Source organism: Dendropsophus ebraccatus, chromosome 3 (assembly GCF_027789765.1).
Source record: "Dendropsophus ebraccatus isolate aDenEbr1 chromosome 3, aDenEbr1.pat, whole genome shotgun sequence".
In the NCBI taxonomy this organism is placed as follows: domain Eukaryota; kingdom Metazoa; phylum Chordata; class Amphibia; order Anura; family Hylidae; genus Dendropsophus; species Dendropsophus ebraccatus.
In genome coordinates, this window is record NC_091456.1 from 25,482,291 (window position 1) to 25,590,415 (window position 108,125).

Sequence of the window (108,125 nt, forward strand, 5' to 3'; positions counted from 1 at the left end):
CATTCTGCTGCCCCAAGTAGTATATAGACCCCCTGTGTGCTGCCCCCAGTAGTATATAGACCCCTCTGTGAAGCCCCAGTAGTCTATAGCCCCCCTGTGTGCTCCCCCTGTGTGCTCGCCCGATGTGTGCTCCCCCAGTTAAACAGACCCCTGTGTGCTCCCCCTCCCATATAGTATATAACACAATAAAACAAACACTTATACTCACCTGGGTCCGGGCATCTTCTCTTCACTCTTGTGGCCGCAGGAAGGGTTTTCCCTGCGATCACAAGAGGCCGCAGGGATGTCACTGGAGCACCGGCACCACAAGGACAAAGCTGCCACTTGTGACCGCAGGGAAAACCCTTCCTGCGGCCACAAGAGTGGCTGACAGGAAGGGGGCCAATGTCTCCCGCCCTGTCAGTGCTGCTGCATGTAACTATGAGCGCTCATTACGAGTGCTCATAGTTACAATTCAGATGGCAGCAGCGAGCGGGGCAGCGGCACTGTCCAGCAGTCTTGAACACAAGAGCGGGGCGCGGGGGCCCCCCTTGATGTTGGGGGCCCCAAGCGATCGCTTGGGGTGCTTGGTGCCAAAGACCGCCACTGTGTGTATGTGGGGAGGGTCAGGTGGGATAGTGTGTGTTGGGATAGCGGTCAGGTTAATTGCAGGCAGGAGGGGAACCTTATAAATATGGTGGGTACAGCAGGCGCATTATTACTATATAGGAGGCACAGCAGAAGAGGCATTATTACTATATGGAGGGTACAGCAGGTGCATTATTACTATATAGGATGCAAAGCAGGGGACATTATTACTATATGGGTGGACAGCAGGGGACATTATTACTATATGGGTGCAAAGCAGGGGACATTATTACTATATGGGGGCACATCAGGGGCATTACTACTATTTGGAAGGCACACTGGGGGCATTATTACTATATGGGCGCACAGCAGGAGACATTATTACTATATGGTAGCACAGCAGTGGGCATTGTTACTATATGGGAGCACAGCAGGGGATCCTATATACATAGGGCAACCCACATAGCTACTGACGTGACACAAAAAAGTGGAAGTTGTTGTAAAAGTGTGGAGCCTAAAATGTTTGTCTGGCAGGTTCAGAAGAGATGAATTGTAGCTGGAAGAAAACATCATGGTGGTCTGGGATGGATGAAGAGGAAAAGGAAAATGATGCCTCAAATCAAAGAAGGCGTCACCTCTGAGTGAATGACTGAATGACTTTTGAAAGGTTGGGTAACCATGCCACAATACACATACTGCTTCTTTCTAGCGACAACCCAAATAAATCATTTGGAAAGGGGGGGGGGGGGCGCTTTTATCAAGATTCACCCTGTAGTCAAAACTACCTAGAAACGGTCCTGCTCACATCTGCATGGTTGTCTCACCACTCTATAAGTTCCTTTTAACAGATTTTGTGCATCACTGTATTTAAAGGGGCTCCCTAATTAAAACTACAGGATAGGGGACAAGTAATATATCAAGGTGGGGTCCAACCTCCATGCCCCCCCCCCCCCCCCCCGGCAATATCGGCCACAACTCTTTATTCTGTATAGAGCCTATGTGCTATATTCGGTTCTTTCCTGCGGCTTCCGGAGAATGAATAGAGCAGTGGGTCAAACGCCTGTATTCAAAACAAAGGTGGTGGGGGGGGGGGGGGGGGGGGGGGGGGGGGTGGAGGCCAGACCCCCCTCATTTATTACTTGTCCCCAGGGACATGTTATTTTTTGTGAAAAAAAACCCTTTAACCCCTTAAGGACAGAGCCTGAAATGGCCTTAATGACAGAGACAAATTTTATGAATATGACCAGTGTCACTTTATTCATTAATAACTTCGGGATGCTTTTACCTATCCGGACTATTCTGAGAGTGTTTTCTCGTGACATATTGTACTTTACATTTCTGGTAAATTGGAGTCGATACTCATAACAAATCTTTATGAAAAAAACCCAAATAATGTGAAAAAATGCATTTTTCCAACTTTGAAACTTTTTTGCGTATACAGAAAGTGGTTATACCACATGAATTATATATTAAATAGCATTAGCAACATGTCTACTTTATGTTGGCGGCATTTATTAAACGATCTTTCATTTGTTTTAGACGATAGACAGCTTAAAACATTAGCAGCAAATTTCCAAATTTTCAGTAAAATTTCTAAATCAGATATTTGTAGGGACCTGTTCAGGTTTAGGGTATAAACCCACACACCGTATATGCAGCAGATATGCAACAAATACGCAGCAGATTTGTTGGTACAGATTTGATGCTGTGTTCAGTTATTTAGATCTAATCTGCTGCGATTTTGCTGCGAGTTTGCTGCGAGTTTGCTGCGTATCGCAGCAGTAAATACGCTGCATATACAGTGTGTGGGTTTATACCCTTAAAGTGTATTTGAGGGGCCTGTATGTTAGAAAGCCTCACAAAGCACCCCATTTCTGAAACTGCACCCCCCACACTCTGCAAAAGCATATCCAGAAAGTGTTTTAACCCTTTAGGGGAGTCACAGAAATAAAAGCTAAGTGTGTAAGGAATTTGAAAATTTGAAAAGCAGACCGTGGCAGTAGAATATAGAAAAAAAACACCCTACGCCAAAAAGGAGGAGTTGCTGATTAGCAGCGCACTTTCGTGCGATGCTGATCAACACTCAGCGGCGATAGGGTGCGGAAAATAGAACAAAAAAAATTTGAAAAAAAAAAAAAAAACTTTTTCTATATTCTGAACATCCATGTAGCTGCTGATAAGTGTATTACACATATCAGCCGCTAGAGGGCAGCAGAGCGCAAAATACGGAAAAAGCTGACGCTGGAGCCGAAAATAGCCGAGAGAAGCCGAACGTGACGTCACGGAGGAAGCCGAAGACCCGAACGAACACGAGGACGCCGCGAACCCGGAAGACGCCGATCAGGAGCCCGGGACAGGTGAGTAATGTACAAATACCTGCTCTGGACCCCTCGGCTACCCAGCTGAGGGGTCCAGGGCAGGTATTTACTATTTTGTGGGACTCTGATCGCCGTGCCACCGGCCCGATCGCCGTGAACGGCCGGCCGGTACCGGACAGCCGTTCACTGCGATCGGGCCGGTGGCACGGTGACCACCATTACTTTTTACAGTAATGGCGGTCAGTGCCGTCCTCGGACAGCACCGACCGCCATTTTTTTCCGGGTCATCGGGTCACCGATGACCCGGAAAGGTTCCGATCGCCGCTATTGGCTGATCTGAATTGATCAGCCAATAGCGGCGATCGTAAGCACGGGGGGTGTTAACCACCCCACGTGCCGTGAAGCTAAGATGGCCTGCTATGATTTATAGCAGGCCATCTTCCCCGATCGCTGTGTGCGAACACGCAGGGATCGGGGAAACATCGGGCGTAAATTTACGCCCTGATGCGCCAAGTACCAGGGCGCGAGGGCGTAAGTTTACGCCCGATGTCGTTAAGGGGTTAAAGAACTAATATGTTTAGGTATATTATTACCATATATATATATATATATATATATATATATATATATATATAAAATATAATTACAGTGGTGCCTTGGATTACGAGCATAATTCGGTCCGGGACCGTGCTTGTAATCCAAAACCACTCTTAAACCAAAGCAAAGTTTCCCATAAGAAATCATAGATATGCATACAATTAGTTCCACACCCCAAAAATAATGATTTTATATTCTAAACAACATGTAAAACAGATGAAACAAACATTTAGAAACAGCAGAATATGTGCTATTATAAGTTACTGTACAGTAATGGAGAGAATGTGAAACACAAGGGCGGACAGAGACTGCAGGGAGCATGAAGGAATGAGCAGGACAGATGTGGGCACATACATGCAGCACTCTCTGTCCGGGGAGAGAGGGGTCACAGCTATGGACAGATTACCTCCACAGTCCTGTCCCCTGATGTAAGCCCCAGCCCGAAATGGATCTGCTATGATTTGGAAGGTGAGGAAGACTTCCTGGGTCAGAGTACAGGGCTGTAGACCCTGCGATGCAGACCATGCCTCTCCCCCACTCCCCCTCCCACCCAGTAAAGGAAGCTCTTAAAGGGAACCATTTACCCCGTGGCCCCCGGCAGAAACTGACATACAGTGACATAAAGGTCAATATACTTACCACATCGCTCCCGGTCCCATCCCGGATCCCGTTGTTGACACGGAGAAATCGCCGATTCTTCTTCTCCCGCCCATTATGGTAATGAGCTGAGATGAGTCCAACGTCCATAGGAAACGACGGACGAGTCCAACTTATTCATGAGGTCCTCTTCTCGTCGCCGCCAATCCACGCCTCCTGTAACTTGATTGACGTCTTCAGTCTTCTGACGAATTCCCACGGAGGCGCCGTTGCGATGGTCTTGTCACCTCTTCTGCGCCTGTGCAGTAAACAGGATACGTGTTCGAGACAATCGGCGCACGCGTAGTAAACAGTGAAGCTGCGGAGTGGCTTCAATTGTGAACTGCGCATGCGCCGAAAACGACTGTCACGGCGCCTGCGCGGGATCCGGTGAGAAGAAAGAAGACGAGGAGGAAGAGAACCCGGCGTCATTTAAGTGTCGGAGGCGGGGAGAAGGCTGGACTTCGGACTTGGCGGTGCTCATTACCATAATGGGCGCGAGAAGAAGAATCGTCGATTTCTCCGTGTCAACAACGGCATCCGGGACGGGACCGGGAGCGATGTTGTAAGTATATTGACCTTTATGTCACTGTATGTTAGTTTCTGCCGGGGCCATGGGGTGAATGGTTCCCTTTAAACCAAAGCCAGTGTCGTAGCTACCATGAAGGCAGGGAAGACGACTGCTATGGGGCCCTTGCAGGAAAGGGGCCCCAGAAAGCCTGCTCTGCCTTCATGGTAGATATGCCACAGACAGCCGCCTACCGCATCCCCCAAGGGCCCGGAGAGGAAGAGGGAACCGGCATTGTATTCTTCAGCCCGCTCACTGTAGTTCAGGGTGAGCGGGCTACACATCAGGAGAGGAAAAGAGCAGGAGGACCTGCCAGGTCCTGCACCGCACAGGAGGAGAGGACGAAGGACCTTAACACATGACCCAAAGGTCTTCAATACTTCTGTGTGAAGATCAGCCGACTACAGGAGGAGGAGGGGGAAGCCTGGGAGCTACTGTAAGTGCTGAGTCTGTGTATGTATGTGTATCAGTGAGTGTGTGTATGCATGTATCTGTGGCTATTTATGTATATGTTAGTGAGTGTATCTACTGTAGCTATGTATTTTTGTGTGTGTATATGTCAGTAGTATCTGTGACTGGGGTGTATATGTGTGTATATGTCAGTAGTATCTGTGACAGTGGTGTGTATGTCAGTAGTGTCTGTAACACTGGTGTATATGTAAGTAATGTCTGTAACACTGGTGTATATGTGTGTATATGTAAGTAATGTCTGTAACACTGGTGTATACACTCATTGGCCACTTTATTAGGTACACCATGCTAGTAACAGGTTGGACCCCCTTTTGCCTTCAGAACTGCCTCAATTCTTCATGGCATAGATTCAACAAGGTGCTGGAAGCTTCCTCAGAGATTTTGGTCCATATTGACATGATGGCATCACACAGTTGCCGCAGATTTGTCGGCTGCACATCCATGATGCGAATCTCCCGCTCCACCACATCCCAAAGATGCTCTATTGGATTGAGATCTGGTGACTGTGGAGGCCGTTTGAGTACAGTGAACTCATTGTCATGTTCAAGAAACCAGTCTGAGATGATTCTAGCTTTATGACATGGCGCATTATCCTGCTGAAAGTAGCCATCAGATGTTGGGTACATTGTGGTCATAAAGGGATGGACATGGTCAGCAACAATACTCAGGTAGGCTGTGGCGTTGCAACGATGCTCAATTGGTACCAAGGGGCCCAAAGAGTGCCAAGAAAATATTCCCCACACCATGACACCACCACCAGCCTGAACCGTTGATACAAGGCAGGATGGATCCATGCTTTCATGTTGTTGACGCCAAATTCTGACCCTACCATCCGAATGTCGCAGCAGAAATCGAGACTCATCAGACCAGGCAACGTTTTTCCAATCTTCTACTGTCCAATTTCGATGAGCTTGTGCAAATTGTAGCCTCAGTTTCTTGTTCTTAGCTGAAAGGAGTGGCACCCGGTGTGGTCTTCTGCTGCTGTAGCCCATCTGCCTCAAAGTTGGACGTACTGTGCGTTCAGAGATGCTCTTCTGCCTACCTTGGTTGTAACGGTTGGCTATTTGAGTCACTGTTGCCTTTCTATCAGCTCAAACCAGTCTGCCCATTCTCCTCTGACCTCTGGCATCAACAAGGCATTTCCGCCCACAGAACTGCCGCTCACTGGATGTTTTTTCTTTTTCGGACCATTCTCTGTAAACCCTAGAGATGGTTGTGCGTGAAAATCCCAGTAGATCAGCAGTTTCTGAAATACTCAGACCAGCCCTTCTGGCACCAACAACCATGCCACGTTCAGAGCACTCAAATCACCTTTCTTCCCCATACTGATGCTCGGTTTGAACTGCAGGAGATTGTCTTGACCATGTCTACATGCCTAAATGCACTGAGTTGCCGCCATGTGATTGGCTGATTAGAAATTAAGTGGTAACGTGCAGTTGGACAGGTGTACCTAATAAAGTGGCCGGTGAGTGTATGTTTGTTTGTTTATGTCAGTAGTGTCTCAAGTGATTGACAGGTTTGCTCCCAAAGATGTTCTGCAGCAGCTTCTATTAATGCTGGGCTCTAATAAAAGAACCCACCATTGAAAGAAAATACAGCAGATATTATTTCTGGTTCAGTATTTCTTATTACACTGAGATGATTTCACTGTGTACAGTCTACTCATGGTGTATACAACAGCACTAGTGTAATCACATTCTAGTGTGAATGTGTGTATGTCAGTGGTTTATCCGTATACATGTCAATGGTGCCTCTGTGTGTATATATGTGCGTCATTGTGTGTGTTTGGGAGTTGGCCATAAATGGTGGGCGTACAGGATTCATGGGGCCCCATACAGTTTTTTGCTATGGGGCCCCATGAATCCTAGCTATGCCCCTGACCAAAGCAATGCTCTTAAACCAATTCACAATTTTGAAAAGCTGTGAGCTCTTAAACGAAAATGCTCTTAAACCAAGTTACTCTTAAACCAAGGTACAACTGTATATATATAATATATATAATATTTTTTTTTTTTATCTTTATATTAAACCCGACCTGTTTAATAGTACAGGTGGATAAAATTGATTCATTTGATGATTCACTTTTTTTTTAAAGGGAACCTGTCACCCCCCGTGCCGGGGTGACAGGCTCCCGACCCCCCGTTAGAGCCCCCTATACTCACCTAATCCCGCCGGGTCCCGCTTCTGGAGGTGGTCGGGTGATGAAGATCTCAGCCGCTGCAGCCCGGCGCGCGCGCTGAGAGATGAGTCCAACACCCATAGAGAATGACGGAGAGTCCAGCGCTCTGTCATTCTCTATGAGCGTTGGACTCATCTCTCAGCGCGCGCTCCGGGCTGCAGCGGCTGAGATCTTCATCACCCGACCTCCTCCAGAAGCGGGACCCGGCGGGATTAGGTGAGTATAGGGGGCTCTAACGGGGGGTCGGGAGCCTGTCACCCCGGCACGGGGGGTGACAGGTTCCCTTTAAGAATAGTTTTTACAGGAAAGTATCTGCCACGCAAATAAAAACGGTATATACAATATATATTTTTGCAAGCAATAAAATGCAGCCAATTAAATATGTAGCCTCTACACCCAGCCTGTTCCAGCTCCTTACTATATGGACTATAAATAAGAATTCTGAGCAATGTTCTTTTATTGTAGTTATTGTAATTACTATATCCAAGAATACAGTAATAGAACATTGATGGATACAAATATATTCTCCAAACACTTTAGAGCTTGGTCACATCCAGCCCATACATTCTTGCATGCCACGCACCTATGTGCCATGTCCTCCCACATAGTCCATGTGTCCTGCTCAAAGAACTTTACTATGTAGGATATTTTTAAGGTGAGAACTTTCAGTAGTCTGTTTCTGATCAGGAAATATGTTGCCAGATATAATTTAAAGGGGTACTCCAGTGAATATTTTTTTCTTTGAAATCAACATGTTTCGGAAAGTTATATAGATTTGGAATTTACTTCTATTTTTAAAAATCTCAGTTCTTCCAGTACTATCAGCTGCTGTATGTCCTGCAGGAAGTGGTGTATTCTATTCAGTCTGGCACGGTGATCTCTGCTGCCACCTCTGTCTGTGTCCCGAACTGTCCAGAGCAGTAGCAAATCCCCACAGAAAACCTTTCCTTCTCTGAACAGTTCCTGTCACAGACAGAGATGGCAGCAGAGAACACTGTATTTACCACTTAGGGGCCCATACCAGCCCGAACCTGGAAGCAGAGTTGCAGGTTCAGGCTGGTGGATCTATGGCAGGGGTGGGGAACTCTGTTTCGCGAGCCGCATCAGGCCCTCGCCATCTCCTGATGCGGCCCGCGTGCACAGCCCTCTCCTGTGTCCAACAGCCCCTAACACAGAAGAATGCTGTACCTGTCAGCTCCTCTCTGGCAGGCAGCACGCGATGACGTTATTTCATCGCACGACGCCTACCGGAAAAGACTTGCGCTGTAGGAGATGACAGAGGATCCAGCCAGCTCTGGAGCAAGCAAAGGTGAGGGGGGTGGGAGGAATGAACCACAGCTACCAGGACTCCACTGGGGGGGGAGAACTACAGCTACCAGGACACCACTGGCGACGGAACTACAGCTACCAGGACACCACTGGGGGGGGGGGGGGCTACAGCTACCAGGACACTACTTGGGGTGGGGGGAGCTACAGCTACCACCACACCACTGGCGGTGGGGGAGAACTTCAGCTACCAGGACACCACTGGAAGGCAGAACTACAGCTACCAGGACACCACTAGTGGGCGAGAACTACAGCTACCAGGACACCACTGGGGGGGGGGGGAACTACAGCTACCGGGACACCACTGGGGGTGAGGGAGAACTACAGCTACCAGGACACCACTGGGGGGGGGGGGGAGAACTACAGCTACCAGGACACCACTGGGGGTGAGGGAGAACTACAGCTACCAGGACACCACTGTGGGGGGGGGGAGAACTACAGCTACCAGGACACCACTGGGGGTAGAACTACAGCTACAAGGATACCACTTGGGGGGAGAACTACAGCTACCAGGACACCACTGGGGGTGGGTGGGGGGGAGAACTACAGCTACCAGGACACCACTGGGTGGGGCAAAGTCCAATGACTTAATGTCATGGCCGCGGCGGCATCCCGTGCTCCGGACCGCCGCCGCGACCGCCCTCTATCTGACGCAGCTGCCGGGGTCCCGGTGCAGGGACCCGGCGCTGCGGTCTGTTCGGCCCCGGGGGGCGCCTCACCTCGTCCTGCTCCGCTCTCCGTCTGTGCCGGCGCGCGCGTCCCCGCCTCCTAGGGCGCGCTCGCGCCGGCTGTCTCAGATTTAAAGGGCCAGTCCGTCCCTAATTGGTAGTTGCACCCAATCACTCCCTATAAATCCCAGCATGCCCTGTCCCTCGTGTTGGAGCCTCTACATGCTTCCCATAGCGTTTGGCCCAGCTCCCTGTTGTTCCTGACCTTAGTCCTTGTCCCTGGTTCCTGTCCTTAGTCCTTGTCCCTATCCTTGCCCGCTGCCTTCCCATTGTTCCTGAGTCCTGTCCGCCACCTGCGAGCACGCCTTCTGTCCTCTGCCTGCACGATCTCCTGCCTACTGCTCCTGCCACGCCTCGCCTGCCGTCACCAGCAACCAAGCCAGGGGTAGCGACCTGGGGGTCGCCTGCCGCAGCAAGTCCATCCCGCCATGCGGCGGGCTCTGGTGAAAACCAGCGGCCCCTTAGACTCCGCTCCCTGGTGAGGTTAGTGCCATCGCTGGTGACGGTCCAGTGGATCCACTACTCCAGGCGTTACACTTAACCAGGATAACTTGGATTACTGGTTAGAACTTCAGTGCAATACAAGATAAATACACCTTTGGTAACTGTGAGTGCAGGCCGGAGGAGTAAGAGTTGTAAGAACAGTGTGAGTAGAGGAGGGCCATGTCCAATGTAGCAATGTACTCAGCCGGGATAGCATATTAAAGAACAGTAGTAAAAGAAGATACTCGTACTCACATATGGATTTGCTAATCTGACCGCCTTTTGCCCTATAGTGTCAGGTTACCCTTCATGCTAGGGTAGTACAAGGTCCCAGGTCCCTGCGCTGGGCTGAGCAGACTTTCCGAGTCTTCCCAGGACAGCCATGCATTACAGTAGGATACATCGGCATACATGCTCTTTGTCCTACTGGGGCCAGTACCTAATTCCAGGTGAATGCCCTGTGTGTTGCAGAAGGTATCCCTGGCGTGGACAAGGTTTTCCTAAGAGGACATCACTCCCTCCATAGATCTCTAGCAGTGCATGCTAGCGGTAGTTACATGCACAAAAGAATAAGTCTCTGGTCCCTGATTAGGGTCCTGGCCTAAGCCAGGTCGTGGCTTCACTTATCTGTGTCCATCTCTGTCCACCTCTACGGACAAAAGACCAGAGACGAAAGACACCCACCCACCACCACCACCAGGAACTAGCTCCTTTTTATAGGGTTTGCTTAGCTGGCCTGTGATTAGTGGGGCTGTGAGTGTGTAAGAGAGAATAAAGAGGATGGGCAGAAAAGGGAAGGAAACAGAACATGTGATATACAGTAGGTAACCCATGAGATCTTCAGCTTTGCATAGTGCAGTACATACAATAAATACAACAGTGACACCTAGTGGGGAAGAACACGTAACACAATCTTCTTTATCCCCTTTTGTGTGAACCTGAGAGAGTTAGGTGTATAAAACTTGCTGTAGTGCTGGGACACTACAGTTATAGGCTCGGTTCACACGTTGTAAGAGTGCGGCTGTATTTGCGGCTGTAATTGTGCGGCGGTATTTTTGGTGGTTCGTGTGTATGCTTGGAAGTATAGGATATACGGCTGCACAGTGCACACTATGTATGAATCTACGGCCCTATCGTAAACGGACCCGTAAAAAATGAACAAGACCATTGTTTGCGGCTGAATATGCGGCCGAGGATTGACAGGCGGTCCGTACGGAGTACTTCAAAAATAGCCGGCAATGATGCCGAATGCCGATGCCTCTAATAGTTAATATATTAAATTAATCAAACACATTTTCTTTGTAATCAAGACACTTTCGTTGATCAATAATTTATTTCTAACGAATCCATCATTTTGCAATTAAATATACTGTTAAAAAAAATAGATATATAAATAAATGTATATTTATCTATATATTTATTTTTTGACAGTATATTGAATTGCACAATGATGGATTCGTTAGAAATAAATTATTGACCAACGAAACTGTATTTATTTCAACGAAAATGTGTTTTTTTAATTAAATATTAATTAGTACAGGAAGCTCTATAAGCCGTTAATTCATATGCCGGCAATAGAGCATTCTGTACTAATCATCACTTTACTTTAATGAAAACATCAAATGTTTCTTCTAATTATGTTGTGACAATAACATTATTAGAAGAAACATTTAGAATTATATGTGCGCTCAGCTGATTGGCTGTTCGGCTGAGCGCACATATAATAAGCCGGTCCGCAGTACAGTGACTTCATTGTGCTGCGGACCAGCGAAGAGGACACATCGGGGTGAGTATAGAGCTCTCCCCACCCCCTCCCCAGCACTGCACCCCTCCCAGCAAGGAAGGGGGGTCACTTAACCCCTTCCTTGCTGGGATGGGTGCAGTCTGACATCAGTCTGGCCCCCAGGGGGTTAAGGGGGATGCAATACATCCTCCCTTAACCCCTTGGGGGCCAGACTGTAAGCAGCGATCTGTAAAGATGCTGCATACTGTAAGGAGCACAACACCGCTCACAATGATGGGTGTTGTGCTCCTGTTTGTGTGTTTTTGTGTGTTTCTCCCTTTTTGTTTTTCAGATATCGGTATCCTGTGGATTACGTCGGATTCCATGGACTACGTCGATGACCAGCGTTTTTTTAATGTTTTTTTTAATAAAATGGTCAATGAGGGGTGTGGGGGTGTTTTTATTTGAATAAAAAAATTTGTAAACTTGTGTCTTGTCTTTATTTCTTTACTTTATAGACTTAGTAGTGGAAGCCGTCTAATAGACGGAATCCATTACTAAGTCGGGGCCTAGTGTTAGCCGGTATAAAATGGCTAACACTAACCCCCCATTATTACCCCAGTACCCAATGCCACCAGGGGTACTGGGAAGAGCCGGGTGCCAGTGGTCCCGGAGCGTCAAAATTGGCGCTCCTGGACCGGGCGGCAGCAGGCTGGTAAGATTTAGGCTGGGGAGGGCCTAAACCAATGGCTCTTCCCACCCTGGTGTTACCAGGCTGCTGTCGCTTGGTTTTTAACCCGGCTGGTTCTAAAAATAGGGGGGACCCTATGCGTTTTTTTTTTTAAATAAATAAATAATAAAAAAAAAACGCATAGGGTCCCCCCTATTTTTATAACCAGCCGGGTTAAAAACCAAACGACAGCAGCCTGGTAACACCAGGGTGGGAAGAGCCATTGGTTTAGGCCCTCCCCAGCCTAAATCTTACCAGCCTGCTGCCGCCCGGTCCAGGAGCGCCAATTTTGACGCTCCGGGACCACTGGCACCCGGCTCTTCCCAGTACCCCTGGTGGCATTGGGTACTGGGGTAATAATAGGGGGTTAGTGTTAGCCATTTTATACCGGCTAACACTAGGCCCCGACTTAGTAATGGATTCCGTCTATTAGACGGCTTCCACTACTAAGTCTATAAAGTAAAGAAATAAAGACAAGACACAAGTTTACAAATTTTTTTATTCAAATAAAAACACCCCCACACCCCTCATTGACGATTTTATTAAAAAAAACATTAAAAAAACGCTGGTCATCGACGTAGTCCACGGAATCCGACGTAATCCCCAGGATACCGATATCTGAAAAACAAAAAGGGAGAAACACACAAAAAACACACAAACAGGAGCACAACACCCATCATTGTGAGCGGTGTTGTGCTCCTTACAGTATGCAGCATCTTTACAGATCGCTGCTTACAGTCTGACCCCCAAGGGGTTAAGGGAGGATGTATTGCATCCCCCTTAACCCCCTGGGGGCCAGACTGATGTCAGACTGCACCCATCCCAGCAAGGAAGGGGTTAAGTGACCCCCCCTTCCTTGCTGGGAGGGGTGCAGTGCTGGGGAGGGGGTGGGGAGAGCTCTATACTCACCCCGATGTTGTCTCTTCGCTGGTCCGCAGCACAATGAAGTCACTGTGCTGCGGACCCGCTAATTATATGTGCGCTCAGCCGATCAGCCAATCAGCTGAGCGCACATATAATTCTAAATGTTTCTTCTAATAATGCTATTGTCATAACATAATTAGAAGAAACATTTGATGTTTTCATTAAAGTTAAGTGATGATTAGTACAGAATGCTCTATTGCCGGCATATGAATTACCGGCTTATGGAGTTTCCTGTACTAATTAATATTTAATTAAGAAAACAAATTTTCGTTTAAATAAATTCAGTTTCGTTGGTCAATAATTTAATTCTAACGAATCCATCATTGTGCAATTAAATATACTGTCAAAAACTAAATATATATATAAATATACATTTATTTATATATATATTTATTTTAACAGTATATTTAATTGCAAAATGATGGAATCGTTTACATTTAATTATTGAACAATAAAAGGGACTTTATTAGACAGAAAATGTGTTTTATTAATTCAATATATTAACCATGAGACACATCGGCTATAGTGCAGAGGATCGCAAACCCCGGTAATAGCGATTCATGTAAACTGTGTTCCCTGCTTTCCCAGATGCATCCAGAGGTGTTTGCATCACTTTCTTAACATTTTATTTCTTATTTTTAGTTGAACCAGATTTCCAAGTAAATGACCGTATGTTTTGAGCCGCATGTCTATTTTTTCCCACGGCCGGAGTTTCACCCGCACATTTACAGCCGCATAAAAAATACAGCCGCACAGTTACAGCGTGTGAACCCGGCCATATACATATTTTATTTGCTTATGGGCATGCATACCCCTTTTCATTCCTCCTTGCATTTTCATGCCTGTTTTTTAACCCCTTAACGACACAGGGCGTACATGAACGACACTAGGGGCGTTCAGAGGGGGGGCTGCACAGCGACCCTGCTCTGAACTGCCGCAATCCCAGCTGCTATCTGCAGCCTGAGACCACAGCAATTAGCAGGCACGGTCTGATCGATGTGCCCGCTAATTAGCCAATTAAGTGCAGCTGTCATAGTTGACAGCTGCATTTAAAAGACTGTTTTCCCCATACCTGGTAGTCTATTGGGGGGGGATCGACCCCCCCCCCCCCCAGGGCGATCGCAGAGGAGCAATCCCCACATCTGAGCCTGCCTGCAGCAGCCGAAAGCAATAGATCACAGATTTCATTGATCTATGCAGTATATCTATATCTGAGAGATCATAGTAGTGATACTTGAAGTTCCCTAGGGGGAATAACCCTAACCATAACCCCCAGGGGGCCTTCTAGTTAGTGTTTAAAAAAAATAATTTTATTATTAAAAAAAAAATCCCCTCCCCTAATAAAAGTTTGAATTACACCCCCCCCTTCCCCATTTTATAAATAAAAATAAATAAACAAACAAACATGTTTGGTATTGGCGGGTGTGTAATCACCCGAACTATTAACCCTTTGAGGACCAGGCCCAAAATGACCCAGTGGACCGCGCAAATTTTGAACTTTGCGCTTCGTTTTTCCCTCCTCCCCTTCTAAGAGCTCTAGCACTTTCAGTTTTCTATCTACAAGGCCAAGTAATGGCTTATTTGTTACAGGAATAGTTGTTCTTTTGTAATGGCGTCTTTCATTTTACCACAACATGTATGACGGAATCCAGGGCTGTATTAACAACTGCTGCTGCCCTAGGCACTAAACCTGAAGACGCCCCATCTTCACGCACCTATTGGCGATCCAAGACCTGACCAATACCACCGTACCCCCCACCCCCCTGGAAAAGACACCAGATTTACTGGCAAGTCTGAACGGGAGGAGGGAAACAAAAAAAAAAAAAAAAGTTTTTTCTGTCCCCCTGCTCCCCGGTGCTGCCCCCTACAAGGTGCTGCATCGGACCACGGGTGCCTAGTGGTAAAAACGGCCCTGTGTGTAATAGAGTCCTTACATTGACATACCTGATGTTCAGGTGCTAATTTCACCCGATATTGATCCAGCATTGCTGTCAATTACAAGCTACCCTATAACAAATTATACGATGGATAATATAATGAGAAATATCTCATTTAAAAAATTGCAGATGTAGCTATCCCTCTTTTACTTAGGTTCCTGAAGGCAGAGCAGGAAAGTAGGACTAGTAATGATGTTCAAGTCTTACTAGCTTTAATGTCACCACCACTAAAAAACTAAAAACAAAAAAATAGTTTTTTCTGTCCCCCTGCTCCCTGGTGCGGCCCCCCTGCAAGGTGCTGCCCTAGGCACCGGACCACGGGTGCCTAGTGGTAAATACGGCCCTGACGGAATCCAAAATATATTATTTATGAAGATATAAATAGGTGAAATTGTAAAAAAGAATGCAATATGGTAACATTTGGGGGGTTCCTGTGTCTACGTAATGCACTATATGGTAAAAGCGACATGATACCATTATTCTATAGGTCAGTCCGAACACAACCATATGCAGGTTACACAGATTCTCTATGTTATATATATTTTTTTAATGAAATCCTTTTTTTTGTCAATTAAATATTAATAAAATGGGCCTATTGTGACGCTTATAGCGCTTTTATTTTTTCACCTACGGGGCTGTATGGGCAGGGCCGTTTTAATACACTGGTGGGCCCAGTGCACAGACCTCAAGAGTGGGCCCCCTCTCCTTATAAAGCTTAACTGAATTATATTTATCAGCTATTATCACTGGTGCATTATACTCAGTGCACTTATGACTTATGACAAGTTATAAAAAGGGAATATGGTCGGGGAGCATTCCTATGTCAGGTACAATACCCCTAAAGGTTTATGAATAATGGAGAGTGAAGCTGGTGGGGGCACGTACAGACCTAATATCACCACTGGAACAGTTTCTGGCTATAACAGGTTCCCACTGTAGGGAGTATGGGTGTGTAAGCTCTTGTGTCCCCCCAGTCCTACTCCTAGTCTGTAGGAGGAGGACTGGGGGGACACAGGAGCTTACAGACTAGGAGGAGGACTGGGGGCACAGGAGTTTATAGACTAGGAGGAGGACTGGGGGGACACAGGAGCTTACAGACTAGGAGGAGGACTGGGGACACAGGAGCTTACAGACTAGGAGGAGGACTGGGGGGACACAGGAGCTTACAGACTAGGAGGAGGACTGGGGGCACAGGAGCTTATAGACTAGGAGGACTGGGGGGACACAGGAGCTTACAGACTAGGAGGAGGACGGGGGACACAGGAGCTTATAGACTAGGAGGAGGACTGGGGGGACACAGGAGCTTACAGACTAGGAGGAGGACTGGGGGCACAGGAGCTTACAGACTAGGAGGAGGACTGGGGGGACACAGGAGTTTACAGACTAGGAGGAGGACGGGGGACACAGGAGCTTACAGACTAGGAGGAGGACTGGGGGCACAGGAGCTTATAGACTAGGAGGACTGGGGGGGACACAGGAGCTTACAGACTAGGAGGACTGAGGGCACAGGAGCTTACAGACTAGGAGGAGGACTGGGGGCACAGGAGCTTATAGACTAGGAGGAGGACTGGGGGGACACAGGAGCTTACAGACTAGGAGGAGGACTGGGGACACAGGAGCTTACAGACTAGGAGGAGGACTGGGGGACACAGGAGCTTATAGACTAGGAGGAGGACTGGGGACACAGGAGCTTACAGACTAGGAGGAGGACTGGGGGACACAGGAGCTTATAGACTAGGAGGAGGACTGGGGACACAGGATCTTACAGACTAGGAGGAGGACTGGGGGACACAGGAGCTTATAGACTAGGAGGAGGACTGGGGACACAGGAGCTTACAGACTAGGAGGAGGACTGGGGGACACAGGAGCTTATAGACTAGGAGGAGGACTGGGGACACAGGAGCTTACAGACTAGGAGGAGGACTGGGGACACAGGAGCTTACAGACTAGGAGGACTGGGGGGCACAGGAGCTTACAGACTAGGAGGAGGACTGGGGGACACAGGAGTTTACAGACTAGGAGGAGGACTGGGGGGCACAGGAGCTTACAGACTAGGAGGACGGGGGACACAGGAGTTTACAGACTAGAAGGAGGACTGGGGACACAGGAGCTTACACACTAGGAGGAGGACTGGGGGGACACAGGAGCTTACAGACTAGGAGGAGGACTGGGGGGACACAGGAGCTTACAGACTAGGAGGAGGACTGGGGGACACAGGAGCTTACAGACTAGGAGGAGGACTGGGGACACAGGAGCTTACAGACTAGGAGGAGGACTGGGGACACAGGAGCTTACAGACTAGGAGGACTGGGGGGGACACAGGAGCTTACAGACTAGGAGGACTGGGGGACACAGGAGCTTACAGACTAGGAGGACTGGGGGGACACAGGAGCTTACAGACTAGGAGGAGGACTGGGGGGGGGGGGACACAGGAGTTTACAGACTAGGAGGAGGACTGGGGGACATAGGAGCTTACAGACTAGAAGGAGGACTGGGGGGACACAGGAGTTTACAGACTAGGAGGAGGACTGGGGGGACACAGGAGCTTACAGACTAGGAGGACTGGGGGGACACAGGACCTTACAGACTAGGAGGAGGACTGGGGGAACACAGGAGCTTACAGACTAGGATGACTGGGGGGACACAGGAGCTTACAGACTAGGAGGACTGGGGGGGACACAGGAGCTTACAGACTAGGAGGACTGGGGGGGACACAGGAGCTTACAGACTAGGAGAACTGGGAGGACACAGGAGCTTACAGACTAGGAGGAGGACTGGGGGACACAGGAGCTTACAGACTAGGAGGACTGGGGGGACACAGGAGTTTACAGACTAGGAGGAGGACTGGGGGGACACAGGAGCTTACAGACTAGGAAGACTGGGGGACACAGAAGCTTACAGACTAGGAGGAGGACTGGGGGGGGACACAGGAGTTTACAGACTAGGAAGACTGGGGGGGACACAGGAGCTTACAGACTAGGAGGAGGACTGGGGGGACACAGGAGCTTACAGACTAGGAGGACTGGGGGGACACAGGAGCTTACAGACTAGGAGGAGGACTGGGGGACACAGGAGCTTACAGACTAGGAGGAGGACTGGGGGCACAGGAGCTTATAGACTAGGAGGACTGGGGGGGACACAGGAGCTTACAGACTAGGAGGACTGAGGGCACAGGAGCTTACAGACTAGGAGGAGGACTGGGGACACAGGAGCTTACAGACTAGGAGGAGGACTGGGGGACACAGGAGCTTATAGATTAGGAGGAGGACTGGGGACACAGGAGCTTACAGACTAGGAGGAGGACTGGGGACACAGGAGCTTACAGACTAGGAGGACTGGGGGGAACAGGAGCTTACAGACTAGGAGGAGGACTGGGGGACACAGGAGTTTACAGACTAGGAGGAGGACTGGGGGGCACAGGAGCTTACAGACTAGGAGGACGGGGGACACAGGAGTTTACAGACTAGAAGGAGGACTGGGGACACAGGAGCTTACACACTAGGAGGAGGACTGGGGGGACACAGGAGCTTACAGACTAGGAGGAGGACTGGGGGGACACAGGAGCTTACAGACTAGGAGGAGGACTGGGGGACACAGGAGCTTACAGACTAGGAGGAGGACTGGGGACACAGGAGCTTACAGACTAGGAGGAGGACTGGGGACACAGGAGCTTACAGACTAGGAGGAGGACTGGGGGGACAGGAGCTTACAGACTAGGAGGACTGGGGGGACACAGGAGCTTACAGACTAGGAGGACTGGGGGGACACAGGATCTTACAGACTAGGAGGAGGACTGGGGGGGACACAGGAGCTTACAGACTAGGAGGACTGGGGGGACACAGGAGCTTACAGACTAGGAGGAGGACTGGGGGACATAGGAGCTTACAGACTAGAAGGAGGACTGGGGGGACACAGGAGCTTACAGACTAGGAGGAGGACTGGGGGGACACAGGAGCTTACAGACTAGGAGGACTGGGGGGACACAGGACCTTACAGACTAGGAGGAGGACTGGGGGAACACAGGAGCTTACAGACTAGGATGACTGGGGGGACACAGGAGCTTACAGACTAGGAGGACTGGGGGGGACACAGGAGCTTACAGACTAGGAGGACTGGGGGGGGACACAGGAGCTTACAGACTAGGAGAACTGGGAGGACACAGGAGCTTACAGACTAGGAGGAGGACTGGGGGGGGCAACAGGAGCTTACAGACTAGGAAGACTGGGGGGGACACAGGAGCTTACAGACTAGGAGGAGGACTGGGGGGACACAGGAGCTTACAGACTAGGAGGACTGGGGGGACACAGGAGCTTACAGACTAGGAGGAGGACTGGGGGACACAGGAGCTTACAGACTAGGAGGAGGACTGGGGACACAGGAGCTTACAGACTAGGAGGACTGGGGGGGACACAGGAGCTTACAGACTAGGAGGACTGGGGGACACAGGAGCTTACAGACTAGGAGGACTGGGGGGACACAGGAGCTTACAGACTAGGAGGAGGACTGGGGGGGGGGACACAGGAGTTTACAGACTAGGAGGAGGACTGGGGGACATAGGAGCTTACAGACTAGAAGGAGGACTGGGGGGACACAGGAGCTTACAGACTAGGAGGAGGACTGGGGGGACACAGGAGCTTACAGACTAGGAGGACTGGGGGGACACAGGACCTTACAGACTAGGAGGAGGACTGGGGGAACACAGGAGCTTACAGACTAGGATGACTGGGGGGGACACAGGAGCTTACAGACTAGGAGGACTGGGGGGGACACAGGATCTTACAGACTAGGAGGAGGACTGGGGGGGGGCAACAGGAGCTTACAGACTAGGAGGACTGGGGGGACACAGGAGTTTACAGACTAGGAGGAGGACTGGGGGGACACAGGAGCTTACAGACTAGGAAGACTGGGGGACACAGAAGCTTACAGACTAGGAGGAGGACTGGGGGGGGGGGGACACAGGAGTTTACAGACTAGGAAGACTGGGGGGGACACAGGAGCTTACAGACTAGGAGGAGGACTGGGGGGGACACAGGAGCTTACAGACTAGGAGGACTGGGGGGACACAGGAGCTTACAGACTAGGAGGAGGACTGGGGGACACAGGAGCTTACAGACTAGGAGGAGGACTGGGGGGACACAGGAGCTTACAGACTAGGAGGAGGACTGGGGGGACCATAGGAGCATACAGACTAGGAGGAGGACTGGGGGGACACAGGAGCTTACAGACTAGGAGGAAGACTGGGGGGACACAGGAGCTTATAGACTAGGAGGACTGGGGGGACACAGGAGCTTACAGACTAGGAGGACTGGGGGGGACACAGGAGCTTACAGACTAGGAGGACTGGGGGGGACACAGGAGTTTACAGACTAGGAGGACTGGGGGGGACACAGGAGCTTACTATTGGGGGGGGGGGGGGGGGCGTCATTTTAATTTTCGCCTCAGGCAGCAGAAAGGCTAGAATCGGGGCACATATAGGCATGGAGAGGACGCTGCACAGGGAGACGCACACAGGCTGTGCAGAGGTCACCACACAGATGGGGAAGCAGGGCCTGTGCTACAGATAATGCTGAATCTGCCCACACACAGTCGTGTGTCTGATTTACGTTGAGCACAGGTTTAGAAGAAAGTTAGCAGGCAGTAAGTTTGGCAGCGCTTTCTCACAGAGCCCTTTACTTCATCACACACTACACTGTCGGCTCCGTGTGACAGGAGCCGACAGTGCTCTAACTGCTCAGCCCTGGCTTGATTTTTTAAATTAACGTCCTCTCCTGGTCAATATCACAGAGATGGGGTCATGCACAGCCAAATCACTGGTGCTCATGGTGTGACATACCAAACAAGCCACAATTGCATATAAAAAAGAGAAAGTGTATGTCATAAATCACCAGGCACACAACTATATGTTCAAAAATATATAAACATCATCTTTATTAATATATTAGTACATACAGAAAACAACCCTACCCAAACCCAAAAACATTAAAAACACTTAAAATACCCAAAGAAATATCCAGGAGGGACCCTAAACCAATACATGGGGTCTTTACCTCCCCACACTCAGTTCCAAGATATATGAACACACACTCCACAAATAAATAACAAATGATACAAAAGTCACAAAGGAAACCAATAACTCATAATTACCAAAGTGCAAGTGCCTGTAATCAACAAAGTGTAATACACAATGTGCATATATAGTATACGCTTATGAAAGAAGTAAATAAGTCAAAAGGTTAACGAAACCAAGGTACATAAACTTTGGTGTCACCCCATGGAGTGTGGTCTGCTGAGTGGGGTCCAAAGCACCCTACGCGTTACGTCCCGAACCCGGAACTTCGTCAGGGGTACGCTCTGGTTGTATAGGGTTGCTTATATATCCATAAGTAATCATCATCAATACTGTACACATGAGAAAAAATATATAACTTACATGTGGAGGAGAGTCACAAGCCGCACGTTCATGGACACACACACACACAAAATGGCGCCCACGGCGTGCACACATTAGTTCTACGCATGCGCTACCTTCAGACAGTCTTCCTCACATCAAAGATGGCCTCGATTCACCGAATACAGTACTGCGCATGCGTCGACCGCGTACCATCACACTCAGCGTTCCACCAGTGATAAAGATGGCCGCGTAGTTCCGGACCAAGACATGCGCATGCGCCACATATGCTGCAATGAATTACCTCTCATTTAACCCCCAAAAATGACATATATGTTCATAACAAATATTCACCGCGTGCGCACTCATCATATAGCAAGATCTCATTTTGCAAGCCACGCACAATAACCTTGTTCACGTCAAGAAATTTAGTCAGTAAAGTAGCAGCACCAAGATCTAAAGCTGAAGCAAGAGGTCCATACGCATACGTGGGTATCAACCCCACAGGACTTGGTTGTCCTGTAGGGAGGTAATTCACCATGTACTAATAAGGTGTATAGTCCCCAAAATACTGCAACGGCGGTGATCGGCGCTTATATACTAATCACTGTGCTACACAAAAGTCCCCACATAAATATTTCATAGTATCATAATGGTAGAGTTTATGGCCAAAATACAACACTCCTATATACTACGTCCTCATGATAAATTGAACGACCCATATACATTCGTAAGTATAATTTTTAAGCAGTCATCACCTGCACAAAAAATCCATACATTGTAGGCATTTGTTATATCTTAAACACACGGATATGACACCACATACACGCATTTCTTCCAAGAAATGAAGTTTAAGTAGCGGTGCTCATATCCAAAGGGTAGAACAGAAGGTCCTTGTAACATGTGCAACTAACATCCAATAGAATCAAAAAGAATTATTTGTATATATAATAGATGTGTATACCTCCACAAGCACAGCGGACCTACAGCGACTCTCCTCCACATGCGACCTCAAGTAGTACATCCATATACAAAAAAATGAATAAACAATAATAATATAACAATGGATAACTACGTAAGGCACTATAGTCAGGCAACAGCTTATCAATAAATCTTCGAGAATATGTTGGATAAACAATTATGAACACAGCTCCAATAATCAGAGTCCAGCGTCTAACATCATCGGCTCTCGTAATAGGAGTCCCATAAAAGTAAAATGGTTCCGATGACAAGGGCCTGGTCACATAACTTCTTCATAGTCCTCTCCTGGTCCCTGATGCCTCCTGCCGTACCCCTTCAACCTGCGGCACCCTGCTCTAGAGGGAGGACAGAGGGTCGGTGCTGGCTAATGTTAACATCATCTCAGGGGAAGGGGGGCCTGGGGGGGGGGGGGGCGCTGTTGATGCGCTACGAGAGGCGCTGTTGATTTGGTGAGTTCGGTGGGTTTGTGTGGTGCCCAGCCTGCCTGGTCCTAGAAACGGCCCTGGTCAGGATACACAGAGCCTGGTGGTTTGCTGTATATGAGGCTGCATGGCCATATAATGCACAATATGCAGTATAGATATATAGTTTTATTATTGTTCTGTCAGACTCCTGGAGGTGACATTCCAGTCTTTCATGTGACAGTATTAGTGACATGTCTATAGAGCAGGATCACACACCATACAGTAAGGCCAGGCCTTGTATTATTGCCCCTTTGGCCCTTTCAGCCTCTGTATAAAAAGACTGTAATGCACAGACAGCTGTAACAGCCAACATCCCATCTTCACCTGATATCAAAGAAGATTCTCAGACTTATTGTCCATTAAATTCTATTTATTACATGATTATTACATGAAGCCATACCTCCACAAGTGTCCAACTTTTGGAGGGACCAGGGATGCACCATGCACCGAAATATCGATACTATTATCCATATTTCAGGCAAAAAACCTGTGTCACAGGTCACAGCAGCACAGAGGATGTCAGGAGAGGAGGGTGCTGATCTTATAGGGGAGGTCACAGCAGCACAGAGAATGTCAGAAGAGGAGGGTGCTTATCTTATAAGAGACTTTACAGCAGCACAGAGGATGTCAGGAGAGGAGGGTGCTGATCTTATAGGAGAGTTTACAGCAGCACAGAGGATGTCAGGAGAGGAGGGTGCTGATCTTATAGGAGAGGTCACAGCAGCACAGATGATGTCAGAAGAGGAGGGTGCTTATCTTATAGGGGAGTTTACAGCAGCACAGAGGATGTCAGGAGAGGAGGGTGCTGATCTTATAGGAGAGGTCACAGCAGCACAGAGGATGTCAGGAGAGGAGGGTGCTGATCTTAGAGGGGAGATCACAGGGTCACAGCAGCACAGAGCATGTCAGGAGAGGAGTGTGCTGATCTTAGAAGGGAGATTACAAGGTCACAGCAGCACAGAGGATGTCAGGAGAGGAGGGTGCTGATCTTACAGGGGATGTCACAGCAGCACAGAGGATGTCAGGAGAGGAGGGGACTGATTCTATAGGAGAGGTCACATGGTCTCAGAGGATGTCAGGAGAGGAGGGTGCTTATCTTATAGAAGAGGTCACAGCAGCACAGAGAATGTCAGGAGAGGAGGAGGGGCTGATCTTATAGTGGAGGTCACAGGGTCCCAGCAGCACAGAGGATGTCAGGAGAGGAGGGTGCTGATGTTATAGGAGAGGTCCCAGCAGCACAGAGCATGTCAGGAGAGGAGTGTGTTGATGTTATAGGGGAGGTAACAGCAGCACAGAGCATGTCAGGAGAGGAGGGTGCTGATGTTATAGGGGAGGTCCCAGCAGCACAGAGCATGTCAGGAGAGGAGTGTGGTGATGTTATAGGGGAGGTAACAGCAGCACAGAGCATGTCAGGAGAGGAGTGTGCTGATGTTATAGGGGAGGTCACAGCAGCACAGAGCATGTCAGGAGAGGAGTGTGCTGATCTTATAGGGGAGGTCCCAGCAGCACAGAGGATGTCAGGAAAGGAGCGTGCTGATCTTATAGGGGAAGTAACAGCAGCACAAAGGATGTCAGGAGAGGAGGGTGATAGTCTTATATTAGGCCCCGCCCCCTTTCCCCCATCAGGATTCATTAAGAGGCGCACGCCTCTTAGTGAATCTGGTTGGCCGGGCTCTCAAATCTGTGACCGACATATGAAATCTACACCTGCTTCCAGCAGGTGTAGATTTTGATCATGAGGCGCGGAAGGAGGACACTACCACACAAGCTCCACCAGCCTGCCCATCGGGGAGCGGGGCGTATGGGAGGCATACGACAGGAAGAACGGGGCTGGCAGCGCGGCGATGCAGGATGGAGGTCCCTCCTCCATCCTGTACCAGTGCAGTTATTCACCCAGGAGATCCCGGGTTACTTGTATTCTGCTCACATCGGGGATCTGTCATGTGTGCCGCACTGCACACACAACAGCCCGGAACTTAGTGTGGGGGAAGGAGGGAAAGCACCGGGATGATGTGACCTGTATATAAGCTTCATCCCGGTGACTCTTCTACCCTCCCTCTACTCTCGCCGGAGCTGCTATCCTATGTGCAGCCGCTGCTGGTAGCAGAGGATGCGGCTCCTGCTGACCCGGCTGTCCTAGCAGTGGTGGCCCTCTTACTGGTAGCCATGTAGCCAGCACTCCATTTCTGTGAGCCTGTGATGGATAGGAGACCTACGGGCACATGGAGAAGAGCCTGGCTGTTTGTGGTGTCCATCACCGCAGCCTCAGGGGAGATTCAGCATGGGAAACACAGTGACTTCTTATGTGTCCCCACTCCCTGGATGCCAGTCCTAAACTAAGGCTGTGCCCGCGGAGTGGTGGACCTGCCAGATCAGTACCAGGTACACAGGTAGTAAAAGTTATGCAAACTGGAAAGTCACAGCTTGCAGAGCTACAAACTGTGGCTCTCAGGTTTGCATAACTACAACCACCATCATATGCCAATTATAAGGCATGATGGTAGTAGTAGTAGTAGTATTACTTCACTATTCCACAACTAGGTACAGGGAGGCAGGGAAGTAAGAATAGCTAGGGATAGAGGGCGAAGAGTGGGTGGAGATTGAAGTGGGAGGGAGACTGAGTGTAGTGAGGCATGCTGGGAGTTGTAGGCCCTGACAAGTATTTAAATAGGGAGAACAAGCTGCAGGAATCAGCTATAAGATATCAGTGTGTGGTGGGCGGTGACAGCAGCCAGACTGGGCATAAAATAGACAGAAAGGAAGCCACTATTGAGTCCTTAAAGGGGTTATCCGGCGCTACAAAAACATGGCCACTTTTCCCCTATTGTTGTCTCCCGTTTGGGTGGGGTTTTGAAACTCAGTTCTATTGAAGTAAATGGAATAATTGCAAACCGCACCTGAACTGGAGACAACAGTAGGGGGGAAAGTGGCCATGTTTTTGTAGCGCTGAATAACCCCTTTAATGTGCAAGTAGTTTTTATTTTTTAGGGGGGTGGATGAAATTTTTCTTTAACCTTTTGGGTGACATACTGAAAAATCTAGCCACCAGGGGGTTAAGCTAGGATACTTTGCATCCCCAATTAACCGCCTGGGGGCCAGACTGATCTCACAGTGCACCTATAACAGCAGGGAAGGGGGTATTAAGTGCCCCCCCCCCCCTCCTTGCTGGGAGGGATGCAGTGCAGGATACAGGCACAGGGTACAATAAGCAGCTCCCCTGTGCCTGTCGCCTCATCTCACAGCCGCCCGCAGAGGAGGGAAGTCATTGCTTTAACCCTTCCTCTTTGGGCCGCCTGTGAACTGAAAGAGAAAGTACAAGTGCTGCGTACCTATGGATCAGCCGCACCGCACCGATTCCAGATCTTTTTACTGCATAAACTAATAAGCAGATCTGTTGTACTGGGCCAGTGGTGGGAGGAGCTATTAGAGCACTGAGCCCGCCCCCAGTACAACATGAAGGGTTAAAGCAATGAATCCCTTCCTCTGCGGGCCGGCTGTGAGCTGAGGATGCAGCACAGGGAAGCTGCTTTCTGTGCCTGTATCCTGCACTGCATGGGGGGCGCTGTAATGTGATAGGTTCTCTTTAGGGTACAAACACACACAGCGTATACGCAGCAGATTAGATCTGAATAACTGAACACAGTATCAAATCTGCTGCGTATCTGCTGCGTATACGCTGTGTGTGTTTGTACCCTTAAAGGAGGTCACCCCGTCCTCTCCGTCGGTACGGATCCTCCGCCAATTAGTGGAGGCCCGTACTGCACTGAAGGATTTGGCTGTTCTTAAAATTGATCGCCTCCTACAATATACTACTTACTATGAGAAGGCCAATAAGGCCCATTCATTGTTGGCCTCCCAACTCAGGGATGATGCGGCCTCGGCAAATCCCTACGCACTCAAGGATGAAAAGGGGACCCTGGAATATGACCCGAAGCGCATAGCTTTGCTCTTTGCTAACTATTACAGTAAGCTATACTCTCTCCCCTCTTCCCTTCCCGATGACCCGACATTACGTTCCCAGAGACTGACCTCCTTTCTGGACTCCTGTCACTTACCCAGGCTTCAGACTGCGGACCTGCAGGTGCTTAACGCCCCCTTCACGTTAGAGGAATTAACCAAGTGGGCTTTGTGATTAACCGACAGGCGGGGGACAATACAAGGAGGACGATAGACATAGTAGAGATCCTTAATAGAACTAAGTCTTCAGGTCTTCTGCTCAGTCTTGATGCAGAAAAAGCCTTTGATAGGCTAGGCTGGCCGTTTCTTGAGGCCACTTTATCTGCTTTTGGTGTCTCTGGACCGTTTCTTGCGGCCGTCTCGTCCTTGTATTCTTCCCCCTCAGCCGAGGTCCGATTGCCACACGCCATGTCTCCGCGTTTACAAATCCAGAATGGGACTCGGCAGGGATGCCCCCTGTCCCCTCTACTATTCGTGCTGAGTATTGAACCCCATGCCGCGCAGATTAGACTCAACCCTGACATCCAGGGGGTCCTTGTCCGGGATAGGGAATTCAAATTGTCCCTGTTTGCGGACGACATCCTGCTGACTGTACGCAATCCCCTGACGTCCTTGCCCTGCCTACATAACCTTTTAACTACTTATGGAGAACTGTCTGGATATAAAATAAATACTACAAAGACTGAAGCCCTCCCAATAAACCTCCCCCCTAGACAATTAGACCACTTGAAGGCGAGTTACCCCTACAAATGGAAAGATCACAGCATCAGATATCTAGGTACCAACATTACCCCATCGTTTTCATCGTTATTTCAACATAATTTTACACCACTCTTCTGTGAAGTGACTGCTCTCCTGTCTAAGTGGACTGCCCTCCCCCTGTCCCTGCTGGGCCGAGTGGCGGCGGTGAAAATGTCCATTCTCCCGAAATTATTGTATCTGTGGGAGACACTGCCAATTCCTAACTCCAAAACTTACCTGAAAAATTTCCAGAAGTTACTAATGAAATTCATTTGGGGGAATAGGCGTCATCGTATCTCTCTACCAATAATGATGACCAAAACCACTGCAGGAGGGCTCGGGGGTGCCTGATTTACAGAAATATTACTGGGCGGTCCACCTTAGACGCATACCAGCATGGTCCTCCCTGCTCCCTTACACAAAATGGATGTTCCTTGAACGGCTTTGGCTAGCCCCTCATCACACTAGTAGCCTTCTATGGAACCCTGTGCAACCTACCACTGAAAGGGATCTGCTGGGTCCCATGCGCCTGACGATCCGGGTCTGGGAGGAGACAAACACTTTATCATCCCTCAAAACACCACACTCTCTCCTGTCCTCTTTCCTATATAACCCATCTATCCCGCTGAGTATGCTGGCGGAGGAGATAGGCCCTTGGTTGCAAGCAGAATTATTTCACTATGCGGATATGGTGGACCCCCTCCAGAGGTCTCTCCTCCCCTTCCAGAAACTCAGGGAAAAATTTAGTCTCCCCCTCCGAGCATTTGGCTTCTATGAAGCTATAGCTCAATATAAGGCGATAGTGTGTCCGACGGATAGGTTCCCCAAACCCTCCCCATTTGAATGGCTATGCAAGACAAGTGCTTCCACCAGTGGCTTAATCACATCCATTTATAACATGCTTACTCGGTCGCCTGACGCAGAGCCCATAAAATTCTCCGATATGACCAAATGGGAATCATACTTACACAGAGAGCTGCCTTATGAGGTGTGGCAGGTGGTGTGGTCGCAGGCATCGAAGTCATCCCAATGTGTTAGTTACAAAGAGAATCAGTATAAGATTTTGATGCACTGGTACCATACCCCAGACCTATTGCACAAGCTGTTCCCTCAGGTGGCAGACACTTGTTGGCGATGTGAGACGCAGAGTGGTACCCTGTTCCATGTCTTTTGGGAATGCGAGAGGTTACAACATTACTGGAGGGAGGTAAAAGAGGTGGTTCGAGCTGTACTTGGGACAGACATCCCGCTTGACCCTTCGGTATATCTCTTGAACATCCCCCCTAAGACCCTTGGTAAAAACTCCTCTCGGCTTCTGTTACCTATTTTGACTGCAGCAAAGTGTGTCATAGCGGCAGCCTGGAGGTCCACGGCATCCCCCCCACGACAGGCATTTATAAATAAGCTGCTGGATGTAAGGTGAATGGAGTACCTCTCTGCCCTCAACAAAAACACAGTCGAGAAATTTAACCAGATCTGGGATCCATGGGACGCTCTGTACACTAGACCCCTCCCCCCCCCCCCACCCTAATGTGTTACCCCAAGTTTTTTGGTTTTGTGTGTTTGGTAACAGTTTAATGTTCATAGTTGAGGCCTACTCGAGACATGCCTATTGGATACCATGCTATACTTATTGTATGCTAGAATTTGATGTGCAATCTTCCTACACAAGGCCCTGCGTCTCTTCCAGTTCCGATCTTCTTGGAAACACTGAGGAACCCTATCACTGTGGAAGTTTTGCAGGTGGCTGTTTTAAAATGGTGTGGATGTATACTGCTGCAATGTATTGGTATGTGCTCGAGATACCCTGGTGGTCTTGTTATTGTTATAATAATGGAAAAATCTTATAAATAAACAGTTTACAAAAAAAGGAGGTCACCCCTCGTGCTGGGGTGACAGGCTCCTGACCCCCCGTTACAGCCCCCTATACTCACCTGATCCCGCCGGGTCCCGCTTCCTGATCCGGTCGGGTCACGGAGATATCAGCTCACGAAGCCCGGCGCGCGCGCGCTCACAGGCGAGTCCGATGGTCATAGAGAATGAATGGGGAGTCCGATGCTCCGTTATTCTCTATGGGCATCGGACTCTCCTGTGAGCGCGCTTTCTAATTGTAAGCCCATAGCAACCAATCACAGCTCAGCTTTCATGTTCCCAGAGCAATGTGAGAAATGAAAGCTGAGCTGTGATTGGTTGTTATGGGTCTCTTGCTATAAAACAGCACAATACATTTCCCTTAGTAGCCCGTAGCAACCAATCACAGCTCCGCTTTCACTTTACCAGGGCAAATAATATGTGAAAGCTGAACTGTGATTGGTTGCTATGGGCCTCTTGCTATAAAACAGCACAATACATTTTCCTTAGTAGCCCATAGCAACCAATCACAGCTCCCCTTTCACTTTACCAGGGCAAATAATATGTGAAAGCTGAGCTGTGATTGGTTACTATCTGGAAACAAGGACGCTGTGTGATAAATCTACCGAGACCCCAACGGGTGTTTTTGTCTTGGCAGCGTATACTCCTACAGCCAGTGGCAAAGAGAAGAGCTGGAGGAGAGTGACCAGCAGGGGGCGCTCCTGTGTGCCGTCCACCATGGTTGTAGTTCCCCTTTCCTCCTCACCTCACACAATAACGGTGAGTACTGCAGAGCGGCCATCTTTGGGGGGGCAGAGCTGACAGGTACAGTGTAAGAGAGGTGGTGTATGGTGTTTTTAGTGTCCCACATTATAATTTTTACACACTTACACCCTTGGACGCCTTGCTCCAATGTATAGTGACATATAAAATTCTGGTCTATAATAAATTCCCCCTATGTCTATTTTCTTAACAAGAAGAACACATTTTTTGCAAAAAAACCACATTTATTTAAGTTTTTAAATCATTCGCTGTCGGCTGTAGGGATGTCCCTCGGAGCGTGCTGTGGTGGTGGCGGCGGGGAAGCCGCTGAGCACTTTCTTGGAGATGATGGCCAGGCATTTCCTCAGCTCCTCGGTACTGGTGAAGCATCGCAGGATCAGTCTGATGCTCTGTAGGAAGCCGATCAGCATCCTGCTGGTGGTTATAGTCCAGGACAATGTCGCACTCGCTGTGATTGCTTGCAGATCGCTGGTGCTGATGGTGGAAATCCACGTGATCCGCTCACCGGCAGTAGTAGTGGTGATCCAGGTGGCTGTGGTCATCCAGATCTCCAGGAAGCTGGTGAGGGTGGTGGTCCAGATGATCAGATCTCTTGTGCTGCAGATCCAGGTGATGAAATCACAGGCGGTGGTGATCACACTCACTGGCTCTACAGCAGCTGTGATCCAGGTCAGCAGGTCACTATTAGTGAAAGTTCAGCTCAGCAGGCGGCTTGTGGTGGATATCCAGCTAAGCAGGTCAGTGAAGGTGGTTGCTGCACTTTGGAGATGGCTGGTGATGGAAATGAGGTCACAGGTGGTCATATTCCAGTTGGGCAGGTCTCCAATGGTGTTGTTTGGACTCTGCATTTTGATGGTGCTGGAGTTGTTACGCTGCAGGTTGATAGTGGTGGAATTTGGCCTCTGCAGGTTGGTGGTAATCTTCCAGCTGGGCTGCTATCTGATGTAACTGTTCAGCCACTGCAGGCCCCTGATGATGTTGTCCGATTATTTTAAATAATTCGCTGTCGGCGGTAGGGATGTCCCTCGGAGCGTGGTGTACTGGTGGTGGTGGGGAAGCCGCCGAGCACTTCCTTGGAAATGATGGCCAGGCATTTCCTTAGCTCCTCGGTGCTGCTGAAGCATCGCAGGATTAGTCTGATGTTCCGTAGGGCGCCGATCAGCATCCTGCTGGTGGTGTTCATCCAGGATAACGCCTCACTTACAGTTATCAGCCAAGCACACCTGTTGCAGCGGCTGGTCACCAAAGTGAGTAGCTGGAGGGTTGTGGCAACCCACACCAGCTTCTCACTTATGCTGCTCAGGATGGCTTGTAGATCGCTGGTGGTGATGGCAGACATCCACGTTATCAGCTCACCGGTGGTAGTGGTGGTGAAAAAGGTGGCTGTGGTGGTCCAGATCTCCAGGAAGCTGCTGCGGGTGAGGGTGGTGGTCCAGGCGATCAGGTCTCTGGTGCTGTAGATCCAGTTGACGAAATCACAGGTGGTGGTGATCACGCTCACTCGCTCTACAGCAGCTGTGATCCAGGTCAGCAAGGCGCTGTTACTGAAAGTCCTGCTCAGCAGATGGCTGGTGGTGGATAGCCAGCTGAGCACATCACTTACAGCAAATAACCAGCTGAGCAGGTCAGTAAAGGCGGTTGCTGCACTCTGGACATGACTGGTGATGGACATGAGCTCACAGTCGGGCAGGTCTCCAATGGTGGTGTTTGGACGCTGCAGGTTTCTGGTGTTGTAATTGGGCCTCTGCAGGTTCGGGGTAATCTTACAGCTGGTCTGGTCTGTGATGGTGCTGTTTGGCCACTGCAGGCCCGAGGTGATGTTCTCCCAGCTGAGCGGGTCGCTGATGGAATTGCCCCAGCTCAGCGGGTTGAAGAAGGGTTCAATCATGCTGAGTGGTTGTCTGGTGGAAAGACAGCCCACCAGGATTGGAACCAAATAGCAAAGGAGGTTGCCAAAAATGGCAAGCTCCCTCTCAATCCTCTCCTCTCTCTCCATGGATTGATGAAAATATAAAACCACTAGAAATAACTGTCAGTATACACAGGCAGAAAGCAAGGTAATACCAACAGTGTGATCGCTAGTGAGTCCCTAAGAACAGAGAATCTGGGGCTCTGCACCTTCTTTTATAGGGCCCTGGGATGACATCACCAACTGTGTCACTTACGTGATGTCACTGCTTGTCATAGTGATGTCATGAGCATGCCCGGGCACGTTGTCAGGTTGTCAAGATGGAAGTTGTTGTTTTAGGTTGGAGGACATTGCACTGCAGTCTTATTAGCCATGTCACCCACTGTACAATATCAGATGTGTATTATACAGAGCAGGAGTCCCAGAGGCAGGAGAGGGAGCATGGGGCTCCTGCCAGCCGTCTATTCAGTTGCTGATACAACTGAGTAGGGAGAGAGAGAGAGAGAGAGCAGCCTGGTCTCCATGGCGACCGCTGCAACCCCTATAGCTACACCACTGGGCATCTGATTACCGGTAGCAGAAGTAATTGGATGCAGCCCTAGACCATAGGTTGTATCTATGTTTTCCAGGACTCCCTAGGGCGGCATCCAACTTCTTCAGCCTCTGGTAATCAGATGCCGAATGATGGGACCCGAGCATGCTCCAGCGGTGCTCATCTCTACTGACCACATAAGCTGGCTGCACTTTATTCTCTCAGTGGTCAAGAGACTTGTGTTCTTGGAATTGGTGGTGGTCCTAGTGGTCAGACTCCCACCCATCAGCTTTTGACTCTTGATGTTGAGGATACACCTGTATTTTTGCTCAGAATTTTTGGACAGTATTAGTATTTTGCAACCAAAACCAGGAGTGGATTGAAAACACAGAAAGGCTATGTTCACACACTGCTGAAATGAAGTGGATGGCCGCCATTTAATGGCAGATAACGGACGTTTTTATATTAAATAACAGAAATTATTTGTCATTAAATGGCGGCCGTCCACTCAATTTCAGCAGTGTGTGAACTGAGCCTTTCTGTGTTTTTAATCCACTCCTGGTTTTGGTTGCCAAATACTGTCCAGAAATCCTGTGTGGGAACATAGCCATAACAGGGATACGTAAGTGATCCCAACCTAGAGCTCCCCAGAGGTTGCACAACTACCCACAATATCCAAACAGCCTTCTACAGTCCTGAAAGGGTTAAACTCTAAAGGACAACCTAAGGCTTTCAGGGCATGATGGGAGTTGTAGTTTTACAAAAGCTGGAGACAGGTTGGAGAACATTTATTTATTCATGTTAACCCCTTCAGGCCACTGTTGGGTTTACATATACATTGTTTGGTTTTCCTAAAAGGTTTGTTAACAAAAAAAATATCTTTCATATCAGCTGGTGCCTGAAAGTGCCAGAAATTTGTAATTTACTTTTTATAAAAAAAATCTCATGTCTTCCACTACTTATCAGCTGATGTATGCCCTGCAGGAAGTGGTGTCTGTTCCAGTCTGACACAGTGCTCTCTGCTGCCATCTCTGTCCATGTCAGGAACTGCACAGAGCAGCAGCAAATCCCTATAGGAAACCTTTTCTGCTCGCCAGACTGGAAAGTATAGACCACTTCCTGAGGCACATGCAGTAGCTGATAAGTACTGGAAGACTGGAGTTTTTTTTTTTTTTAATTGAAGATGATTACAAATCTCTGGCACTTGCTGGGACCAGTTGATAGGAAAGGTTTTTTTGCTTTTTTGGGGGGTAAACTATCCCTTTAAAGCGGCCATCCTACCTCCTAGTGAGATTGGTCACCTAAGGTGGAGATGGGGAACCTTCAGCCCTCCAGCTGTTGCACAACTACAATTCCCATCATGCCTGGACAGCCAAAGCCAGGCATGATGTGATTTGTAGTCATGCAACAGCTGGAGGGCTGAAGGTTCCCCATCCCTGCCCTATAAGTTTGATTGCAGAAGGGGGGGGTCCTGACTGCTGAGACGCTACCGACCCCGGGAATCCTGGACATAATGTGGATTTAGGTCCTGAAGTAGGAAACTCCATCTGAGTTGCTGTGTGTCACATCATGTCCTACATAGCAGGTTTTGTGAACTGCTGCCGTCTATGATAGAAAAGTGTCAGGATCAGGGCAGTTTCTAGGCCATTTTGGCAACAGGGCGAATCCTGACAAAAGCGCCCCCCCCCCCCCCCCCCCCCTTACACTTTTCCTTCAACTTCCTTCCCTTTTCCCTTGTATAGGGTCTCATACAGTAGAAATTGCTTTGGGGTCACCACGCGTAAGTAGGTGTGTGGGTTTTCACCTGTACGTATGATCTCCTGCTGTACCCCCATAAAGTAATAATGTTCCCTGCTGTCCCCTTACAGGCCCGCATCTGCCATGAAGCGAAGTGAAGTCTTCGCCTCAGGCGGCAGCTCCCACGACCCTGCAGGGGGCGGCACTGGCCGCCCCTGCACAGTGAGCTTTCATGCATATATTATATGCATGACCGCTCACTGACTACAGGAGCAGAGAGATCAGCCATAGACTGATGTCTCTGCTCCTGTATGCGTATTCTGGGGCGTGCTACGCTAATAGCGTACCGCCCACGGAATATACGTGCAGAAGCAGGGACTCCAGTGTGATGCCGGACTCCCTGCTTCTGCACTATAGGAGCGCCCCCTGCTGTCAGCTGTGTCTGTGTCCTTATTAGGAGGCACACACAGCTGTCAGGAGGCTCAGAGCAGGGAACTAAGAGTTCTCTGCTCTGTGCCAGTCACTTCTAGGTCGCAGGCTGTGTTAGTGCTGCGATGTAGAAGTGATCTGGAGCAGCCAGTGATGTCTTCCTGGTCAGGCTGCTCTATGAGATCTGTGATCAGCCTGACCAGGAAGTGACCAGGAAGCATCCAGGAGGCCACAGGGACAGCGGGGGAACGATTGGTGAGGTGAGTAGCTGCTGGCCTGTTTTTTGTACTTTGCTGAGATGGGGGGGGGGTGGCACAGGAGAGGAATGATACAGGGGGGAGATACAGGAGATGGGGGGGACACAGGAGAGGAATGATACAGGGGGTGATTGTGGGGAGATGGGGGGGACACAGGAGATGGATGATACAGGGGGTGATTGTGGGGAGATGGGGGGACACAGGAGATGGATGATACAGGGGGTGATTGTGGGGAGATGGGGGGGACACAGGAGATGGATGATACAGGGGGTGATAGTGGGGAGATGGGGGGGACACAGGAGATGGAGGGACACAGGAGATGGATGATACAGGGGGTGATTGTGGGGAGATGGGGGGGACACAGGAGATGGAGGGACACAGGAGATGGATGATACAGGGGGGTGATTGTGGGGAGATGGGGGGGACACAGGAGATGGATGATACAGGGGGTGATTGTGGGGAGATGGGGGGGACACAGGAGAGGAATGATACAGGGGGTGATTGTGGGGAGATGGGGGGGACACAGGAGATGGATGATACAGGGGGTGATTGTGGGGAGATGGAGGGACACAGGAGATGGATGATACAGAGGGTGATTGTGGGGAGATGGGGGGGACACAGGAGATGGAGGGACACAGGAGATGGATGATACAGGGGGTGATTGTGGGGAGATGGGGGACACACAGGAAATGGATGATACAGGGGGTGATTGTGGGGAGATGGGGGGGACACAGGAGATGGATGATACAGGGGGTGATTGTGGGGAGATGGGGGGGACACAGGAGAGGAATGATACAGGGGGTGATTGTGGGGAGAGGGGGGGGACACAGGAGATGGAGGGACACAGGAGATGGATGATACAGGGGGGTGATTATGGGGAGATACAGGAGATGGGGGGACACAGGAGATGGATGATACAGGGGGGTGATTGTGGGGAGATGGGGGGGACACAGGAGATGGATGATACAGGGGGTGATTGTGGGGAGATGGGGGGGACACAGGAGATGGATGATACAGGGGGTGATTGTGGGGAGATGGGGGGGACACAGGAGATGGATGATACAGGGGGTGATTGTGTGGAGATGGGAGGGACACAGGAGAGGAATGATACAGGGGGTGATTGTGGGAGATGGGGGGGACACAGGAGATGGATGATACAGGGGGTGATTGTGGGGAGATGGGGGGGACACAGGAGATGGATGATACAGGGGGTGATTGTGGGGAGATGGGGGGGACACAGGAGATGGATGATACAGGGGGTGATTGTGGGGAGATGGGGGGGACACAGGAGATGGATGATACAGGGGGTGATTGTGGGGAGATGGGGGGGACACAGGAGATGGATGATACAGGGGGTGATTGTGGGGAGATGGGGACACAGGAGATGGATGATACAGGGGGTGATTGTGGGGAGATGGGGGGGGACACAGGAGATGGATGATACAGGGGGTGATTGTGGGGAGATGGGGGGGGGACACAGGAGATGGATGATACAGGGGGTGATTGTGGGGAGATGGGGGGGACACAGGAGATGGATGATACAGGGGGTGATTGTGGGGAGATGGGGGGGACACAGGAGATGGATGATACAGGGGGTGATTGTGGGGAGATGGGGGGGACACAGGAGAGGAATGATACAGGGGGTGATTGTGGGGAGATGGGGGGGGACACAGGAGATGGAGGGACACAGGAGATGGATGATACAGGGGGTGATTATGGGGAGATACAGGAGATGGGGGGACACAGGAGATGGATGATACAGGGGGGTGATTGTGGGGAGATGGGGGGGGACACAGGAGATGGATGATACAGGGGGTGATTGTGGGGAGATGGGGGGGACACAGGAGATGGATGATACAGGGGGTGATTGTGGGGAGATACAGGAGATGGGGGGACACAGGAGATGGAGGGACACAGGAGATGGATGATACAGGGGGTGATTATGGGGAGATACAGGAGATGGGGGGACACAGGAGATGGATGATACAGGGGGTGATTGTGGGGAGATGGGAGGGACACAGGAGAGGAATGATACAGGGGGTGATTATGGGGAGATACAGGAGATGGGGGGGACACAGGAGATGGATGATACAGGGGGTGATTGTGGGGAGATGGGGGGACACAGGAGATGGATGATACAGGGGGTGATTGTGGGGAGATGGGGGGGACACAGGAGATGGATGATACAGGGGGTGATTGTGGGGAGATGGGGGGGACACAGGAGATGGATGATACAGGGGGTGATTGTGGGGAGATGGGGGGGGACACAGGAGATGGATGATACAGGGGGTGATTGTGGGGAGATGGGGGGGACACAGGAGATGGATGATACAGGGGGTGATTGTGGGGAGATGGGGGGGACACAGGAGATGGATGATACAGGGGGTGATTGTGGGGAGATGGGGGGGACACAGGAGATGGATGATACAGGGGGTGATTGTGGGGAGATGGGGGGGACACAGGAGATGGATGATACAGGGGGTGATTGTGGGGAGATGGGGGGGACACAGGAGAGGAATGATACAGGGGGTGATTGTGGGGAGATGGGGGGACACAGGAGATGGAGGGACACAGGAGATGGATGATACAGGGGGTGATTATGGGGAGATACAGGAGATGGGGGGACACAGGAGATGGATGATACAGGGGGGTGATTGTGGGGAGATGGGGGGGACACAGGAGATGGATGATACAGGGGGTGATTGTGGGGAGATGGGGGGGACACAGGAGATGGATGATACAGGGGGTGATTGTGGGGAGATGGGGGGGACACAGGAGATGGAGGATACAGGGGGTGATTGTGGGGAGATACAGGAGATGGGGGGACACAGGAGATGGATGATACAGGGGGTGATTGTGGGGAGATGGGAGGGACACAGGAGATGGATGATACAGGGGGTGATTGTGGGGAGATGGGGGGGGGACACAGGAGATGGATGATACAGGGGGTGATTGTGGGGAGATGGGGGGGGACACAGGAGATGGATGATACAGGGGGTGATTGTGGGGAGATGGGGGGGGACACAGGAGATGGATGATACAGGGGGTGATTGTGGGGAGATGGGGGGACACAGGAGATGGATGATACAGGGGGTGATTGTGGGGAGATGGGGGGGACACAGGAGAGGAATGATACAGGGGGTGATTGTGGGGAGATGGGGGGGGACACAGGAGATGGAGGGACACAGGAGATGGATGATACAGGGGGTGATTATGGGGAGATACAGGAGATGGGGGGACACAGGAGATGGATGATACAGGGGGGTGATTGTGGGGAGATGGGGGGGACACAGGAGATGGATGATACAGGGGGTGATTGTGGGGAGATGGGGGGGACACAGGAGATGGATGATACAGGGGGTGATTGTGGGGAGATACAGGAGATGGGGGGACACAGGAGATGGAGGGACACAGGAGATGGATGATACAGGGGGTGATTATGGGGAGATACAGGAGATGGGGGGAGACAGGAGATGGATGATACAGGGGGTGATTGTGGGGAGATGGGAGGGACACAGGAGAGGAATGATACAGGGGGTGATTATGGGGAGATACAGGAGATGGGGGGGACACAGGAGATGGATGATACAGGGGGTGATTGTGGGGAGATGGGGGGGACACAGGAGATGGATGATACAGGGGGTGATTGTGGGGAGATGGGGGGGACACAGGAGATGGATGATACAGGGGGTGATTGTGGGGAGATGGGGGGGACACAGGAGATGGATGATACAGGGGGTGATTGTGGGGAGATGGGGGGGGACACAGGAGATGGATGATACAGGGGTGATTGTGGGGAGATGGGGGGGACACAGGAGATGGATGATACAGGGGGTGATTGTGGGGAGATGGGGGGGACACAGGAGATGGATGATACAGGGGGTGATTGTGGGGAGATGGGGGGGACACAGGAGATGGATGATACAGGGGGTGATTGTGGGGAGATGGGGGGGACACAGGAGATGGATGATACAGGGGGTGATTGTGGGGAGATGGGGGGGACACAGGAGAGGAATGATACAGGGGGTGATTGTGGGGAGATGGGGGGACACAGGAGATGGAGGGACACAGGAGATGGATGATACAGGGGGTGATTATGGGGAGATACAGGAGATGGGGGGACACAGGAGATGGATGATACAGGGGGGGTGATTGTGGGGAGATGGGGGGGACACAGGAGATGGATGATACAGGGGGTGATTGTGGGGAGATGGGGGGGACACAGGAGATGGATGATACAGGGGGTGATTGTGGGGAGATGGGGGGGACACAGGAGATGGATGATACAGGGGGTGATTGTGGGGAGATACAGGAGATGGGGGGACACAGGAGATGGATGATACAGGGGGTGATTGTGGGGAGATGGGAGGGACACAGGAGATGGATGATACAGGGGGTGATTGTGGGGAGATGGGGGGGGACACAGGAGATGGATGATACAGGGGGTGATTGTGGGGAGATGGGGGGGACACAGGAGATGGAGGGACACAGGAGATGGATGATACAGGGGGTGATTGTGGGGAGATGGGGGGGACACAGGAGAGGAATGATACAGGGGGTGATTGTGGGGAGATGGGGGGACACAGGAGATGGATGATACAGGGGGTGATTGTGGGGAGATGGGGGGGACACAGGAGAGGAATGATACAGGGGGTGATTGTGGGGAGATGGGGGGGACACAGGAGAGGAATGATACAGGGGGTGATTGTGGGGAGATGGAGGGACACAGGAGATGGATGATACAGGGGGTGATTGTGGGGAGATGGGGGGGACACAGGAGATGGAGGGACACAGGGGGTGATTGTGGGGAGATGGGGGGGGACACAGGAGAGGAATGATACAGGGGGTGATTGTGGGGAGATGGGGGGGACACAGGAGATGGAGGGACACAGAAGATGGATGATACAGGGGGTGATCATGGGGAGATGGGGGGACACAGGAGATGGATGATACAGGGGGTGATTATGGGGAGATACAGGAGATGGGGGGACACAGGAGATGGATGATACAGGGGGTGATTGTGGGGAGACACAGGAGATGTATGATTCAGGGGGTGATTGTGGGGAGATGGGGGGGGGCACAGGAGATGGAGGGACACAGGAGATGGATGATACAGGGGGTGATTGTGGGGAGATGGGGGGGACACAGGAGATGGATGATACAGGGGGTGATTGTGGGGAGATGGGGGGGACACAGGAGATGGATGATACAGGGGGTGATTGTGGGGAGATGGGGGGGACAGGAGATGGATGATACAGGGGGTGATTGTGGGGAGATGGGGGGGACACAGGAGATGGATGATACAGGGGGTGATTGTGGGGAGATGGGGGGGACACAGGAGATGGAGGGACACAGGAGATGGATGATACAGGGGGTGATTGTGGGGAGATGGGGGGGACACAGGAGATGTATGATACAGGGGGTGATTGTGGGGAGATGGGGGGGACACAGGAGATGGGGGGACACAGGAGATGGATGATACAGGGGGTGATTATGGGAAGATGGGGGGACACAGGAGATGGATGATACAGGGGGTGATTGTGGGGAGATGGGGGGACACAGGAGATGTATGATACAGGGGGTGATTGTGGGGAGACACAGGAGATGGATGATTCAGGGGGTGATTGTGGGGAGATGGGGGGGACACAGGAGATGGGGGGACACAGGAGATGGATGATACAGGGGGTGATTGTGGGGAGATGGGGGGACACAGGAGATGGATGATACAGGGGGTGATTGTGCGGACTTGGGGGGACACAGGAGATGGATGATACAGGGGGTGATTGTGGGGAGATGGGGAGACACAGGAGATGGATGATACAGGGGGTGATTGTGGGGACTTGGGGGGACACAGGAGATGGATGATACAGGGGGTGATTGTGGGGAGACACAGGAGATGTATGATACAGGGGGTGATTGTGGGGAGATGGGGGGACACAGGAGATGGAGGGACACAGGAGATGGATGATACAGGGGGTAATTGTGGGGGACACAGGAGATGGATGATACAGGGGGTAATTGTTGGGGGGATACAGGAGATGGATGATACAGGGGGTAATTGTGGGGGACACAGGAGGAATATGAGGAGATGGATGATACAGGGGGTGATTGTTGGGGGGACACAGGAGATGGATGATACAGGGGGTAATTGTGGGGGGCACAGGAGATGGATGATACAGGGGGTAATTGTGGGGGGCACAGGAGGAATATGAGGAGATGGGAGGATTATGGGGGGCACAGGAGGAATATGAGGAGATGGTGAGACACAGGTGGGGGGGATTATGATGAGATTGGAGGATTATGAGGAGATGGGGGACACGGGGGATTATGACTACAGGAAGAGATGGGGGGATTATAACTACATGAGGAGAATGGGGATTATAATATTGTGGAGATGCAGAAGGGATCTTCTAAATTGTGGAGCCTAAAATGTCTGTCCAATAGATGCTGCGGGAACAAGTCATGGCTAACAGAAGTCTTCATGATGGAGTTGGATCTGAATGTAGAAGAAAAGAGAAAGTGAACAACTCTGATGAGAGAAGACGTCACTTGTGAGTCACTGGATGTAACTGTACCCTGATCACTATACTGTCACTGTGTGGGGGTAATGCTGGACTCTATACAGTGTTTTTTATTCAGTAGCACTACTGGTGGTATTGATCAGTCAGTGGTGGAATTTTTCCCTTGTAGTGGCAATATTGGTAATAGTATTTAGTCACTATGGAGTGCTGATATGCACTCATCATGTGGTGGAATTATTTGGTGTTTATATGATGTTGATCTCAGTTGAGGGGGGGGGGGGGGCGCTATTTCAGTTCTCGCCTCAGGCAGCAGAAGAGCTAGAATCGGCCCTGTCCCCTTATAGTCAGGTAGATCCACTCAGGGCCGTTTTAATACACTGGTGGGCCCAGTGCACAGACCTCAAGAGTGGGCCCCCTCTCCTTATAAAGCTTAACTAAATTATATTTATCAGCTATTATCACTGGTGCATTATACTCAGTGCACTTATGACTTATGACAAGTTATAAAAAGGGAATATGGTCGGGGAGCATTCCTATGTCAGGTACAATACCCCTAAAGGTTTATGAATAATGGAGAGTGAAGCTGGTGGGGGCACGTACAGACCTAATATCACCACTGGAACAGTTTCTGGCTATAACAGGTTCCCACTGTAGGGAGTATGGGTGTGTAAGCTCTTGTGTCCCCCAGTCCTACTCCTAGTCTGTAGGAGGAGGACTGGGGGGACACAGGAGCTTACAGACTAGGAGGAGGACTGGGGGCACAGGAGCTTATAGACTAGGAGGAGGACTGGGGGGACACAGGAGCTTACAGACTAGGAGGAGGACTGGGGACACAGGAGCTTACAGACTAGGAGGAGGACTAGGGGCACAGGAGCTTACAGACTAGGAGGAGGACTGGGGGGACATAGGAGCTTACAGACTAGGAGGAGGACTGGGGGGACATAGGAGCTTACATACTAGGAGGACTGGGGGGACACAGGAGCTTACAGACTAGGAGGACTGGGGGGGGACACAGGAGCTTACAGACTAGGAGGAGGACTGGGGGACACAGGAGCTTACAGACTAGGAGGAGGACTGGGGGCACAGGAGCTTATAGACTAGGATGACTGGGGGGGACACAGGAGCTTACAGACTAGGAGGACTGGGGGGCACAGGAACTTATAGACTAGGAGGAGGACTGGGGGACACAGGAGCTTACAGACTAGGAGGACTGGGGGGACACAGGAGCTTACAGACTAGGAGGACTGGGGGGACACAGGAGCTTACAGACTAGGAGGACTGGGGGGGACACAGAAGTTTACAGACTAGGAGGAGGACTAGGAGGAGGACTGGGGGCACAGGAGCTTATAGACTAGGAGGAGGAGTGGGGGGACACAGGAGCTTACAGACTAGGAGGAGGACTGGGGACACAGGAGCTTACAGACTAGGAGGACTGGGGGGCACAGGAGCTTATAGACTAGGAGGAGGACTGGGGGACACAGGAGTTTACAGACTAGGAGGACTGGGGGACACAGGAGCTTACAGACTAGGAGGACTGGAGGGCACAGGAGCTTATAGACTAGGAGGACTGGGGGGGACACAGGAGCTTACAGACTAGGAGGAGGACTGGGAGGACCATAGGAGCTTACAGACTAGGAGGAGGACTGGGGGACACAGGAGCTTACAGACTAGGAGGACTGGGGGGACACAGGAGCTTATAGACTAGGAGGAGGACTGGGAGGACCATAGGAACTTACAGACTAGGAGGACTGGGGGGACACAGGAGCTTACAGACTAGGAGGACTGGGGGGACACAGGAGCTTACAGACTAGGAGGACTGGGGGGACACAGGAGCTTACAGACTAGGAGGACTCGGGGGGGCGCAGGAGTTTACAGACTAGGAGGACTGGGGGGGACACAGGAGCTTACAGACTAGGAGGACTGGGGGGGGCGCAGGAGCTTACAGACTAGGAGGACTGGGGGGGGCACAGGAGCTTACAGACTAGGAGGACTGGGGGGGCACAGGAGCTTACAGACTAGGAGGACTGGGGGACACAGGAGCTTACAGACTAGGAGGACTGGGGGGGGCGCAGGAGCTTACAGACTAGGAGGACTGGGGGGACACAGGAGGTTACAGCTAAGGAGGACTGGGGGGACACAGGAGGTTACAGCTAAGGAGGACTGGGGGGACACAGGAGCTTACAGACTAGGAGGACTGGGGGGGGCGCAGGAGCTTACAGACTAGGAGGAGGACTGGGGGGACCATAGGAGCTTACAGACTAGGAGGACTGGGGGGACACAGGAGGTTACAGACTAGGAGGACTGGGGGGGGGACACAGGAGCTTACAGACTAGGAGGAGGACTGGGGGGACACAGGAGCTTACAGACTAGGAGGAGGACTGGGGGGACACAGGAGTTTACAGACTAGGAGGACTGGGGGGACACAGGAGCTTACAGACTAGGAGGACTGGGGGACACAGGAGCTTACAGACTAGGAGGAGGACTACTGCAGTCACGCTATCAGCACTTCACTGAAATGGAGTCACACTATCAGCACTAGGAATTGCAGTGCTCCTATATACCATGTTTTACGGTAATAGCCAGGACTAGTTAGTTCCAGGCTCCAGAATGTGCCAGGAAGATCATAGGGTGACATCTACATGTGAGACTAACTAAAGAATGTCAACTGTTAACCCCTTCAGGTCCATTCACCCACTGTTAACCCCTCAGATCCACAACTGTTCAATTACCCCACTGTTAACCTCTTCACATCCACTACAATCTAATTCATCCACTGTTAACCCCTTTAGATCCACAACACTTCAATTCATCCACTTTTAACCCCTACACATCCACCACAGTTTAATTCATATACTGTTAACCCCTTCAGCTCCAGGAATATTTTTTTTTTTCTAACTATATGTAATTTTTAACACCTGAAAACCAGGCTCATTTTAATTTATTTCTCTTATTTGTCTTAGACATAGAGGAACCATTTTTACTGTAGGGATTCGGAGTAATGTGATGGTAAAGTGTCTATTTGGGGCTATATGTCCCACTATTTGAAGTCCAATAAAATCACAAAATCAAATTGTTATCCAATCTCACTACCATATCCTAGAAGAGCGCTTACTCTCGTACAGGTACTGTGATTTTCAGACATTTTTACTGTACGGATTCGGAGTAATGTGATGGTAAAGTGTCTATTTGGGGTTATATGTCGCACATTTTAAAGTAAAAAAAAATCACGAAATCAAATTGTTATCCAATCTCGCTACCATATTCTAGAAGAGCGCTTACTCTCATACAGGTTCTGTGATTTTCAGACATTTTTACTGTAGGGATTCGGAGTAATGTGATGGTAAAGTGTCTATTTGGGGCTATATGTCGCACATTTTGAAGTCTAATAAAATCACGAAATCAAATTGTTATCCAATTTCGCTACCATATCCTAGAAGAGTGCTTACTCTCGTACAGGTTCTGTGATTTTCAGACATTTTTACTGTACGGATTCGGAGTAATGTGATGGTAAAATGTCTATTTGGGGCTATATGTCCCACTATTTGAAGTCTAATAAAATCACGAAATCAAATTGTTATCCAATTTCGCTACCATATCCTAGAAGAGCGCTTACTCTCGTACAGTTTCTGTGATTTTCAGACATTTTTACTGTACGGATTCGGAGTAATGTGATGGTAAAGTGTCTATTTGGGGCTATATGTCGCACATTTTGAAGTCCAATAAAATAACGAAATCAAATTGTTATCCAATTTCGCTACCATATGCTAGAAGAGCGCTTACTCTCGTACAGATTCTGTGATTTTCAGACATTTTTACTGTACGAATTCAGAGTAATGTGATGGTAAAGTGTCTATTTGGGGCTATATGTCCCACTATTTGAAGTCCAATAATATCGCGAAATCAAATTGTTATCCAATTTCGCTACCATATCCTAGAAGAGCGCTTACTCTCGTACAGTTTCTGTGATTTTCAGACATTTTTACTGTACGGATTCGGAGTAATAAGATGGTAAAGTGTCTATTTGGGGCTATATGTCCCACTATTTGAAGTCCAATAAAATCACAAAATCAAATTGTTTTCCAAACTCGTTACCATATCCTAGAAGAGCGCTTACTCTCATACAGGTTCTGTGATTTTCAGACATTTTTACAGTAGGGATTTGGAGTAATGTGATGGTAAAGTTTCTATTTGGGGTTATATGTCGCACATTTTGAAGTCCAATAAAATCACGAAATCAAATTGTTATCCAATTTCGCTACCATATGCTAGAAGAGCGCTTACTCTCGTACAGGTTCTGTGATTTTCAGACATTTTTACTGTAGGGATTCAGAGTAATGTGATGGTAAAGTGTCTATTTGGGGCTATATGTCCCACTATTTGAAGTCCAATAAAATCACGAAATCAAATTGTTATCCAATCTCGCTACCATATCCTAGAAGAGCGCTTACTCTCATACAGGTTCTGTGATTTTCAGACATTTTTACTGTAGGGATTCGGAGTAATGTGATGGTAAAGTGTCTATTTGGGGCTATATGTCGCACATTTTGAAGTCTAATAAAATCACGAAATCAAATTGTTATCCAATTTCGCTACCATATCCTAGAAGAGTGCTTACTCTCGTACAGGTTCTGTGATTTTCAGACATTTTTACTGTACGGATTCGGAGTAATGTGATGGTAAAATGTCTATTTGGGGCTATATGTCCCACTATTTGAAGTCTAATAAAATCACGAAATCAAATTGTTATCCAATTTCGCTACCATATCCTAGAAGAGCGCTTACTCTCGTACAGTTTCTGTGATTTTCAGACATTTTTACTGTACGGATTCGGAGTAATGTGATGGTAAAGTGTCTATTTGGGGCTATATGTCGCACATTTTGAAGTCCAATAAAATAACGAAATCAAATTGTTATCCAATTTCGCTACCATATGCTAGAAGAGCGCTTACTCTCGTACAGATTCTGTGATTTTCAGACATTTTTACTGTACGAATTCAGAGTAATGTGATGGTAAAGTGTCTATTTGGGGCTATATGTCCCACTATTTGAAGTCCAATAATATCACGAAATCAAATTGTTATCCAATTTCGCTACCATATCCTAGAAGAGCGCTTACTCTCGTACAGTTTCTGTGATTTTCAGACAATTTTACTGTACGGATTCGGAGTAATAAGATGGTAAAGTGTCTATTTGGGGCTATATGTCCCACTATTTGAAGTCCAATAAAATCACAAAATCAAATTGTTTTCCAAACTCGTTACCATATCCTAGAAGAGCGCTTACTCTCGTACAGGTTCTGTGATTTTCAGACATTTTTACAGTACGGATTCGGAGTAATAAGATGGTAAAGTGTCTATTTGGGGCTATATGTCCCACTATTTGAAGTCCAATAAAATCACGAAATCAAATTGTTATCCAATTTCGCTACCATATGCTAGAAGAGCGCTTACTCTCGTACAGGTTCTGTGATTTTCAGACATTTTTACTGTAGGGATTCAGAGTAATGTGATGGTAAAGTGTCTAATTGGGGCTATATGTCGCACATTTTAAAGTAAAAAAAAAATCACGAAATCAAATTGTTATCCAATCTTGCTACCATATTCTAGAAGAGCGCTTACTCTCGTACAGGTTCTGTGATTTTTCAGACATTTTTACTGTACGGATTCGGAGTAATGTGATGGTAAAGTGTCTATTTGGGGCTATATGCCCCACTATTTGAAGTCCAATAAAATCACGAAATCAAATTGTTATCCAATTTCGCTACCATATCCTAGAAGAGCGCTTACTCTCGTACAGTTTCTGTGATTTTCAGACATTTTTACTGTACGGATTCGGAGTAATAAGATGGTAAAGTGTCTATTTGGGGCTATATGTCCCACTATTTGAAGTCCAATAAAATCACAAAATCAAATTGTTTTCCAAACTCGTTGCCATATCCTAGAAGAGCGCTTACTCTCATACAGGTTCTGTGATTTTCAGACATTTTTACTGTAGGGATTCGGAGTAATAAGATGGTAAAGTGTCTATTTGGGGCTATATGTCCCACTATTTGAAGTCCAATAAAATCACAAAATCAAATTGTTTTCAAAACTCGTTACCATATCCTAGAAGAGCGCTTACTCTCGTACAGGTTCTGTGATTTTCAGACTGTTTTACTGTACGGATTCGGAGTAATGTGATGGTAAAGTGTCTATTTGGGGCTATATGTCGCACATTTTGAAGTCTAATAAAATCACGAAATCAAATTGTTATCCAATTTCGCTACCATATGCTAGAAGAGCGCTTACTCTCGTACAGGTTCTGTGATTTTCAGACTGTTTTACTGTACGGATTCGGAGTAATGTGATGGTAAAGTGTCTATTTGGGGCTATATGTCGCACATTTTGAAGTCTAATAAAATCACGAAATCAAATTGTTATCCAATTTCGCTACCATATGCTAGAAGAGCGCTTACTCTCGTACAGGTTCTGTGATTTTCAGACATTTTTACTGTACGGATTCGGAGTAATGTGATGGTAAAGTGTCTATTTGGGGCTATATGCCCCACTATTTGAAGTCTAATAAAATCACGAAATCAAATTGTTATCCAATTTCGCTACCATATCCTAGAAGAGCGCTTACTCTCGTACAGTTTCTGTGATTTTCAGACATTTTTACTGTACGGATTCGGAGTAATGTGATGGTAAAGTGTCTATTTGGGGCTATATGTCGCACATTTTGAAGTCCAATAAAATCACGAAATCAAATTGTTATCCAATTTCGCTACCATATGCTAGAAGAGCGCTTACTCTCGTACAGATTCTGTGATTTTCAAACATTTTTACTGTACGAATTCAGAGTAATGTGATGGTAAAGTGTCTATTTGGGGCTATATGTCCCACTATTTGAAGTCCAATAAAATCACGAAAGCAAATTGTTATCCAATCTCACTACCATATCCTAGAAGAGCGCTTACTCTCTTACAGGTTCTGTGATTTTCAGACATTTTTACTGTACGGATTCGGAGTAATGTGATGGTAAAGTGTCTATTTGGGGTTATATGTCGCACATTTTAAAGTAAAAAAAAATCACGAAATCAAATTGTTATCCAATCTTGCTACCATATTCTAGAAGAGCGCTTACTCTCGTACAGGTTCTGTGATTTTCAGACTGTTTTACTGTACGGATTCGGAGTAATAAGATGGTAAAGTGTCTATTTGGGGCTATATGTCCCACTATTTGAAGTCCAATAAAATCACAAAATCAAATTGTTTTCCAAACTCGTTGCCATATCCTAGAAGAGCGCTTACTCTCATACAGGTTCTGTGATTTTCAGACATTTTTACTGTAGGGATTCGGAGTAATGTGATGGTAAAGTGTCTATTTGGGGCTATATGTCGCACATTTTGAAGTCCAATAAAATTACGAAATCAAATTGTTGTCCAATCTTGTTACCATATCCTAGAAGAGCGCTTACTCTGTTATAGGTTCTGTGATTTTCAGACATTTTTACTGTACGGATTCGGAGTAATGTGATGGTAAAGTGCCTATTTGGGGCTATATGTCCCACACTTTGAAGTCCAATAAAATCACGAAATCAAATTGTTATCCAATCACTTTACCATATCCTAGAAGAGCGCTTACTCTCGTACAGGTTCTGTGATTTTCAGACATTTTTACTGTAGGGATTTGGAGTAATGTGATGGTAAAGTGTCTATTTGGGGCTATATTGCGCACACTTTGAAGTCCAATAAAATCACGAAATCAAATTGTTATCCAATCTCGCTACCATATCCTAGAAGAGCGCTTACTCTCGTACAGGTTCTGTGATTTTCAGACATTTTTACTGTAGGGATTTGGAGTAATGTGATGGTAAAGTGTCTATTTGGGGCTATACACCTGATAATTTGAAGTCCAATAAAATTACGAAATCAAATAGTTCTCCATCTTGTTCTTGTTGTTGGACGCTCTTGGTAGACTACTTCCAATCCCAGGAGGGACCAGCTTCATGGCTGATGGAGGATAACCATTAAGAGACTTTTTTTCAGGACTGTTCTTCTATTCTAGTTTAATAAGTCTATGTTCCTTTTAAGTTTAGGTTAGGGACTCGCAAGAGAATGAGGACCCTTGATGTGGCTTGCGAGCTTACGATATTTCTTGCCTATTTTTTTCTTCTAGTTTTCAACGGTAAAAGATATCTACTAATACCTCATTGAAGATTGGACATCGAGCCATCAAGGAGCCCCACTAGACTAAAGCTGCTTTCACATGCTGCAGATTTTAGGCAGATTTTCTACAGCAGATTGTCTGTTGCCAAACCAAAGTCAACCTGAAGTTTCAAATCTGCTGTAGAAAATCTGCATCAAATCCGCAGTGTGTGAAAGCACCCATACTATTCTGCAAGTCTTCCCAAGTGCATTATAGGGCCATGCAGCTGCCACTGACTGACAGCTACTTACCGCCCTAGCGGTCTTGTTTCTGCCACCTAATAAAGAGTGCTGAGGGGCCTGTGTGAGCTGCTGGTGCCTGCTGATGCCCGTCCCCTGTGCCAACTTCTATGCTTTTATAGAAGAAGTCTGGCTAAAACATTTTTGTATTGTTATTGTATTGTCACCCAAATACAAATCCCCAATATACACCTATTACGGGAAATGCTTAGGAAGCGCTTTTTTCTTTGCACTTACAACTGCATCAAGACTTCACTTCCTGGATAACATGGTGATGTCACTTCCTGGATAATATGGTGAAGTCACTTCCTGGATAACATGGTTATGTCACTTCCTAGATAACATGGTTATGTCACGACCCGACTCCCAGAGCTGTGTGGGCTGTGGCTGCTGGAGAGGATGATGGCAGAGGGATGCTCAGTGTTCCTCCAGTGCCCTGTATCCCTCAGTGTCCCCCTGCCATCATCCTCTCCGCCAGCCACAGCCCACACAGCTCTGGGAATCGGGTCGTGACATAACCATGTTATCCAGGAAGTGACATCACCATGTTATCCAGGAAGTGACATCACCATGTTATCACGGAAGTGACATCATCATGTTATTCAGGAAGTGAAGTCTTGATGCAGTAGTAAGTGCAGAGAAAAAAGCGCTTCCTAAGCATTTCCCGTAATAGGTGTATATTGGGGATTTGTATAACTTTTGGGTGACAATACAATAACAATACAAAAATGTTTTAGCCAGACTTCTTCTATAAAAGCATAGAGGTCGGCACGGGGGAGGGGCATCAGCAGGCACCAGCAGCTCACACAGGCCCCTCAGCACTCTTTATTAGGTAGCAGAAACAAGACCGCTAGGGCGGTAAGTAGCTGTCAGTCAGTGGCAGCTGCATGGCCCTATAATGCACTTGGGAAGACTTGCAGAATAGTAAGGGTGCTTTCACACACTGCGGATTTGATGCAGATTTTCTACAGAAGATTTGAAACTTCAGGTTGACTTTGGTTTGGCAACAGACAATCTGCTGTAGAAAATCTGCCTAAAATCTGCAGCATGTGAAAGCAGCTTTAGCCTAGTGGGGCTCCTTGATGGCTCGATGTCCAATCTTCAATGAGGTATTAGTAGATATCTTTTACCGTTGAAAACTAGAAGAAAAAAATAGGCAAGAAATATCGTAAGCTCGCAAGCCACATCAAGGGTCCTCATTCTCTTGCGAGTCCCTAACCTAAACCTACAAGGAACATAGACTTATTAAACTAGAAGAACAGTCCTGAAAAAAGTCTCTTAATGGTTATCTTCCATCAGCCATGAAGCTGGTCCCTCCTGGGATTGGAAGTAGTCTACCAAAAGCGTCCAACAACAAGAACAAGATGGAGAACTATTTGATTTCGTAATTTTATTGGACTTCAAATTATCAGGTGTATAGCCCCAAATAGACACTTTACCATCACATTACTCCAAATCCCTACAGTAAAAATGTCTGAAAATCACAGTACCTGTACGAGAGTAAGCGCTCTTCTAGGATATGGTAAAGTGATTGGATAACAATTTGATTTCGTGATTTTATTGGACTTCAAAGTGTGCGACATATAGCCCCAAATAGACACTTTACCATCACATTACTCCGAATCCATACAGTAAAAATGTCTAAAAATCACAGAACCTGTATGAGAGTAAGCGCTCTTCTAGGATATGGTAGTGTGATTGAATAACAATTTGATTTCGTGATTTTATTGGACTTCAAATAGTGGGACATATAGCCCCAAATAGGCATTTTACCATCACATTACTTCGAATCCGTACAGTAAAAATGTCTGAAAATCACAGAACCTGTAAGAGAGTAAGCGCTCTTCTAGGATATGGTAGCGAGATTGGATAACAATTTGATTTCATGATTTTATTGGACTTCAAAATGTGCGACATATAGCCCCAAATACACACTTTACCATCACATTACTCCGAATCCGTACAGTAAAAATGTCTGAAAATCACAGAACCTGTATGAGAGTAAGCGCTCTTCTAGGATATGGTAGCGAAATTGGATAACAATTTGATTTCGTGATTTTATTGGAATTCAAATAGTGGGACATATAGCCCCAAATAGGCATTTTACCATCACATTACTTCGAATCCGTACAGTAAAAATGTCTGAAAATCACAGAACCTGTAAGAGAGTAAGCGCTCTTCTAGGATATGGTAGTGTGATTGGATAACAATTTGATTTCATGATTTTATTGGACTTCAAAATGTGCGACATATAGCCCCAAATACACACTTTACCATCACATTACTCCGAATCCGTAGAGTAAAAATGTCTGAAAATCACAGAATCTGTACGAGAGTAAGCGCTCTTCTAGGATATGGTAGCGAGATTGGATAACAATTTGGTTTCGTGATTTTATTGGACTTCAAATAGTGGGGCATATAGCCCCAAATAGACACTTTACCATCACATTACTCTGAATTCGTACAGTAAAAATGTCTGAAAAATCACAGAACCTGTACGAGAGTAAGCGCTCTTCTAGAATATGGTAGCGAAATTGGATAACAATTTGATTTCGTGATTTTATTAGACTTCAAATAGTGGGGCATATAGCCCCAAATAGACACTTTACCATCACATTACTCCGAATCTGTACAGTAAAAATGTCTGAAAATCACAGAACCTGTACGAGAGTAAGCGCTCTTCTAGCATATGGTAGCGAAATTGGATAACAATTTGATTTCGTGATTTTATTAGACTTCAAATAGTGGGGCATATAGCCCCAAATAGACACTTTACCATCACATTACTCTGAATTCGTACAGTAAAAATGTCTGAAAAATCACAGAACCTGTACGAGAGTAAGCGCTCTTCTAGAATATGGTAGCGAAATTGGATAACAATTTGATTTCGTGATTTTATTAGACTTCAAATAGTGGGACATATAGCCCCAAATAGACACTTTACCATCACATTACTCCGAATCTGTACAGTAAAAATGTCTGAAAATCACAGAAACTGTACGAGAGTAAGCGCTCTTCTAGGATATGGTAGCGAAATTGGATAACAATTTGATTTCGTGATTTTATTAGACTTCAAATAGTGGGGCATATAGCCCCAAATAGACACTTTACCATCACATTACTCCGAATCTGTACAGTAAAAATGTCTGAAAATCACAGAACCTGTACGAGAGTAAGCGCTCTTCTAGGATATGGTAGCGAGATTGGATAACAATTTGATTTCATGATTTTATTGGACTTCAAAATGTGCGACATATAGCCCCAAATACACACTTTACCATCACATTACTCCGAATCCGTACAGTAAAAATGTCTGAAAATCACAGAACCTGTATGAGAGTAAGCGCTCTTCTAGGATATGGTAGCGAAATTGGATAACAATTTGATTTCGTGATTTTATTGGAATTCAAATAGTGGGACATATAGCCCCAAATAGGCATTTTACCATCACATTACTTCGAATCCGTACAGTAAAAATGTCTGAAAATCACAGAACCTGTAAGAGAGTAAGCGCTCTTCTAGGATATGGTAGTGTGATTGGATAACAATTTGATTTCATGATTTTATTGGACTTCAAAATGTGCGACATATAGCCCCAAATACACACTTTACCATCACATTACTCCGAATCCGTAGAGTAAAAATGTCTGAAAATCACAGAATCTGTACGAGAGTAAGCGCTCTTCTAGGATATGGTAAAGTGATTGGATAACAATTTGGTTTCATGATTTTATTGGACTTCAAATAGTGGGACATATAGCCCCAAATAGGCACTTTACCATCACATTACTCCGAATCCCTACAGTAAAAATGTCTGAAAATCATAAAACCTGTACGAGAGTAAGCGCTCTTCTAGGACATGGTAACGAGTTTGGAAAACAATTTGATTTTGTGATTTTATTGGACTTCAAATAGTGGGGCATATAGCCCCAAATACACAATTTACCATCACATTACTCCGAATCTGTACAGTAAACATGTCTGAAAATCACAGTACCTGTACGAGAGTAAGCGCTCTTCTAGGATATCGTAGCGAGATTGGATAACAATTTGATTTCAAGATTTTATTGGACTTCAAAATGTGCAACATATAGCCCCAAATAGACACTTTACCATCACATTACTCCGAATGCCTACAGTAAAAATGTCTGAAAATCACAGAAACTGTAACAGAGTAAGCGCTCTTCTAGGATATGGTAGTGAGATTGGATAACAATTTGCTTTCGTGATTTTATTGGACTTCAAATAGTGGGACATATAGCCCCAAATAGACACTTTACCATCACATTACTCTGAATTCGTACAGTAAAAATGTCTGAAAATCACAGAACCTGTAACAGAGTAAGCGTTCTTCTAGGATATGGTAACGAGATTGGATAACAATTTGATTTCGTGATTTTATTGGACTTCAAATAGTGGGACATATAGCCCCAAATAGACACTTTACCATCACATTACTCTGAATTCGTACAGTAAAAATGTCTGAAAATCACAGAATCTGTACGAGAGTAAGCGCTCTTCTAGCATATGGTAGCGAAATTGGATAACAATTTGATTTCGTGATTTTATTGGACTTCAAAATGTGCGACATATAGCCCCAAATAGACACTTTACCATCACATTACTCCGAATCCCTACAGTAAAAATGTCTTAAAATCACAGAACCTGTACGAGAGTAAGCGCTCTTCTAGGATATGGTAGCGAGATTGGATAACAATTTGATTTCGTGATTTTATTGGACTTCAAAATGTGCGACATATAGCCCCAAATAGACACTTTACCATCACATTACTCCGAATCCCTACAGTAAAAATGTCTGAAAATCACAGAACCTGTATGAGAGTAAGCGCTCTTTTAGGATATGGTAACGAGTTTGGAAAACAATTTGATTTTGTGATTTTATTGGACTTCAAATAGTGGGACATATAGCCCCAAATAGACACTTTACCATCTTATTACTCCGAATCCGTACAGTAAAAATGTCTGAAAATCACAGAAACTGTACGAGAGTAAGCGCTCTTCTAGGATATGGTAGCGAAATTGGATAACAATTTGATTTCGTGATTTTATTGGACTTCAAATAGTGGGGCATATAGCCCCAAATAGACACTTTACCATCACATTACTCCGAATCCGTACAGTAAAAATGTCTGAAAAATCACAGAACCTGTACGAGAGTAAGCGCTCTTCTAGAATATGGTAGCGAAATTGGATAACAATTTGATTTCGTGATTTTATTAGACTTCAAATAGTGGGGCATATAGCCCCAAATAGACACTTTACCATCACATTACTCCGAATCTGTACAGTAAAAATGTCTGAAAATCACAGAACCTGTACGAGAGTAAGCGCTCTTCTAGCATATGGTAGCGAAATTGGATAACAATTTGATTTCGTGATTTTATTAGACTTCAAATAGTGGGGCATATAGCCCCAAATAGACACTTTACCATCACATTACTATGAATTCGTACAGTAAAAATGTCTGAAAAATCACAGAACCTGTACGAGAGTAAGCGTTTTTCTAGAATATGGTAGCGAAATTGGATAACAATTTGATTTCGTGATTTTATTAGACTTCAAATAGTGGGGCATATAGCCCCAAATAGACACTTTACCATCACATTACTCCGAATCTGTACAGTAAAAATGTCTGAAAATCACAGAAACTGTACGAGAGTAAGCGCTCTTCTAGGATATGGTAGCGAAATTGGATAACAATTTGATTTCGTGATTTTATTAGACTTCAAATAGTGGGGCATATAGCCCCAAATAGACACTTTACCATCACATTACTCCGAATCTGTACAGTAAAAATGGCTGAAAATCACAGAAACTGTACGAGAGTAAGCGCTCTTCTAGGATATGGTAGCGAAATTGGATAAAAATTTGATTTCGTGATTTTATTAGACTTCAAATAGTGGGGCATATAGCCCCAAATAGACACTTTACCATCACATTACTCTGAATTCGTACAGTAAAAATGTCTGAAAATCACAGAACCTGTACGAGAGTAAGCGCTCTTCTAGGATATGGTAGCGAAATTGGATAACAATTTGATTTCGTGATTTTTTTTTTACTTTAAAATGTGCGACATATAACCCCAAATAGACACTTTACCATTACATTACTCCGAATCCGTACAGTAAAAATGTCTGAAAATCACAGAACCTGTAACAGAGTAAGCGCTCTTCTAGGATATGGTAGTGAGATTGGATAACAATTTGATTTCGTGATTTTATTGGACTTCAAATAGTGGGACATATAGCCCCAAATAGACACTTTACCATCACATTACTCCGAATCCCTACAGTAAAAATGTCTGAAAATCACAGAACCTGTACGAGAGTAAGCGCTCTTCTAGGATATGGTAGCGAGATTGGATAACAATTTGATTTTGTGATTTTATTGGACTTCAAAATGTGCGACATATAGCCTCAAATAGACACTTTACCATCTTATTACTCCGAATCCGTACAGTAATAATGTCTGAAAATCACAGAACCTGTACGAGAGTAAGCGCTCTTCTAGGATATGGTAGTGAGATTGGATAACAATTTGATTTCGTGATTTTATTGGACTTCAAATAGTGGGACATATAGCCCCAAATAGACACTTTACCATCACATTACTCCGAATCCCTACAGTAAAAATGTCTGAAAATCACAGAACCTGTACGAGAGTAAGCGCTCTTCTAGGATATGGTAGCGAGATTGGATAACAATTTGATTTTGTGATTTTATTGGACTTCAAAATGTGCGACATATAACCCCAAATAGACACTTTACCATCACATTACTCCGAATCCGTACAGTAATAATGGTTCCTCTATGTCTAAGACAAATAAGAGAAATAAATTAAAATGAGCCTGGTTTTCAGGTGTTAAAAATTACATATAGTTAGAAAAAAATAAAATATTCCTGGAGCTGAAGGGGTTAAACAGTATATGAATTAAACTGTGGTGGATGTGTAGGGGTTAAAAGTGGATGAATTGAAGTGTTGTGGATCTAAAGGGGTTAACAGTGGATGAATTGAAGTGTTGTGGATCTAAAGGGGTTAGCAGTGGATGAATTAGATTGTAGTGGATGTGAAGAGGTTAACAGTGGGGTAATTGAACAGTTGTGGATCTGAGGGGTTAACAGTGGGTGAATGGACCTGAAGGGGTTAAGAGTTGACATTCTTTAGTTAGTCTTACATGTAGGTGTCACCCTATGATCTTCCTGGCACATTCTGGAGCCTGGAACTAACTAGTCCTGGCTATTACCGTAAAACATGGTATATAGGAGCACTGCAATTCCTAGTGCTGATAGTGTGACTCCATTTCAGTGAAGTGCTGATAGCGTGACTGCAGTGGAGGACTGGGGGGGGACAGGAGCTTACAGACTAGGAGGACTGACTCAGTCCTTCTAGTCTGTAAGATCTTGTGGGCGGGGCTTGAGACCAGGGGGCGGGGCTTATCGGGACATACTCCGGACAGGTCTGGTGGGCTAATCCTCTGTCAGTGGGCCCCCAGCTTCAATTCCCCCCCTCGCTACTACTTACATCTATGGTGCAGGCGCTGCTCCCCGGCCTCCACACACTCTGCCTGGGGAGAGGCTGGATGCTTGTGAAGTGGGCACTGCCTCCTGGGCTCCCCCGCAGACAGGGCCAGCAGAGCATGGAGTGCAGCCTGTAGCTGCTTCCTGTAAGACCCCGTCACTCTGCACTGTGCACTGTCTCACAGGATGCAGCTACAGTCCTCCTCCTTCCCGACCACCACCAGCCCCACACTGCCACAGGTGTCACAGAGCACCTACACTTGTGTCTTCAGCTCCTTCCCCTTCACTGCTCTCCTCAGCTGGGGGCCCCTGTCACGTGATCTGAACTAGGGGGCCCGGTGCACGTGCACCATATGCACCTAGGTTAAAGCGGCCCTGGGTCCACTGCAGAGACATATGCCCTTATACTCAGGTATGCCCCCTGCATCCAGATTTGCCCCATGTAGCAAGACATGCACCTTATAGCAAGATATAACTTCTGTATTTTTAGATAGATAGATAGATAGGTAGGAGATAGATAGATAGAGAGATAGATAAGAGATAGATAGATAGATAAGAGATAGATAGATAGATAGATAGATAGATAGATAGATAGATAGATAGATAGATAGATAGGAGATAAAAAGACAGACGGACAGACAGGAGAGAGAGGACATAGACAGGCTTACCAGCAGCAGGCCCGTTCCTACCATGACGCAGAGTGAGAATTCTGCCTCAGGCGGCAGCTTCCGAGGTCCCTGAGGGGGCTGCACAATCCTGCCCTGTCATTGTAGTTAAGTCATTTCTGACATACTAAATGACAGCAGCCGCCCAGCAGCATTACAGGACCCCCCTCCTGCTGCCTTATCTGGGTCCCGGCTGCCTTATCTCCAAAGCAAACAGTGGAGGATGCACAATACCACAAAGTTTCCCTGTGATCCCCGTGCTTCCTCCACTGTGTGCTGCCTGAGTGTCGGGACTGGAAGCAGGAGGAGGAGGGGACTCAGCACGGCAGCCTGCAGAGGTCATAACAATGAGAAGACCAGGAAACTGACCCTGCAGAGCTGTGTGTCTTGTCCCCCCTCCTCTGTGTGTGCTGCCTGTCATGTGCCCCCTCCCCTCTGTGTGTGCTGCCTGTCCTGTGCCCCCCTCCCCTCTGTGTGTGCTGCCTGTCCTGTGCCCCCCTCCCCTCTGTGTGTGCTGCCTGTCCTGTGCCCCCCTCCCCTCTGTGTGCTGCCTATCCTGTGCCCCCCTCCCCTCTGTGTGCTGCCTGTCCTGTGCCCCTCTCCCCTCTGTGTGTGCTGCCTGTCCTATGCCCCCCTCCCCTCTGTGTGCTGCCTGTCCTGTGCCCCCCTCCCCTCTGTGTGTGCTGCCTGTCCTGTGCTCCCCTCCTCTGTGTGTGCTGCCTGTCCCCCCTCTGCACCATGAGCTCTGTCTTCTGAGGTCCTGACTCTCCACAGCCTCCCAGGACCTGTGTAGCCAGGAGACAGATCAGAAACAGGTGTGTGTGTGTGTGTTTGTGTGTGTGTGTGTGTAAATGTGCATGTGTGTATTATACAGTAGATATATGCTGAGGTGGGTATGCAGTGTTTCTAGGTGCTTACTGTGGGGGTGACTGGTATTAGGGGGTCTTTGCTGAGGGAAGGGTATGGGCAGGGCCGGCTCCAGGTTTTTGTGGGCCCTTGGGCGAGAGAGTCTCAGCGGGCCCCTTTGTATAGCACACCTCGGAGCACACCTACCAAATAAAGTTTGACAAAATACCGAAAAAAACCCGTAATTCAGTAACTCACAGGTGACGTCTCCTTTGATCTGAGGTGATCGCTCTCCGTTTCCTCTCCATCTGGCCCAGACCACCATGATGATTTCTTCCAGCTACAATTCATCTCTTCAGGAGCTGTCAGACAAACATCTTAGGCTCCGCACATTTCCAGCAACTTCCTTCCCTTTTTCCCACCCATAGGCTCCTATACAGTAGTAACTCCGCTGTTTGGTGTCATGTGCAGTAAAGTAAGGAGGTTTGTAGGTCCCGTGCTGTGCCCCCCATATAGTAATATTGTCCCCATGCTGTGCCCTCCATATAGTAATATTGTCCCTATGCTGTGCCCCCCATATAGTAATATTGTCCCCATGCTGTGCCCTCCATATAGTAATAATGTCCCAATGCTGTGCCCTCCATATAGTAATAATGTCCCCATGCTGTGCCCTCCATATAGTAATAATGCCCTCTGTCCCCATAGTAATGCCCCCTGCCATGCCCCCATAGTAGATGCCCCCTGCTCTGCCCCATAGTAATGCCCCTGCCCCCATAGTAATGCCCCCTGCTCTGCCCCATATAAATGCCCCCTGCTCTGCCCCATAGAAATGCCCCCTGATCTCCCTCAACACAAGAAAATAAAAAAATAAAATCATACTCACTAATCCAGGGGACGGGTCCTCTTCTCCCTTGTGTGCGCCTTGTGGATCCACCAGCAGGCGTGATGACGTAATCGCTCTGCGCCTGTTGGTGAGATGGGATCCACGAAGGGATGAAACTAGAATGGAGGTGCTAGAAGGAGGTCGTCCCCCTGGAGTCTGTATTCTAGTCTGTTCACCATAGAGCAGGCCAGAATGGAGTTACAATCAGGAGGCATTACATGAGGTATACCGGGGGGGGGGGGACTACAACTCCCAGCATGTCCAGCCTATTATTATGGGAGATCAAAGGACATTACAGGAGGAGATATAAGAGGACTACAACTCCCAGCATGGACAGCCTGTTATTATGGGAGATCAGAGGAGATATAAGAGGAGGACTACAACTCCCAAAATATCCAGCCTGTTATTATGGGAGATCAGAGACCATTACTGGAGGAGATATAAGAGGAGTACTACAACTCCCAGCATGGACAGCCTGTTATTATGGGAGATCAGAGGCCATTACAGAAGGAGATATAAGAGGAGTACTACAACTCCCAGCATGGACAGCCTGTTACTATGGGAGATCAGAGGCCATTACAGAAGGAGATATAAGAAGAGTACTAAAACTCACAGCACAGAAGGAAGGAATAAGTGAGCCCCGCCCCCTCATGTCACATGACAATGATCACAGGTCCTTCATCCACCTGCATCCTCTCCCGTTATCAGCCCCGCCCCCTTATGACGTCACCACAGGTCCTTCCCCAGTGTAGCAAACATGGCAGGTCCTTCCCCAGTCCCTCCAGCCCTCCCCCGGACTTGGGGTCGGCAGCACCCGCCCCCCGGGTGTCCGGGGGGTCGGTAATGCGGCGGGCGTCTGGCTCACTGCTCGGGCATGTATCGGGGCCCCTTGAGCGGCCGTGGGCCCTGGCACTTGCCCGAGTATGTCGGGTGCTGACGCCGGCCCTGGGTATGGGTATTTTCTATTAGGAGGTCAGTATCATCAACGAAGATGCTGTTTGGGGGTATTAGGTGATGTCCACCATTACAGGGGGCACCAGGCTTTATAGGTCACCTCCCCTGATCATATGCTGTAATCCTCTACTGGGCACTCTGGAGGATTACTGCATCAAGGGAGGTGACTTATACAGCATGGTGAGGGTGCAGCGATTATGCGGATCCCATGCTTTATAGTTCATCATCATCTCTCCATCTCATTCATTGAATATCGGCCGCAGAGAACCTGTTAGTTCACACAATGGAGTGTGTGGCTCCGGCCGTACGCTCCATTGTGTGCAGCGGTGAATTCGGATGTGGGCGCACATGGGTGGCCCGCACCCAAATTCAGAAGGAATGAACATCATCCATCCGGTACTGTGGTGACTTGATGATCTTTAGTAACACCAGCCGCTCTGTGATCCGGCTGGGTCACAGAACGGCCGGTGTTATACATAGTGTGCACATGGCCTAAGGCACAGAGACAGGGGGAATGATGGTAACTGGTCACACAGATGCTACATGTGTTTGCATGCAGTATACGCACTGCTGGTACCTACTATGCAGTACATACACTGCCAGCATATACAGTATGTTTATGTGTCATACAGTGACTGCTGGTATATTTTTATGTTTGTGGTATACTTATAGCTAATATATACCTATATGTGTGGTAGTATATATATATATATATATATATATATGTGTGTGTGCAGTTGATCACTAATTATTGGGGGGGGGGGGGGCGTCATTTTAATTTTCGCCTCAGGCAGCAGAAAGGCTAGAATCGGGGCACATATAGGCATGGAGAGGACGCTGCACAGGGAGACGCACACAGGCTGTGCAGAGGTCACCACACAGATGGGGAAGCAGGGCCTGTGCTACAGATAATGCTGAATCTGCCCACACACAGTCGTGTGTCTGATTTACGTTGAGCACAGGTTTAGAAGAAAGTTAGCAGGCAGTAAGTTTGGCAGCGCTTTCTCACAGAGCCCTTTACTTCATCACACACTACACTGTCGGCTCCGTGTGACAGGAGCCGACAGTGCTCTAACTGCTCAGCCCTGGCTTGATTTTTTAAATCAACGTCCTCTCCTGGTCAATATCACAGAGATGGGGTCATGCACAGCCAAATCACTGGTGCTCATGGTGTGACATACCAAACAAGCCACAATTGCATATAAAAAAGTGAAAGTGTATGTCATAAATCACCAGGCACACAACTATATGTTCAAAAATATATAAACATCATCTTTATTAATATATTAGTACATACAGAAAACAACCCTACCCAAACCCAAAAACATTAAAAACACTTAAAATACCCAAAGAAATATCCAGGAGGGACCCTAAACCAATACATGGGGTCTTTACCTCCCCACACTCAGTTCCAAGATATATGAACACACACTCCACAAATAAATAACAAATGATACAAAAGTCACAAAGGAAACCAATAACTCATACTTACCAAAGTGCAAGTGCCTGTAATCAACAAAGTGTAATACACAATGTGCATATATAGTATACGCTTATGAAAGAAGTAAATAAGTCAAAAGGTTAACGAAACCAAGGTACATAAACTCTGGTGTCACCCCATGGAGTGTGGTCTGCTGAGTGGGGTCCAAAGCACCCTACGCGTTACGTCCCGAACCGGAACTTCGTCAGGGGTACGCTCTGGTTGTATAGGGTTGCTTATATATCCATAAGTAATCATCATCAATACTGTACACATGAGAAAAAATATATAACTTACATGTGGAGGAGAGTCACAAGCCGCACGTTCATGGACACACACACACACAAAATGGCGCCCACGGCGTGCACACATTAGTTCTACGCATGCGCTACCTTCAGACAGTCTTCCTCATATCAAAGATGGCCTCGATTCACCGAATACAGTACTGCGCATGCGTCGACCGCGTACCATCACACTTAGCGTTCCACCAGTGATAAAGATGGCCGCGTAGTTCCGGACCAAGACATGCGCATGCGCCACATATGCTGCAATGAATTACCTCTCATTTAACCTCCAAAAATGACATATATGTTCATAACAAATATTCACCGCGTGCGCACTCATCATATAGCAAGATCTCATTTTGCAAGCCACGCACAATAACCTTGTTCACGTCAAGAAATTTAGTCAGTAAAGTAGCAGCACCAAGATCTAAAGCTGAAGCAAGAGGTCCATACGCATACGTGGTATCAACCCCACAGGACTTGGTTGTCCTGTAGGGAGGTAATTCACCATGTACTAATAAGGTGTATAGTCCCCAAAATACTGCAACGGCGGTGATCGGCGCTTATATACTAATCACTGTGCTACAGAAAAGTCCCCACATAAATATTTCATAGTATCATAATGGTAGAGTTTATGGCCAAAATACAACACTCCTATATACTACGTCCTCATGATAAATTGAACGACCCATATACATTCGTAAGTATAATTTTTAAGCAGTCATCACCTGCACAAAAAATCCATACATTGTAGGCATTTGTTATATCTTAAACACACGGATATGACACCACATACACGCATTTCTTCCAAGAAATGAAGTTTAAGTAGCGGTGCTCATATCCAAAGGGTAGAACAGAAGGTCCTTGTAACATGTGCAACTAACATCCAATAGAATCAAAAAGAATTATTTGTATATATAATAGATGTGTATACCTCCACAAGCACAGCGGACCTACAGCGACTCTCCTCCACATGCGACCACAAGTAGTACATCCATATACAAAAAAATGAATAAACAATAATAATATAACAATGGATAACTACGTAAGGCACTATAGTCAGGCAACAGCTTATCAATAAATCTTCGAGAATATGTTGGATAAACAATTATGAACACAGCTCCAATAATCAGAGTCCAGCGTCTAACATCATCGGCTCTCGTAATAGGAGTCCCATAAAAGTAAAATGGTTCCGATGACAAGGGCCTGGTCACATAACTTCTTCATAGTCCTCTCCTGGTCCCTGATGCCTCCTGCCGTACCCCCTCAACCTGCGGCACCCTGCTCTAGAGGGAGGACAGAGGGTCGGTGCTGGCTAATGTTAACATCATCTCAGGGGAAGGGGGGCCTGGGGGGGGGGGGCGCTATTGATGCGCTGCGAGAGGCGCTGTTGATTTGGTGAGTTCGGTGAGTTTGTGTGGTGCCCAGCCTGCCTGGTCCTAGAAACGGCCCTGGTCAGGATACACAGAGCCTGGTGGTTTGCTGTATATGAGGCTGCATGGCCATATAATGCACAATATGCAGTATAGATATATAGTTTTATTATTGTTCTGTCAGACTCCTGGTGGTGACATTCCAGTCTTTCATGTGACAGTATTAGTGACATGTCTATAGAGCAGGATCACACCCCTACAGTAAGGCCAGGCCTTGTATTATTGCCCCTTTGGCCCTTTCAGCCTCTGTATAAAAAGACTGTAATGCACAGACAGCTGTAACAGCCAACATCCCATCTTCACCTGATATCAAAGAAGATTCTCAGACTTATTGTCCATTAAATTCTATTTATTACATGATTATTACATGAAGCCATACCTCCACAAGTGTCCCACTTTTGGAGGGACCAGGGATGCACCATGCACCGAAATATCGATACTATTATCCATATTTCAGGCAAAAAACCTGTGTCACAGGTCACAGCAGCACAGAGGATGTCAGGAGAGGAGGGTGCTGATCTTATAGGGGAGGTCACAGCAGCACAGAGAATGTCAGAAGAGGAGGGTGCTTATCTTATAAGAGACTTTACAGCAGCACAGAGGATGTCAGGAGAGGAGGGTGCTGATCTTATAGGGGAGGTCACAGCAGCACAGAGAATGTCAGAAGAGGAGGGTGCTTATCTTATAAGAGACTTTACAGCAGCACAGAGGATGTCAGGAGAGGAGGGTGCTGATCTTATAGGAGAGGTCACAGCAGCACAGATGATGTCAGGAGAGGAGGGTGCTGATCTTATAGGAGAGGTCACAGCAGCACAGATGATGTCAGAAGAGGAGGGTGCTTATCTTATAGGGGAGTTTACAGCAGCACAGAGGATGTCAGGAGAGGAGGGTGCTGATCTTATAGGAGAGGTCACAGCAGCACAGAGGATGTCAGGAGAGGAGGGTGCTGATCTTAGAGGGGAGATCACAGGGTCACAGCAGCACAGAGCATGTCAGGAGAGGAGTGTGCTGATCTTAGAAGGGAGATCACAAGGTCACAGCAGCACAGAGGATGTCAGGAGAGGAGGGTGCTGATCTTACAGGGGATGTCACAGCAGCACAGAGGATGTCAGGAGAGGAGGGGACTGATTCTATAGGAGAGGTCACATGGTCTCAGAGGATGTCAGGAGAGGAGGGTGCTTATCTTATAGAAGAGGTCACAGCAGCACAGAGAATGTCAGGAGAGGAGGAGGGGCTGATCTTATAGTGGAGGTCACAGGGTCCCAGCAGCACAGAGGATGTCAGGAGAGGAGGGTGCTGATGTTATAGGAGAGGTCCCAGCAGCACAGAGCATGTCAGGAGAGGAGTGTGTTGATGTTATAGGGGAGGTAACAGCAGCACAGAGCATGTCAGGAGAGGAGGGTGCTGATGTTATAGGGGAGGTCCCAGCAGCACAGAGCATGTCAGGAGAGGAGTGTGTTGATGTTATAGGGGAGGTAACAGCAGCACAGAGCATGTCAGGAGAGGAGTGTGCTGATGTTATAGGGGAGGTCACAGCAGCACAGAGCATGTCAGGAGAGGAGTGTGCTGATCTTATAGGGGAGGTCCCAGCAGCACAGAGGATGTCAAGAAAAGAAGCGTGCTGATCTTATAGGGGAAGTAACAGCAGCACAAAGGATGTCAGGAGAGGAGGGTGATAGTCTTATATTAGGCCCCGCCCCCTTTCCCCCATCAGGATTCATTAAGAGGCGCACGCCTCTTAGTGAATCTGGTTGGCCGGGCGCTCAAATCTGTGACCGACATACGAAATCTACACCTGCTTCCAGCAGGTGTAGATTTTGATCATGAGGCGCGGAAGGAGGACACTACCACACAAGCTCCACCAGCCTGCCCATCGGGAAGCGGGGCGTATGGGAGGCATACGACAGGAAGAACGGGGCTGGCAGCGCGGCGATGCAGGATGGAGGTCCCTCCTCCATCCTGTACCAGTGCAGTTATTCACCCAGGAGATCCCGGGTTACTTGTATTCTGCTCACATCGGGGATCTGTCATGTGTGCCGCACTGCACACACAACAGCCCGGAACTTAGTGTGGGGGAAGGAGGGAGAGCACCGGGATGATGTGACCTGTATATAAGCTTCATCCCGGTGACTCTTCTACCCTCCCTCTACTCTCGCCGGAGCTGCTATCCTATGTGCAGCCGCTGCTGGTAGCAGAGGATGCGGCTCCTGCTGACCCGGCTGTCCTAGCAGTGGTGGCCCTCTTACTGGTAGCCATGTAGCCAGCACTCCATTTCTGTGAGCCTGTGATGGATAGGAGACCTACGGGCACATGGAGAAGAGCCTGGCTGTTTGTGGTGTCCATCACCGCAGCCTCAGGGGAGATTCAGCATGGGAAACACAGTGACTTCTTATGTGTCCCCACTCCCTGGATGCCAGTCCTAAACTAAGGCTGTGCCCGCGGAGTGGTGGACCTGCCAGATCAGTACTAGGTACACAGGTAGTAAAAGTTATGCAAACTGGAAAGTCACAGCTTGCAGAGCTACAAACTGTGGCTCTCAGGTTTGCATAACTACAACCACCATCATATGCCAATTATAAGGCATGATGGTAGTAGTAGTAGTAGTATTACTTCACTATTCCACAACTAGGTACAGGGAGGCAGGGATGTAAGAATAGCTAGGGATAGAGGGCGAAGAGTGGGTGGAGATTGAAGTGGGAGGGAGACTGAGTGTAGTGAGGCATGCTGGGAGTTGTAGGCCCTGACAAGTATTTAAATAGGAAGAACAAGCTGCAGGAATCAGCTATAAGATATCAGTGTGTGGTGGGCGGTGACAGCAGCCAGACTGGGCATAAAATAGACAGAAAGGAAGCCACTATTGAGTCCTTAAAGGGGTTATCCGGCGCTACAAAAACATGGCCACTTTTCCCCTATTGTTGTCTCTCGTTTGGGTGGGGTTTTGAAACTCAGTTCTATTGAAGTAAATGGAATAATTGCAAACCGCACCTGAACTGGAGACAACAGTAGGGGGGAAAGTGGCCATGTTTTTGTAGCGCTGAATAACCCCTTTAATGTGCAAGTAGTTTTTATTTTTTAGGGGGGTGGATGAAATTTTTCTTTAACCTTTTGGGTGACATACTGAAAAATCTAGCCACCAGGGGGTTAAGCTAGGATACTTTGCATCCCCAATTAACCGCCTGGGGGCCAGAGTGATCTCACAGTGCACCTATAACAGCAGGGAAGGGGGTATTAAGTGCCCCCCCCCCCCTCCTTGCTGGGAGGGATGCAGTGCAGGATACAGGCACAGGGTACAATAAGCAGCTCCCCTGTGCCTGTCGCCTCATCTCACAGCCGCCCGCAGAGGAGGGAAGTCATTGCTTTAACCCTTCCTCTTTGGGCCGCCTGTGAACTGAAAGAGAAAGTACAAGTGCTGCGTACCTATGGATCAGCCGCACCGCACCGATTCCAGATCTTTTTACTGCATAAACTAATAAGCAGATCTGTTGTACTGGGCCAGTGGTGGGAGGAGCTATTAGAGCACTGAGCCCGCCCCCAGTACAACATGAAGGGTAAAAGCAATGAATCCCTTCCTCTGCGGGCCGGCTGTGAGCTGAGGATGCAGCACAGGGAAGCTGCTTTCTGTGTCTGTATCCTGCACTGCATGGGGGGCGCTGTAATGTGATAGGTTCTCTTTAGGGTACAAACACACACAGCGTATACGCAGCAGATACGCAGCAGATTAGATCTGAATAACTGAACACAGTATCAAATCTGCTGCGTATCTGCTGCGTATACGTTGTGTGTGTTTGTACCCTTAAAGGAGGTCACCCCGTCCTCTCCGTCGGTACGGATCCTCCGCCAATTAGTGGAGGCCCGTACTGCACTGAAGGATTTGGCTGTTCTTAAAATTGATCGCCTCCTACAATATACTACTTACTATGAGAAGGCCAATAAGGCCCATTCATTGTTGGCCTCCCAACTCAGGGATGATGCGGCCTCGGCAAATCCCTACGCACTCAAGGATGAAAAGGGGACCCTGGAATATGACCCGAAGCGCATAGCTTTGCTCTTTGCTAACTATTACAGTAAGCTATACTCTCTCCCCTCTTCCCTTCCCGATGACCCGACATTACGTTCCCAGAGACTGACCTCCTTTCTGGACTCCTGTCACTTACCCAGGCTTCAGACTGCGGACCTGCAGGTGCTTAACGCCCCCTTCACGTTAGAGGAATTGACCAAGTGGGCTTTGTGACTAACCGACAGGCGGGGGACAATACAAGGAGGACGATAGACATAGTAGAGATCCTTAATAGAACTAAGTCTTCGGGTCTTCTGCTCAGTCTTGATGCAGAAAAAGCCTTTGATAGGCTAGGCTGGCCGTTTCTTGAGGCCACTTTATCTGCTTTTGGTGTCTCTGGACCGTTTCTTGCGGCCGTCTCGTCCTTGTATTCTTCCCCCTCAGCCGAGGTCCGATTGCCACACGCCATGTCTCCGCGTTTACAAATCCAGAATGGGACTCGGCAGGGATGCCCCCTGTCCCCTCTACTATTCGTGCTCTGTATTGAACCCCTTGTCCCTGTTTGCGGACGACATCCTGCTGACTGTACGCAATCCCCTGACGTCCTTGCCCTGCGTACATAACCTTTTAACTACTTATGGAGAACTGTCTGGATATAAAATAAATACTACAAAGACTGAAGCCCTCCCAATAAACCTCCCCCCTAGACAATTAGACAACTTGAAGGCGAGTTACCCCTACAAATGGAAAGATCACAGCATCAGATATCTAGGTACCAACATTACCCCATCGTTTTCATTGTTATTTCAACATAATTTTACACCACTCTTCTGTGAAGTGACTGCTCTCCTGTCTAAGTGGACTGCCCTCCCCCTGTCCCTGCTGGGCCGAGTGGCGGCGGTGAAAATGTCCATTCTCCCGAAATTATTGTATCTGTGGGAGACACTGCCAATTCCTAACTCCAAAACTTACCTGAAAAATTTCCAGAAGTTACTAATGAAATTCATTTGGGGGAATAGGCGTCATCGTATCTCTCTACCAATAATGATGACCAAAACCACTGCAGGAGGGCTCGGGGGTGCCTGATTTACAGAAATATTACTGAGCGGTCCACCTTAGACGCATACCAGCATGGTCCTCCCTGCTCCCTTACACAAAATGGATGTTCCTTGAACGGCTTTCGCTAGCCCCTCATCACACTAGTAGCCTTCTATGGAACCCTGTGCAACCTACCACTGAAAGGGATCTGCTGGGTCCCATGCGCCTGACGATCCGGGTCTGGGAGGAGACAAACACTTTATCATCCCTCAAAACACCACACTCTCTCCTGTCCTCTTTCCTATATAACCCATCTATCCCGCTGAGTATGCTGGCGGAGGAGATAGGCCCTTGGTTGCAAGCAGAATTATTTCACTACGCGGATATGGTGGACCCCCTCCAGAGGTCTCTCCTCCCCTTCCAGAAACTCCAGAAAAATTTAGTCTCCCCCTCCGAGCATTTGGCTTCTATGAAGCTATAGCTCAATATAAGGCGATAGTGTGTCCGACGGATAGGTTCCCCAAACCCTCCCCATTTGAATGGCTATGCAAGACAAGTGCTTCCACCAGTGGCTTAATCACATCCATTTATGACATGCTTACTCGGTCGCCTGACGCAGAGCCCATCAAATTCTCCTATATGACCAAATGGGAATCATACTTACACAGAGAGCTGCCTTATGAGGTGTGGCAGGTGGTGTGGTCGCAGGCATCGAAGTCATCCCAATGTGTTAGTTACAAAGAGAATCAGTATAAGATTTTGATGCACTGGTACCATACCCCAGACCTATTGCACAAGCTGTTCCCTCAGGTGGCAGACACTTGTTGGCGATGTGAGACGCAGAGAGGTACCCTGTTCCATGTCTTTTGGGAATGCGAGAGGTTACAACATTACTGGAGGGAGGTAAAAGAGGTGGTTCGAGCTGTACTTGGGACAGACATCCCGCTTGACCCGTCGGTATATCTCTTGAACATCCCCCCTAAGACCCTTGGTAAAAACTCCTCTCGGCTTCTGTTACATATTTTGACTGCAGCAAAGTGTGTCATAGCGGCAGCCTGGAGGTCCACGGCATCCCCCCCACGACAGGCATTTATAAATAAGCTGCTGGATGTAAGGTGAATGGAGTACCTCTCTGCCCTCAACAAAAACACAGTCGAGAAATTTAACCAGATCTGGGATCCATGGGACGCTCTGTACACTAGACCCCTTCCACCCCCCCACCCTAATGTGTTACCCCAAGTTTTTTGGTTTTGTGTGTTTGGTAACAGTTTAATGTTCATAGTTGAGGCCTACTCGAGACATGCCTATTGGATACCATGCTATACTTATTGTATGCTAGAATTTGATGTGCAATCTTCCTACACAAGGCCCTGCGTCTCTTCCAGTTCTTCTTGGAAACACTGAGGAACCCTATCACTGTGGAAGTTTTGCAGGTGGCTGTTTTAAAATGGTGTGGATGTATACTGCTGCAATGTATTGGTATGTGCTCGAGATACCCTGGTGGTCTTGTTATTGTTATAATAATGGAAAAATCTTATAAATAAACAGTTTACAAAAAAAAAAAAGGAGGTCACCCCTCGTGCTGGGGTGACAGGCTCCTGACCCCCCGTTACAGCCCCCTATACTCACCTGATCCCGCCGGGTCCCGCTTCCTGATCCGGTCGGGTCACGGAGATATCAGCTCACGAAGCCCGGCGCGCGCGCGCTCACAGGAGAGTCCGATGCTCATAGAGAATGAATGGGGAGTCCGATGCTCCGTCATTCTCTATGGGCATCGGACTCTCCTGTGAGCGCGCTTTCTAATTGTAAGCCCATAGCAACCAATCACAGCTCAGCTTTCATGTTCCCAGAGCAATGTGAGAAATGAAAGCTGAGCTGTGATTGGTTGTTATGGGTCTCTTGCTATAAAACAGCACAATACATTTCCCTTAGTAGCCCGTAGCAACCAATCACAGCTCCCCTTTCACTTTACCAGGGCAAATAATATGTGAAAGCTGAACTGTGATTGGTTGCTATGGGCCTCTTGCTATAAAACAGCACAATACATTTCCCTTAGTAGCCCATAGCAACCAATCACAGCTCCCCTTTCACTTTACCAGGGGAAATAATATGTGAAAGCTGAGCTGTGATTGGTTACTATCTGGAAACAAGGACGCTGTGTGATAAATCTACCGAGACCCCAACGGGTGTTTTTGTCTTGGCAGCGTATACTCCTACAGCCAGTGGCAAAGAGAATAGCTGGAGGAGAGTGACCAGCAGGGGGCGCTCCTGTGTGCCGTCCACCATGGTTGTAGTTCCCCTTTCCTCCTCACCTCACACAATAACGGTGAGTACTGCAGAGCGGCCATCTTTGGGGGGGCAGAGCTGACAGGTACAGTGTAAGAGAGGTGGTGTATGGTGTTTTTAGTGTCCCACATTATAATTTTTACACACTTACACCCTTGGACGCCTTGCTCCAATGTATAGTGACATATAAAATTCTGGTCTATAATAAATTCCCCCTATGTCTATTTTCTTAACAAGAAGAACACATTTTTTGCAAAAAAAACACATTTATTTAAGTTTTTAAATCATTCGCTGTCGGCTGTAGGGATGTCCCTCGGAGCGTGCTGTGGTGGTGGCGGCGGGGAAGCCGCTGAGCACTTTCTTGGAGATGATGGCCAGGCATTTCCTCAGCTCCTCGGTACTGGTGAAGCATCGCAGGATCAGTCTGATGCTCTGTAGGAAGCCGATCAGCATCCTGCTGGTGGTTATAGTCCAGGACAATGTCGCACTCGCTGTGATTGCTTGCAGATCGCTGGTGCTGATGGTGGAAATCCACGTGATCCGCTCACCGGCAGTAGTAGTGGTGATCCAGGTGGCTGTGGTCATCCAGATCTCCAGGAAGCTGGTGAGGGTGGTGGTCCAGATGATCAGATCTCTTGTGCTGCAGATCCAGGTGATGAAATCACAGGCGGTGGTGATCACACTCACTGGCTCTACAGCAGCTGTGATCCAGGTCAGCAGGTCACTATTAGTGAAAGTTCAGCTCAGCAGGCGGCTTGTGGTGGATATCCAGCTAAGCAGGTCAGTGAAGGTGGTTGCTGCACTTTGGAGATGGCTGGTGATGGAAATGAGGTCACAGGTGGTCATATTCCAGTTGGGCAGGTCTCCAATGGTGTTGTTTGGACTCTGCATTTTGATGGTGCTGGAGTTGTTACGCTGCAGGTTGATAGTGGTGGAATTTGGCCTCTGCAGGTTGGTGGTAATCTTCCAGCTGGGCTGCTCTCTGATGTAACTGTTCAGCCACTGCAGGCCCCTGATGATGTTGTCCGATTATTTTAAATAATTCGCTGTCGGCGGTAGGGATGTCCCTCGGAGCGTGGTGTACTGGTGGTGGTGGGGAAGCCGCCGAGCACTTCCTTGGAAATGATGGCCAGGCATTTCCTTAGCTCCTCGGTGCTGCTGAAGCATCGCAGGATTAGTCTGATGCTCCGTAGGGCGCCGATCAGCATCCTGCTGGTGGTGTTCATCCAGGATAACGCCTCACTTACAGTTATCAGCCAAGCACACCTGTTGCAGCGGCTGGTCACCAAAGTGAGTAGCTGGAGGGTTGTGGCAACCCACACCAGCTTCTCACTTATGCTGCTCAGGATGGCTTGTAGATCGCTGGTGGTGATGGCGGACATCCACGTTATCAGCTCACCGGTGGTAGTGGTGGTGATCCAGGTGGCTGTGGTGGTCCAGATCTCCAGGAAGCTGCTGTGGGTGAGGGTGGTGGTCCAGGCGATCAGGTCTCTGGTGCTGTAGATCCAGTTGACGAAATCACATGTGGTGGTGATCACGCTCACTCGCTCTACAGCAGCTGTGATCCAGGTCAGCAAGGCGCTGTTACTGAAAGTCCTGCTCAGCAGATGGCTGGTGGTGGATAGCCAGCTGAGCACATCACTTACAGCAAATAACCAGCTGAGCAGGTCAGTAAAGGCGGTTGCTGCACTCTGGACATGACTGGTGATGGACATGAGCTCACAGTCGGGCAGGTCTCCAATGGTGGTGTTTGGACGCTGCAGGTTTCTGGTGTTGTAATTGGGCCTCTGCAGGTTCGGGGTAATCTTACAGCTGGTCTGGTCTGTGATGGTGCTGTTTGGCCACTGCAGGCCCGAGGTGATGTTCTCCCAGCTGAGCGGGTCGCTGATGGAATTGCCCCAGCTCAGCGGGTTGAAGAAGGGTTCAATCATGCTGAGTGGTTGTCTGGTGGAAAGACAGCCCACCAGGATTGGAACCAAATAGCAAAGGAGGTTGCCAAAAATGGCAAGCTCCCTCTCAATCCTCTCCTCTCTCTCCATGGATTGATGAAAATATAAAACCACTAGAAATAACTGTCAGTATACACAGGCAGAAAGCAAGGTAATACCAACAGTGTGATCGCTAGTGAGTCCCTAAGAACAGAGAATCTGGGGCTCTGCACCTTCTTTTATAGGGCCCTGGGATGACATCACCAACTGTGTCACTTACGTGATGTCACTGCTTGTCATAGTGATGTCATGAGCATGCCCGGGCACGTTGTCAGGTTGTCAAGATGGAAGTTGTTGTTTTAGGTTGGAGGACATTGCACTGCAGTCTTATTAGCCATGTCACCCACTGTACAATATCAGATGTGTATTATACAGAGCAGGAGTCCCAGAGGCAGGAGAGGGAGCATGGGGCTCCTGCCAGCCGTCTATTCAGTTGCTGATACACCTGAGTAGGGAGAGAGAGAGAGAGAGAGAGAGAGAGCAGCCTGGTCTCCATGGCGACCGCTGCAACCCCTATAGCTACACCACTGGGCATCTGATTACCGGTGGCAGAAGTAATTGGATGCAGCCCTAGACCATAGGTTGTATCTATGTTTTCCAGGACTCCCTAGGGCGGCATCCAACTTCTTCAGCCTCTGGTAATCAGATGCCGAATGATGGGACCCGAGCATGCTCCAGCGGTGCTCATCTCTACTGACCACATAAGCTGGCTGCACTTTATTCTCTCAGTGGTCAAGAGACTTGTGTTCTTGGAATTGGTGGTGGTCCTAGTGGTCAGACTCCCACCCATCAGCTTTTGACTCTTGATGTTGAGGATACACCTGTATTTTTGCTCAGAATTTTTGGACAGTATTAGTATTTTGCAACCAAAACCAGGAGTGGATTGAAAACACAGAAAGGCTATGTTCACACACTGCTGAAATGAAGTGGATGGCCGCCATTTAATGGCAGATAACGGACGTTTTTATATTAAATAACAGAAATTATTTGTCATTAAATGGCGGCCGTCCACTCAATTTCAGCAGTGTGTGAACTGAGCCTTTCTGTGTTTTTAATCCACTCCTGGTTTTGGTTGCCAAATACTGTCCAGAAATCCTGTGTGGGAACATAGCCATAACAGGGATACGTAAGTGATCCCAACCTAGAGCTCCCCAGAGGTTGCACAACTACCCACAATATCCAAACAGCCTTCTACAGTCCTGAAAGGGTTAAACTCTAAAGGACAACCTAAGGCTTTCAGGGCATGATGGGAGTTGTAGTTTTACAAAAGCTGGAGACAGGTTGGAGAACATTTATTTATTCATGTTAACCCCTTCAGGCCACTGTTGGGTTTACATATACATTGTTTGGTTTTCCTAAAAGGTTTGTTAACAAAAAAAATATCTTTCAAATCAGCTGGTGCCTGAAAGTGCCAGAAATTTGTAATTTACTTTTTATAAAAAAAATCTCAAGTCTTCCACTACTTATCAGCTGATGTATGCCCTGCAGGAAGTGGTGTTTGTTCCAGTCTGACACAGTGCTCTCTGCTGCCATCTCTGTCCATGTCAGGAACTGCACAGAGCAGCAGCAAATCCCTATAGGAAACCTTTTCTGCTCACCAGACTGGAAAGTATAGACCACTTCCTGAGGCACATGCAGTAGCTGATAAGTACTGGAAGACTGGAGTTTGTTTTTTTTTTAATTGAAGATGATTACAAATCTCTGGCACTTGCTGGGACCAGTTGATAGGAAAGGTTTTTTTGCTTTTTTGGGGGGTAAACTCTCCCTTTAAAGCGGCCATCCTACCTCCTAGTGAGATTGGTCACCTAAGGTGGAGATGGGGAACCTTCAGCCCTCCAGCTGTTGCACAACTACAATTCCCATCATGCCTGGACAGCCAAAGCCAGGCATGATGTGATTTGTAGTCATGCAACAGCTGGAGGGCTGAAGGTTCCCCATCCCTGCCCTATAAGTTTGATTGCAGAAGGGGGGGGTCCTGACTGCTGAGACGCTACCGACCCCGGGAATCCTGGACATAATGTGGATTTAGGTCCTGAAGTAGGAAACTCCATCTGAGTTGCTGTGTGTCACATCATGTCCTACATAGCAGGTTTTGTGAACTGCTGCCGTCTATGATAGAAAAGTGTCAGGATCAGGGCAGTTTCTAGGCCATTTTGGCAACAGGGCGAATCCTGACAAAAGTGCCCCCCCCCCTTACACTTTTCCTTTAACTTCCTTCCCTTTTCCCTTGTATAGGGTCTCATACAGTAGAAATTGCTTTGGGGTCACCACGCGTAAGTAGGTGTGTGGGTTTTCACCTGTGCGTATGATCTCCTGCTGTACCCCCATAAAGTAATAATGTTCCCTGCTGTCCCCTTACAGGCCCGCATCTGCCATGAGGCGAAGTGAAGTCTTCGCCTCAGGCGGCAGCTCCCACGACCCTGCAGGGGGCGGCACTGGCCGCCCCTGCACAGTGAGCTTTCATGCATATATTATATGCATGACCGCTCACTGACTACAGGAGCAGAGAGATCAGTCATAGACTGATGTCTCTGCTCCTGTATGCGTATTCCGGGGCGTGCTACGCTAATAGCGTACCGCCCACGGAATATACGTGCAGAAGCAGGGACTCCAGTGTGATGCCGGACTCCCTGCTTCTGCACTATAGGAGCGCCCCCTGCTGTCAGCTGTGTCTGTGTCCTTATTAGGAGGCACACACAGCTGACAGGAGGCTCAGAGCAGGGAACTAAGAGTTCTCTGCTCTGTGCCAGTCACTTCTAGGTCGCAGGCTGTGTTAGTGCTGCGATCTAGAAGTGATCTGGAGCAGCCAGTGATGTCTTCCTGGTCAGGCTGCTCTATGAGATCTGTGATCAGCCTGACCAGGAAGTGACCAGGAAGCATCCAGGAGGCCACAGGGACAGCGGGGGAACGATTGGTGAGGTGAGTAGCTGCTGGCCTGTTTTTTGTTTTACTTTGCTGAGATGGGGGGGGGGGGGGCACAGGAGAGGAATGATACAGGGGGTGATTGTGGGGTGATGGGGGGGACACAGGAGAGGAATGATACAGGGGGTGATTGTGGGGAGATGGGGGGGACACAGGAGATGGATGATACAGGGGGTGATTGTGGGGAGATGGGGGGGACACAGGAGATGGATGATACAGGGGGTGATTGTGGGGAGATGGGGGGGACACAGGAGAGGAATGATACAGGAGATGGATGATACAGGGGGTGATTGTGGGGAGATGAGGGGAACACAGGAGATGGAGGGACACAGGAGATGGATGATACAGGGGGTGATTATGGGGAGATACAGGAGATGGGGGGACACAGGAGATGGATGATACAGGGGGGTGATTGTGGGGAGATGGGGGGGACACAGGAGATGGATGATACAGGGGGTGATTGTGGGGAGATGGGGGGGACACAGGAGATGGATGATACAGGGGGTGATTGTGGGGAGATGGGGGGGACACAGGAGATGGAGGGAAACAGGAGATGGATGATACAGGGGGTGATTATGGGGAGATACAGGAGATGGGGGGACACAGGAGATGGATGATACAGGGGGTGATTGTGGGGAGATGGGGGGACACAGGAGATGGATGATACAGGGGGTGATTGTGGGGAGATGGGGGGGACACAGGAGATGGAGGGACACAGGAGATGGATGATACAGGGGGTGATTATGGGGAGATACAGGAGATGGGGGGACACAGGAGATGGATGATACAGGGGGGTGATTGTGGGGAGATGGGGGGGACACAGGAGATGGATGATACAGGGGGTGATTGTGGGGAGATGGGGGGGACACAGGAGATGGATGATACAGGGGGTGATTGTGGGGAGATGGGGGGGACACAGGAGATGGATGATACAGGGGGTGATTGTGGGGAGATGGGGGGGACACAGGAGATGGAGGGACACAGGAGATGGATGATACAGGGGGGTGATTGTGGGGAGATGGGGGGGACACAGGAGATGGATGATACAGGGGGTGATTGTGGGGAGATGGGGGGGACACAGGAGATGGATGATAAAGGGGGTGATTGTGGGGAGATGGGGGGGGACACAGGACATGGAGGGACACAGGAGATGGATGATACAGGGGGTGATTATGGGGAGATACAGGAGATGGGGGGACACAGGAGATGGATGATACAGGGGGTGATTGTGGGGAGATGGGAGGGACACAGGAGAGGAATGATACAGGGGGTGATTATGGGGAGGTACAGGAGATGGGGGGACACAGGAGATGGATGATACAGGGGGTGATTGTGGGGAGATGGGGGGGACACAGGAGATGGATGATACAGGGGGTGATTGTGGGGAGATGGGGGGGACACAGGAGAGGAATGATACAGGGGGTGATTGTGGGGAGATGGGGGGACACAGGAGATGGATGATACAGGGGGTGATTGTGGGGAGATGGGGGGGACACAGGAGAGGAATGATACAGGGGGTGATTGTGGGGAGATGGGAAGGACACAGGAGAGGAATGATACAGGGGGTGATTGTGGGGAGATGGAGAGACACAGGAGATGGATGATACAGGGGGTGATTGTGGGGAGATGGGGGGGACACAGGAGATGGAGGGACACAGGGGGTGATTGTGGGGAGATGGGGGGGACACAGGAGAGGAATGATACAGGGGGTGATTGTGGGGAGATGGGGGGGACACAGGAGAGGAATGATACAGGGGGTGATTGTGGGGAGATGGGGGGGACACAGGAGATGGAGGGACACAGGAGATGGATGATACAGGGGGTGATCATGGGGAGATGGGGGGACACAGGAGATGGATGATACAGGGGGTGATTATGGGGAGATACAGGAGATGGGGGGACACAGGAGATGGATGATACAGGGGGTGATTGTGGGGAGATGAGGGGAAACAGGAGATGGATGATACAGGGGGTGATTCTGGGGAGACACAGGAGATGTATGATTCAGGGGGTGATTATGGGGAGATGGGGGGGACACAGGAGATGGAGGGACACAGGAGATGGATGATACAGGGGGTGATTGTGGGGAGATGGGGGGGACACAGGAGATGTATGATACAGGGGGTGATTGTGGGTAGATGGGGGGGACACAGGAGATGGGGGGACACAGGAGATGGATGATACAGGGGGTGATTATAGGGAGATGGGGGGACACAGGAGATGGATGATACAGGGGGTGATTGTGGGGAGATGGGGGGACAGGAGATGGATGATACAGGGGGTGATTGTGGGGAGATGGGGGGGACACAGGAGATGTATGATACAGGGGGTGATTGTGGGGAGATGGGGGGGACACAGGAGATGGATGATACAGGGGGTGATTGTGGGGAGATGGGGGGGACACAGGAGATGTATGATACAGGGGGTGATTGTGGGTAGATGGGGGGGACACAGGAGATGGGGGGACACAGGAGATGGATGATACAGGGGGTGATTATGGGGAGATGGGGGGACACGGGAGATGGATGATACAGAGGGTGATTGTGGGGAGATGGGGGGACACAGGAGATGTATGATACAGGGGTGATTGTGGGGAGACACAGGAGATGTATGATACAGGGGGTGATTGTGGGGAGATGGGGGGGACACAGGAGATGGGGGGACACAGGAGATGGATGATACAGGGGGTGATTGTGGGGGGACACAGGAGATGGATAATACAGGGGGTGATTATGGGGAGATGGGGAGACACAGGAGATGGATGATACAGGGGGTGATTGTGGGGACTTGGGGGGACACAGGAGATGGATGATACAGGGGGTGATTGTGGGGAGATGAGGAGACACAGGAGATGGATGATACAGGGGGTGATTGTGGGGACTTGGGGGGACACAGGAGATGGATGATACAGGGGGTGATTGTGGGGAGACACAGGAGATGTATGATACAGGGGGTGATTGTGGGGAGATGGGGGGACACAGGAGATGGAGGGACACAGGAGATGGATGATACAGGGGGTGATTGTGGGGGGACACAGGAGATGGATGATACAGGGGGTAATTGTTGGGGGGACATAGGAGATGGATGATACAGGGGGTAATTGTGGGGGACACAGGAGGAATATGAGGAGATGGATGATACAGGGGGTGATTGTTGGGGGGACACAGGAGATGGATGATACAGGGGGTAATTGTGGGGGGCACAGGAGATGGATGATACAGGGGGTGATTGTGGGGGGCACAGGAGGAATATGAGGAGATGGGAGGATTATGGGGGGCACAGGAGGAATATGAGGAGATGGTGAGACACAGGTGGGGGGGATTATGATGAGATTGGAGGATTATGAGGAGATGGGGGACACGTGGAATTATGACTACAGGAAGAGATGGGGGGATTATAACTACATGAGGAGAATGGGGATTATAATAGTGTGGAGATGCAGAAGGGATCTTCTAAATTGTGGAGCCTAAAATGTCTGTCCAATAGATGCTGCGGGAACAAGTCATGGCTAACAGAAGTCTTCATGATGGAGTCGGATCTGAATGTAGAAGAAAAGAGAAAGTGAACAACTCTGATGAGAGAAGACGTCACTTGTGAGTCACTGGATGTAACTGTACCCTGATCACTATACTGTCACTGTGTGGGGGTAATGCTGGACTCTATACAGTGTTTTTTATTCAGTAGCACTACTGGTGGTATTGATCAGTCAGTGGTGGAATTTTTCCCTTGTAGTGGCAATATTGGTAATAGTATTTAGTCACTATGGAGTGCTGATATGCAGTCATCATGTGGTGGAATTATTTGGTGTTTATATGATGTTGATCTCAGTTGAGGGGGGGGGGGGGGGCGCTATTTCAGTTCTCGCCTCAGGCAGCAGAAGAGCTAGAATCGGCCCTGTCCCCTTATAGTCAGGTAGATCCACTCAGGGCCATTTTAATACACTGGTGGGCCCAGTGCACAAACCTCAAGAGTGGGCCCCCGCTCCTTATAAAGCTTAACTAAATTATATTTATCAGCTATTATCACTGGTGCATTATACTCAGTGCACTTATGACTTATGACAAGTTATAAAAAGGGAATATGGTCGGGGAGCATTCCTATGTCAGGTACAATACCCCTAAAGGTTTATGAATAATGGAGAGTGAAGCTAGTGGGGGCACGTACAGACCTAATATCACCACTGGAACAGTTTCTGGCTATAACAGGTTCCCACTGTAGGGAGTATGGGTGTGTAAGCTCTTGTGTCACCCCAGTCCTCCTCCTAGTCTGTAGGAGGAGGACTGGGGGGACACAGGAGCTTACAGACTAGGAGGAGGACTGGGGGCACAGGAGCTTATAGACTAGGAGGAGGACTGGGGGGACACAGGAGCTTACAGACTAGGAGGAGGACTGGGGACACAGGAGCTTACAGACTAGGAGGAGGACTAGGGGCACAGGAGCTTACAGACTAGGAGGAGGACTGGGGGGACATAGGAGCTTACAGACTAGGAGGAGGACTGGGGGGACATAGGAGCTTACATACTAGGAGGACTGGGGGGACACAGGAGCTTACAGACTAGGAGGACTGGGGGGGACACAGGAGCTTACAGACTAGGAGGAGGACTGGGGGACACAGGAGCTTACAGACTAGGAGGACTGGGGGGACACAGGAGCTTATAGACTAGGAGGAGGACTGGGGGACACAGGAGCTTACAGACTAGGAGGACTGGGGGGACACAGGAGCTTACAGACTAGGAGGAGGACTGGGGGGACACAGGAGCTTACAGACTAGGAGGAGGACTGGGGGGGACACAGGAGTTTACAGACTAGGAGGACTGGGGGGACACAGGAGCTTACAGACTAGGAGGACTGGGGGGGACACAGGAGCTTACAGACTAGGAGGAGGACTGGGGGACACAGGAGTTTACAGACTAGGAGGACTGGGGGGACACAGGAGCTTACAGACTAGGAGAACTGGGGGGACACAGGAGCTTACAGACTAGGAGGAGGACTGGGGGGACACAGGAGCTTACAGACTAGGAGGACGACTGGGGGGGACACAGGAGTTTACAGACTAGGAGGACTGGGGGGGACACAGGAGCTTACAGACTAGGAGGAGGACTGGGGGGGGGACAGGAGCTTACAGACTAGGAGGAGGACTGGGGGGGGACAGGAGCTTACAGACTAGGAGGACTGACTCAGTCCTTCTAGTCTGTAAGATCTTGTGACCCCCCATCATACTAAGACTAAGATCCTGGGAAAGCTGGGTGGCCTCTGTCATACAATATAAGATGCAGGAAAGCTGGGTGACTTCTGAATGGCAGTAAGTGTTAAAATACCACCTGTGGTCTGTGCCGGGGGCGGGGCTTGAGACCAGGGGGCGGGGCTTATCGGGACATACTCCGGACAGGTCTGGTGGGCTAATCCTCTGTCAGTGGGCCCCCAGCTTCAATTCCCCCCCTCGCTACTACTTACATCTATGGTGCAGGCGCTGCTCCCCGGCCTCCACACACTCTGCCTGGGGAGAGGCTGGATGCTTGTGAAGTGGGCACTGCCTCCTGGGCTCCCCCGCAGACAGGGCCAGCAGAGCATGGAGTGCAGCCTGTAGCTGCTTCCTGTAAGACCCAGTCACTCTGCACTGTGCACTGTCTCACAGGAAGCAGCTACAGTCCTCCTCCTTCCCGACCACCACCAGCCCCGCACTGCCACAGGTGTCACAGAGCACCGACCATTGTGTATTCAGCTCCTTCCCCTTCACTGCTCTCCTCAGCTGGGGGCCCCTGTCACGTGATCTGAACTAGGGGGCCCGGTGCACGTGCACCATATGCACCTAGGTTAAAGCGGCCCTGTGTATGGGGTGTAATTTTTTCCGCCATGATCTCTAGTTTTTATTAATACCATATTTGTGAGGATCGGACGTTTTGATCACTTTTTATTATATTTTTTTATATATATAATGTAACATAAAATTGGTAATCCGCAAACTTTTTCCCCTCTTTTCGTCTACACCGTTCGCAATGACGCTTGTTATATTTTAATAGATCGTACAATTACGCACGCTACGGTATATTGTATGTTATAATATTATTTATTTATTTATTTTTATATGTTTTATTTATATAATGGGAAATGGGGGTGATTTAGACTTTTATTGGGGGAGGGGTTTTGGGGCAGTGTGTTGGTGTTTTTAACTTTTTTTTTTATACATTTTAAGTCCCTTTGGGGGACTTGTACATACATAACTTTTATTATTCACACTGATCATTGCTATGCCATAGGCATAGCATTGATTAGTGTTTTCGGCGCTCTGCTCATTGACCCTGCCTGTGCAGGCTCATGGCCAGAGCGCCAATTGGACCGCATGGAGGCAGGTGAGAGACCTCCGGCGGTCCGTTTTACCGATCAGGATCACCCGATCATATGCACATAAGTTGTGTGAACCAGTGGCGGGTTATAATGTGGGCAGTTCGGGCAGCCGCCCGCGGCCCGAGGCTCCGGGGGGGGGGGCCCATGCTGCGCCGCCCACATTATAATGCGCCCACGCCGCTGCGGTGACTCTCTTGTGACCGTAAGCATTGTTTTGCTTGCGGTTACAAGAGTCCTGCTGCCGCAGGTGTCCCGTCCTATCCCCCGGCAGCGCGCGCATCAGAGAGCTCCCCGTGCGCTTGTGGCTGTGACTTCTGGCGCACGGGGAGCTTTGTGATGCGCGCGCTGCCGGGGGATAGGTCGGGACACCCCCGGAAGCCGCACATCAGCAGACGGAGCCTGCAGGAGAGGATCAACGGGGGAATGGATTGCAGGTGAGTTTTTTTATTTTTATTTTTTATGTTATCAGCTGTGCACAGGGCGGGGGGGGGGGGGAAGAGGGGGAACATCTATAAGGTGGAGGGGAAGAGGGAGGACATCTATAAGGTGGAGGGGAAGAGGGAGGACATCTATAAGGTGGAGGGGAAGAGGGGGAACATCTATAAGGTGGAGGGGAAGAGGGAGGACATCTATAAGGTGGGGGGAAGAGGGGGAACATCTATAAGGTGGAGGGGGGAGAGGGGGAACATTTATAAGGTGGGGGGGGAAAGAGGGGGAACATCTATAAGGTGGGGGGGGGGAAAGAGGGGCCACATCTATAAGGTGGGGGGGAGAAGAGGGGGACCATCTATAAGGTGGGGGGGGAAGAGGGGCCACATCTATAAGGTGGGGGGGAGAAGAGGGGGAACATCTATAAGGTGGGGGGGAAAGAGGGGGAACATCTATAAGGTGGGGGGGGAAGAGGGGCCACATATATAAGGTGGGGGGGGAGAAGAGGGGAACCATCTATAAGGTGGGGGGGGGGGAGAGGGGAACCATCTATAAGGTGGGGGGGAGGGGGACCATCTATAAGGTGGGGGTGGGGTGAGAGGGGGACCATCTATAAGGGGGGAAGAGTGGGACCATCTATAAGGGGGGGAAGAGGGGGACCATCTATAAGGGGAGAAGGGGGGACCATCTTCTATAGGATTAACACCCTCCTCTCCTGACATCCTCTGTGCTGCTGGGACATCCCCTTATAAGACCAGTGCCCTGCTCTCCTGACATCCTCTGTGCTGCTGGGACCCTGTGACCTCCCCTATAAGATCAGCGCCCTCCTCTCCTGACATCCTCTGTGCTGCTGTGACCCTGTGACCTGCCCTATAAGATCAGCACCCTCCTCTCCTGACATCCTCTGTGCTGCTGTGACCCTGTGACCTGCCCTATAAGATCAGTGCCCTCCTCTCCTGACATCCTCTGTGCTGCTGTGACCCTGTGACCTGCCCTATAAGATCAGCACCCTCCTCTCCTGACATCCTCTGTGCTGCTTTGACCCTGTGACCTCCCCTATAAGATCAGCACCCTCCTCTCCTGACATCCTCTGTGCTGCTTTGACCCTGTGACCTCCCCTATAAGATCAGCGCCCTCCTCTCCTGTCATCCTCTGTGCTGCTCGGACCTCCCCAATAGATCAGCACCCTTCTCCTGACATCCTCTGTGCTGCTGGGACCCTGCGACCTTCCTTACTGGGGGTAGCAGCAAGGGACCAAACATTATGTTTATTGGGTCCAGCAGGGAGGGGAGGCAGGCAGTGTTTATTGGGGACAGCGTGGGGGGGGGGGGCAGTAGCGGATTATAATGTGGGCAGATTGACTGGGGGGGCCCAGGTTGGGTAGACAGCCCGGGGCCCAGGGTACATTTAATCCGCCACTGGTGTGAACATAGCCTTATGGTGCATTTACACATAGAGATTTATCTGACAGATTTTGGAAGCCAAAGCCAGAAATGGATATGAAAAGTCTTTTCTTTTATGACCTGTTCTCTGTTTATAGTATGCTCCTGGCTTTGGCTTCCAAAATCTGTCAGATAACTTTGTCTGTGTAAACGCACCATTAGGCTGTGATGGGCTGGGTGGGGATTTCCTATTTGCATAAAACCTCTCAGGGACCAGGAAGAACCGGTCAGGTGAGTAGGTTTTTTTTTGTTTGTTTTTTTTTCACTGCACCCAAAAGCAATTTTTAAAAACTCCCTGCCCGCAAAACCTGCTTAACTAACTCTGTTCAACGCTTCGGTGTACACTGATCACAAAGAAATCTCAATTCTTCACCTCCTTCCTCTTTAGGATAAAAACAATGACAGGAAAATGAAATGAATATTAGAAAAAGATTTAAATAAAAAAAAAAAAAAAAATTGGTCCTTGCTTCTCTCTCTGGTATCAAGGGCGCAACTACCACTATAGCAGCCATAGCGGCTGCTATGGGGCCCACCATATCATATATGATATATGAGCTGTCATCGTGTGCAGCACCAGGTGGCCGAGCAGGTTCTGCAAATGTCCCCGGCATTCCCGCGCCGGTCTATTGATGTAAAAAAAAACACACGAAGTGATGTACCTAGTGGTCACAATCACATCACAATCCCATGTATCCTGGTTTTTATGGACACCTAGCTCCCCTAGGTCAAGCATATTGTCCAAAGGATCGGGGGCATTGGCTTCCTCGATATTCACCAGTGTTATCTAGCTAAGGTTTGCACTAAACTCCTGGATCTCAAACATCATTCCTCTACCAGTCAGCTGACCTTGAGGAGGCATTCCCTATCCATCATCCATCTGCCCTCCCCTCGATCCCTCTGGACAATGCCCCTCGGCTTCAGATATTTTGTTTGCTCTTAAAGGGGGAATCCAGATACAATTTTTTTTTTTTTTAATTGTTAGAAAAATAAAAAATAAGGCATACTTGCCTACCTGAGTCCCCTGGGGTTGCTCCTGTAGCAACTTCTGAGTCCCCACTGATCATATTGGCTGCCACTTTGGAGACAGACCAGTCATGGCAGTGATAGCCTGTCCAGCCAATCACTGACTGCAGCCCCTTAATTAGTCAGAGGAATAATAGGCAGGGCATTATCGTCTTTCAAGTGTAAGGACGTGGACTTGTCCTTATGTTAAAAGGGCATGATGATGGCTCACAGAATCTGCTTGCTGGCACTGACTTCTTCTTTCCCATTCTTGAAATCATGGGTGACCCCAATGATCAGACCCCTGACTTTTTCGGTATACTTTTTTTTTTCCGTATAGAATAGCCTAGTAGACCACACTTTTCTATATAGCTGTAGCGTGTAGCTGTATGCTTTTCTTCTACAATGGGAGTCAATGGACAACATATGTCGCTGTAAGCCTATACGGGGGCATATGTTCGAGCTTTTCAGCAGACGTATATGTTGAGTAATTGTCCCAACACATACATCTTACCCACAGCTTAAGGGTAAATTCACACGGGCGTCTCGCATAGAAAAACCGCAGCTAATCCGCAGCTAATCCGCAGCTAATCCGCAATACATTTATTATTTTTACTAATATTAATATGTGTATTGCGGATTAGCTGCGGATTAGCTGCGGTTTAGCTGCGGATTTCTTATGCGAGACGCCTGTGTGAATTTACCCTAAAGGTGATGTACAAAAGAGTTCTAATAACAGTGGACAGCCGACATTAGTGACAACAAGCCTTTCTTCCTGGAATCGCACTAGGTATCAATGTTCATTAGAAGCTGCTCTTACTGCCGGGCTCCAGAATACAATAGTGTCCATTTCAGCACCTGTAGCAGCATCATTGTTCAGCTAAAATAATCGGAGTGTCTTCCTTACCTCAATGTCAGTTCGTTTTGGAGCCCTCACCTCCTCTGCTTTCTAACTTGTGGATTCCACTCTCAGCCAGCTGCCATCCTGGCCACAGATATATACCTTTATAGACTGTGGTTTTACTATTAAAAGAGAATAAGGCTGGGTTCACACTACGTTTTTTTTTCATCCATTTTTTGCAAAAAAAAACTGATGCATTTGTGTGCATTCATTTTGATCCATTTTTTCCATTGACCTCCATTATAAAAAGGACGGATCAAAACGGGCTTGTTTTTTTTTTTTTTTTTTAACGGACACAAAATTGAGATCAACATAAGTTTATTTTTTTGTACGTTTATTAGATGAAACGATTTTTAATGATAAACCATTAACCATGAACGGTCGTAAACAAGCTTGTTTATCGTTAACCCGAAAACGTTCACCATATTACACAGAACGATGGTCATTAGTTATGATGGTCACTACGATCGTTTACTTCATCTGATCCCAGCAAAAGAAGGAACGATGTGAACACTGAACGACTAGTGAACGCTTAACAATGAATTTAGGGTCAGATCTAAATCAACGATCATCGGCACACAAACGATTTTTCAATCGCCTGCAATTACACGGAATGATTATCATTTAAATTCGAACATTATAACGTTTTTTCGTATGCTAATGGTCCCGTGTAATAGGGCTCAAATCACCGCAATCTGGTGTTTAGTTTACCTGTATTTTAAAGGAGAAGTCCAGTGAAAATTTTTATTAAAATATTGTATTGCCCTGACGTTCCTGACTGTTAAGGGGTTTTAATGTGTGCAGGGCCATTTCAATGTGATAGGCCCTGCACACATTACTGTCCCCAGAGGGGCAGCCACAGTCCCGCAGCTGCCTGTCATTAACCCCTTTAAACACCGCGATTCACAGCAATCACTTTGTTTAAGGTGGTCAGTGACAGGACAAGGACCTGTCACCGACTGCTCAGGACCCCCACAGCATGGCTGCGGGGGTCCCAAACACTTGTACCGGCCATTGGGTGTAAGCCACTTACCTCCATCCTGTCAGATCTTCGATCTCTCTTCATAGAGTCTGCTCTCAGGCAGACTTTTTATACAGATTGTCAATAAAACTGATGAATGCTATGCTATGGCATAGCATTCATCAGTATATGCAATCAGAGCATTACATATATAAGTCCCCTGGGACTTATATCTGCAATACAAAATGTGTAAAAAAAAAAAAAAAAATTAAAGTTTTAAAACATATTTAAAGAAAACCCTACTAGGATTCCCCAATAAAGATTTATATTGCCCCTTTCCCATTACACAATTTAACCCTTAGGCGACCCTAGACATACCCGTACGTCCAGGGCTGCCTCCACGCATTCAGAGTCCATGGGAATGGAGCGATTTTTAGGAACATATATTTGTTAACAATGGTTTGAATTTTTTACAGGCCATCAGATACAATGAAAGTTATACATGTTATATATCGTTGTAATCGTAACAACTTGAGGAATATGCATAACAAGTCAGTTTTACCCCAGGGCGAATGGCGTAAAATCAAATACCCCCCAAATGAACAAAATGTGTTGGTTTTTTTTTTCAACTTCACTTCACCACACTTTGAATTTTTTTTCTGGTTTCGCAGTGTACTTTATGCAAAAATTCAGCCTGTCATTGCAAAGTACAATTAGTGACGCAAAAAGAAGGGCTCATGTGGGTTTCTAGGTGAAAAAATGCAAGTGCTATGGCCTTTTAAGCACAAGGAGGAAAAAACGAAAAATTGAAATTGGCCCGGTACTCTAAGGGTTAAAATATATAAAAAAAAAATATATATATATATATATATATATATATATATATATATATATATATATATATATATAAAAAATAAACATATTACATATCGTAGTGTGCAGAATTTTCTAAACGATTAAACTATAACAAGCGTGGAAAAAACCCCAGCAGGATTCCTAATTTCTTAAGATTATGTATTAGAAAAAAAAAAACCAATCAAAATTTTTCTCTTACACCGATATCAATACCAATAAAACCTAGAGATCATGGCGTAAATAATGACACCCCAAGCTGCCCTGTAGGTGGAAAAAAATAAGCGCTATGGCTCTTAGAAGGCGGGGGGGGGGGGGGGAACATTGCTTCAATTTGACCCGGACGTCCGTGCATCAATGACATTTGGTCATGAAGGGGTTAATAGCTGTGCTTCATATACTTCCTTCATGCACGTCTATATTTTGGTATATGTATAGATTAAGAAAAATAAAGCCATATATACAGGGCTGGAAGCAGGAAGCATATAATAAATTTTTTTCCCCTATCTTGTTACTCTGCAAGGTTTTCAGGAACTATTTTTAATGCTTGAGATTTTTTTTGCTCCTGTCCACATGGAGGAGACAGGACCAGAGGAAGCTACAGGAGAAACCTGTGCACACAGTCTGTCCCAGGAAGGAACTTGAGCCTCTGTAAAAAAGGTGGAAAGGGGAACTTAGGGCCCTATTCCACAGGACGATTATCGTTCGCATAATCGTTAACAATAAACGATCCAAACGACCGCTATTGCGAAAGGCCTGAAATCGTTCACCCATTTGCATGGAGCGATAATCGTTACTTATGATCGTTCTTACGATCGTGTTGTCGTCGCTATTGCGTTCATCACTACTGCGAACGACCGAACGGCGTCTTATTCAATGCGAACGATTTGCGAACGAGCAACGATAAAAATAGGTCCAAGTCTTATTAATCGATTAACAATTTCTCGCTCGGTTGTTAATTGTTAACTGCTATTCAACCGAACGATTATCGCTTAGATTTGAACGACTTAACGATAATCTGAACGATAATCATCCCGTGGAATAGGGCCCTTAGTGTAGGTGCCTGTGCACATGTGTCTGTGGGTATATACACTTCTCACAAAAAGTTTGAGATATTTGGCGTGCGGGCGAAATTTATGAATACCATAAAAGGTTCATGCTACATCAATATCTTGAAAGTAGAGGGACTCTGGCAAATGGTTTTTTTTCTATAAAGTTATAAAGAATTGTTATTTACTTTTATTTAAAAATCTCAAGTCTTCTAGTACTTATCAGCTGCTGTATGCCCTGCAGGAAGTGGTGTATTCTTTCCAGTCTGACACAGCTCTTGCTGCTGCCACCTCTGTCCATGTCAGGAACTGTCCAGAGCAGTAGCAAATTTCCACAGAAAACATATTCTGCTTTGGACAGTTCCTGACATGGACAGAGGTGGCAGCAAAGAGCACTGTGCCAGACTGGAGAGAATACACCACTTCCTGCAGGACATACAGCAGCTGATAAGAATTTTAAATAGAATAAAATTAAAAATCTATATAATTCTCAGTTAATTCAGAAATTTTTTTTTTTATATTGCTTGATGACGACATCTCAAGTCATTATATTGTCTGCTGAGGCATGGCATCCCACTTTTCTTAAAGGGTGGCCTCCTGTTGGGCTATTTAACACCTTCATGTCAGCATACCCCATGCAGTAAGAATGTATATATACGTTCCTGACTGAGGTGTTTGATGTGTGCTGGACCACTGCAGTGAGAGCGGCCCCGCACACATCAGTGTCCCAGGATAATGACAGGCAGCTGCGATCCCGCAGCTACCTGTCATTAACCCCTTTAACGCTGCGATCTATAGTGATTGCAGCGTTTATGGTAGTCAGTGACAGGAGAAGCTCCTGTCACTGACTGATCGGGACCCCCGCAGCCAAGCCATGCAGCCATCGCTTGTCTGCGCTTAGACAGGCTTCATGCATAGATTGCCAATAACACTGATCTGTGCTATGCTATGGCATAGCATAGATCAGTACATGCAATCTAAGGCTATGTTCACACTACGTAAGTCTCTGGACGTAGCGCGTTCCATGAATAAGCGGCCGGAGATTTACGTAGTTTGCGTACAATGGAAAGTATACGATGTACGGCTGCACAGTTCACACTACGTAAGAACTTACGCCAGGATCTTACACGGCGCCGTAAAAACTGAACCAGACCATTGTTTGAGGACGAAAATGCTGTAACTTACGCCCGTAGCGTAACATGCCGTCCCGTACGTAGTGGCGATTTCTTCATTTTTCCACTTTTCTTTGCCGATCCAAAAGGTTCTGTGGGGTGTCCGGGGCTAGCCGAAGATTTCCAAGTAAAAGACCGCTGTCAGATCGCTACGTAGGAAGCGTAAGTAGACTACGGGCGTAAGTTCGCGGTCCGTACGTAGCCGTCCGCAACTTGCGTAAATCCCCGGCTGGAGTTTAACACGTATATGTCCGGCCGCGTAGTGTGAACATAGCCTAATGATGTAAAATAAGAGTGTAAAAAAAAGTGTAATAAAAAAAATTAAAAGTATTTAAAAAACCTTTATAAACCCCCCTCCCAATAAAAGGTTAAAATACCTCCTTGCACATTATAAAAATATAAAAATAAACATATTTATTTACGCTTTATTTGGAACGGTAAGCGTCCAAGGATTGCTTCATCTGTGATGTTTATTCATAAGCGTTCTGGAGGCTTATCTATTCCCCATTTATGTCACTACTATACCGCGGCACGATTGGCCCAACTGCTCTTGGTCAATATCAAGGGTACTGCTCCTAGCTGGGTCCAACTGGAGTCTGACTTGGTCCTGCCTTACTCAGTACTGGCCTTGATGTGGTCCTGTGCGCCTACTTTACCACGTTTACATGCATCTGCACAGTTAGTGTTGTACTCTCTTGCACTGTGGAGACGGGTAAGATTTAAGAATAAGCTCCAATTGGTGTTCTCCCCCTTGACCCCTCTCTTAGGTAATCCTCATTTTCCACCTGGTCTTTTGCAATCTCAATTGGCCTGGTGGAAAGTGAACAACTTGCTCAGTTTACAAGATTTTCTATGTAGAAAGCGTACATATACTATGGAGGAGTGTGATCGGCAATTAAGTCCACCCCTATCTGAGAGGTTTTGTTTGCAGCAGATTTATTCATTTTTTGGTTCACTCAAAGCATTAGGAGTGGATATCTCGCCTACGGATTTTGAGCGCCTGGCATTATACACCCCTGGTATTTCCGGCATGCTATCTATGCTTTATTCATTATTGAGTTTGTTGCCTGCTGACAAAAAACTCCCCTACATGACCCAATGGGAGACTGACTTGCATATAACTCTGTCACCATTGCAATGGAAAAATAGTAGTGAACTGCTTAGCAAAGGGAGTTGGCAGGTATCCCTCGCAGAGACTGCCCTTAAGATATTACATAGGACTTACTATGTTCCTGCTAGGTTGCATGCCATATACCCAGAGGTGTCTCCCTTTTGTTTTCGAGGCTATCAGGTGATAGGAGACATGCACCACATTTGGTGGTCTTGCCCTGTAGTCCAGAGATTGTGGACGCAGGTGATTCAGCTGGTGGTGGACGTAATTGGCCGGCCTTTCCCTAGCACACCTCAAGCGTGCCTATTTGGAGTTAAGCCATCTAGGCTTCCCTATAGCCTGTTTAAATTGGCACAATTTATATTGCTAGCAGCTAGGATCTATGTTGTCTCTTGCTGGAAAAAAACTCATCTTTCTCTAGATAAGATTAAAGATCGTGTAAATGATATTATGGTTTTTGAAAAAATTACGGCAATAAGGGGGGACACTGTGGAAGCTTTCGAGAAGATTTGGACACCCTGGATTACTTCAGCTCATGTGAAAGACATTTCATATTACATTTCCATATGATGGGACGACGGGTACTGGACTTTCTTGTTTGTATTTTATTTTTTTATTTTTTTGCACTTAATTATTGTATTGTTGTTTGTTTTCTTCCTTTCATGTTGGAGGCCGATTGTAGGCCCATTGGCTTTGTGCTATGTGTCTTTGTACTTTTAATAAACATTCATATGTTTGATACTAAAAAGCGATGAAAATTTTTCTGTTACACCAATATGATATTAATAAAAACTAGAGATCATGACGCAAAAAATTACACCCCAACCAGCCCTGTAGGTGGAAAAATAAAAGCGCTATGGCTCTTAGAAGGCGGAGAGGAACATTGCGATAATTTGACCCGGACATCCGTGCATCAATGGGCTCGGTCTTGAAAGGGTTAAACCGGCCCTAAGGTGGACCGTGAAGAGGTGATTAAATGAAAGCAGGAGAGATAAGATAGAGAGGAGGGTTGTGAATACTTGCCGCTCATTAGCATATTAAAAAAAACATGGGATTTTTGTAATCATCAGCCAAACGTCAGACCAGTAGTAGTTACGCTCGCTGGGATAAAACATTGGATAGATTTAGAAACATACAATTGTAAAATCTCAAAAAAAAAAAAATCATGTAAATCTAAATGTTACTATTTATAGCGGATCTGATAACCATAATATGGGCTTTTATATGGTGCAGTTTGCTATGGTAACATGCATGGAGGTCAAAAAATGTGACGTTTTTTAATTTGGGGAAGGAACTAATAGAGATTGTCACACAAGTAATAATGCAAGCGATCAGCTGATGAATGCGCAAACGCTGATCGCTAACTTTTAGGTTATGTTCACATGCTGTACAAAGAACGTTCTTTCCCCTGCCAGCTGATTTAGGCAAAGGGATGCAAAACAATCTGGAAGCTTTTCAAGCCATGTAATAGGCCCTCTAAGTCAGCGCTGATCTAGTAGATCAGTACTCCTGCGACTTGGACCATGCAAGGTGGGCAGTGAAGTCATCAGCTGTGGGGCTATAATAGGGGAGGAAGGTTTCAGGCACCTGCCACTCATTAGAATATATAAAAACTATGGAATTAGACCAATAGTGGTAATGCTTACTATGATAAAAAAAAATCTGATAGATTCCTGTTAATATTGATTGATTTCTTGATTGTGTGTCTGCTGATCTCTGGCCTATTACATGTGATGTCATGCCTGGTTTGGCAGATCGTCGGCCCGTGTTACATAGCCTACCCCATAGTCCAGAAAGATTACTATACAGACACTTTTCAGACCGCCATGTTCACGTTTATTGAAGCAGAAATCCGGCGATTTTTTAAATCTGGCAGCCAGCAGGGTCAGGGGGGAATTTTATAATAAGTAGGAACTTACCTCTCCCCGTGCCCGCAGTAAATGGTGGGACCGGCCTCGGGACCCCCACTGGGCTGTGAGATCTCCGGCGCTGACACATCATGACCTGGCTGATGGACTGATTCTACTCCAGTCACTGATTGGCTTAGCGTCCAGTCCATCAGTCGGGACAGGCTGCTCACTGCAAGCACAGGGAGAGGTAAGTTTCTACTTGTAATCAAATTCCTCCCTGCCCCTAAAAATCTCCAGACTTCTCCTTTAAGATATATACTGTAGTAGTGTAGAAGTACTCAGTATATCAGACTCTCACCTTTGCTTAGGAAGGAGGAAGTAATTTTTCTCTATGACTTCATGTAAACAGTCATATTCTATATACTTTCTCTGTACTGGGTAGACAATATGAAATAGCTACCATGCTTCACATTTTACTGTGTTTCTGTAACATGTCAGAAGTTTTTGCTTTTTTTTCCTAATGACAGGTATGCTTATACAATTCCCTCTGCCTGCATTACTCTATGCAACCTGCTGGCCATTACTGGAGAATAACATTTAAACCAGATGAAGAATTGAATAACTGAGTAAGTGAACAACAAAACTCCATCAGTCTGATCCGTCTTCTCACACGAGCTTTGAGAACATTTCACCAAGTCATTTCATATCATGGCGTTTGTTTTTGGAGAAACTGCCCATAATATTAGTTACCAGTTGTTTGCTTTGTTTGATGTAAATAAAGCTTAGTCATTATAGCATTAACTGTTATGTAACTTCCAGATATACTTTGTGTCTCAATTTGTAGCCAATTTGAGTGGTGATCAGTGTCTCACAGCGCGGCTTCGTTCTGGTCGTACGGCGCCACTTGGATCCGGCTGGCGATGACGTCACAGCTCTTCTGACCAGGGGCGTAGCTAATGTCTCTTGGGCCCTGGTGCAAGAGGTCAACTTGGGCCCCCCCCTTACCACATACTGACTAATAACACCACATACTGACTAACACCACCGCTGCTACTGACTAATACCACCGCATACCAATACCACTGCAAGACAGCCGGGGGCCCGTCCCAGCCTGCCTCTTGTGATCTCAAGCAAAACATTGGGGGATCCAATCAACGCCGTAGGACCGGAATTAAAGGGGAACTCCGGATAAGAAAAACTTGTTTTCAATTAAAAGTACATTCAAAGTTATATAGATGTTTCTATACAATGTATTACTGTATCTGTACGGTTCTGCCACACTGGTAGCTGATAAAAATCCAGGAAGTGAAAAAAATGGCCCCTGTGCCAATTCACATTGTCTCCTGCTCCTTCTGCTATCCCACCTTAGGAGACAAATCTTCCATGCCTCTGTATCACATTGTGTGTGTTTGCTGAGCACAGGCTGATGATGCAGAGAGGGGGCAGGGTGTAATGTCACAGGAGGCGGAGCTGGATAACTGAATCCCCTGAGTGATTCACCATCTCTGACCGGCCAGAAGCAGATGCAGCGCTAATTTTACTGATTGTGATGATCAGCTGAGGGAAAGCATTGCATTCTGGGAACTACTCAACCAGAAAGGACAGAAACACAATAAAGAACCCCCCCCCAAACAAATGGATTTTTGGTAGTTTCAAAACTGGGATAGACAGGTAAGTAATGCTATATTCTTCTGCAGAAGTTTCATTTTTTTTAAACCTCTACCTGGAGTTGCCCTTAAAGCCGAGCTACGGGACACCGATCATCATTGGTAAGTATATGTGTGGTGTCTGACATTATAACTGACATTATAACGTCCATAGGGGAAAAGTGGGCCCTAAAATGAACTCGGCACCCTTTCCCTTCTCACTTGGACAATCTTCCCTAAATGGCAGCCTGCAACTGGCCAGCATTGCCTACTCTCACTGGGTGCAGGGCCCATCACGAAACAATCTCCAGGTTGCAATAACAAAAATCCAAGCCAAGGTCAAACATATGAAGTAGTGCAGTACAAAATTAGAGACCACAGTCAAAGGCTATGTTCACACACCATCAAAATGGTGGCAATTTTTATTGAACGCAGGTCAGTTAAAGGGGTAGTCCGGCGGGGGGGGGAGGCATTTTTTTCCTGACAACGGGGAGTAGGTGGCTCAGGGAAACGACGTCCAATCACCTCCCCGGTTCCAGTGGCGGGTCCCGCATGGCGGCGCTCAGGTCCCCGGTTCCCGGACGTTTTTAAAAAATAACAACGCCTCCTCTACTGCGTTGTGAAACTGTACTGGCTTCTTGTTTAAGTGTTATCCACTTATAAAAGAAGCCAGTACAGCTTTGAAACGCATCCAGCACGTCTTGACTAGAGATGAGCGAACCTGCCGAGGTTTGGGTTCTTATGAACCTGAACTCTCAGCGTCTGATTCCCACTGCAGCCTCCGTGAACAGGGTGGATACAGCCAGAGGACCACCTGAAAAACTGGGATACAGCCTATGGCTATGGCTGTATCCCAGTTTTCCAGGAGGTCCTCTGGCTGTATCCACCCTGTTCACTGTGGGTGAAGACGTACAACCCGAACCTCGGCAGGTTCGCTCATCTCTAGTCTTGACTAGCGCCTGTTACACCTATGATCTTGGAGTGGAGGTTTGGAGTTGTTCATATTTGATCCTTTGTGATATCCATAGGAGTGTCTGTGGTCGTGAGTCTAACTAGTTTGCGCGGTTTGGCATGTTTTGCTTCTGTGGTTGCACAACCCGCTCAGGTAGGATTCTTTCTTTTGGCACCTACACACACATTCAGGGTATGAATGTGCTTTTATCTCTTTTAGGGATGGGGAACCATCTTCCCTCCAGCTGTTGCAAAACTACAATTCCCATCATGCCTGGACAGCCAAAGCTAAAGCTCTGGCTGTACAGGCATGATGGAAATTGTAGTTTTGCAACAGCTGGAGGGACGAAGGTTCCCCATCCCTGATCTATATGGTAAGATTGCCTTTGTTGGCCATAGCAACCAATCAGAGCATACCTTTCATTTTACCACAGCAGTATAACGCAGCCGCCTTACTATAAAGCTTTCACACAGCCTTTAGCAAATTTTAGCAAAAATGCAAAAGAACCCCCCCCTCCAAAAAAAAAAAACAAAAAAAACCCGCCATGGTGTTAATTTGAGCAAAAACGCCCACAGCCAGATGTTAGCCAATAGTCAATGGAATGCCATACTTACTTGGAATTTTTTTCATGTGCCGTTTTTCCCAAACGCAACATGCTCAGGCTTTGCTGTTTTTTTTCTGCAAACTGTGGCTTTTCTTTCATAAAGAGTTCAATGGAATTTCTTTTGTTGAACTCAAAAACGCCAAAGGCAAAAAGAAGCCAATCAGACCTAAAGTCAAAAACACCAGAAAAAATAAACTGTCACACTTTAACTGGCCTTTTTTTTAAGAGGCCAGAAAAACACCACAAAAAAGCTGTGTGTGAAGCCACCCTAAGGGTCCTATTAGACCAAGTGATTTTTTATTTTGTCCGATTACTGATAAACGATTGCAAACGTCCTGAAATAATTCACCATAATACACAAAACGATAGTCGTTAGTTACGATCGCAATCATTAATTCTAGTATACAAACGATCGTAATAACGAACGAATGATTAGTACACACACTGAAAGATTTGAGATTTCCAGAGATGGGCTCAGACATGAGGGATTTCGCTAAGCTAGCAATCAGAACCACATGAAACAAAGAGTATGACCTAGTCCTGAGAACATAGGGTCCTATTACACAGGCCGATGGCCTGTCCATGTTCCCGATGTTCTCCTGAGCTCTGCCTCCTCCCCGATCCCGCGCGCTGCAGCTTCAGAGCAGCCTGTCTGAGCTGACAGTCTGCTCAGCCAATCACTGTCTGGGACCGCTGCGGCCTGTGATTGGCTGAGTGGCCTGTCAGCTCAGACAGGCTGCTCTGAAGCTGCAGTTTTCAAGATCAGGGAGGAAGCAGAGCGCAGGAGAACATCAGGAACATGGACAGGTAATGTATTAACTATTTGTTGAATTGTCAGCCGTCAGCTGCGCATCACTATTATACGTAGCGACACGTGGTCGGCAGCCGATGATTTTAGGCCTGGGCCTAAAGAAATGATCAGCCGATGATCTGACGGCTGATTCGACTGATTACACTGGTCAACGGCCAAAAAGGTTCCGTCATGAAAACAGTTGATCTTAACTAATTTTGGGGTGCTGAAATCGAAAATGATGTTAAAATTGGCTCTAATTTTCAAGATATAGACATACTTTCTATATTTCTCACAGCCTGTGATACAATACTGGGAAAAGTTTGCATCATCAGTATTGCATCATCAACTGGTATATTGCATCATCTTAGAATGACCAATATGGAAAAAAGGTATCAGGGTAAGGCTAGGTTCACACTGCGTTTTTGAAATCCGTTTTTTTGCAAAAAACAGATGAAAAAAACGTATGCATTTGTGTGCATCCGTTCTTCCATTGACTTCCATTATAAAAAAAAAAAAAACGGATCAAAACGGATCGGTTTTTTTGACGGACACAAAAGTAGTGTCAGCTACGTTTTTGTGTCCGTTAAAAAAACGGATCCGTTTTTTTTTTTTTTTTTTACAATGGAAGTCAATGGAAAAATGGATCAAAACAGATGCACACAAATGCATCCGTTTTTTGCAAAAAAACGGATGAAAAAAACGGATTGCAAAAACGCAGTGTGAACCTAGCCTCAATGGAACCCATCAATGCTTGCAGATTACTGTTGGACAGTTATCAGAGACAATCCCATGTATGAATAGAAAAGACATGTGTAAGTGCACTGAGAAGCCATTGAATAAGGACCTACATTCCAGAGTTCAATAAACATAATTGATTAGTAAAAAATTCTTAGATCTGCCTGTAAATTGTAGTAGATTTTAGATAGAACTAAGTTTCCTATGAATATATTTCAAAAGTTTATGAACAGTAAACTTGCTTCCTTATGATTGAAGAAGTCATAAATCTGTAGGCTATTATACTGTATTCTATACCATTCAAAAAACAGTAAAATGAGAGCTCTTCGATATCGTAGAAACTAGAGCCAATTAACATTTTTCCTTGTGATATTTGAATTCAGCACATAAAAATCATTAAGAAATGGATAATTTTATTTCGGAACCAAACAACTTTTGAAAATGTGTTGGCCAGTGTTATCGGTCTGTGTAATCAGGGCCGTATTAACAACTGCTGCTGCCATAGGCACTAAACCTGTAGACGCCCTATTTTGGGGAGCGTGGGGGACAGTGGTTTCGGCCACATGCATCTCTCTACATGTAGAAACATTGTCTGAATTGCATTTTTCATGGTTTTTAACTGTTCAAAACATAAATTTTCACATTGAATGAATGATTAGAGCCGTCTTCATATTGTCTAATGGAATTCTCAGACAATAGCTCCAGGTGTCACAGCCATACCAGACCATACCAGACCTAATCATACCTCCCCCCCTCAAAAAGTCACCATATTTACTGGCAAGTCTTAATGGGAGGTAGGAAACTAAAAAAATCTAAACAAAAAAAAAGTTGTTTCCTTCCCCCTGCTCCCTGGTGCTGCCCCCTACAAGGTGCTGCATCGGACCACGGGTGCCCAGTGGTAAAAACGGCCCTGTCTGTAATAGAGTCCTTACATTGACATACCTGATGTTCAGGTGCTAATTTCACCCGATATTGATCCAGCTTTGCTGTCAATTACAAGCTACCCTATAACAAATTATACGATGGATAATATAATGAGAAATATAGCTATCCCTCTTTTACTTAGGTTCCTGAAGGCAGAGCAGGAAAGTAGGACTAGTAATGATGTTCAAGTCTTACTAGCTTTAATGTCACCACCATAAGAAAAAGAGATCCTTTCATGTAAAGGATCGATCCTATGGGTTCCAGAGAGGATTCGGGATTACAGTCTACAACCATAAAACAACAGTAGGTATTTCAAAAAGTGAACCATCCCTGGTAAGACCAGAAACAGAAGCTCTAATTCTGTCTCATCTATCAGAAACCCTCACTTTAGGTCAGACGAGACCTTAGATCCAGTGATTAGAGATGAGCAAATTTACATTACAATTGAAGCAAAGCGCTTCGTTCGCCTGGCAGTTGGCTCATATATGCCGCCTGCCTTTGATCTCTGTGCTGCTCCGACCAGGGTGTCTGGAATAGCTTGATCCAGTACTTGCAAACCTCTCCCATTTGGGAAAAATCTGAAAGAGTGAAACCAGAAAGGGTGGAAATGTCACCTATTTCTGGTTATCAAACTGGACAGGTCAGTAAGACCAGTAAAACCAGTCAAAAGATTCCTAAAAGATAAAAGAGGTAGGCTAGGGAATATAGCGGACCTGAGTACCTCGTACTAGAGATGAGTGCAATTCGAGCATGCTCGAGTCTGATCATTCTGCATTTGAATACTTTGTTATTGAAGAAGTTGGATGCAGCCCTAGGCAGTGTGGGAAGACATGGATACAGTCATAGGCCATAGATGACCAAGGCATAGAAAGGAGTATATATATGTTGCAGTGAAATGATAGAATCCAGGGATTTGGTCAAATCCCTGATTCTATCATTTCACTGCAACATAAATATGGCACGGGCAGAAATGTGTGCAGCCGCCAACGGGGGTGAGGAGGCCCTGGGAGAGGAGCAGGGCCGGATTAAAGAGTGGGCACCACCACAAAGGGGCCCCCACCAACCCGAACCCGGAAGCAGGGTTCCCGGTTCAGGTTGGTGCAATTTTTTTCTTCAACCCCCCTCTGCCGCCCCCCACCGGTTATGTCTGCGCCCGGGGGGGGTAGCGGTATCACCTTCGGGGCCAGGTGAGCTTCCGGCAGAAGACAGCAGCAGCCCGCAGTGCCCGGACTTCCTGTTCGGCAGCGGCGCAGTGACGTCATCGCGCCGAGCAGGAAGTCCGGCCACCGCGGGCTGCTGCGGTGAGCTTCCGTGCCTGTGTGTAACAGGCTGTCTGCTGGAAGCTCACCTGGCCGGCAAGTGAACGGGGGGTGGGGGGATCCGGAGCCTGACCAGCCTGCCCCTCCAGCCCCTAGGCTGATCCCCCTGTCCCCCAGCTTCTCTTCCTGCTCCCCCAGCTTCTCTCCCTGCCAGGCCGCCCCTCCAGCCCCTCAGGCCGATCCCCCTGCCCCCCAGCTTCTCTCCCTGCCCCCCACCTTCTCTCCCTGCTCCCCAGCTTCTCTCCCTGCCAGCCAGCTCACCCCTCTGCTGATCCCCCTGCCCCCATCAGCCTCTCCCTGCCCCACCAGCTTCTCTCCCTGCCCCCCAGCTTCTCTCCCTGCTAGCCCGCCCCCCAGCTTCTCTCTCTGGCCCCCAGCTTCTCTCCCTGCCAGCCAGGCCGCCCCTCTGCCGATCCCCCTGCCCCCCAGCTTTTCTCCCTGCCCCCCAGCTTCTCTCCCTGCCAGCCCACCCCTCTGCCAATCCCCCTGCCCCCCAGCTTCTCTCCCTGCCCCCCAGCTTCTCTCCCTGCCAGCTCACCCCTCTGCCGATCCTCCTGCCCCCCAGCTTCTCTCCCTGCCAGCCAGCCCGCCCCTCTGCTGATTCCCCTGCCCCCATCAGCTTCTCTTCCTGCCCCCAGCTTCTCTCCCTGCCAGCCCGCCCCCCAGCTTCTCTCCCAGCCCCCAAGCTTCTCTCCCTGCCAGCCAGCCCGCTCCTCTGCCGATCCCCCTACCCCCCAGCTTCTCTCCCTGCCAGCCCGCCCCTCTGCCGTTCCCCCTGCCCCCATCAGCTTCTCTCCCTGCCCCCCCAGCTTCTCTCCCTGCCGATCCCTCTGCCCCCCAGCTTCTCTCCCTGCCAGCCCGCCCCTCGGTGATCCCCCTGCCCCCCAGCTTCTCTCCCTGTCCCCCAGCTTCTCTCTATGCCCCCCAGCTTCTCTCTCTGCCAGCCCACCCCTCTGCCGATCCCCCTGCCCCCCAGCTTCTCTCCCTGCCAGCCAGCCCGCCCCTCTGTCAATCCCCCTGCTCCCATCAGCTTCTCTCCCTGCCCCCCCAGCTTCTCTCCCTGCCCCCCAGCTTCTCTCCCTGCCAGCCAGCCCGTCCCTCTGCCGTTGAGTTGTGGTCGGAGAAGTCTTCATGATGGCTGCGCCAGATGAAGAGGAAAGCAAAGAGTGAGCGACAGCAATGGGAGAAGACGTCACCCGTGAGTCATTAGTAACTGCACTGTAATCACTTCTATAGTGTGCAGAGCCTGTATACCATTGGGGTCTAAATAGGTCAGTGTATGGTTTGCGGTAGTGTACTGACACAGCCCCGCGGTCACAGTACACTCGCGCAAACTTTTAAACTAGAATCCAACTACAACAGCTGCAGGCACTACAACTCCCAGCATATCCTGAGGGCTGCAGACTGTCAGTAAATGCTGGGAGTTGTAGTGCCTGCAGCTATTGTAGTTGGGTCCTAGGTGCATTATACACTGGATGCTTTGTGGCATATAAGAATACATAGATTTGTGGGGGCTCAGTGTTGGGAAGTGACCCCAGAACACCACTAATAGGGGATAGGGGTAGATGTTTTTGTTCTATCCCCTATTAGTGATGTTCTGGGGTCACTTCCCTACACTGAGCCCCCACAGATCTATGTATTATATGTCACAAAGCATCCAGTGTATAATGCACCTAGGACCCAACTACAGCAGCTGCAGGCACTACAAATCCCAGCATATCCTGAGGGCTGCAGACTGTTCTGGGAGTTGTAGTGCCTGCAGCTGTAGTTGGGTCCTGGAGGCGTTGTGGGAGATCAGAATACATAGATCTGTGGGGGCTCAGTGCAGGGAAGTGACCCCAGAACATCACTAATAGGGGATAGGGGGAGATGTATTTGTTCTATCCCCTATTAGTGCTGTTCTGAGGTCACTTCCCTACACTGATCCCCCACAGATCTCTGTATTCTGATCCCCCACAAAGCCTCCAGTGTATAATGCACCTAGGACCCAACTACAAGAGCTGCAGGCACTACAACTCCCAGCATGTACTGACAGTCTGCAGCCCTCAGGATATGCTGGGAGTTGTAGTGCCTGCAGCTCTTGTAGTTGGGTCCTATACACTGGGTGCTTTGTGGGAGATCAGAAAACATAGATCTGTGGGGGCTCAGTGCAGGGAAGTGACCCCAGAACATCACTAATAGGGATAAGGGGAGATGTTTTTGTTCTATCCCCTATTAGTGATGTTCTGGGGTCACTTCCCTACACTGATCCCCCACAGATCTATGTATTCTGATCTCCCACAAAGCATCCAGTGTATAATGCACCTAGAACCCAACTACAAGAGCTGCAGGCACTACAACTCCCAGCATATCCTGAGGGCTGCAGACTGTCAGTACATGCTGGGAGTTGTAGTGCCTGAAGCTGTTGTAGTTGGGTCCTAGGTGCATTATACACTGGATGCTTTGTGACATATAAGAATACATAGATCTGTGGGGGCTCAGTGTAGGGAAGTGACCCCAGAACATCACTTATAGGGATAGAACAAAACATCTCCCCCCCCCCCCCCCTATTAGTGATGTTCTGGGGTCATTTCCCTACACTGAGCCCCCACAGATCTATGTATTCCTATATTCCAGAAAGCATTCACTGTATAATGCACATAGGACCCAAATACAACAGCTGCAGACACTAAAACTCCCAGCATGTACTGACAGTCCGCAGCCCTCAGGATATGCTGGGAGTTGTAGTACAGTGTGGACAGATGTATTGCTGGACCTTCAGGGCTGATGGTTGTCACCCACAGATTGCAGCCACCAGGAGACTCTGCATACAGTGATTTATTAAAGGGTTGTCCTCTCAGAGAATACAACTCCCAGCATACCCTGAGAGCTGAATAAATGGAGGGTGTTCTGAGAGTTTTAGTTTGACTGAAAATGTTTTTAAGGAAGGATTTGTCACAGATACAGATGAATCCAGGAAAGCAGCGGCCTGTCGTGTCTCACTGGTTCTATATTGGTGGGCACCAAGGATCATTTCCTCTGGTGGGCCCCAGGTAACCCAGTCCGATACTAGACAGAAGCGGACCCCAAACTAAGACGTCCCCGGCCACCTTCCTTCCTCCTTCACGCCTGTTTGATGAGAAGAGCGGGCATCAAGCAGAGCGGCACACCAGTACCCAGCACTACTGAGAGCCAGGGGGGGGGGGCTCAGTAGTACTGGGCAGGGGCGGATTAACTTTACTATAGGCCCCGGGCTGTTCACCAGGCCTGGGCCCCCCCACCCCACTCTAACTATGGCGGCACTAGCCTGGCGTTCATAGTACAGTATAGATAATGTCATGATGTCCTGATTTGTGCAAAATTGCCATTAAAAACAGTGATTTTTTGCAAATCATGGCGGAAGTGTAGCCAGGAGACAGTACACCACTGAAAGTATAAGTCTTTTTGGGTGGTCATGGGCCCCCCAGGAGCAGGGATTTGACAGGAATGGAAGTAAGGGGTGAGAGAAAGGGTAGAGGCGACTGGGACAAGCAGGGGAAGGGTGGAGTGATGGTGGGGGGTAGTCCCTGGGGGTATAAACAGTGGGGGTGATTGGGCAGAGAGAGGGGGGGGAGGAGTAACATAGGGGGACAGGTTATATAGGTCAGCTCCACAGGGGGTTGGCAGCCATTTTAGGTTAAGCAGTGGTGAAGATCTGTTGGTGGTAGTAGTGCACCTGCTTACCTAATGGAGTCCATCGACGGGATGCTGCAGCAGTTGAGGAGAGAGGCTGAGGTGCGGGGCCAAGAGTGGCTGCAGACGCAGGTTCGTGGTCTGCTGGGGTCCGGGGTCGCCGCGCCGCCTGTGGCTTCCCCCGCAAAGCGCCCTAGGAGGTCCCGGCCTCCTGAGAGGCTTAGTCCCGAGGTGACCCCTCGAGTTCGGCGCCGAATCGGGAGCCCCTCACGGGACCCTCCGGGCTCTGCCGCGGGTCGGACTCCTTCCTCCCGGCGTGCAGGGTCTGGGAGGAATCCCACCATCAGGCGGGACTCGCATCCGAGGGGGGCAGTCGGCCCCCCTCCGTCAGAAGACGGCGTTGGAGCGGCGGTGAGTGGAGCGGCTGGCCCGGGTAGGCGTGGTGGAGTCCGGAGGCCAGCTCGGCGTGGGGCCGGTGCGGAGCGAGGCAGCAGAGGTCGGGTGCGGGAGCCACGGTCGGTGGCTTCCCGGCGGCGGGACGACGACGAGCAGGCTTCGCCTGGCTCCGCCTCCAGCGGCCATGATTCGGCCAGGGATGAGCGGCGCTCTCCGATGACGCAGATGAGGGGGCGGGGCCGCCAGGCCCGACCTGAAGAGGCACGTCACCAGTCGTCGCCGGAAGGGGGGACTGACGCAGATGGTCCGCGTCCGGGATCCGGTTCGGCCGCTGTTGGGACGTCAGGCCCCAGACAGCAGGGTGAGTACAGCACAAACATAATGCCTGCGATGCCGTTAGGGGGGGGGATGGGGGCGGGAACGGAGGGTCAACTGAATGCCGGTCTGGCGGGTCTGCTGAGTGGGTTGCGGGATGTGTTGGTGGGGTGGTCTGCAAGGGGGGTGGGGAGCGGGTCTCCGGTTCAGGCCTGGTCTGGGGGGGGTATGTCGGGCAATGGGGGGGGGCTTGGTCCAGTCAGCTGGGGCGCAGGGGGGGGTACCTGGGCCGTCCTCTCTAGCGCCGTTGCCCGCGGGGGGGTTGGGAGCGCAGGGGGAAGCTGGGGCAGGTATGTCTGGGGGCATCCGGGGTTCGGGGGAGCCTGGGGCTTGGGGGACGGCGGTAGCCGGGTCTGGTGGGGCGGAGGTCCCTCCGGTGGGGGATAGACCAGTGGATGGGGAGGGTGAATTTGTGCGGTTGGGGGACGCTGCAAAAGGGGAGGTCTATGTATGCTTTGAAGGGCCTTTGGGGGCGCATTTGAAGCCGGAAGTCAGGGAAAGGATATGGAGAGGAGAGTATGTGGAGATCTTTTCTTTGTTGCCATTAGAAAAATTTAACCTTGACAAGGTTATGCCTTCAGAGGAGAAGAAGGACAAGGAGGAAAAGAAGAGGTATCGGTTGATACCTCGGACTTTCACTAATTGGCTGCAAGCTTTTTCCATACTGGCGAGCGTGGTGGGGGAGAAAGCGCCGGATAACTGTTGTGGGCTGTTCTGTTACTTAGATGCGATAGGGGAGGCTTACAGGGTATACGGGGGCCAGGCGTGGCTCCGGTATGATGAACAGTTTAGGCAGAGGAAGGCCTTACGGCCCAACATTCGTTGGGATCATAAGGACATAGGCCTTTGGTTGCGAGTTACGGCGCCAGTGAGGGCAGGGGGGGGGGGGACAGTCCTTTCCAGGGTCCGCCGGAAGTTCCAGCCAGCCCGGGCATTCGGCGGCGGTGCAGCGGGGGCTGTGCTTCCTCTTTAACGAGGGAGCATGTAAATTCGGGGCCAAGTGCAAATTCAAGCACGAATGTTCCTTTTGTGGGGGGTCTCACGGAGCGTCCCGCTGTTTCAAGAAAAACAAGCAGCCGGGCGGTAGGGATGCCGTTGGAAAAGGGGGTGACGCCGGTGCGTCTGGCAGCAATGCAGGGTTATCTAAGTAGATACCCGGACAGGGCGGCTGCACAGCTGCTTAGGGAGGGTTTCTCTCAGGGCTTCCGGATTCCGTCAGTTGGGGGTGTGGGGGGCAAGGCTGGACGCAATTTGAGATCGGCGGCTGATCATCCGGAGGTGGTGACGGAGAAATTGGGTAAGGAAGTAGGTTTGGGGCGGATGGCAGGGCCTTTCCGGGACCCTCCGTGCGGGCAGCTGCGGGTTTCTCCCTTGGGGGTGGTGCCGAAGAAGGAGCCGAATAAGTTTCGGCTGATTCACCACCTGTCGCACCCCAGGGGCGCGTCTGTGAACGACGGGATAGATCCTGAGCTTTGCTCGGTGGTTTATACGTCGTTTGATGAGGCGCTGCGGTGGGTGCGTTTTTATGGGCAAGGGGCCCTGTTGGCAAAGGTGGACGTGGAGGCGGCTTTTCGGCTGCTCCCCGTGCATCCGGAATCCATGCCTTTGTTGGGTTGTTTTTGGGAGGGAGGGTTTTATGTTGACCGTTGTTTGCCTATGGGCTGCTCGCTCTCTTGCGCGTACTTTGAGACGTTCAGCACGTTCTTGGAGTGGGCGGTACGAGAGGAGTCGGGGATCCGGTCACTCATCCACTATCTGGATGATTTTCTGTGCATAGGCCCGGCGGGATCTGGGGGTTGTTCGGTGTTGCTGCACACGTTGGAAAAGCTTTTTGTGGCGTTTGGGGTTCCGTTGGCGACAGAGAAGACCGAGGGGCCGGTTACTGCGTTGAATTTCCTGGGGATTCGGATCGACACGGTTCGCATGGAATTCAGCTTGCCGGACGGGAAGTTGGTGGACCTGAGGGAGGGGGTCAGGAGGGCTCGTAGGTTGCGTAAACTGACCCTGAAGGAGTTGCAATCCCTGCTCGGCAAGCTGAATTTTGCGTGTCGGATCATGCCCATGGGGCGGGTTTTTTGCCGGCGTCTGGCTCAGGCGACGTCGGGCATTAGGTCCCCTCATCATTACGTGCGGTTGCGGCAGGAGCTGCGGGATGACTTGGGAGTGTGGGACTCGTTCCTGGGCACTTACAATGGGCGGTCCCTGCTAATGGAGGCAGTAGTCGATGCGCCGGATTTCGAACTTTTTACGGATGCAGCGGGCGTTGGGGGCTTTGGGGCCTTTTTACAGGGAAGTTGGTGTGTGGGATTGTGGCCGGAGTCGTGGGTCGAAGCGGGGCATGTGCGCAATCTGACCTTACTCGAACTGTTCCCCATTGTGGTAGCGGTTTCCATTTGGGGGAACAGGTTCAGGAATAGAAGGGTGCGGTTCCACTGTGACAACATGAGTGTGGTATCGGCAATTAATGGGTTGACAGCCTCATCGCCCCCGGTGGTGCGGCTTTTGCAGCATCTGGTGCTGCGCTGCTTGTCTTTGAATGCGTGGGTGACGGCTGTTCATGTTCCGGGTGAATGTAACTCAATTGCCGATGCTCTCTCTCGTTCACAGTGGGAACGCTTCCGCGCTCTGGCCCCGGGTGCGAACGAGGAAGGGGATCCTTTTCCAGTGGAGTTGTGGAGTCTGCCCTTCGGTCGGCTGGACGGCTGATCAGTGAGTCGGTAACGCCAGGCACTTGGGTTGGGTATGAGGCGGCATGGTTGCAATGGTCAGAGTGGCAGAGGAGTTGGGGAGGAGCCGGGGAGGAGGAAATAGGGTTTTTGTTGTTGGTGGGGCATTGCCGGGAGGAGGGCTGGTCGGTACCTCGGTTAAACAAGTTGCTGGCGGGGGTGGCTTTTGGGTGCAAACTGCGGGGCCTTCGGGATATTACCAAGTCGTTTTTGGTTCGACAGGCGGTTAGGGGTTTCAGGAAGGGTTACAGGGCGTGCGATCGTCGGCGCCCGGTGTCCTTTCAGGTGCTAGGGATGGTTGGGGATTGTTTGGGGGATGTTTGTAGGTCGCAGGAGGAGGCCAGGCTATTTAGAGTGGCTTTTTCACTGGCTTTTTTCGGGGCCCTTCGTATTGGGGAGTTGGTCAGTCCGTC

General features: G+C 48.5%; 1 long non-coding RNA gene across 4 annotated transcripts; it reads left to right on the forward strand.

Moving 5' to 3' along the window:
- Window positions 1–30,069: 30,069 nt before the first annotated feature.
- On the forward strand, window positions 30,070–94,821 carry LOC138786988 (uncharacterized). 4 transcript variants are annotated; one of them, XR_011362275.1, is made up of 4 exons: window positions 30,070–30,349; window positions 71,486–71,607; window positions 94,119–94,217; window positions 94,436–94,821. It is a non-coding gene; the product is annotated as an uncharacterized lncRNA (long non-coding RNA). The 4 variants fall into 4 exon arrangements; XR_011362274.1 differs by lacking the exon at window positions 94,436–94,821 and adding an exon at window positions 41,661–41,767 and having other exon boundaries at window positions 94,119–94,381; XR_011362273.1 differs by lacking the exons at window positions 30,070–30,349; window positions 94,436–94,821 and adding exons at window positions 35,097–35,219; window positions 41,661–41,767 and having other exon boundaries at window positions 94,119–94,381.
- Window positions 94,822–108,125: the final 13,304 nt, after the last annotated feature.